Source organism: Oncorhynchus clarkii, chromosome 19 (genome assembly GCF_045791955.1).
Source record: "Oncorhynchus clarkii lewisi isolate Uvic-CL-2024 chromosome 19, UVic_Ocla_1.0, whole genome shotgun sequence".
Lineage (NCBI taxonomy): Eukaryota > Metazoa > Chordata > Actinopteri > Salmoniformes > Salmonidae > Oncorhynchus > Oncorhynchus clarkii.
Genome location: NC_092165.1, coordinates 61,563,521 through 61,693,520, shown reverse-complemented (window position 1 = coordinate 61,693,520; position 130,000 = coordinate 61,563,521). Strand labels below are relative to the sequence as shown.

Below are 130,000 nucleotides of genomic sequence, written 5' to 3'. Positions count from 1 at the left end.
TGTTAAACCACTTCTTCCGTGGTGCCCCAAATTCCTAATGAGTTAATTTGTTACATGATTAGTTAGTAATTAGTTGATTAGATAAATAACAGTCATCAGATTAATTAAAGTAAAGTTATGCAAATTAAATTAATTTGACAGTGACTCCAAGTTTACCTGGTTGTCAGCAATTCCAATTTGGATGGAAATCACACGTTTCCCGGTTCAACAGAAAATAACAAAGAACAGATTTTGATAAAGCTTTTTCTGTCTTTGTCTTTGTCTTTTCCAGACACCAATGTTCTCCGTTACATCCAGCTGACTGAGATGAAGATCCGTCGTTCTGCCCAGAGGGAGAAGAAAGAGACCACATAAACAACCAACCAAATCACTTTCTGTTTTAATAACTAACTCACTTCTCACTTCACGTAAAAAAGTGTGCTTTCTTCATGCGCCACCCAGATCTAGTACACCACGAGTCTTGGGCCAAGATTCAATCCGAAACCGAGCTTGACATTTTTGGGGGTAATTTCCAATTGAGCCGACATCTGCAGTGCTCACCTTTGAATGCAATATCTGTAAATGTGGTAACATTACCTTTTAAAAGCTGCATTGTACAAGCGTGCGTGGATTGAATCTCGACCTTGGTGTTTTAAAGGATATTTACAGCCACTTTTATCCATCTTCTTATTCTTCCTGATAACTATGTGATTCATACCACTGGGCGTATTTTACTACTATACACAAAAGGACTATAATGTCGTATAGAGATACAGTTCATACAACTGAAATGGCGCAGCTGCCGTTCGGTGATGGTCAACATCTCCAAAGTTTATGTCCGTGACTAAAGTTGGTCAACACGGAGTCAGATGGATAATGCGCATCACTGCCAGTCCAAAACATTGCACAACGTGTAAATAAGGCCAACAACACTTCTGACGGTGACAGAGTAACAGAAAAACACTGAATGAAGCATTTGGCTGTAAGTGACTGTACTGTGACTGGATAAGTTAGGCTAGCACCTGCCCTCCCTCCTGCACACAAGATGTGTTTCTAACACCTGGGGCCCCGTTTATACCCGGTTCTACCATGTGTTCTACCCCGTTTATACCTGGTTCTACCATGTGTTCTACCCCGTTTATACCTGGTTCTACCATGTGTTCTACCCCGTTTCTACCCGGTTCTACCATGTGTTCTACCCCGTTTCTACCCGGTTCTACCATGTGTTCTACCCCGTTTATACCCGGTTCTACCATGTGTTCTACCCCGTTTATACCTGGTTCTACCATGTGTTCTACCCCGTTTATACCCGGTTCTACCATGTGTTCTACCCCGTTTATACCTGGTTCTACCATGTGTTCTACCCCGTTTATACCTGGTTCTACCATATGTTCTACCCCGTTTATACCTGGTTCTACCATGTGTTCTACCCCGTTTATACCTGGTTCTACCATGTGTTCTACCCCGTTTATACCTGGTTCTACCATGTGTTCTACCCCGTTTATACCCGGTTCTACCATGTGTTCTACCCCGTTTATACCTGGTTCTACCATGTGTCCAGATCTTGTCCACATTCCGATGTTGCCCACATTTTTAGACAAGTGTAGACAATTAAAATACCATTGTTATTGTGATTAGATCTTCTCCGGAGGTAGTCCGGATCGTGTCTACACTTGACACTTACATGCGACTTCTGCTATCAGAATACGAAGCTCGAATTTACAAGACGGGTCTAGACGCACAAAAGTGGCTTTGTGGTCTGATGGTGTTCAGATCAGACTGACCACTTCAGGATGGTGTTCAGATCAGACTGACCACTTCAGGATGGTGTTCAGATCAGACTGACCACTTCAGGGGATTTCTCCTCAGTGTGGACGTAATCAGGCTACAGTGGGAGACGTCATCAGCACTCCTCCTCCTTTTGGGACTGAGAGGTTTTCCTTTTCATTATAACTTTGGAGGAAATTAGTTTTTAACGTGCGAGGAACGTGTTTGCTGTCTTCATAAATGCTAGCCAGCTAGCTAATATTTGTTGATTTGTTTTTTTTTTTTGGGGGGGGGGGGGGGGACAGACTAGAGTCATACAAACCCTTTTGCAATCCCTTTTATTTGATTTTAGATTTTTAGCGTTGCTTGTGAGATTCCTGGCTAGCTACAGAGGTTAGCGGGCTAGTTAGCTACAGTAGTTAGCTACTGACATCAGTTGTTGTGTTGTTATCATATTTAGCCTATTCCACCGTTTGGAGAATTTGAATATGGCGCAGGAAAAGGGAATCTGGACACACTATGGACACGGTAGACACATTTAAATGTAGAGGTGTAGACAGACACATGACGCTTTCGGAATTCCGTGATCAGAACTCTGTGATCAGAATTCCGTGATCAGAACTCCGTGATCAGAATAATAAAGCTACATGAACTGTCAAGTCTAGACGTGGCCTCAGACAGGCATTGTGTCCGGATATCTTACAAATGTAGAGGACCTGGATTTAATTTTTTTTTTACAATTAGTTTGTTTTTTAATTTTGACCTCTTTTTCTCCGATAATTGGTAGTTACAGTCTTTTCCCATCGCTGCTACTCCCGTACGGACTCGGGAGAGGCGAAGGTCGAGAGCCGTGCGTCCTCCGAAACACAACCCTGCCAAGCCGCACTGCTTCTTGACACACTGCCCACTTAACCCGGAAGCCAGCCGCACCAATGTGTCGGAGCAAACACCGTACACCTGGTGACCGTGTCAGTGTGCACTGCGCCCGGCCTGCCACAGGACTCGCTAGTGCGCGATGGGACAAGGACAACCCGGACGACGCTGGGCCAATTGTGCACCGACCCGGGTCTGTAGTGACACCTTAGACCACTGTGCCACTCGGGAACCCCGAGGTATAAACGAGGCTAAGAAATCACCTTTTCCCCAACCTCCCACTGTTAGAAACCGAGCTAACACTTGTTTTAGTTTTATATTTATAGATTATTTAGATTTTAAAATCTTTGGCAAGTCACATTAATACATGGGTATTACCGTTACTTATAATAGATATATAAAGACTATATTTATAGATTGAATTTAACCGTGTTTACGTTGTAAGGGCACATATTTGCTCATTGTCATGACACTTTTAAAAAAAGCATGTCACAAAATATGAAAAAAGGCTTACTTTATAAAATACAATGCTTTCTCTATTTGTTTTAATTGAATAATAGCAAAGCTAATTGTGCTTTTTTTTTTTGTTTTTTTGTTGTTGTAAATGCAAGCAGGGAAATTCATTCTACAAGAGTATCTTTAAGAAAACACCAACTGTTACTTTATGAAGGACTTATATTCTCGATTACTGTCATTGTTTTTGCATTTCACATGCTTTAGTACCACCAATTAGGCTCTAAAACTATTAAAAGCACATGCCAACCAATCACATTTCGGAAGAACTCAATTAATACCATGGCTCTCTCTAAAGAGAGGTTGCAAAAATATAAAACAACATAGAATTCTCAAATGACTTCAATCGTTCAACAGAACACATTCAAATAGAAACGTTTTCTGTTATGGTAATATCTCTTACTGAGTCTATTAACTGAACGAGAGGAGAAGAGAAGAGCATAGATGAGTGAGAGGATGACTCCACACATACCTTCTCCTCTTGGTAGTTGTCATGGTGAGACAGATTATAATGAGCCTGCCTTGTCATTGAACTGCCTGGTTATTGAACTGCCTGGTCATTGAACTGCCTGGTCATTGAACTGCCTGGTCTAGGGTTCTCCAGTGGATAGTCCATCTAGGGTTCTCCAGTGGATAGTCAGTCCAGGGTTCTCCAGTTTGTAGTCAGTCTAGGGTTCTCCAGTGGATAGTCAGTCTATGGTTCTCCAGTGGATAGTTAGTCTAAGGTTCTCCAGGCAGTGGATAGTCAGTCTAGGGTTCTCCAGTGGATAGTCAGTCTATGGTTCTCCAGTGGATAGTCAGTTTAGGGTTCTCCAGTGGATAGTCAGTCTATGGTTCTCCAGTGGATAGTCAGTTTAGGGTTCTCCAGTGGATATTCAGTCTAGGGTTCTCCAGTGGATAGTCAGTCTAGGGTTCTCCAGTGGATAGTCAGTCTAGGGTTCTCCTTTGGATAGTCAGTCTAGGGTTCTCCAGGCAGTGGATAGTCAGTCTAGGGTTCTCCAGTGGATATTCAGTCTAGGGTTCTCCAGTGGATATTCAGTCTAGGGTTATCCAGTGGATAGTCAGTCTAGAGTTCTCCAGTGGATATTCAGTCTAGGGTTCTCCAGTGGATAGTCAGTCTAGGGTTCTACAGGCAGTGGATAGTGAGTCTAGGGTTCTACAGGCAGTGGATAGTGAGTCTAGGGTTCTACAGGCAGTGGATAGTCAGTCTAGGGTTCTCCAGTGGATAGTCAGTCTAGGGTTCTCCTTTGGATAGTCAGTCTAGAGTTCTCCAGTGGATATTCAGTCTAGGGTTCTCCAGTGGATAGTCAGTCTAGGGTTCTACAGGCAGTGGATAGTGAGTCTAGGGTTCTACAGGCAGTGGATAGTGAGTCTAGGGTTCTACAGGCAGTGGATAGTCAGCCTAGGGTTCTCCAGTGGATAGTCAGTCTAGGGTTCTCCTTTGGATAGTCAGTCTAGGGTTCTCCAGGCAGTGGGTAGTCAGTCTAGGGTTCTCCAGTGGATAGTCAGTCTAGGGTTCTCCAGGCAGTGGATAGTCAGTCTAGGGTTCTCCAGTGGATAGTCAGTCTAGGGTTCTCCAGTGGATAGTCAGTCTAGGGTTCTCCAGTGGATAGTCAGTCTAGGGTTCTCCAGGCAGTGGATAGTCAGTCTAGGGTTCTCCAGTGGATAGTCAGTCTAGGGTTCTCCAGTGGATAGTCAGTCTAGGGTTCTCCAGGCAGTGGATAGTCAGTCTAGGGTTCTCCAGGCAGTGGATAGTCAGTCTAGGGTTCTCCAGTGGATAGTCAGTCTAGGGTTCTCCAGTGGATAGTCAGTCTAGGGTTCTCCTGTGGGTAGTCAGTCTAGGGTTCTCCAGTGGATAGTTAGTCTAGGGTTCTCCAGTGGATAGTCAGTCTAAGGTTCTCCAGTGGATAGTCAGTCTATGGTTCTACAGGCAGTGGATAGTCAGTCTAGGGTTCTCCAGTGGATAGTCAGTCTAGGGTTCTCCAGTGGATAGTCAGTCTAGGGTTCTCCAGGCAGTGGATAGTCAGTCTAGGGTTCTCCAGTGGATAGTCAGTCTAGGGTTCTCCAGTGGATAGTCAGTCTAGGGTTCTCCAGGCAGTGGATAGTCAGTCTAGGGTTCTCCAGGCAGTGGATAGTCAGTCTAGGGTTCTCCAGTGGATAGTCAGTCTAGGGTTCTCCAGTGGATAGTCAGTCTAGGGTTCTCCTGTGGGTAGTCAGTCTACGGTTCTCCAGTGGATAGTTAGTCTAGGGTTCTCCAGTGGATAGTCAGTCTAAGGTTCTCCAGTGGATAGTCAGTCTATGGTTCTACAGGCAGTGGATAGTGAGTCTAGGGTTCTACAGGCAGTGGATAGTCAGTCTAGGGTTCTCCAGTGGATAGTCAGTCTATGGTTCTACAGGCAGTGGATAGTGAGTCTAGGGTTCTACAGGCAGTGGATAGTCAGTCTAGGGTTCTCCAGTGGGTAGTCAGTCTAGGGTTCTGCAGTGAATAGTCAGTCTCAACTCAATAGCATAATATTCCCATTTCAAAAACAGATTTCCCATGTCATTATGGACTATGGTATTAGTTTCAGGATACAGTACAGTAGCATGATATACTACAGTACCCATAATGCTCTGTAAATACAGCCTACACCTTGTAGATGTGTAAAGGATATAATACACCTCATAGATCAGGGCTCTCCAACCCTGTTCCTGGAGAGATACCTACTGTAGGTTTACATCTATCTAGTCCCAGGCTCTCCAACCCTGTTCCTGGAGAGATACCTACTGTAGGTTTACATCTATCTAGTCCAGGGCTCTCCAACCCTGTTCCTGGAGAGATACCTACTGTAGGTTTACATCTATCTAGTCCAGGGCTCTCCAACCCTGTTCCTGGAGAGATACCTACTGTAGGTTTACATCTATCTAGTCCAGGGCTCTCCAACCCTGTTCCTGGAGAGATACCTACTGTAGGTTGACATCTATCTAGTCCAGGGCTCTCCAACCCTGTTCCTGGAGAGATACCTACTGTAGGTTTATATTGATCTAGTCCAGGGCTCTCCAACCCTGTTCCTGGAGAGATACCTACTGTAGGTTTATATTGATCTAGTCCAGGGCTCTCCAACCCTGTTCCTGGAGAGATACCTACTGTAGGTTTACATCTATCTAGTCCAGGGCTCTCCAACCCTGTTCCTGGAGAGATACCTACTGTAGGTTTACATCTATCTAGTCCAGGGCTCTCCAACCCTGTTCCTGGAGAGATACCTACTGTAGGTTGACATCTATCTAGTCCAGGGCTCTCCAACCCTGTTCCTGGAGAGATACCTACTGTAGGTTTATATTGATCTAGTCCAGGGCTCTCCAACCCTGTTCCTGGAGAGATACCTACTGTAGGTTTACATCTATCTAGTCCAGGGCTCTCCAACCCTGTTCCTGGAGAGATACCTACTGTAGGTTTACATCTATCTAGTCCAGGGCTCTCCAACCCTGTTCCTGGAGAGATACCTACTGTAGGTTTACATCTATCTAGTCCAGGGCTCTCCAACCCTGTTCCTGGAGAGATACCTACTGTAGGTTTACATCTATCTAGTCCAGGGCTCTCCAACCCTGTTCCTGGAGAGATACCTACTGTAGGTTTACATCTATCTAGTCCAGGGCTCTCCAACCCTGTTCCTGGAGAGATACCTACTGTAGGTTTACATCTATCTAGTCCAGGGCTCTCCAACCCTGTTCCTGGAGAGATACCTACTGTAGGTTGACATCTATCTAGTCCAGGGCTCTCCAACCCTGTTCCTGGAGAGATACCTACTGTAGGTTTATATTGATCTAGTCCAGGGCTCTCCAACCCTGTTCCTGGAGAGATACCTACTGTAGGTTTATATTGATCTAGTCCAGGGCTCTCCAACCCTGTTCCTGGAGAGATACCTACTGTAGGTTTACATCTATCTAGTCCAGGGCTCTCCAACCCTGTTCCTGGAGAGATACCTACTGTAGGTTTACATCTATCTAGTCCAGTGCTCTCCAACCCTGTTCCTGGAGAGATAACTACTGTAGGTTTACATCTATCTAGTCCAGGGCTCTCCAACCCTGTTCCTGGAGAGATACCTACTGTAGGTTTATATTGATCTAGTCCAGGGCTCTCCAATCCTGTTCCTGGAGAGATACCTACTGTAGGTTTACATCTATCTAGTCCAGGGCTCTCCAACCCTGTTCCTGGAGAGATACCTACTGTAGGTTTACATCTATCTAGTCCAGGGCTCTCCAACCCTGTTCCTGGAGAGATACCTACTGTAGGTTGACATCTATCTAGTCCAGGGCTCTCCAACCCTGTTCCTGGAGAGATACCTACTGTAGGTTTATATTGATCTAGTCCAGGGCTCTCCAACCCTGTTCCTGGAGAGATACCTACTGTAGGTTTACATCTATCTAGTCCAGGGCTCTCCAACCCTGTTCCTGGAGAGATACCTACTGTAGGTTTACATCTATCTAGTCCAGGGCTCTCCAACCCTGTTCCTGGAGAGATACCTACTGTAGGTTGACATCTATCTAGTCCAGGGCTCTCCAACCCTGTTCCTGGAGAGATACCTACTGTAGGTTTACATCTATCTAGTCAAGGGCTCTCCAACCCTGTTCCTGGAGAGATACCTACTGTAGGTTTACATCTATCTAGTCCAGGGCTCTCCAACGCTGTTCCTGGAGAGATACCTACTGTAGGTTTACATCTATCTAGTCCAGGGCTCTCCAACGCTGTTCCTGGAGAGATACCTACTGTAGGTTTACATCTATCTAGTCCAGGGCTCTCCAACCCTGTTCCTGGAGAGATACCTACTGTAGGTTGACATCTATCTAGTCCAGGGCTCTCCAACCCTGTTCCTGGAGAGATACCTACTGTAGGTTGACATCTATCTAGTCCAGGGCTCTCCAACCCTGTTCCTGGAGAGATACCTACTGTAGGTTTACATCTATCTAGTCAAGGGCTCTCCAACCCTGTTCCTGGAGAGATACCTACTGTAGGTTGACATCTATCTAGTCCAGGGCTCTCCAACCCTGTTCCTGGAGAGATACCTACTGTAGGTTTACATCTATCTAGTCCAGGGCTCTCCAACCCTGTTCCTGGAGAGATACCTACTGTAGGTTTAGATCTATCTAGTCCAGGGCTCTCCAACCCTGTTCCTGGAGAGATACCTACTGTAGGTTTACATCTATCTAGTCCAGGGCTCTCCAACCCTGTTCCTGGAGAGATACCTACTGTAGGTTTACATCTCTCTAGACCAGGGCTCTCCAACCCTGTTCCTGGAGAGATACCTACTGTAGGTTTACATCTATCTAGTCCAGGGCTCTCCAACCCTGTTCCTGGAGAGATACCCTACTGTAGGTTTACATCTATCTAGTCCAGAGCTCTCCAACCCTGTTCCTGGAGAGATACCCTACTGTAGGTTTACATCTATCTAGTCCAGGACTCTCCAACCCTGTTCCTGGAGAGATACCTACTGTAGGTTTACATCTATCTAGTCCAGGGCTCTCCAACCCTGTTCCTGGAGAGACCCACCTGTAGGTTTACATCTACAGTTGAAGTCGGAAGTTTACATACACCTTAGCCAAATACATTTAAACTCAGTTTTTCACAATTCCTGACTTTTAATCCTATTAAAAATTCCCTGTCTTAGGTCAGTTAGGACCACCACTTTATTTAAAGAATGTGAAATGTCCGAATAATAGTAGAGAGAATGATTTACTTCAGATTTGATTTCTTTCATCACATTACCAGTGGGTCAGTATTGTACATACACTACATACTCAATTGGTATTTGGTAGCATTGCCTTTAAATGGTTTAACTTAGGTCAAATGTTTCAGGTAGCCTTCCACAAGCTTCCCACAATAAGTTGGGTGAATTTTGTCCCATTCCTCCTGACAGAGCTGGTGTAACTGAGTCAGGTTTATAGGCCTCCTTGCTCGCACACGCTTTTTCAGTTATGTCCACAAATGTTCTATAGGATTGAGGTCAGGGCTTTGTGATGGCCACTCCAATACCTTGACTTTATTGTCCTTAAGCTATTTTGCCACAACTTTGGAAGTATGCTTGGGATCATTGTCCATTTGGAAGACCCATTTGTGACCAAGCTTTAACTTCCGGACTGATGTCTTGAGATGTTTTTTCAATATATCCAAATGATTTTCCTCCTCACGAAGCCATGTATTTTGTGAAGTGCACCAGTCCCTCCTGCAGCAAAGCACCCCCACAACATGATGTTGCCACCCCCATGCTTCACGGCCTCCCCTGTAACGGTTGTCATCGGATGAAGAAGGAGACCAAGGTGCAGCGTTCATGATTGTTAATGAAACTGAACACTGCAACAACATAACAAAGTTGAACCAAACGAAACAGTTCTGTAAGGTACAAACACTAAACAGAAAACAACTACCCACAAAAACCAGGTTGGAAAAAAGGCTGCCTAAGTATGATTCCCAATCAGAGACAACGATAGACAGCGGCCTCTAATTGGGACCCACACTCGGCCAAAAACAAAGACATAGAAAACATAGAAATAAAGAAACTAGAATGCTCACCCTAGTCATACCCTGGCCTAACCAAAATAGAGAATAAAAGCCTCTCTATGGCCAGGGCGTGACATCCCCCTTTTTCCTCCTAACATAACGATGGTCATTATAGCCAAACAGTTCTATGTTTGTTTCATCAGACCAGAGGACATTTGTCCCCATGTGTAGTTGCAAACCGTAGTCTGGCTTTTTTATGGCGGTTTTGGAGCAGTGGCTTCTTCCTTGCTGAGCGTCCTTTCAGGTTATGTCGATTATAGGACTCGTTTTACTGTAGATATAGATACTTTTGTATCAGTTTCCTCCAGCATCTTCACAAGGTCCTTTTCTGTTGTTCTGGGATTGATTTGGACTTCGCACCAAAGTACGTTCATCTCTAGGAGACAGAATGCGTCTCCTTCCTGAGCGGTATGACGGCTGCGTGGTCCCATGGTGTTTATACGTGCGTACTATTGTTTCTACAGATGAACGTGGTACCTTCAGGCATTTGGAAATTGCTTCCAAGGATGAACCAGACTTGTGGTCTACAATTATTTTCTGAGGTCTTGGCTGATTTCTTTAGATTTTCCTATGATGTCAAGCAAAGAGGCACTGAGTTTGAAAGTAGGCCTTGAAATACATCCACAGGTACACCTCCAATTGGCTCAAATTATGTCAATAAGCCTATCAGAAGCTTCTAAAGCCATGACATCATTTTCTGTAATTTTCCAAGCTGTTTAAAGGCACAGTCAACTTAGTGTATGTAAACGTCTGACCCACTGGAATTGTGATACAGTGAATTATAAGTGAAATAATCTCTGTAAACAATTGGTGGGAAAATGACTTGTGACATCTACTTGTGTCAAAGTAGATGTCCTAACCGACTTGCCAAAACTATAGTTTGTTAACAAGAAATTTGTGGAGTGGTTGAAAAACAAGTTTTAATGACTCCAACCTAAGTTTATGTAAACTAGTTTTAATGACTCCAACCTAAGTGTTTGTAAACATATGACTTTAACTGTATCTAGTCCAGGGCTATCCAACCATGTTCATATGGTTAATTATTAATTAATTATATATATATATATTAATATTATCATTAATCCAGGAGCAATACATCTTTGGAGTAAAGCACCCAGGTTGGTTTAATTATTATTAAATAGAACAGAACAGTCAGTTGTTATGTACATTCTCCACACTGCATTCCCATTGGATTCATTCTAACAACACATGGAACTCAGGTCGATAGGATGCGTGGAACTCAGGTCGATAGGATGCGTGGAACTCAGGTCGATAGGATGCGTGGAACTCAGGTCGATAGGATGCGTGGAACTCAGGTCGATAGAATGCGTGGAACTCAGGTCGATAGGATGCGTGGAACTCAGGTCGATAGGATGCATGGAACTCAGGTCGATAGGATGCGTGGAACTCAGGTCGATAGAATGCATGGAACTCAGGTCGATAGAATGCGTAGAACTCAGGTCGATAGGATGCATGGAACTCAGGTCGATAGAATGCGTAGAACTCAGGTCGATAGGATGCGTGGAACTCAGGTCGATAGGATGCGTGGAACTCAGGTCGATAGGATGCGTGGGACTCAGGTCGATAGGATGCGTGGACCTCAGGTCGATAGGATGCGTGGACCTCAGGTCGATAGGATGCGGGGAACTCAGGTCGATAGGATGCATGGAACTCAGGTCGATGGGATGCATGGAACTCAGGTCGATAGGACACTTCAGGGTCTAGACCAGGGGTGTCAAGCTCATTCCACGGAAGGCATAGTGTCTGCTGGTTTTGGGGGTTTTACCTTTCAATTAAGACCTAGACAACCAGATGAGGGGAGTTCCTTACTAAACAGTGACTTTAATTTGTCAGTACAGCGGAGGAGAGAAAACCTGCAGACACTCAGCTCTCTGTGGAATGAGTTGGACACGTGGTCTAGAGACCGTAAGGCCGTAAGGTTTTTTTTTTTTCAAGAACTTACAGATATAATACTGAGAAGAGTCATGTTTTGTCAATCGATCATCTTTTAAAGAAGCCCGCAATACATGCTGTGTCCATAGAAAGCAATGTTTCACAGGGAGTTTTCACAGTCAGCCTCAGGTCAACTCTGGGAGCAGTGTCATTAATGTTTACTCCATCCTTTTCACTTATATGGACCTGTCAAACCTGCTATATCGCTTAATGATAGAAGCCCCTTCTAAAACACACAAGACACAATAAAAAACTTTGTCAACATTTTAAAACTAATATTCCAGAGACATTTTCAAAAGCAAGCAAAAACAAAATTAAATACAATAAGTAAATAAAGAATAAAAAATAAATACATGGTTAAATAAAGAAAAATATAAATTAATTAATAAATAAAAAATAAAAAACTATGACATGCCACCAGGGCCTGTTTTCGGTTGGTTCTGGTCAGTCAAGACAAAATGCAGTGAAGTTCGTCGCGAAAAACAAAACGGACACATTGAATCAAAATCTCCAAATGATTTCAACAATAGCTTATGAGACACGTTAGTAATGTACAATACAGATGTTTCTCTATGGACAATAGATCCTAGCCTAGTGGTCCCAGATAGGGCATAATACTTTAGCAGGCCATATGAGTTAGCCAGCTAACATTTACATAATTTAGCAGACACTGTTATCCAGAGCAACTTTACCGAAGCAATTATGGATAAGTGCTTTGCTCAAGGGCACATTGACACATTTTTTTTTTTACCTAGTCGGCTCAGGGATTCGAACCAGCGATCTTTCGGTTACTGACCCAATGCTCTTAACCGCTCGGCTCCCTGCTGCCCCTAACGGTGTTAAACAACCATTAAAAAAACGATTGATTTTCTAGATCATTTAAAAGGTTCAATGCAGACAATTTTTTTATCTCAAAATCAAATAAGTTCTAGGTAACAATGAAGTACCTTACGGGGATTGTTTTCAATTAAAACTGGTCAAAGAGAAATTTCTTAATGCAAAGAGTTTTGCTAGGACTGTCTGAGAGTGGTCTGAGTGAGGGGCCAAATCGGACGAGCCTAAATGGGGCTTTTTTTTTTTTAACCGCCTGGTGACGTCGCCATGGGAACGAAACAGGCTGACAATTTCAGGCGGTCTTTTCAAACAGCTCTCACCGGCCCCCAAAAAAAAAATGCATTATCATCCATGTTCACGATTTTCACAGTATTATTCCAACCTCATAGTGTGGGAAATATATATAAAACACAAGGGGAGAAAAAAACAAGAAATAGAAAGTATATAAATCTGAATATTTAGGTTTGATCTGATGGATCCTGCTTTGTATCCCTTTGTCCTCTTGGCATTGACAATGAATGCCAAGGAGTTGATAGTATGATAGCACAAACAGGCTATACAAATAGACAGGTTTCACCTTGAACAACTGCAACACACATTCTGGTGATAATTCTCATGGGATCAGACATACCCGGGCCTCAGACAAAGTACATACAACGTTTGTTTTTTTAATAAGCATAATCAGAGCATTATATAAGCAGAGATCAGGGTCGTGTCAATTCCATTTAAATTCCAGTCAATTCATTAAAGTAAAAATCAAGTTCCCAAATTCCAAATCCTTGTTGAAAAAAGCATTGAAGAGAATTGGAATTTCAATGTACTTCCTGAATTGACTGGAATTGAAATGGAATTGACCCAAATCCTGATAGAGATATATTTATATTATAGCTATACATGTCACTAAAGGGCGCCCTGTGGTGATGGGCGGTGTATTTTACTGAAGCCCTGTGGTGGTGGGCAGTGTATTTTACTGAAGCCCTGTGGTGATGGGCGGTGTATTTTACTGAAGCCCTGTGGTGGTGGGCGGTATATTTTACTGAAGCCCTGTGGTGATGGGCGGTGTTGGCGGTGTATTTTACTGAAGCCCTGTGGTGATGGGCAGTGTATTTTACTGAAGCCCTGTGGTGATGGGCGGTGTATTTTACTGAAGCCCTGTGGTGATGGGCGGTGTATTTTACTGAAGCCCTGTGGTGATGGGCAGTGTATTTTACTGAAGCCCTGTGGTGATGGGCGGTGTTGGTGGTGTATTTTACTGAAGCCCTGTGGTGATGGGCGGTGTATTTTACTGAAGCCCTGTGGTGATGGGCAGTGTATTTTACTGAAGCCCTGTGGTGATGGGCAGTGTATTTTACTGAAGCCCTGTGGTGATGGGCGGTGTTGGTGGTATATTTTACTGAAGCCCTGTGGTGATGGGCGTTGTTGGTGGTGTATTTTACTGAAGCCCTGTGGTGATGGGCGTTGTTGGTGGTGTATTTTACTGAAGCCCTGTGGTGATGGGCGTTGTTGGTGGTGTATTTTACTGAAGCCCTGTGGTGATGGGCGTTGTTGGTGGTGTATTTTACTGAAGCCCTGTGGTGATGGGCGTTGTTGGTGGTGTATTTTACTGAAGCCCTGTGGTGATGGGCGGTGTTGGTGGTGTATTTTACTGAAGCCCTGTGGTGATGGGCGGTGTATTTTACTGAAGCCCTGTGGTGATGGGCGTTGTTGGTGGTGTATTTTACTGAAGCCCTGTGGTGATGGGCGGTGTATTTTACTGAAGCCCTGTGGTGATGGGCGTTGTTGGTGGTGTATTTTACTGAAGCCCTGTGGTGATGGGCGTTGTTGGTGGTGTATTTTACTGAAGCCCTGTGGTGATGGGCGGTGTTGGTGGTGTATTTTACTGAAGCCCTGTGGTGATGGGCGGTGTATTTTACTGAAGCCCTGTGGTGATGGGCGTTGTTGGTGGTGTATTTTACTGAAGCCCTGTGGTGATGGGCGTTGTTGGTGGTGTATTTTACTGAAGCCCTGTGGTGATGGGCGTTGTTGGTGGTGTATTTTACTGAAGCCCTGTGGTGATGGGCGTTGTTGGTGGTGTATTTTACTGAAGCCCTGTGGTGATGGGCGGTGTTGGTGGTATATTTTACTGAAGCCCTGTGGTGATGGGCGGTGTTGGTGGTGTATTTTACTGAAGCCCTGTGGTGATGGACGGTGTTGGTGGTATATTTTACTGAAGCCCTGTGGTGATGGGCGTTGTTGGTGGTGTATTTTACTGAAGCCCTGTGGTGATGGGCGTTGTTGGTGGTGTATTTTACTGAAGCCCTGTGGTGATGGGCGTTGTTGGTGGTGTATTTTACTGAAGCCCTGTGGTGATGGGCGTTGTTGGTGGTGTATTTTACTGAAGCCCTGTGGTGATGGGCGGTGTTGGTGGTGTATTTTACTGAAGCCCTGTGGTGATGGGCGTTGTTGGTGGTGTATTTTACTGAAGCCCTGTGGTGATGGGCGTTGTTGGTGGTGTATTTTACTGAAGCCCTGTGGTGATGGGCGGTGTATTTTACTGAAGCCCTGTGGTGATGGGCGTTGTTGGTGGTGTATTTTACTGAAGCCCTGTGGTGATGGGCGGTGTTGGTGGTGTATTTTACTGAAGCCCTGTGGTGATGGGCGTTGTTGGTGGTGTATTTTACTGAAGCCCTGTGGTGATGGGCGTTGTTGGTGGTGTATTTTACTGAAGCCCTGTGGTGATGGGCGGTGTATTTTACTGAAGCCCTGTGGTGATGGGCGTTGTTGGTGGTGTATTTTACTGAAGCCCTGTGGTGATGGGCAGTGTATTTTACTGAAGCCCTGTGGTGATGGGCTGTGTATTTTACTGAAGCCCTGTGGTGATGGGCGGTGTTGGTGGTGTATTTTACTGAAGCCCTGTGGTGATGGGCTGTGTTGGTGGTGTATTTTACTGAAGCCCTGTGGTGATGGGCGGTGTTGGTGGTGTATTTTACTGAAGCCCTGTGGTGATGGGCTGTGTTGGTGGTGTATTTTACTGAAGCCCTGTGGTGATGGGCGTTGTTGGTGGTGTATTTTACTGAAGCCCTGTGGTGATGGGCGGTGTATTTTACTGAAGCCCTGTGGTGATGGGCGTTGTTGGTGGTGTATTTTACTGAAGCCCTGTGGTGATGGGCAGTGTATTTTACTGAAGCCCTGTGGTGATGGGCTGTGTATTTTACTGAAGCCCTGTGGTGATGGGCAGTGTATTTTACTGAAGCCCTGTGGTGATGGGCGTTGTTGGTGGTATATTTTACTGAAGCCCTGTGGTGATGGGCGGTGTATTTTACTGAAGCCCTGTGGTGATGGGCGTTGTTGGTGGTGTATTTTACTGAAGCCCTGTGGTGATGGGCGTTGTTGGTGGTGTATTTTACTGAAGCCCTGTGGTGATGGGCGTTGTTGGTGGTGTATTTTACTGAAGCCCTGTGGTGATGGGCGGTGTTGGTGGTGTATTTTACTGAAGCCCTGTGGTGATGGACGGTGTTGGTGGTGTATTTTACTGAAGCCCTGTGGTGATGGGCGGTGTTGGTGGTGTATTTTACTGAAGCCCTGTGGTGATGGGCGGTGTTGGTGGTGTATTTTACTGAAGCCCTGTGGTGATGGGCAGTGTATTTTACTGAAGCCCTGTGGTGATGGGCGGTGTTGGTGGTGTATTTTACTGAAGCCCTGTGGTGATGGGTGGTGTATTTTACTGAAGCCCTGTGGTGATGGGCGGTGTTGGTGGTGTATTTTACTGAAGCCCTGTGGTGATGGGTGGTGTATTTTACTGAAGCCCTGTGGTGATGGGCGGTGTATTTTACTGAAGCCCTGTGGTGATGGGCAGTGTATTTTACTGAAGCCCTGTGGTGATGGGCAGTGTATTTTACTGAAGCCCTGTGGTGATGGGCGGTGTTGGTGGTGTATTTTACTGAAGCCCTGTGGTGATGGGTGGTGTATTTTACTGAAGCCCTGTGGTGATGGGCGGTGTATTTTACTGAAGCCCTGTGGTGATGGGCGGTGTATTTTACTGAAGCCCTGTGGTGATGGGCAGTGTATTTTACTGAAGCCCTGTGGTGATGGGCAGTGTATTTTACTGAAGCCCTGTGGTGATGGGCGGTGTTGGTGGTGTATTTTACTGAAGCCCTGTGGTGATGGGCAGTGTATTTTACTGAAGCCCTGTGGTGATGGGCGTTGTTGGTGGTATATTTTACTGAAGCCCTGTGGTGATGGGCGGTGTATTTTACTGAAGCCCTGTGGTGATGGGCGTTGTTGGTGGTGTATTTTACTGAAGCCCTGTGGTGATGGGCGTTGTTGGTGGTGTATTTTACTGAAGCCCTGTGGTGATGGGCGTTGTTGGTGGTGTATTTTACTGAAGCCCTGTGGTGATGGGCGGTGTTGGTGGTGTATTTTACTGAAGCCCTGTGGTGATGGACGGTGTTGGTGGTGTATTTTACTGAAGCCCTGTGGTGATGGGCGGTGTTGGTGGTGTATTTTACTGAAGCCCTGTGGTGATGGGCGGTGTTGGTGGTGTATTTTACTGAAGCCCTGTGGTGATGGGCAGTGTATTTTACTGAAGCCCTGTGGTGATGGGCGGTGTTGGTGGTGTATTTTACTGAAGCCCTGTGGTGATGGGTGGTGTATTTTACTGAAGCCCTGTGGTGATGGGCGGTGTTGGCGGTGTATTTTACTGAAGCCCTGTGGTGATGGGTGGTGTATTTTACTGAAGCCCTGTGGTGATGGGCGGTGTTGGTGGTGTATTTTACTGAAGCCCTGTGGTGATGGGCGGTGTTGGTGGTGTATTTTACTGAAGCCCTGTGGTGATGGGCGGTGTTGGTGGTGTATTTTACTGAAGCCCTGTGGTGATGGGCGGTGTTGGTGGTGTATTTTACTGAAGCCCTGTGGTGATGGGCGGTGTATTTTACTGAAGCCCTGTGGTGATGGGCGTTGTTGGTGGTGTATTTTACTGAAGCCCTGTGGTGATGGGCGGTGTATTTTACTGAAGCCCTGTGGTGATGGGCGGTGTTGGTGGTGTATTTTACTGAAGCCCTGTGGTGATGGGCGGTGTTGGTGGTGTATTTTACTGAAGCCCTGTGGTGATGGGCGGTGTATTTTACTGAAGCCCTGTGGTGATGGGCGTTGTTGGTGGTGTATTTTACTGAAGCCCTGTGGTGATGGGCGGTGTATTTTACTGAAGCCCTGTGGTGATGGGCAGTGTATTTTACTGAAGCCCTGTGGTGATGGGCGGTGTTGGTGGTGTATTTTACTGAAGCCCTGTGGTGATGGGCGGTGTTGGTGGTGTATTTTACTGAAGCCCTGTGGTGATGGGTGGTGTATTTTACTGAAGCCCTGTGGTGATGGGTGGTGTATTTTACTGAAGCCCTGTGGTGATGGGCGTTGTTGGTGGTGTATTTTACTGAAGCCCTGTGGTGATGGGCAGTGTATTTTACTGAAGCCCTGTGGTGATGGGCAGTGTATTTTACTGAAGCCCTGTGGTGATGGGCGGTGTTGGTGGTGTATTTTACTGAAGCCCTGTGGTGATGGGTGGTGTTGGTGGTGTATTTTACTGAAGCCCTGTGGTGATGGGCGGTGTTGGTGGTGTATTTTACTGAAGCCCTGTGGTGATGGGCGTTGTTGGTGGTGTATTTTACTGAAGCCCTGTGGTGATGGGTGGTGTATTTTACTGAAGCCCTGTGGTGATGGGCGGTGTTGGCGGTGTATTTTACTGAAGCCCTGTGGTGATGGGTGGTGTATTTTACTGAAGCCCTGTGGTGATGGGCGGTGTATTTTACTGAAGCCCTGTGGTGTTGGCGGTGTATTTTACTGAAGCCCTGTGGTGATGGGCGGTGTATTTTACTGAAGCCCTGTGGTGATGGGCGGTGTATTTTACTGAAGCCCTGTGGTGATGGGCGGTGTATTTTACTGAAGCCCTGTGGTGATGGGCAGTGTATTTTACTGAAGCCCTGTGGTGATGGGCTGTGTATTTTACTGAAGCCCTGTGGTGATGGGTGGTGTATTTTACTGAAGCCCTGTGGTGATGGGCTGTGTATTTTACTGAAGCCCTGTGGTGATGGGTGGTGTATTTTACTGAAGCCCTGTGGTGATGGGCGGTGTATTTTACTGAAGCCCTGTGGTGATGGGTGGTGTATTTTACTGAAGCCCTGTGGTGATGGGCTGTGTATTTTACTGAAGCCCTGTGGTGATGGGTGGTGTATTTTACTGAAGCCCTGTGGTGATGGGCGGTGTATTTTACTGAAGCCCTGTGGTGATGGGCGGTGTTGGTGGTGTATTTTACTGAAGCCCTGTGGTGATGGGCGGTGTATTTTACTGAAGCCCTGTGGTGATGGGCGGTGTATTTTACTGAAGCCCTGTGGTGATGGGCGGTGTATTTTACTGAAGCCCTGTGGTGATGGGCGGTGTATTTTACTGAAGCCCTGTGGTGATGGGCGGTGTATTTTACTGAAGCCCTGTGGTGATGGGCGGTGTTGGTGGTGTATTTTACTGAAGCCCTGTGGTGATGGGCGGTGTATTTTACTGAAGCCCTGTGGTGATGGGTGGTGTATTTTACTGAAGCCCTGTGGTGATGGGCAGTGTATTTTACTGAAGCCCTGTGGTGGTGGGCGGTGTATTTTACTGAAGCCCTGTGGTGATGGGCAGTGTATTTTACTGAAGCCCTGTGGTGATGGGTGGTGTATTTTACTGAAGCCCTGTGGTGATGGGCGTTGTTGGTGGTGTATTTTACTGAAGCCCTGTGGTGATGGGCGTTGTTGGTGGTGTATTTTACTGAAGCCCTGTGGTGGTGGGCAGTGTATTTTACTGAAGCCCTGTGGTGATGGGTGGTGCAAAGAGACATGTAGATTTACTAACATCACATTTTATCAGGATATTTCTGGAAGTGTTTTAGTATTGAAGATTTAGTATGAGTCCCAAATCTGGTCTAAAGTAGTGCACTACAAAGAGAATAGGGCTCTGGTCTAAAGTAGTGCACTATAAAGAGAATAGGGCTCTGGTCTAAAGTAGTGCACTATATAGGGAATAGGGTACCATTTGGGATGCAAATATAGAGTGCTTGATACTTACAGAGATATAACAGAAGAAAGTGTAACTGCAACACAAGCAGCAGCCCAGAAAACATTCAAGAGTGACGAGATACAAATCAATCAAGTGACACGGGAGAAAGTTGAGGTTGTTTTGCTTGCAGAAAAAAAATAACATATCACTGAATAAATGAAGAAACTAATAAACAAAACCAAGCTTTACATTCATGATGCTGCCCCCCAAAAAAGTGCACTTTGTTTATTAATAAAATGCACAATCTTTAACTCTTGAATACAAAATAAAAATAATAAATAAATAAAAATTGTAAAGCTTTGTGAAGTTATCAACGCCCTAGGCCTTTTGCTGGATCCAAGCCATCATCCCAGCCAAGAGAAACTCCAGCCATAGCATCAGCTTGTCATAGGGTTTTACAGTAAGCCTAAAGTGGAACTGACAGCGTTTTTAACAACAGGAAATCATATTACAATCTGTTCACATACACCCCCAGGAAGAATATATTTTTTATTTATTATTATTATTTTTTTTTTTTAACATTTTCTGACAAACAAGCACTTAGATATCGTCATTTTCACGTTTTCATAAAATCATAGAATGTTTAGGAATGACGTAGAGTAAGGCATTTGTGAAAATTCTATATCAATATAGAGTGGGAAAGCAGCCATGTGTTTTGGACAATTGGTAGACACTGCAGTAAATAAAACCCCCATTAGAAACACCGGTCTCATCCAGGACCAGAGTCAATGCAGACCGGTGTGCCATAGCCAATCAGAGCTACAGTAGGTCTTTATGCAAATAAGCCATTTGCCATATGGACCTGTCACCATTCACTTTGAACTGGACTGTGTGTTTACAGGCAGTAGGACCTGTCACCATTCACTTTGAACTGGACTGTGTGTTTACAGGCAGTAGGACCTGTCACCATTCACTTTGAACTGGACTGTGTGTTTACAGGCAGTAGGACCTGTCATCATTCACTTTGAACTGGACTGTGTGTTTACAGGCAGTAGGACCTGTCATCATTCACTTTGAACTGGACTGTGTGTTTACAGGCAGTAGGACCTGTCATCATTCACTTTGAACTGGACTGTGTGTTTACAGGCAGTAGGACCTGTCACCATTCACTTTGAACTGGACTGTGTGTTTACAGGCAGTAGGACCTGTCATCATTCACTTTGAACTGGACTGTGTGTTTACAGGCAGTAGGACCTGTCACCATTCACTTTGAACTGGACTGTGTGTTTACAGTCAGTAGCAACAGTGTGACTTGAGATCATTACATCTCATTCGCTAAAAAAAACACAAAATACACCTGAATGGATTTCTGTAAATATGTAAAATACCACGGGAGTCCTCTTACATTTGGGAACTTTACAGTCCTACCGATAAAACATCCACGAAAAGACAGGCTCTCTCTCTCCCTCAGTTATACACATCATCAACAACAAGATCAACAACTAATGCTAGCCGGAGCGAGATGAGCTCAAGTCTAAAGAGGGAACATTAGATAACATTGTTCAGCTAGTTGGTTGTCAGAATTGCACCTATAAACGATGGGGAATAGTAGCCTGCTCGTACTTCTGCCGATTGACGCATGCTTGTTCCAACCCACGCGTTGAGAACTGACTGGGAACTTGCCTTCCCACCCATTTGATCTATGACACATGCATTTGATTGACAACTAAGGATGCGTTCGTAAACTGCCTCCAGTGTGTTAGCGTGCGCTCTGGGTTCGTAAACTGCCTCCAGTGTGTTAGCGTGCGCTCTGGGTGCGTAAACTGCCTCCAGTGTGTTAGCGTGCGCTCTGGGTGCGTAAACTGCCTCCAGTGTGTTAGCGTGCGCTCTGGGTGCGTAAACTGCCTCCAGTGTGTTAGCGTGCGCTCTGGGTTCGTAAACTGCCTCCAGTGTGTTAGCGTGCGCTCTGGGTTCGTAAACTGCCTCCAGTGTGTTAGCGTGCGCTCTGGGTGCGTAAACTGCGCTCTGGGGTTCGTAAACTGCCTCCAGTGTGTTAGCGTGCGCTCTGGGTTCGTAAACTGCCTCCAGTGTGTTAGCGTGCGCTCTGGGTGCATAAACTGCCTCCAGTGTGTTAGCGTGCGCTCTGGGTTCGTAAACTGCCTCCAGTGTGTTAGCGTGCACTCTGGGTTCGTAAACTGCCTCCAGTGTGTTAGGGTGCGCTCTGGGTGCGTAAACTGCCCCCAGTGTGTTAGAGTGCGCTCTGGGTTCGTAAACTGCCTTCAGTGTGTTAGCGTGCGCTCTGGGTTCGTAAACAGCCTTCAGTGTGTTAGCGTGCGCTCTGGGTTCGTAAACTGCCTTCAGTGTGTTAGCGTGCATAAATTCAGAGCGTTTCGCTGTTCAAACGTACACTGTACTAATAACACTTAACGCTGTTGCTGAGGGTTGATCCGCGCGTTCCTCACAACCGCAGTCAAGCATCCAAGCTAACTGTCTAATTTTGGCTAGTTTGATAGCTACTTCCAGACACAACTGAGAGAACACCTTACCTGACCATTTTACTCCCCCTAGCAGAGCTGGTTAGGCAGTTTTCATGTTATCCAGAGCATTAGTGACTAACTGTGCTGCTGGCAACAATTTAATTACATTTTTTTGCCAGAGTTTACCGAAAGAGGTCACTCACTCCTCCAATGACATGATATCCTCTCAGCCCTGTGTTTTTAACTTGCACTATCAATAGATACACAAACCTATTAGCCACGTTATGATTGACTTGTGATCATTGCCCTCGCTAGTTTGATTGTATTGTCATTAGCCTTAGCTACATTAGTCCGTTTTTGTCAAATATCGAGTCATTGAAACTGAAACAGTGCATCCCCAAAGGGTGGTGGCAGATGAATGGGTGGTGGCAGATGAACGGGTGGAGGCAAATGAATGGGTGGAGGCAGATGAACGGGTGGAGGCAGATGAATGGGTGGAGGCAGATGAATGGGTGGTGGCAGATGAACGGGTGGAGGCAGATGAATGGGTGGAGGCAGATGAACGGGTGGAGGCAGATGAATGGGGGAGGCAGATGAATGGGTGGAGGCAGATGAACGGGTGGTGGCAGATGATTGGGTGGAGGCAGATGAATGGGGGGAGGCAGATGAATGGGTGGAGGCAGATGAATGGGTGGAGGCAGATTAATGGGTGGAGGCAGATGAACGGGTGGAGGCAGATGAATGGGGGGAAGCAGATGAATGGGTGGAGGCAGATGAATGGGTGGTGGCAGATGAATGGGTGGAGGCAGATGAATGGGTGGAGGCAGATGAATGGGTGGAGGCAGATGAATGGGGGGAGGCAGATGAATGGGTGGAGGCAGATGAATGGGTGGAGGCAGATGAATGGGTGGAGGCAGATGAATGGGGGGAGGCAGATGAATGGGTGGAGGCAGATGAATGGGTGGTGGCAGATGAACGGGTGGAGGCAGACATCCATCTATTCTGACAACAATGTACAAGCTGTGATTTACAACCTGATAGCATTTTTTTTTTTTTGACCACCAAGAAATGTATTGGTGAATTATATTAATCATGTATTGAACTGCATCCATCTATTCTGACAACAATGCCTTAGTGTACGTCATGGAAAATTTAGTCAAATGTAGTACCTATTTTTTTTTAAAACTCTTATAAAGGTTGGTTTTTGTAGCACGAACTGGGAAGTTGATATTTGTTGACTGATATTATGATTGTCTGTTTGTTTCGTATCTGCAAAGTAACTAAAATTAGCTGCCAGTTCCACTTTCATAAATGGACAAACAGGACCAGAGCCATATATTTAAAGAGAAGGTCCAACTTTTAGAAGGTTGATTATTGTTTTAAATTCTAGACATTCAGTGACATTGCATTGTTTAAATATTCTCCATGTAATGTTAACGGGGGAGATAATATGTCTGTTATAGAATGTTGCAGTGTCATGTTAATGGGGGAGATAATATGTCTGTTATAGAATGTTGCAGTGTCATGTTAATGGGGGAGATAATATGTCTGTTATAGAATGTTGTAGTGTCATGTTAATGGGGGAGATAATATGGCTGTTATAGAATGTTGTAGTGTCATGTTAATGGGGGAGATAATATGTCTGTTATAGAATGTTGTAGTGTCATGTTAACGGGGGAGATAACATGGCTGTTATAGAATGTTGTAGTGTCATGTTAACGGGGGAGATAATATTTCTGTTATAGAATGTTGTAGTGTCATGTTAACGGGGGAGATAACATGGCTGTTATAGAATGTTGTAGTGTCATGTTAATGGGGGAGATAACATGGCTGTTATAGAATGTTGTAGTGTCATGTTAATGGGGGAGATAATATGTCTGTTATAGAATGTTGTAGTGTCATGTTAACGGGGGAGATAACATGGCTGTTATAAAATGTTGTAGTGTCATGTTAATGGGGGAGATAACATGGCTGTTATAGAATGTTGTAGTGTCATGTTAACGGGGGAGATAATATTTCTGTTATAGAATGTTGTAGTGTCATGTTAACGGGGGAGATAACATGGCTGTTATAGAATGTTGTAGTGTCATGTTAATGGGGGAGATAACATGGCTGTTATAGAATGTTGTAGTGTCATGTTAATGGGCGAGATAACATGGCTGTTATAGAATGTTGCAGTGTCATGTTAACTGGGAGATAGCATGGCTGTTATAGAGTGTTGTAGTGTCATGTTAACGGGGAGATAACATGGCTGTTATAGAGTGTTGTAGTGTCATGTTAACGGGGGAGATAACATGGCTGTTATAGAATGTTGTAGTGTCATGTTAATGGGGGAGATAACATGGCTGTTATAGAATGTTGTAGTGTCATGTTAATGGGGGAGATAATCTGTCTGTTATAGAATGTTGTAGTGTCATGTTAATGGGGGAGATAATATGTCTGTTATAGAATGTTGTAGTGTCATGTTAACGGGGGAGATAACATGGCTGTTATAGAATGTTGTAGTGTCATGTTAATGGGGGAGATAACATGGCTGTTATAGAATGTTGTAGTGTCATGTTAACGGGGGAGATAATATTTCTGTTATAGAATGTTGTAGTGTCATGTTAACGGGGGAGATAACATGGCTGTTATAGAATGTTGTAGTGTCATGTTAATGGGGGAGATAACATGGCTGTTATAGAATGTTGTAGTGTCATGTTAATGGGGGAGATAACATGGCTGTTATAGAATGTTGCAGAGTCATGTTAACTGGGAGATAGCATGGCTGTTATAGAGTGTTGTAGTGTCATGTTAACGGGGAGATAACATGGCTGTTATAGAATGTTGTAATGTCATGTTAATGGGGGAGATAATATGGCTGTTATAGAATGTTGTAGTGTCATGTTAACTGGGAGATAACATGGCTGTTATAGAGTGTTGTAGTGTCATGTTAACGTGGAGATAACATGGCTGTTATAGAATGTTGTAGTGTCATGTTAATGGGGGAGATAATATGGCTGTTATAGAATGTTGTAGTGTCATGTTAATGGGGGAGATAACATGGCTGTTATAGAGTGTTGTAGTGTCATGTTAACGGGGAGATAACATGGCTGTTATAGAATGTTGTAGTGTCATGTTAATGGGGGAGATAATATGACTGTTATAGAGTGTTGCAGTGTCATGTTAAAATGCATCATGATGCAGAAACCTCAATGTCCCAGCTTCCTAAATATATTGCTCCGGATAGGGCTCCTGTCTGCAGTGAGAGAAGAACTCCTCAGACCAGACACAAATATAATTCTGTCACATGAACAATCCATAGCCTAAGAGCCTAATAGTGGACCCAGTCCTCCTCTCCTCCTCTGCAACAGTGTGGTCTGACCCAGTCCTCCTCCTGTCCTCTAAAACAGTGTGGTCTGACCCAGTCCTCCTCTCCTCCTCTCCAACAGTGTGGTCTGACCCAGTCCTCCTCCTGTCCTCTAAAACAGTGTGGTCTGACCCAGTCCTCCTCTCCTCCTCTGCAACAGTGTGGTCTGACCCAGTCCTCCTCTGCAACAGTGTGGTCTGGCTGGCCCAGCCCTCCTCCCTTCCTCTACAACAGTGTGGGCTGGCTGGCCCAGTCCTCCTCTCCTCCTCTACAACAGTGTGAGCTGGCTGGCCCAGTCCTCCTCCCTTCCTCTACAACAGTGTGGGCTGGCTGGCCCAGTCCTCCTCTCCTCCTCTACAACAGTGTGAGCTGGCTGGCCCAGTCCTCCTCCCTTCCTCTACAACAGTGTGAGCTGGCTGGCCCAGTCCTCCTCCCTTCCTCTGCAACAGTGTGGGCTGGCTGGCCCAGTCCTCCTCCCTTCCTCTACAACAGTGTGGGCTGACTGGCCCAGTCCTCCCCCCCTCCTCTGCAACAGTGTGGGCTGGCTGGCCCAGTCCTCCTCTACAACAGTGTGGGCTGGCTGGCCCAGTCCTCCTCCCGTCCTCTACAACAGTGTGGGCTGGCTGGCCCAGTCCCCCCCCCCCTCCCTCAACAACAGTGTGGGCTGGCTGGCCCAATCCTCCTCTACAACAGTGTGGGCTGGCTGGCCCAGTCCTCCTCCCGTCCTCTACAACAGTGTGGGCTGGCTGGCCCAGTCCTCCTCTACAACAGTGTGGGCTGGCTGGCCCAGTCCTCCCCCCCTCCTCTACAACAGTGTGGGCTGGCTGGCCCAGTCCTCCTCTACAACAGTGTGGGCTTGCTGGCCCAGTCCTCCCCCCTCCTCTGCAACAGTGTGGGCTGGCTGGCCCAGTCCTCCTCCCCTCCTCTGCAACAGTGTGAGCTGGCTGGCCCAGTCCTCCCCCCCTCCTCTGCAACAGTGTGGGCTGGCTGGCCCAGTCCTCCTCCCCTCCTCTGCAACAGTGTGAGCTGGCTGGCCCAGTCCTCCTCCCCTCCTCTGCAACAGTGTGGGCTGGCTGTCCCAGTCCTCCCCCCCTCCTCTGCAACAGTGTGGGCTGGGTATATTTCTAGGACTCTAGGAAATGATTCTGTTGGTGTTTTTAAGAGAGGATCCAAAGTTAGGCTGGTCGCAGTACGGAGACTGGGTTAGGAAAAGAACCCAGGCTGGACCAGGTTAGGGCCAGAACACAGACTTGACCAGGTTAGGACCAGAACCCAGGCCAATAGCGCTAGAGGGACCAGGTTAGGACCAAAACCCAAGCTGGTAGCGCTAGATGGACGGAGTTAGGATCAGAACCCAGGTTGGACCAGAGGAGGACCAGAACCCAGACTGGACCAGGTTAGGAAAAGAACCCAGGCCGGTAGCGGTACGGGGAACATTTGGGAAACTGGGACTCGGGTTTGCAGAGTGGGAGGGTTGGGTCCAGACACTGTTCCTCGTCCTGTTGGTCCAGCAGACTGTCCCCCCTCCGTCGCGGGGAGGTTGAGCAGGCGTAAGGGTGCTCCATGGGGGTGGCTAGTACCTCCATGTCTCTGGGCTCCATGTGATGGGTTAGCAGTGGGTGTCCCCTCCTTGGTGAGGGCGTCGGGGCCTCCAGACTGTGTCCCCTCCTTGGGGATGGTGTTGGGGGCTCCAAGGGGGTAGGAAGCACGGTCATGTCCCTGCCAAACTCCACCGTGGGAGGGGTGTTTGTACTGGTGGTGTGGGCTGGGGACTCTCCATTCCCCTGCCCCCCTCCTCTGCCCCGTCCAGGTGACTGGCCCAGGAAGACGTCGCAGCGTACCCGTGGCGAGGGACGTGGTCTAACCAGGAAGTCCAGGGTTTTGGGTCGTTCAGGAGGGCAGCGGCGGCGCGGTGTAGGGGGAAACACCAGATTTGGATCTGGCAACCGGGGAACCTGGGATACGTTGTCACTTAGACCCCTGAGACCTCCATCTGTTTGAGAATAGAGAAAAAGAAAAACAGTTGTAGAACATCTAGGGATATTAAGACAGGATGAATCAGGCCATATAGCTCGAGCAGATCAACAACAAACCGTTTGTAGGAGAACAGTAAAGATACCTGAAGGCTCCAGAGCTGCTCTGACGGGTAAAGGAAAAGGATGGATATAGTTTGGAGGAGGGCAGCGTGTCTCGATGGCTCCGTCAGAGGGAGTACGGTGTAGACAACGTGAGGAGGAAGGAGCGGAGGGAAGATGGGTCGGGGTCAGGGACTGCCGAGGGTGACGCTTGAAGCTCTCCAGGTGTGTGTTGACCAAGGGGTTGAGTGAGGCATGCTGGGGCTGGGGGTGAACAGAGGTGTGGGGCTGGACAGCAGGCTGAACAGGGGCCTGGGGAGAAGCAGTACGGTAGACCAACAGTTCCTCACTATCAGATCGTAACAGAGACCGCGTAGAATTACAGTCCGACACAGACGACAGTGACAGCAGTGTGAGAGAGGACGGAAACAGTCCACCTCCAACCCGCTCCGTCACCGGGGCAACCGAGTTCTTCAGGGGGCTCTCCTTGTCCCCTCCCCGCCTGAAGAGCTTGCGTGTGGGGGGACTGGTGCTCCGTCTCTGGCCCCCTGTCCCTGTACGATGGAAGAAGCCCTCCCAGCGAGGTGGCTTGTTGCTTTCCCCAGCCCCCTCAGTCCCAGACCCAGAACCAGTCCCAGGCCCAGAACCAGTCCCAGACCCAGAACCAGTTCCAGGCTGGGCCAGAGTCGTCATATTGAAGCCCAGTCCTACTGCAGCCAGCAAGGCCCCACACCCCAGTAGCACCAGCTCTGACCTCCCCCGCCCGGCAGGACTCTTCCTACTGGGGGGCGTGTCCGGGGCCTGGGTGCTACGGTAACTAGGGTAGTACTCCCCGCCTCCTCCTGCGTTACCATCGGCAACAGGCCCCTCCTTGTGGAAGGGGATGCAGAGGTAGGATTGGCTGGGGGATGCGTTGGCCCCTGGGTCAGTGGTGTAACAGCAGTCTTCATTCTCTACAGGGAGGAGAGGGTTTCACCACATTACATTATTGTTGCTAAGGTACATGTTCCTTACCTAGCTCTGTTACATGCTGACCACACTGCTGCTTGTACACATACATGTTATTCAATCATTGCACCCACACTGCTCGCGAGAGCGTCAACGAGCATCTGCGTAGCCAGGCGCTAATATAGAACTTGGTTCTATTTGTGATGCTTGATGCCCTGCAAGTCCCGCCTCTCCCATCTTCTCATTGGTTTTTAGGAGCGTATTCCCACGTGGCTGATTGGAAGATGAACTGAGGTCCACACTCCAGTCCAGTTGGTGGTGGTGTTGCACCTTAAAGTTGGTTGCCAACCGCCATATAAAGACCACAGAAGAAGAAGCCTGAAGGAGGAGAGATTACTAGAAACTAACTCGGTTTGCCCATTTCTCTGTGGATTAATTGTCAGAGTAGAGGTGCCTTTCAGGTAAAATAACAACCCAATGTTTATCCCAGGACAAATTAGTAGCAACAACAAGCTAGCTAGCTAAATTGCCAGAAATGTTTAATGCTTTTCGACCTGTCCCCAAATTAATATAGTTGGTTCAGAGTTCGTTTTGATATTTCAACAATATTGCGTCTGGTGTGGGTGGACAAAAATCAACATGCGTGCAGTCTGGTCAGCATGTTAGGCTATCAGTATCAATCTTATTTCAGTCCTTACCCATCTCTGATAATGTTATTTCAGTCCTTACCCATCTCTGATAATGCTATTTCAGTCCTTACCCATCTCTGATAATGTTATTTCAGTCCTTACCCATCTCTGATAATGTTATTTCAGTCCTTACCCATCTCTGATAATGCTATTTCAGACCTTACCCATCTCTGATAATGTTATTTCAGTCCTTACCCATCTCTGATAATGCTATTTCAGTCCTTACCCATCTCTGATAATGCTATTTCAGACCTTACCCATCTCTGATAATATTATTTCAGTCCTTACCCATCTCTGATCATGCTATTTCAGTCCTTACCCATCTCTGATCATGTTATTTCAGTCCTTACCCATCTCTGATCATGTTATTTCAGTCCTTACCCATCTCTGATCATGTTATTTCAGTCCTTACCCATCTCTGATCATGTTATTTCAGTCCTTACCCATCTCTGATAATGTTATTTCAGTCCTTACCCATCTCTGATCATGTTATTTCAGTCCTTACCCATCTCTGATAATGTTATTTCAGTCCTTACCCATCTCTGATAACGTTATTTCAGTCCTTACCCATCTCTGATAATGTTATTTCAGTCCTTACCCATCTCTGATAATGTTATTTCAGTCCTTACCCATCTCTGATCATGTTATTTCAGTCCTTACCCATCTCTGATGTTATTTCAGTCCTTACCCATCTCTGATAATGTTATTTCAGTCCTTACCCATCTCTGATAATGTTATTTCAGTCCTTACCCATCTCTGATCATGTTATTTCAGTCCTTACCCATCTCTGATCATGTTATTTCAGTCCTTACCCATCTCTGATAATGCTATTTCAGTCCTTACCCATCTCTGATGTTATTTCAGTCCTTACCCATCTCTGATGTTATTTCAGTCCTTACCCATCTCTGATAATGTTATTTCAGTCCTTACCCATCTCTGATGTTATTTCAGTCCTTATCCATCTCTGATAATGTTATTTCAGTCCTTACCCATCTCTGATAATGTTATTTCAGTCCTTACCCATCTCTGATAATGTTATTTCAGTCCTTACCCATCTCTGATAATGCTATTTCAGTCCTTACCCATCTCTGATAATGTTATTTCAGTCCTTACCCATCTCTGATAATGCTATTTCAGACCTTACCCATCTCTGATAATGCTATTTCAGTCCTTACCCATCTCTGATCATGTTATTTCAGTCCTTACCCATCATCTCTGATCATGTTATTTCAGTCCTTACCCATCTCTGATCATGTTATTTCAGTCCTTACCCATCTCTGATCATGTTATTTCAGTCCTTACCCATCTCTGATCATGTTATTTCAGTCCTTACCCATCTCTGATAATGTTATTTCAGTCCTTACCCATCTCTGATAATGTTATTTCAGTCCTTATCCATCTCTGATAATGTTATTTCAGTCCTTACCCATCTCTGATCATGTTATTTCAGTCCTTACCCATCTCTGATGTTATTTCAGTCCTTACCCATCTCTGATAATGTTATTTCAGTCCTTACCCATCTCTGATCATGTAATTTCAGTCCTTACCCATCTCTGATAATGCTAATTCAGTCCTTACCCATCTCTGATGTTATTTCAGTCCTTACCCATCTCTGATGTTATTTCAGTCCTTACCCATCTCTGATCATGTTATTTCAGTCCTTACCCATCTCTGATAATGTTATTTCAGTCCTTACCCATCTCTGATCATGTTATTTCAGTCCTTACCCATCTCTGATGTTATTTCAGTCCTTACCCATCTCTGATGTTATTTCAGTCCTTACCCATCTCTGATGTTATTTCAGTCCTTACCCATCTCCGATAATGTTATTTCAGTCCTTACCCATCTCTGATAATGTTATTTCAGTCCTTACCCATCTCTGATAATGTTATTTCAGTCCTTACCCATCTCTGATAATGTTATTTCAGTCCTTACCCATCTCTGATAATGCTATTTCAGTCCTTACCCATCTCTGATAATGTTATTTCAGTCCTTACCCATCTCTGATAATGCTATTTCAGTCCTTACCCATCTCTGATAATGTTATTTCAGTCCTTACCCATCTCTGATAATGTTATTTCAGTCCATACCCATCTCTGATAATGCTATTTCAGTCCTTACCCATCTCTGATAATGTTATTTCAGTCCTTACCCATCTCTGATAATGTTATTTCAGTCCTTACCCATCTCTGATAATGCTATTTCAGTCCTTACCCATCTCTGATAATGTTATTTCAGTCCTTACCCATCTCTGATAATGTTATTTCAGTCCTTACCCATCTCTGATAATGCTATTTCAGTCCTTACCCATCTCTGATGTTATTTCAGTCCTTACCCATCTCTGAAAATGTTATTTCAGTCCCTACCCATCTCTGATGATGCTATTTCAGTCCTTACCCATCTCAGTGAGGCTGGGTACCCCTGGTATGGCAGGGCTGTGTCTCGGTGACCTGCGGAGATTTGGGGCGCTGCAGGACCTCTGTCTGTTCCCCTCCTGAGGAACCTTGATGCTGGTAGGGGCAGGAGATATAGAGCTATAGAGAATCACTAAATAGTGGCATGTTAAGGTCGGTTGTAGTCTGGTCGTTGCATGCAAGACAGCACAAACATGTATGCGATCAGGTTAGACGCCCTGGTCCTGCCCCGCCCTCCCTCACCCTGCCCTGGTCCTGCCCTACCCTCCCTCACCCGGCCCTGCCCCGCCCTGGTCCTCCCTCACCCTCCCTCACCCTGCCCCGCCCTGATCCTGCCCCGCCCTCCCTCACCCTGCTCCACCCGCCCTCACCCTGTCCCGCCCTGGTCCTCCCTCACCCTGGCCCGCCCTGGTCCTCCCTCACCCTGCCCTGCCCCGCCCTGGTCCTGCCCCGCCCTCCCTCACCCTGCCCCGCCCTGGTCCTCCCTCACCCTGCCCCGCCCTGGTCCTCCCTCACCCTGCCACGCCCTGGTCCTCCCTCACCCTGCCACGCCCTGGTCCTCCCTCACCCTGCCACGCCCTGGTCCTCCCTCACCCTGCCCCGCCCTGGTCCTGCCCCGCCCTCCCTCACCCTACCCCGCCCTCCCTCACCTTGCCCAATACCCGACCCTTCCTCCCTCACCCTGCCCAATACCCGACCCTTCCTCCCTCACCCTGCCTCAACCCTCCTCTCACCTCTCATCATCACTATGTTCTCTGTGAGAGCCCCTGATACGGCCTTTCTTCCTGGAGCCTCTCTTCTCTTCCTCCTCATCCAACCGGCCCCAACCTTTACACCCCTCACCTCCAGGAGTCACTGGAAAACAAGACTCCATTTTAGAAGTTCACATTTACAAAAAACACTCAACAAGACTCCATTTTAGAAGTTCACATTTACAAAAAACACTCAACAAGACTCCATTTTAGAAGTTCACATTTACAAAAAACACGCAACAAGACTCCATTTTAGAAGTTCACATTTACAAAAAACACGCAACAAGACTCCATTTTAGAAGTTCACATTTACAAAAAACACGCAGCAAGACTCCATTTTAGAAGTTCACATTTACAAAAAACACGCAGCAAGACTCCATTTTAGAAGTTCACATTTACAAAAAACACGCAACAAGACTCCATTTTAGAAGTTCACATTTACAAAAAAAAACTCAAAAACATGGCATGGAGTTTTTTTTGTCATGAGAGCTGTGGTTAGTAAGATGTTTTCGTTACACATGGTAAATAAACATTTCATAACAATACATAATGATTCCAAATAATACCCATCTCTGATGACGATCTTGAGACTGATTCCCTGACCTGTCAATGTTTTTAACTTGCTGTTTTATACTCTTGCGAATTCTATGGTTTTTACTAGATTACTTGTAGTTTTGTCTGTAATTTTTGTAATGACTTGGTGCTGCCTATCCTGGCCAGGACGCTCTTGAAAAAGAGATTTTAAATCTCAAAGAGCCCTTCCTGGTTAAATAAAGGTTTAAAAAAAATATAAAAAAATACAAAAATACAGAACATGTGCTGAACTGTAAATATGGTCAATAGTCAACCCAAACCTAGGAGGATATACAGTATCAGCTGACTGTAAGTCACTCAGGATAAGACCTTCTGCTAAAAAAAATGTTTTTAAAAGGTCAAAGGTCATGTAAATAGTATGTAGTGTTTACGTTGTATGGCTCTGAGGCGTGGTAGTAACGGGGCCTGGGGACTGGTGGGAGGGCTGGAGAGACTACCCAGTAAACTCCTGCATCGATCATGAGAGGGAGAGGCCTGCACGGTGATCTTGTGTTGAAAATCTGGTGACAGAAGAGCACAAACAAATCAAACAATGTCCATATAAATAAAACAATTCATGTAAATCGCTGGCTTCATACAGGCTTCATACAGGCTACATACAGGCTAAATACAGCCTTCATACAGGCTACATACAGGCTACATACAGGCTTCATACAGGCTTCATACAGGCTACATACAGCATTCATACAGGCTACATACAGCCTTCATACAGGCTTCATACAGGCTTCATACAGGCTACATACAGGCTTCATACAGGCTACATACAGGCGTCATAAAGGCTTCGTACAGCCTTCATACAGGCTACATACAGCCTTCATACAGGCTTCATACAGGCTTCATACAGGCTACATACAGGCTTCATACAGGCTACATACAGGCGTCATAAAGGCTTCATACAGCCTTCATACAGGCTACATACAGCCTTCATACAGCCTTCATACAGGCTTCATACAGGCTACATACAGGCTACATACAGCCTTCATACAGGCTACATACAGCCTTCATACAGGCTACATACAGGCTTCATACAGGCTACATACAGGCGTCATAAAGGCTTCATACAGCCTTCATACAGGCTACATACAGCCTTCATACAGCCTTCATACAGGCTACATACAGGCTACATACAGCCTTCATACAGGCTTCATACAGGCTACATACAGGCTACATACAGGCTACATACAGCCTTCATACAGGCTACATACATCCTTCATACAGGCTACATACAGGCTACATACAGGCTACATACAGGTTACATACAGGCTTCATACAGGCTACATACAGGCTTTATACAGACTTCATACAGGCTACATACAGGCTTCATACAGGCTTCATACAGGCTACATACAGCCTTCATACAGGCTACATACAGGCTACATACAGGCTACAAACAGGCTACAAACAGGCTTCATACAGGCTACATACAGCCTTCATACAGGCTACATACACAATGTGGGGCTATATACAGGAAGTACCAGATCAAGGTGGAGCTATATACAGGAAGTACCAGATCAATGTGGAGCTATATACAGGAAGTACCAGATCAATGTGGAGCTATATACAGGAAGTACCAGATCAATGTGGAGCTATATATACAAGGAATATCAGTACCAGATCAATGTGGAGCTATATACAGGAAGTACCAGTACCATATCAGTGTGGAGCTATATACAGGAAGTACCAGGTCAATGTGGAGCTATATACAGGAAATACCAGATCAATGTGGAGCTATATACAGGAAGTACCAGATCAATGTGGAGCTATATACAGGGAGTACCAGTACCAGATCCATGTGGAGCTATATATAGGAAGTACCAGGTCACTGTGGAGCTATATACAGGAAGTACCAGATCAATGTGGAGTTATATACAGGAAGTACCAGATCAATGTGGAGCTATATACAGGAAGTACCAGTACCAGATCAATGTGGAGCTATATACAGAAAGTACCAGTACCAGATCAATGTGGAGCTATATACAGGAAGTACCAGTACCAGATCAATGTGGAGCTATATACAGGAAGTACCAGTACCAGATCAATGTGGAGCTATATACAGAAAGTACCAGTACCAGATCAATGTGGAGCAAAATACAGGAAGTACCAGTACCAGATCAATGTGGAGTTATATACAGGAAGTACCAGATCAATGAGGAGCTATATACAGGAAGTTACCAGATCAATGCTATACAGCTATACAGTGGGGCAAAAAAGTATTTAGTCAGCCACCAATTGTGCAAGTTCTCCCACTTAAAAAGATGAGAGAGGCCTGTAATTTTCATCATAGGTACACTTCAACTATTGCAGACAAAATGAGAAAATCACATTGTAGGATTTTTAATGAATTTATTTGCAAATTATGGTGGAAAATAAGTATTTGGTCAATAACAAAAGTTTATCTCAATACTTTGTTATATACCCTTTGTTGGCAATGACAGAGGTCAAACATTTTCTGTAAGTCTTCACAAGGTTTTCACACACTGTTGCTGGTATTTTGGCCCATTACTCCATGCAGATCTCCTCTAGATCAGTGATGTTTTGGGGCTGTTGTTGGGCAACACGGTCTTTCAACTCCCTCCAAAGATTTTCTTGGGGTTGAGATCTGGAGACTGGCTAGGCCACTCCAGGACCTTGAAATGCTTCTTACGAAGCCACTCCTTCGTTGCCCGGGCGGTGTGTTTGGGATCATTGTCATGCTGAAAGACCCAGCCACGTTTCATCTTCAATGCCCTTGCTGATGGAAGGAGGTTTTCACTCAAAATCTCACGATACATGGCCCCATTCATTCTTTCCTTTACACGGATCAGTCGTTCTGGTCCCTTTGCAGAAAAACAGCCCCAAAGCATGATGTTTCCACCCCCATGCTTCACAGTAGGTATGGTGTTCTTTGGATGCAACTCTGCATTCTTTGTCCTCCAAACACGACGAGTTGAGTTTTTACCAAAAAGTTATATTTTGGTTTCATCTGACCATATGACGTTCTCCCAATCTTCTTCTGGATCATCCAAATGCTCTCTAGCAAACTTCAGACAGGCCTGGACATGTACTGGCTTAAGCAGGGGGACACGTCTGGCACTGCAGGATTTGAGTCCCTGGCGGCGTAGTGTGTTACTGATGGTAGGCTTTGTTAATTTGGTCCCAGCTCTCTGCAGGTCATTCACTAGGTCCCCCCGTGTGGTTCTGGGATTTTTGCTCACTGTTCTTGTGATCATTTTGACCCCACGGGGTGAGATCTTGCGTGGAGCCCCAGATCGAGGGAGATTATCAGTGGTCTTGTATGTCTCCATTTCCTAATAATTTCTCCCACAGTTGATTTCTTCAAACCAAGCTGCTTACCTATTGCAGATTCAGTCTACAATTTTGTTTCTGGTGTCCTTTGACAGCTCTTTGGTCTTGGCCATAGTGGAGTTTGGAGTGTGACTGTTTGAGGTTGTGGACAGGTGTCTTTTATACTGATAACAAGTTCAAACAGGTGCCATTAATACAGGTAACGAGTGGAGGACAGAGGAGCCTTTTAAAGAAGATGTTACAGGTATGTGAGAGCCAGAAACCTTGCTTGTTTGTAGGTGACCAAATACTTATTTTCCACCATAATTTGCAAATAAATTCATAAAAAAATCCTACAATGTGATTTTCTGGATTTTTTTTCTCATTTTGTCTGTCATAGTTGAAGTGTACCTATAATGAAAATTACAGGCCTCTCTCATCTTTTTAAGTGGGAGAACTTGCACAATTGGTGGCTGACTAAATACTTTTTTTGCCCCACTATATATACACACTCACACACACTATATATACACACTATATATACACACTCACACGCACTATAAAAACACACTCAATCACACACACTATAAAAACACACTCACGCACACACACTATAAAAACACACTCACTCACACACACTACACTGACACTCACACAAACACACACACACACTACATACACACTGGCTATTTAACAGTCTAATGGCTATTTAACAGTCTAATGGCTATTTAACTGTCTAATGGCTATTTAACAGGTTGAGGGTCTCTGAGCCTGTTGGTCCGAAAGCCGATGCTCCAGTTCCGTTTGCCGGACAGTAGCCAAGTGAACAGTCTATGGTCTAAAGTAGTGCACTACATAGGGAATAGGGTTCTGGTCTAAACTAGTGCACTATATAGGGAATAGGGCTCTGGTCTAAAGTAGTGCACTATATAGGGAATAGGGCTCTGGTCTAAAGTAGTGCACTATATAGGGAATAGGGCTCTGGTCTAAAGTAGTGCACTATATGAGGAATAGGGCTCTGGTCTAAAGTAGTGCACTATATGGGGAATAGGGCTCTGGTCTAAACTAGTGCACTATATGGGGAATAGGGCTCTGGTCTGAAGTAGTGCACTATATGGGGAATAGGGCTCTGGTCTAAACTAGTGCACTATATAGGGAATAGGGCTCTGGTCTAAACTAGTGCACTATATAGGGAATAGGACTCTGGTCTAAAGTAGTGCACTATATGGGGAATAGGGCTCTGGTCTAAACTAGTGCACTATATAGGGAATAGGACTCTGGTCTAAAGTAGTGCACTATATGGGGAATAGGGCTCTGGTCTAAACTAGTGCACTATATAGGGAATAGGGCTCTGGTCTAAACTAGTGCACTATATAGGGAATAGGACTCTGGTCTAAAGTAGTGCACTATATAGGGAATAGGGCTCTGGTCTAAACTAGTGCACTATATAGGGAATAGGACTCTGGTCTAAAGTAGTGCACTATATGGGGAATAGGGCTCTGGTCTAAAGTAGTGCACTATATGGGGAATAGGGCTCTGGTCTAAAGTAGTGCACTATGCAGGAAATAGGGCTCTGGTCTAAAGTAGTGCACTATATAGGGAATAGGGCTCTGGTCTAAAGTAGTGCACTATATAGGGAATAGGACTGGTCTAAAGTAGTGCACTATATAGGGAATAGGGCTCTGGTCTAAAGTAGTGCACTATATAGGGAATAGGGCTCTGGTCTAAAGTAGTGCACTATATGGGGAATAGGGCTCTGGTCTAAAGTAGTGCACTATATGGGGAATAGGGCTCTGGTCTAAACTAGTGCACTATATGGGGAATAGGGCTCTGGTCTGAAGTAGTGCACTATATGGGGAATAGGGCTCTGGTCTAAACTAGTGCACTATATAGGGAATAGGGCTCTGGTCTAAACTAGTGCACTATATAGGGAATAGGACTCTGGTCTAAACTAGTGCACTATATAGGGAATAGGGCTCTGGTCTAAACTAGTGCACTATATAGGGAATAGGGCTCTGGTCTAAACTAGTGCACCATATAGGGAATAGGGCTCTGGTCTAAACTAGTGCACTATATGGGGAATAGGGCTCTGGTCTAAACTAGTGCATTATATGGGGAATAGGGCTCTGGTCTAAAGTAGTGCACTATATGGGGAATAGGGCCTGGTCTAAATTGAATTTGGCGTGAGGGCACAATCTTTGTGGGGGGGGGGGGGGGGGGGGGTTCTTGCATTGGAATTATATTGAATTCTGTTTATATCACGCTGTACCACAAACATAAAAGTTCAAATGCGGAGACCATTGAGTGCTTTTGACCAAGAGGTGCCGCAATCTGCAGTAACTGAATATTCCAGCCACCTCTCAACCATGCATCTTGGGTAATAGGATTCTATAGGCAAACCTGGGCTGGCTCCTCTGTTCCAAGATCGTCAGGAACAGTCGGAGTTGGAGGAGGGACTGTGGAGCCATTATCCTGGCGACACTTGTTGAAGCCTCTTAGCTGGAGGTCGGCAGCATCCTCGCTACCGGGCTTGACGGCGGCCTCGTGGTTTTCATTTCTGATATCCATCGCGGCAGTGGCAGATTAGCTGGTTAAAGCGAAATTGGCGAATAACACTAACGCCTGTTACAGCTGGCTAAGAGGTTAACTCAACTCTGTAGTGGTGGGACGTGAGGCACAGTTCAGTGAAGCAGGTTCATCTGTAAACTGGACCCCGTCCTTTATACATCAAAATATTACAAGCGGAGGTCTTTCACGTTATTTTACCACAGAGGAGCACTGTTTTTTTGTTATGGAAACCCAGAGGAGTCATACCTAACCGCCCAGGGGCTTTCTGTCCATGGTGCTGACACAGAGCAGCGGAGTTACAGATTTTGCACCAACCTGTCACTCAATCATTTGAAATGTTTTGCTATTTTTATATAGGGACATATACAGTGGGGCAGGTCGCAATTGTAAGAGGACAGAGGAGCCTCTTAACCTGTTAGAGCTCTAGGGGCGCTATTTCATTTTTGGATAAAAAACGTTCCCGTTTTAAGCGCGATATTTTGTCACGAAAAGATGCTCGACTATGCATATTCTTGACAGTTTTGGAAAGAAAACACTCTGAAGTTTCAGAATCTGCAAAGATTTTGTCTGTAAGTGCCCCAGAACTCATTCTACAGGCGAAACCAAGATGATGCATCACCCAGGAATTAGCAGAATTTCTGAAGCTCTGTTTTCCATTCTCTCCTTATATGGCTGTGATTGCGCAACGAATGAGCCTACACTTTCTGTCGTTCGCCCAAGGTCTTAGCAGCATTGTGACGTATTTGTAGGCATATCATTGGAAGATTGACCATAAGAGACTACATTTTCCAAGTGTCCGCCTGGTGTCCTGCGTCGAATTCGGTGCGCAATTGCCAGCTGCTTCTACTTTACCATTTGATTCAGGGGAGAAAGCATGTGTCCAAGAACGATGTATCAATGAAGAGATATGTGAAAAACACCTTGATGATTGATTCTAAACAACGTTTGCCATGTTTTCAGTCGATATTATGGAGTTAATTTGGAAAAAAGTTTGCGTTTTGAGGACTGAATTTATGGATTTTTTTTGGTAGCCAAATGTGATGTATAAAACGGAGCTATTTCTAATACACAAGGAATCTTTTTGGAAAAACTGAGCATCTGCTATCTAACTGAGAGTATCCTCATTGAAAACATCAGAAGTTCTTCAAAGGTAAATGATTTTATTTGAAGGCTTTTATGTTTTTGTTAATGTTGCGTGCTGGATGCTAACGCTAATGCTAACGCTAAATGCTAACGCGAAATGCTAACTCTAGCTAGCTACTTTTACACAAATTATTGTTTTCCTATGGTTGAGAAGCATATTTTGAAAATCTGAGATGACAGTGTTGTTTACAAAAGGCTAAGCTTGAGAGATGGCATATTTATTTCATTTCATTTGCGATTTTCATAAATAGTTAACGTTGTGTTATGCTAATGAGCTTGCTGATAGATTTACACAATCCTGGATACAGGGGTTTTTTCATAGCTAAACGTGACGCAGAAAACGGAGCGATTTGTCCTAAACAAATAATCTTTCAGGAAAAACTGAACATTTGCTATCTGAGAGTCTCCTCATTGAAAACATCTGAAGTTCTTCAAAGGTAAATGATTTTTTTGAATGCTTTTCTGTTTTTTTGTGTAAATGTTGCCAGCTGAATGCTAATGCTAAATGCTACGTTAGCCATCAATACTGTTACACAAATGCTTGTTTTGCAATGGTTGAGAAGCATATTTTGAAAATCTGAGATGACAGTGTTGTTAACAAAAGGCTAAGCTTGAGAGCTAGCATATTTATTTCATTTCATTTGCGATTTTCATGAATAGTTAACGTTGCGTTATGGTAATGAGCTTGAGTCTGTATTCACGAACCCGGATCCGGGATGGGGAGATCAGAAAGGTTAAAGAAGAAGTTACAGGTCTGTGAGAGCCAGAAATCTTGCTTGTTTGTAGGTGACCAAATACTTATTTTGCACCATAATTTGCAAATATATTCATTAAAAATCCTACAATGTGATTTTCTGGATTTTTACAGGCCTCTCTCATCTTTTTAGGTGGGAGAACTTGCACACTTGGTGGCTGACTAAATACTTTTTTGCCCCATTGTAACAAAATAAATATAAATATATACCTAAATAAATATAAATATATAACTAAATAAATATATAACTAAAAAAATATCTAACTAAACAAATATATAACTAAATAAATATAAATATATAACTAAATAAATATATAACTAAATAAATATAAATATATAACTGAATAAATATATACTAAATAAATATATAACTAAATAAATATAAATATATAACTAAATAAATATAAATATATAACTAAATAAATATAAATATATAACTAAATAAATATATAACTAAATAAATATAAATATATAACTGAATAAATATATACTAAATAAATATATAACTAAATAAATATAAATATATAACTAAATAAATATAAATATATAACTAAATAAATATATAACTAAAACTGTACGAGTTGAGCCACTCTTTGCCATGGCAACATGCATTCACACATAGAAACAGAAACAAACATTCAGACACAGATGCACTCAAATGCACACAAACAGTCAACTCTTCAATGGGCAGTAGTGCAGAGCCATTGTGGATCCTATCCCTGCATGTGAGACCCACAGACATCAGATTGCTGGCCCTACTGATGAAAATACCTACCTGAAGGCAGACTGATCCTGTTCCCGTCCTTCAGTTTGAGCCGTGAGCGTCTGAACTTGCCCTGCCTGCTCTCCACACGGGGTTTCTCCTGATACAGCTGGTGGATGATAACGTTCAGCTCTCTCTCCAGGATGTGGATTTCCCTCTCCGCCAGCTCCTGCTCCCTCCTCCTAAGCTCCTCCTCTTGGCTCTTCTGCTGCAGCGCAGCACGACTCAGCTCCTCCTCCCACGACCTCAGCTCCTGGAGACAAGGTTAGAGGTCAGGGGAGATTTAACACTTGTGGTCAGATTTTTTGTTTTTCCAGGGGGGGGAGGGAGGGGGGGGATTATAGATTACACTACAGCATATCACTCTCCATAGCCTGGTTCAACAACCATTAAAGTTGTAAAGACAGCACAAACAAATCTCGTGGTATAATGTGGAAACCGCCACGGCAGAGGCCTCTGATCTTGTGAAAGCTGACTGAGAATCCCGCTACCTTCTCCTTGACCCTGAGCTGGTCGAACATCTCCTGAATCTCCATCTTCCAGTCGTCCTGCAGGGAGTGGAAGGACTCGACTGGCATCTCGAAGAAACCCGATTCCTCTATAGTCGTCAGCTGGTCCAGGATACTGGTGAAGAGAGGTCGTAGGTGTGGGTCTGGACTCCAGCAGTCTGGAGGAGAGAAGAAGAAGAAGAAGAAGTTAATAAAGGTGGTGTGTTTAGATGTACCACAGATAGAACAATGAGACAGATATTTCACTGGATGTGATAAATGTGAAGCTTCCTGTTGGCCGTTTCCACTCACTACCAAATATGGTGATGAGAGGAAGCCCAGTGGCCCGGCAGTGGGAGAAGGTAAACTGACGTTCTGATTTTTTATTTTTTTATTTTAAATTTAACCTTTTATTTAACCAGGTAGGCAAGTTGAGAACACCTTTATTTAACCAGGTAGGCTAGTTGAGAACAAGTTCTCATTTACAATTGCGACCTGGCCAAGATAAAGCAAAGCAGTTCGACACATACAACGACACAGAGTTACATATGGAGTAAAACAAACATACAGTCAATAATACAGTAGAAATAAGTCTATATACGATGTGAGCAAATGAGGTGAGATAAGGGAGGTAAAGGCAAAAAAAGGCCATGGTGGTGAAGTAAATACAATATAGCAAGTAAAACACTGGAATGGTTGATTTGCAGTGGAAGAATGTGCAAAGTAGAGATAGAAATAATGGGGTGCGAAGGAGCAAAATAAATAAATAAATTAAATACAGTTGGGAAAGAGGTAGTTGTTTGGGCTAAATTATAGGTGGGCTATGTACAGGTGCAGTAATCTGTGAGCTGCTCTGACAGCTGGTACTTAAAGCTAGTGAGGGAGATAATTGTTTCCAGTTTCAGAGATTTTTGTAGTTCGTTCCAATCATTGGCAGCAGAGAACTGGAAGGAGAGGCAGCCAAAGGAAGAATTGGTTTTGGGGTTGACCAGAGAGATATACCTGCTGGAGCGCGTGCTACAGGTGGGTGATGCTATGGTGACCAGAGAGCTGAGATAAGCGGGGACTTTACCTAGCAGGGTCTTGTAGATGACATGGAGCCAGTGGGTTTGGTGACGAGTATGAAGCGAGGGCCAGCCAACGAGAGCGTACATGTCGCAGTGGTGGGTAGTATATGTGGCTTTGGTGACAAAACAGATGGCACTGTGATAGACTGCATCCAATTCATTGAGTAGGGTATTGCAGGCTATTTTGTAAATGACATCGCCGAAGTCGAGGATTGGTAGGATGGTCAGTTTTACAAGGGTATGTTTGGCAGCATGAGTGAAGGATGCTTTGTTGGGAAATAGGAAGCCAATTCTATATTTAACTTTGGATTGGAGATGTTTGATGTGAGTCTGGAAGGAGAGTTTACAGTCCAACCAGACACTCAGGTATTTGTAGTTGTCCACGTATTCTAAGTCAGAACCGTCCAGAGTAGTGATGTTGGACGGGCGGGCAGTGATCAGTTGAAGAGCATGCATTTAGTTATACTTGTATTTAAGAGCAATTGGAGGCCATGGAAGGAGAGTTGTATGGCATTGAAGCTCGTCTGGAGGTTAGTTAACACAGTGTCCAAAGAAGGGCCAGAAGTATACAGAATAGTGTCGTCTGCGTAGAGGTGGATAATAGAATCACCAGCAGCAAGAGCGACATCATTGATGTATACAGAGAAGAGAGTCGGTCCAAGAATTGAACCCTGTGGCACCCCCATAGAGACTGCCAGAGGCCCGGACAGCAGACCCTCTGATTTGACACACTGAACTCTATTAGAGAAGTAGTTGGTGAACCAGGCGAGGCAGTCATTTGAGAAACCAAGGCTATCGAGTCTGCCAATGAGGATGTGGTGATTGACAGAGTCGAAAGCCTTGGACAGGTCAATGAATACGGCTGCACAGTATTGTTTTTTATCGATGGCGGTTAAGATATCGTTTAGGACCTTGAGCGTGGCTGAGGTGCACCCATGACCAGCTCTGAAACCAGATTGCATAGCGGAGAAGGTATGGTGGGATTTGAAATGGTCGGTAATCTGTTTGTTGACTTGGCTTTCAAAGACCTTAGAAAGGCAGGGTAGGATAGATATAGGTCTGTAGCAGTTTGGGTCAAGAGTGTCCCCCCCTTTGAAGAGGGGGATGATCGCAGCTGCTTTCCAATCTTTGGGAATCTCAGACGACACGAAAGAGGTTGAACAGGCTAGTAATAGGGGTGGCAACAATTTCGGCAGATCATTTTAGAAAGAAAGGGTCCAGATTGTCTAACCCTGCTAATTTGTAGGGGTCCAGATTTTGCAGCTCTTTCAGAACATCAGCTGACTGGATTTGAGAGAAGGAGAAATGGGAAGGCTTGGGCGAGTTGCTGTGGGGGGTGCAGTGCTGTTGATCGGGGTAGGGGTAGCCAGGTGGAAAGCATGGCCAGCCGCAGAAAAATGCTTATTGAAATTCTCAATTATAGTGGATTTATCGGTGGTGACAGTGTTTCCTATCTTCAGTGCAGTGGGCAGCTGAGAGGAGGTGTTCTTATTCTCCATGGACTTTACAGTGTCCCAGAATCCTTTTGAGTCTGTGTTGCAGGAAGCAAATTTCTGCTTGAAAAAGCTAGCCTTGGCTTTTCTAACTGCCTGTGTATATTGGTTTCTAACTTCCTTGAAAAGTTGCATATGACGGGGGCTGTTCGATGCTAATGCAGAATGCCACAGGATGTTTTTGTGTTGGTTAAGGGCAGTCCGGTCTGGAGAGAACCAAGGGCTATATATGTTCCTGGTTCTAAATTTCTTGAATGGGGCATGCTTATTTAAGATGGTGAGGAAGGCATTAAAAAAAAATAACCAGGCATCCTCTACTGACGGGATGAGATAGAACAATGAGACAGATATTTCACTGGATGTGATAAATGTGAAGCATCCTGTTGGCCGTTTCCACTCACTACCAAATATGGTGGTGAGAGGAAGCCCAGTGGCCCGGCAGTGGGAGAAGGAGATGGATTTTGGCCGACATTCTGCTACTGTTCTCATTGATGAAACATTTGATCTCAATACAGTTTTCGGTTTCCAAAACTACAATATTTTACAAACAGAGTGGACTAAGTTTTATAGATTTTACCCTTTGCCAAAGTTGCGTTGTTCAGATGGAGTGGAAGGGCAAATTAAATTACTGCACAAGCGCATTTCAAAGAGTAGGCGTTCCTTAACGGAAATATGCAAATAGATGCTAGAACGCGCCAATAGGCTCCTGCTAGCTCGTGCTTGGCTCTGCCCACCTCCTTGCTTGTTCTGCCCCACCATGATTAATTTGTTTCCATTGGAAACGACATGCTGTGATCTATCTTGGGTTAGTTATAAAAAATCTTTGATGTAATGTTTTGTTAGTATCTCTCTCTCTATATATATAATAAATATATACACTACCGGTCAAAAGTTATATAATATATATATATATATATGACGGCACTCCATGGATCTACAGAGGACCTCAATGAAAATAAGTTATAATAGAGTTTTGCACAAATATCAATCTATCTATTATGGATCAGGATGGAGATGGACATATCTATTTATATACATATTATTATAATCAAATAATCTGTATTATTAAGGTAACAATGTGTACGTTCTGTCAACAAACAGGTGGCTGTTGGCCTCATTGAAGAATACCTAACAGAAAGCAGCTCATCTTACCTCCCATAAGACGGGCGAAGGGCTCTGGGCAGGTGGCTGTTGGCCTCATTGAAGAATACCTAACAGAAAGCAGCTCATCTTACCTCCCATAAGACGGGCGAAGGGCTCTGGGCAGGTGGCTGTTGGCCTCATTGAAGAATACCTAACAGAAAGCAGCTCATCTTACCTTCCATAAGACGGGCGAAGGGCTCTGGGCAGGTGGCTGTTGGTCTCATTGAAGAATACCTAACAGAAATCAGCTCATCTTACCTCCCATAAGACGGGCGAAGGGCTCTGGGCAGGTGGCTGTTGGCCTCATTGAAGAATACCTAACAGAAAGCAGCTCATCTTACCTCCCATAAGAAGGGCGAAGGGCTCTGGGCAGGTGGCTGTTGGCCTCATTGAAGAATACCTAACAGAAAGCAGCTCATCTTACCTTCCATAAGACGGGCGAAGGGCTCTGGGCAGGTGGCTGTTGGTCTCATTGAAGAATACCTAACAGAAATCAGCTCATCTTACCTCCCATAAGACGGGCGAAGGGCTCTGGGCAGGTGGCTGTTGGTCTCATTGAAGAATACCTAACAGAAATCAGCTCATCTTACCTCCCATAAGACGGGCGAAGGGCTCTGGGCAGGTGGCTGTTGGTCTCATTGAAGAATACCTAACAGAAATCAGCTCATCTTACCTCCCATAAGACGGGCGAAGGGCTCTGGGCAGGTGGCTGTTGGTCTCATTGAAGAATACCTAACAGAAATCATCTTACCTCCCATAAGAAGGGCGAAGGGCTCTGGGCAGGTGGCTGTTGGCCTCATTGAAGAATACCTAACAGAAATCATCTTACCTCCCATAAGAAGGGCGAAGGGCTCTGGGCAGGTGGCTGTTGGCCTCATTGAAGAATACCTAACAGAAAGCAGCTCATCTTACCTCCCATAAGACGGGCGAAGGGCTCTGGGCAGGTGGCTGTTGGCCTCATTGAAGAATACCTAACAGAAATCAGCTCATCTTACCTCCCATAAGACGGGCGAAGGGCTCTGGGCAGGTGGCTGTTGGTCTCATTGAAGAATACCTAACAGAAATCATCTTACCTCCCATAAGAAGGGCGAAGGGCTCTGGGCAGGTGGCTGTTGGCCTCATTGAAGAATACCTAACAGAAATCATCTTACCTCCCATAAGAAGGGCGAAGGGCTCTGGGCAGGTGGCTGTTGGCCTCATTGAAGAATACCTAACAGAAAGCAGCTCATCTTACCTCCCATAAGACGGGCGAAGGGCTCTGGGCAGGTGGCTGTTGGCCTCATTGAAGAATACCTAACAGAAATCAGCTCATCTTACCTCCCATAAGACGGGCGAAGGGCTCTGGGCAGGTGGCTGTTGGCCTCATTGAAGAATACCTAACAGAAATCATCTTACCTCCCATAAGAAGGGCGAAGGGCTCTGGGCAGGTGGCTGTTGGCCTCATTGAAGAATACCTAACAGAAAGCAGCTCATCTTACCTCCCATAAGACGGGCGAAGGGCTCTGGGCAGGTGGCTGTTGGCCTCATTGAAGAATACCTAACAGAAAGCAGCTCATCTTACCTCCCATAAGACGGGCGAAGGGCTCTGGGCAGGTAGAAGGGATGGGCAACGCCAGCTTATTCATAGCTACTCCATATGCCACCGCGAGACAATCAATGCCCCTGAATGGGACTTCTCCCGTCAGCAGCTCCCACAGAAGAACCCCGTAGCTACAGGGTCGGGAGGAAGAGATCAGGAAAGAGATGGAAGAAGTTATGGAAACAGAAAAATGGGATTTCTGGAAATCTTGGGAATTTTGGGAAAGGTACTGGAATTTTGAAACCGTTTGCTTCATTAGGCTTATATTTCTCGTTCTATCTTTCTTTTGTCAGTATCAGCAGGAAACAGAATGGCAGAATTCAGAATAGACAGCTAGAGAATAGACAGCAGAGAGGATAGACAGCAGAGGGAATAGACAGCAGAGATAAGACAGCATAGAGAATAGACAGCTAGAGAATAGACAGCAGAGACAATAGACAGCATAGAGAATAGACAGCAGAGAGAATAGACAGCTAGAGAATAGACAGCAGAGTGGATAGACAGCAGAGAGGATAGACAGCAGAGAGGATAGACAGCAGAAAGAATAGACAGAAGAGACAATCGACAGCAGAGACAATAGACAGCAGAGAGAATAGACAGCAGAGAGAATAGACATCAGAGATAATAGATATCAGAGATAATAGATATCAGAGATAATAGACAGCAGAGATAATAGACAGCTGATGGACAGAGAGAGAGAGAGAATTAACAAATTCCTTAATAATCACAACATCTTGAGCAAAAGCCTGATTGGATTTATACCAAAACATTGTACAACCGATCATATTTACACCCTAGAGAACCTGATAGATAAACCTGTCCACCAAAATAATACCAAAATGGACTGTTCTACAAAGTTATTGAAAGTGGTGTAGGGGGTAAAACACAAGACATAATTAAATCAATGTCTACTGGCAATACGTGCAGCATTAAAATTGGCACGTAAATAACAGAATTCTTTAACCAGGGGCGGGGCCTTCGCCAGGGTTGCAATCTGAGCCCTGCACTCTTCAATATTTATATCAACGAATTGGCCAAAATTCTAGAACAATCTTCAGCCCAAAGTGTTAGTGTCCACAATTCAGAGCTTAATTAAATTATCCAGATTTCAGGGAATTAGACCAAAGTTCTCAAATGGATTAAATTTAGATTGTGTGCAGTGACAAAAAAAAACAATTATTATTATTATTATTATTATTATTATTTATATTTTTTAAAAATGAATTACAAATGAAAAGCTGAAATAAGTATTCAACCCCTTTGTTATGACAAGCCTAAATAAGTTCAGGAATAAACATGTGCTTAACTTGTCACAATTAGCATAGATTCACTCTATAGTGTTCAACATGATTTATGAGTGACTACCTCATCTCTGTACCCCCCACACATACAATTATCTGTAAGGTCCCTCAGTCCAGCAGTGAATTTCAAACACAGATTAAACCACAAAGACCAGGGAGGTTTTCCAATGCCTCGCAAAGAAGGGCTCCTATTGGTTGATGGGTAAAAAAAATAAAAGCAGAATATCCCTTTGAGCATGGTGAAGTTATTAATCACACTTTGGATGGTGTATCAATACACCCAATCACTACAAAGATACAGGCGTCCTTCCTAACTCAGTTGCCGGAGAGGAAGGAAACCGCTCAGGGATTTCACCATGAGGCCAATGGTGACTTTTAAAAACAGTTACAGAATTGAATGGCTGTGATAGGAAGAAACTGAGGATGGATCAACAACATTGTAGTTACTCCACAATATTCTCCTACATGTCCAGAGGAAACTACAAACAATGCACGCAGAGCAGAATTAGGCCAATATCCATTAATAATACAAACGTACGTTTTAGAAACATCTAAAATACAGTCTATCACTACCAAGCCCTGCAATGCCAAGAGCTGAGCAAAGAAAAGAGTCCCCTCATCCAGCTGGTCCTGGGGCTGAGTTCACAAACCTGTTCTACTAACACCCTGAAGCCTCAGTCCCCTCATCCAGCTGGTCCTGAGGCTGAGTTCACAAACATGTTCTACTAACACACTGAAGCCTCAGTCCCCTCATCCAGCTGGTCCTGAGGCTGAGTTCACAAACCTGTTCTACTAACACACTGAAGCCTCAAGACCAAAACATCCAACCAATCAGAATAAACCAAATTACAACACAGTCAAAACAAAACGACATAACTTATTGGGAAACACAAGAACAAAGCAAAATGCAGTGCTATCTGGCCCTAAATCGACAGTACACAGTGGCAAAGTATTTGACCATGGTTACTGATCAAAAGTACAAACTCAGTGAGCACAGCCTTGCCATTGAGAAGGGTAGACACATGCAAACATGACTTCCTGTAGAGGAAAGGCTGTGCAACCACTGCACCACAGCAGAACCTGAGACGGAGCTGCATTATTAAAAAGTATCAAACGATGAGTGTCATTTCCCTAAATTTGACAACCTTATTGAAGGTTTCAAAGACCTCTCTGATGAGGATAGGCTACTCGTCCGGTTAGGGGAGGACGCAGAGAGCTGTGGGTTGGCAGAGCACTACATTGCTGCCTGCCATAAGATGACAGACAGTGTCTGACAGACCAACTAACGTGCACATTTACTATTCATTATTATTGTTACTGATTACCCTGTTGACAATCTTTATTATTCTTATTATAATTTTGTTAATATTGTAAATATTAACAATATTGGGGGTGGGAGGGGGGGCATTATGGCACCACAGAGAGACAGGGACAGGGCCCTCCCTGTCCACAGCCTCCAACTACCTCCACACCTCCAGCCAGGCAGGTATTTCATACTAAAACAAGGGCTGGACTCAAGCCACCTGGCATGGTCAATGAGAAGTCATGAGAGTCTGCTGCAACATAGAAAGCCCTGCTTCTGCTGCATTTCGGAAATTACCTTTCCAATGCCGCATAGCTGACGAAGCTCAACGGAATTAAATCCTGTCCTTATCAGAGCTGATGTGGCTAGGTTATTCTATGATTTCAGACGAGGGTAAGACGTTGAAAACAATTACAGTGTTGGATCCTTATTTGGTGCAGTCATCATACTACTACTGCAGTGCTTTACCAGATCCAGAGCTGAATAAATGACTCAATGCTTTAGTAGATCCAGAGCTGAATAAATGACTCAATGCTTTAGTAGATCCAGAGCTGAATAAATGACTCAATGCTTTAGTAGATCCAGAGCTGAATAAATGACTCAATGCTTTAGTAGATCCAGAGCTGAATAAATGACTCAATGCTTTAGTAGATCCAGAGCTGAATAAATGACTCAATGCTTTAGTAGATCCAGAGCTGAATAAATGACTCAATGCTTTAGTAGATCCAAAGCTGAATAAATGACTCAATGCTTTACTAGATCCAGAGCTGAATAAATGACTCAATGCTTTAGTAGATCCAGAGCTGAATAAATGACTCAATGCTTTAGTAGATCCAGAACTGAATAAATGACTCAATGCTTTACTAGATCCAGAACTGAATAAATGACTCAATGCTTTAGTAGATCCAGAGCTGAATAAATGACTCAATGCTTTAGTAGATCCAGAACTGAATAAATGACTCAATGCTTTACCAGATCCAGAACTGAATAAATGACTCAATGCTTTAGTAGATCCAGAGCTGAATAAATGACTCAATGCTTTAGTAGATCCAGAGCTGAATAAATGACTCAATGCTTTACTAGATCCAGAGCTGAATAAATGACTCAATGCTTTAGTAGATCCAGAGCTGAATAAATGACTCAATGCTTTAGTAGATCCAGAGCTGAATAAATGACTCAATACTTTACTAGATCCAGAGCTGAATAAATGACTCAATGCTTTAGTAGATCCAGAGCTGAATAAATGACTCAATGCTTTAGTAGATCCAGAGCTGAATAAATGACTCAATGCTTTAGTAGATCCAGAGCTGAATAAATGACTCAATGGTTTACTAGATCCAGAGCTGAATAAATGACTCAATGCTTTAGTAGATCCAGAGCTGAATAAATGACTCAATGCTTTACCAGATCCAGAACTGAATAAATGACTCAATGCTTTAGTAGATCCAGAGCTGAATAAATGACTCAATGCTTTAGTAGATCCAGAGCTGAATAAATGACTCAATGCTTTAGTAGATCCAGAGCTGAATAAATGACTCAATGCTTTTCCAGATCCAGAGCTGAATAAATGACTCAATGCTTTACTAGATCCAGAGCTGAATAAATGACAATGCTTTACCAGATCCAGAGCTGAATAAATGACTCAATGCTTTACTAGATCCAGAGCTGAATAAATGACTCAATGCTTTAGTAGATCCAGAGCTGAATAAATGACTCAATGCTTTAGTAGATCCAGAGCTGAATAAATGACTCAATGCTTTAGTAGATCCAGAGCTGAATAAATGACTCAATGCTTTAGTAGATCCAGAGCTGAATAAATGACTCAATGCTTTTCCAGATCCAGAGCTGAATAAATGACTCAATGCTTTAGTAGATCCAGAGCTGAATAAATGACTCAATGTTTTACTAGATCCAGAGCTGAATAAATGACTCAATACTTTACTAGATCCAGAGCTGAATAAATGACTCAATGCTTTAGTAGATCCAGAGCTGAATAAATGACTCAATGCTTTACTAGATCCAGAACTGAATAAATGACTCAATGCTTTAGTAGATCCAGAACTGAATAAATGACTCAATGCTTTAGTAGATCCAGAGCTGAATAAATGACTCAATGCTTTAGTAGATCCAGAACTGAATAAATGACTCAATGCTTTAGTAGATCCAGAGCTGAATAAATTATTCAATGCTTTACCAGATCCAGAGCTGAATAAATGACTCAATGCTTTAGTAGATCCAGAGCTGAATAAATGACTCAATGCTTTACTAGATCCAGAGCTGAATAAATTACTCAATACTTTACTAGATCCAGAACTGAATAAATGACTCCTCCAGCCCTCTAGATCTAAGTGAGATAGAACTCCTCCGCCCACCTCCAGACGTCGCTGCCTTTAGAGAAGGTGGAGGAGCGGATGACCTCGGGCGCCATCCAGGCGTAGGTGCCGGCGGCTGACATCTTGGTGGTACGGTGCCACTCCCTCGCCAGGCCGAAGTCGGTGATCTTCAGGGTCTTGTTGGTCAGATCCTCCATCTCGACCTTCTCCAGGATCAGGACTGGTCCAAAGGTCGCATGTGAGATCCAGGAGAGGGCGGGTGTTGGTGAGGGAGGGGGTGACGAGGAGGGTTTTGATTGGAGCGGGTGGGTGGGGGGGGATAACGGTAACAGGGGTGGGTTGGAAGGTAGGAGAGGTTTGAATGTAAAGGGATACAGGCCATTTTGGGGTTTTGGTGGCGGGATGGCAGGCAGTCATTCAAATATAAATGATTAAAAGTTGTTTTCCAAAATAAAGATGAGAACAAGGAGAGGCCACGATGAAAGGAGAGAGAGAAGCAAGCAGGAAGAGAAAGAACAAAAGAGAGAACAAGGAGAGGCCACGATGAAAGGAGAGAGAGAAGCAAGCAGGAAGAGAAAGAACAAAAGAGAGAACAAGGAGAGGCCACGATGAAAGGAGAGAGAGAAGCAAGCAGGAAGAGAAAGAACAAAAGAGAAAACAAGGAGAGGCCACGATGAAAGGAGAGAGAGAAGCAAGCAGGAAGAGAAAGAACAAAAGAGAGAACAAGGAGAGGCCACGATGAAAGGAGAGAGAGAAGCAAGCAGGAAGAGAAAGAACAAAAGAGAAAACAAGGAGAGGCCACGATGAAAAGAGAGAGAGAAGCAAGCAGGAAGAGAAAGAACAAAAGAGAGAACAAGGAGAGGCCACGATGAAAGGAGAGAGAGAAGCAAGCAGGAAGAGAAAGAACAAAAGAGAAAAGGGAATGAGATGATTCAAGTGTAAAATGAAAGAAAGCAGGGAAGAAGCACAGGCCTGGATTAATGTTACGATTTCACTTGGTCCATTGTGAGTCTGTGCCACACACACACACACACACACACACACGCACACGCACACACAAAATACACACACACACACCCATGCACACATAAAAACACTCACACACACATATGCACATAAACACAAGCATATACACACACCCATGCACGCACACACACGCACACGCGCACACACACACACACACACACACACACACACACACACACACACACACACACACACACACCCATGCACGCACACGCACACACACAACACACACACACACACACACACACACACACAAATGAACATACACACACAAAAGAGGAGACTGGTGGGAGGAGCAATAGGAGGGATAATTGTAAGGACTGGAATGGAATATTTGGAATGGAGTCAAAAAGTTTCCACAAGTCCTCAAATACACCACCCAGTCTCCATTTACACCACCAGTCTCCATTTACACCACCAGTCTCCATTTACACCACCAGTCCCCATATACACCACCCAGTCCCCATATACACCACCCAGTCCCCATTTACACCACCCGTCTCCATTTACACCACCAGTCCCCATTTACACCACCAGTCTCCATTTACACCACCAGTCTCCATTTACACCACCAGTCCCCATATACACCACCCAGTCCCCATATACACCACCCAGTCCCCATTTACACCACCAGTCTCCATTTACACCACCAGTCCCCATTTACACCACCAGTCCCCATTTACACCACCAGTCCCCATTTACACCACCCAGTCTCCATTTACACCACCAGTCTCCATTTACACCACCAGTCCTCATATACACCACCCAGTCCTCATATACACCACCCAGTCCCCATATACACCAACCAGTCCTAATATACAAAACACAGTCCCCATATTAACCACCCAGTCCCCATATACACCACCCAGTCCACATATATATATGCCATAGCCTCCAAATGCACCACCCAGTCCTCATTACACCACCCAGTCCCCATATTCACCACCCAGTCCCCAAATACACCACCAGTCCTCATATACACCACCCAGTCCTCATATACACCACCCAGTCCTCAAATACACCACCCAGTCCTCATATACACCAACCAGTCCTCATATACACCACCAGTCCTCATATACACCACCAGTCCTCATATACACCACCCAGTCCTCATATACACCACCAGTCCTCATATACACCACCCAGTCCTCATATACACCACCCAGTCCCCATATACAAAACCCAGTCCTCATATACACCACCCAGTCCCCATATACACCACCCAGTACTCATATACACCACCCAGTCCCCATATTCACCACCCAGTCCCCATATACACCACCCAGTCCCCATATACACCACCCAGTCCTCATATACACCACCCAGTCCTCATATACACCACCCAGTCCTCATATACACCACCCAGTCCCCATATACACCACCCAGTCCTCATATGCACCACCCAGTCCTCATATACACCACCCAGTCCCCATATACACCACCCAGTCCCCATATACACCACCCAGTCCTCATATACACAACCCAGTCCTCATACACACCACCCAGTCTTCATATGCACCACCCAGTCCCCATATACACAACCCAGTCCTCATATACACCACCCAGTCCCCATATACACCACCCAGTCCTCATATACACCAACCCAGTCCTCATATACACCACCCAGTCCTCATATACACCACCCAGTCCTCATATACACAACCCAGTTCTCATATACACCACCCAGTCGTCATACACCACCCAGTCCTCATATACCACAAGTCCCTATATACACCACCAGTCCCCATATACACCACCCAGTCCTCATAAACACCACCCAGTCCTCATATACACCACCCAGTCCTCATATACACCACCCAGTCCTAAAAAAAAAATGCCACCCAGTCTCCATACACACCTCCAGTCTCCATTTACACCACCAGTCTCCATTTATACCACCAGTCTCCATTTACACCACCCAGTCCCAATATACACCACCCAGTCCTCATATACACCACCCAGTCTCCATATACACCACCCATTCTCCATACACGCCTCCAGTCTCCATTTACACCAGCAGTCTCCATTTACACCAGCAGTCTCCATTTACACCAGCAGTCTCCATTTACACCACCATTCTCCATTTACACCAGCAGTCTCCATTTACACCAGCAGTCTCCATTTACACCAGCAGTCTCCATTTATACCAGCAGTCTCCATTTCCACCACCAGTCTCCATTTCCACCACCAGTCTCCATTTACACCAGCAGTCTCCATTTACACCAGCAGTCTCCATTTACACCAGCAATCTCCATTTACACCACCAGTCTCCATTTACACCACCAGTCTCCATTTACACCACCAGTCTCCATTTACACCAGCAGTCTCCATTTACACCAGCAGTCTCCATTTACACCAGCAGTCTCCATTTACACCAGCAGTCTCCATTTACACCAGCAGTCTCCATACACACCACCAGTCTCCATACACACCACCCAGTATCCACATTCACCACCCACTCTTTATAAACAGTGGGAGAACTTGCTATGATGAAAATTACAGGCCTCATCTTTTTGAGTGGGAGAACTTGCACTGAATAAATACTTTTTTGCCCCACTGTATGTATAGTCACTTTAACCATATCTATGAGTACATACTACCTCAATCAGCCTGACTAACCTGTGTCTGCCAGTGCTCACCATGTAAACAACAACCTAATAGTGTGGAGAAGCCCCCTGGACCTGGGCTTACGTACATTAACAGGGTGTATCTGGGATAGACCTGTCACTTTACTGATACGATGATGCTATTGGCCTTGTCACCTCAAAACAGTCAATCACAGCCAAGGGAATGGGGCTAACCACAAGCCAACGGGAGAGGAGAAACTGCCTGTGTTGACTGGAAGTAGCCAATAGGAAGGCATGGACTGAGCATGGGACAAATCCTGTCTAATAGGCTTGGTGTTAAGGGGTCCTGCAGGGCTAACACACACACACACACACACACACACACACACACACACACACACACACACACACACACACACACACACACACACACACACACACACACACACACACACACACACACACACACACACACACACACACACACACACACACACACACACACACACACACACACACACACACACACACACACACACAACTCTCATTGTTGTATTGATATCAATGCTCATCTAACTGGGTATTATTGGGGATCTCCTAACGTTTTTCCTACCACTTAGAAAATACTTGGCTGACGAGTGTGAGGTGTCATGTGCAACCTCATAGCAGTGGGAAGAAGGGGTGCTGGAGGTGCTGAAGCCCTCCCTGGTTGTGAGATGGTAAAACTGCAGAAAGCGATCTCAGCTCTGTGTTGGGCCCCATTCTGTATGGAGAGATCTCAGCTCTGTGTTGGGCCCCATTCTGTATGGAGAGATCTCAGCTCTGTGTTGGGGCCAGATTCTGTATGGAGAGATCTCAGCTCTGTTTTGGGGCCCCATTCTGAATGGAGAGATCTCAGCTCTGTGTTGGGGCCCCATTCTGTATGGAGAGATCTCAGTTCTGTGTTGGGCCCCATTCTCTATGGAGAGATCTCAGCTCTGTGTTGGGGCCCCATACTGTATGGAGAGATCTCAGCTCTGTTTTGGGGCCCCATTCTGTATGGAGAGATCTCAGCTCTGTGTTGGGGCACCATTCTGTATGGAGAGATCTCAGCTCTGTGTTGGGCCCCATTCTCAATGGAGAGATCTCAGCTCTGTGTTGGGGCACCATTCTGTATGGAGAGATCTCAGCTCTGTTTTGGGGCCCCATTCTGTATGGAGAGATCTCAGCTCTGTTCTGTAAGCGATGCACTCATGATATGCTCTAACCTAATTCAGTTGTGGGAGTTTGGAGTCAGACACATGAATTTGGTGCTCTGCAATATCACCGGATGTTGTCGAGGTGGGTCGCTAGCGGAACGCCTATCCCTAAAAATTAAGTAGTGCCCTCTAATTCTCTCTCTCTTTCTCTTATCTCGGAGGACCTGAGCCCTAGGACCATGCCTCAGAACTACCTGGCCTGAGTCCACCTGGTTGTGCTGCTGCTCCAGTTTCAACTGTTCTGCCTGCGGATATGGAACTCTGACCTGTTCACCGGACGTGTTACCTTGTCCCAGACCTGCTGTTTTCGACCCTCTCTCTCTCTCTACCGCACCTGCTGTCTCTAACTCTGAATGATCGGCTATGAAAAGCCAACTGCCATTTACTCCTGAGGTGCTGACCTGTTGCACCCTCTACAACTACTGTGATTATTATTATTTGACCCTGCTGGTCATTTATGAATGTTTGAACATCTTGGCCATGTACTGTTGTAATCTCCACCCGGCACAGCCAGACGAGGACTGGTCACCCCACATAGCCTGGTTCCTCTCTACCCGGCACAGCCAGAAGAGGACTGGCCACCCCTCATAACCTGGTTCCTCTCTACCCAGCACAGCCAGAAGAGGACTGGCCACCCCTTATAGCCTGGTTCCTCTCTACCCAGTACAGCCAGAAGAGGACTGGCCACCCCTCACAGCCTGGTTCCTCTCTACCCGGCACAGCCAGAAGAGGACTGGCCACCCCTCAGAGCCTGGTTCCTCTCTAGGTTTCTTCCTAGGTTCCTGCCTTTCTAGGGAGTTTTTCCTAGCCACCATGCCTCTACATCTGCATTGCTTGGTGTTTGGGGTTTTAGGCTGGGTTTCTGTATAAGCACTTTGTGACATCGGCTGATGTATAATGGGCTTTATAAACATATTTGATTGACTGATTGATTGATTCTATTTTCTATTAGTTTATAATTCTAAAACTTCGGAGAAAAGGGAATGGGACCAATATCAAATAAGGAACATGGCATTCTCTCTGCCTGGCCTCGAAGGCCTGCTCCTGCCAATGTCAAAGAGTAGTCGAACACAGTGTTGGGGGGCGGCCCGAGTGAGTGGCGCTTTCCACCTGATGGCGCTGGATCGAGGGGAGCGCTTTCCACCTGATGGTGCTGGATCGAGGGGAGCACTTTTCTCTCGCGACGGATCACATAGCTGTCCATTTGGGCTCAGTTTTAATAGGCACAACGTTGTGTTTCCTAATTTAGTTATAACACTCCTCTTGTTCTCTCCCACACACACACACACACACGTTGTAATTATGCAGCACAAATGTGCGCTGTTTTGAAAATGAGGTAAATTAACTTAGGCGGCAGTGACTACTGTTATCCAATCTTAACCTATACTCAGACTACTCCCCTCCCCGCAGTCAGAACCCCCCAACTCAAAACATCTTCCCACGGCTATGTGTAACACAAGTGATTCATTGAATGTTATGCACATGTTACTACTATGTTACTACTACAGTATTACTATGTTATTACTATATTACTACCATGTCACTACTATGTTACTACTGCAGTATTACTATGTTATTACTATATTACTACCATGCCACTACTATGTTATTACTATATTACTACCTTGTCACTACTATGTTATTACTATGCTACTACATGTTATTACCATGCTACTACTATGTTACTACTATGTTATTACCATGCTACTACTATGTTACTACTATGTTGCTACTATGTTACTACTATGCTATTACTATGCTGTTACTATGTTATTACATATTACTATGTTACTACTACGTTATTACTGCCATGTTACTACTATGTTACTACTATGTTATTACTATGTTACTACCCTGTTACTACCCTGTTACTACTATGCTATTACATGTTATTACCACGTTATTACTGCCATGTTACTACTATGTTATTACTATGTTACTACTACGTTACTACCCTGTTACTACCCTGTTACTACTATGCTATTACATGTTATTACCACGTTATTACTGCCATGTTACTACTATGTTATTACTATGTTATTACTATGTTACTACTTCGTTACTACCCTGTTACTACCCTGTTACTACTATGCTATTACATGTTATTACCACGTTATTACTGCCATGTTACTCCTATGCTATTACTATGTTACTACTACGTTACTACCCTGTTACTACCCTGTTACTACGATGCTATTACTATGTTATTACATGTTATTACCACGTTATTACTATATTACTGCCATGTTACTACTATGTTATTACTATATTACTACTATGTTACTACCATGATGTTACTATGTTATTACTATATCACGTATATAAACGTTCTCTTACTGTTGCTAGACTTGAGGTCTCTGTGTATGACGGGGACAATGGCCTCACAGTGGAGGTAGTGCATGGCACGGGCGATCTGCACGGCCCAGTCTACCAGGGTGCATGGTGGGATACGTTTCCCTGACAGGGCTCGGTTCAGCGGTCCTCCCCGGGCAAACTCCATCACCAGGCACAGTGTCGGCTCCTGGAGACACACCTGTTAAACAAGAAGAATAGAAATGAACCAAATCAAGAATCAGTACAGGACATTGTATCATTAGAATCTGAAATGATCGATTTTACACATCGAAAACATACCGATTATTGATTAGCTGATTATTAGGGTTCAGAAAAATGCAATACATGTTTATTATTCTGATTATTGTGATATGTGTATGTCTTCATCAACCCAGGTGTAGGTCTTCATCAACACAGGGACAGGTCTTCATCAACACAGGGACAGGTCTTCATCAACCCAGGTGTAGGTCTTCATCAACCCAGGTGTAGGTCTTCATCAACCCAGGTGTAGGTCTTCATCAACACAGGGACAGGTCTTCATCAACCCAGGTGTATGTCTTCATCAACACAGGGACAGGTCTTCATCAACCCAGGGACAGGTCTTCATCAACCCAGGGACAGGTCTTCATCAACACAGGGACAGGTCTTCATCAACACAGGGACAGGTCTTCATCAACACAGGGACAGGTCTTCATCAACACAGGGACAGGTCTTCATCAACACAGGGACAGGTCTTCATCAACCCAGGGACAGGTCTTCATCAACACAGGGACAGGTCTTCATCAACCCAGGTGTAGGTCTTCATCAACCCAGGGACAGGTCTTCATCAACCCAGGGACAGGTCTTCATCAACACAGGGACAGGTCTTCATCAACACAGGGACAGGTCTTCATCAACCCAGGTATAGGTCTTCATCAACACAGGGACAGGTCTTCATCAACCCAGGTGTAGGTCTTCATCAACCCAGGTGTAGGTCTTCATCAACCCAGGTGTAGGTCTTCATCAACACAGGGACAGGTCTTCATCAACCCAGGTGTATGTCTTCATCAACACAGGGACAGGTCTTCATCAACCCAGGGATAGGTCTTCATCAACACAGGGACAGGTCTTCATCAACCCAGGGACAGGTCTTCATCAACCCAGGGACAGGTCTTCATCAACCCAGGGAGAGGTCTTCATCAACCCAGGGAGAGGTCTTCATCAACCCAGGGAGAGGTCTTCATCAACCCAGGTGTAGGTCTTCATCAACCCTGTTCTTAAGTCGTACACTCCACAGAACTTGGCTTTATGGAAGAGTGGCCAGAAAAAAAGCCATTGCTTAAATAAAACAATAAGCAAACACGTTTGGTGTTCGCCAAAAAGCATGTGGGAGACTCCCCAAACATATGGAAGAAGGTACTCTGGTCAGATGAGACAAAAATTTAGCTTTTTGGCCATCAAGGGACGAACCCAACACCTCTAATCACCCCGAGGACACCATCCCCACAGTGAAGCATGGTGGTGGCAGCATCATGTTGTGGGGATGTTTTTCATCGGCAGGGAAACAGGGAAACTGGTCAGAACTGGAGGAATGGTGAATGGCGCTAAATAAAGGGACATTCTTGAGGGAAACCTGTTTCAGTCTTCCAGAGATTTGAGACTGGGATGGAGGTTCACCTTCCAGCAGGACAATGACCCTAAGCATACTGCTAAAGCAACACTCGAGTGGTTTAAGGGGAAACATTTAAACGTCTTGGAATGGCCGAGTCAAAGCCAAGAACTGAATTCAATTGAGAATCTGTGGTATGACTTAAAGATGGCTGTACACCTGCGGAACCCATCCAACTTGAAGGAGCTGGAGCAGTTTTGCCTTGAAGAATGGGCAAAAATCCCCAGTGGCTAGATGTGCCAAGACATATCCCAAGAGATTTGCAGCTGTAATTGCTCTTAATAAAGGTGGCTCTACAAAGTATTGACTTTGGGGGGGTGAACAATTATTCACGCTCAAATTAGATTTTTTTGGTCATATTTCTTGTTTGTTTCACAATAAAAAATATTTTGCATCTTCAAAGTGGTAGGCATCTTGTGTAAATCAAGTGATACAACCCCCCCCAAAAAATCAAATTTAATTCCAGGTTGTAAGGCAACAAAATAGGAAAAATGCCAAGGAGGGTGAATACTTACAAGCCACTGTATGTCTTCACCAACACAGATATATGCATCTCAAGGTGCACCTAAACATACACCTGGGTTAAAAGACATTCACCTGGATTACACCTGGGTTAAAGACATTCACCTGGATTACACCTGGGTTAAAAGACATTCACCTGGATTACACCTGGGTTAAAATACATTCACCTGGATTAGAAGACGTACACCTGGATTACACCTGGGTTAGAAGACATTCACCTGGATTACACCTGGGTTAGAAGACATTCACCTGGGTTAGAAGACGTACACCTGGATTACACCTGGGTTAGAAGACGTTCACCTGGATTACACCTGGGTTAGAAGACGTACACCTGGATTACGCCCTGGGTTAGAAGACATACACCTGGATTACACCTTGATTAGAAGACTTTCACCTGGATTAGAAGACATTCACCTGGATTACACCTGGGTTATTAGACATTCACCTGGATTACACCTGGGTTAGAAGACATTCACCTGTATTACACCTGGGTTAGAAGACATTCATCTGGATTACACCTGGGTTAGAAGACATTCACCTGGGTTAGAAGACATTCACCTGGGTTAGAAGACATTCACCCGGATTACACCTGGGTTAGAAGACATTCACCTGGGTTAGAAGACATACACCTGGATTACACCTGGGTTAGAAGACATACACCTGGATTACACCTGGGTTAGAAGATATTCACCTGGATTACACCTGGGTTAGAAGATATTCACCTGGATTAGAAGACATTCACCTGGATTACACCTGGATTAGAAGACATTCACCTGGATTACACTTGGGTTAGAAGACATTCACCTGGATTAGAAGACGTAGGTTTGCATCCCAAATGGCACCCTATTCCTAGCAGGATTCTTACCCCCAGTAGGGCCATGATGTTGGGGTGATATAGCAGGATTCTTACCCCCAGTAGGGCCATGATGTTGGGGTGATATAGCAGGATTCTTACCCCCAGTAGGGCCATGATGTTGGGGTGATATAGCAGGATTCTTACCCCCATTATGGCCATGATGTTGGGGTGATATAGCAGGATTCTTACCCCCATTATGGCCATGATATTGGGGTGATATAGCAGGATTCTTACCCCCAGTAGGGCCATGATATTGGGGTGAAATAGCAGGATTCTTACCCCCAGTAGGGCCATGATATTGGGGTGAAATAGCAGGATTCTTACCCCCAGTAGGGCCATGATATTAGGGTGATATAGCAGGATTCTTACCCCCAGTAGGGCCATGATGTTGGGGTGATATAGCAGGATTCTTACCCCCAGTAGGGCCATGATGTTGGGGTGATATAGCAGGATTCTTACCCCCATTATGGCCATGATATTGGGGTGATATAGCAGGATTCTTACCCCCATTATGGCCATGATATTGGGGTGATATAGCAGGATTCTTACCCCCAGTAGGGCCATGATATTGGGGTGAAATAGCAGGATTCTTACCCCCAGTAGGGCCATGATATTGGGGTGATATAGCAGGATTCTTACCCCCAGTAGGGCCATGATGTTGGGGTGAAATAGCAGGATTCTTACCCCCATTATGGCCATGATATTGGGGTGATATAGCAGGATTCTTACCCCCAGTAGGGCCATTATATTGGGGTGATATAGCAGGATTCTTACCCCCAGTAGGGCCATGATATTGGGGTGATATAGCAGGATTCTTACCCCCAGTAGGGCCATGATATTGGGGTGATATAGCAGGATTCTTACCCCCAGTAGGGCCATGATATTGGGGTGATATAGCAGGATTCTTACCCCCAGTAGGGCCATGATATTGGGGTGATATAGCAGGATTCTTACCCCCAGTAGGGCCATGATATTGGGGTGATATAGCAGGATTCTTACCCCCAGTAGGGCCATGATATTGGGGTGATATAGCAGGATTCTTACCCCCAGTAGGGCCATGATATTGGGGTGATATAGCAGGATTCTTACCCCCAGTAGGGCCATGATATTGGGGTGATATAGCAGGATTCTTACCCCCAGTAGGGCCATGATATTGGGGTGGTGCAGCATTGCAAACAGCTTGGCCTCTTGACGAACGCTCTCTAGGATCTGTCCCTCCTCCTCATCGGGGTCCCGCCTCGCAGCCTTCACCGCCACCTCCGCCCCTCGCCACATGGCACGGTACACCTTCCCAAAACCACCCACCCCGATGATCTCCTCCAGGGTCAGCTCCGAGAAGTCAACCTCCAGAACTGAGGGAGAGGGGGAACAGGGTATGAGAGGGAACAGGGTATGACAGGGAACAGGGTATTTGAAGGAACAGGGTATGAAAGGGAACAGGGTATGAGAGGGAACAGGGTATGAGAGGGAACAGGGTATTTGAAGGAACAGGGTATGAGAGTGAACAGGGTATGAGAGTGAACAGGGTATGAGAGGGAACAGGGTATGAGAGGGAACAGGGTATGAGAGGGAACAGGGTATTTGAGGGAACAGGGTATGAGAGGGAACAGGGTATGAGAGGGAACAGGGTATGAGAGGGAACAGGGTATGAGAGGGAACAGGGTATTTGAAGGAACAGGGTATGAGAGTGAACAGGGTATGAGAGTGAACAGGGTATGAGAGGGAACAGGGTATGAGAGGGAACAGGGTATGAGAGGGAACAGGGTATTTGAAGGAACAGGGTATGAGAGGGAACAGGGTATGAGAGGGAACAGGGTATGAGAGGGAACAAGGGTACAGCGAAAGAGGACAGAGAGTGAGAAATGACCGACAAAAGATAATGCAGATATAACATGTTACAGAAAAAGATAATGTAGACATAACAGGCTACAGAACAAAAAAGTGATTTTGGAATATATAGTGATATTAACCTTGCCACAGAGACCCTATTCAATTAAAAAGTAATGGCAGCCATATTGATCAGGGAGAAATCCAAACCAGTCTAATTGGAGTTAATGACAGTGGAGGCAGAATCCTGATTTTACCTAAGCAGGAGAACAGAAGTAAGGATACATCAAAAATCGTGTAATAAAACCTATTGTCAACCTACAATATTATCAAACATTATGAATACAGTTTAAAACAGGTGTTTATACCAGTTTTCGGTGTAAAAAGCCTCTAAAATATATGTAAACCGACTTGTTTTTGTTGTCTTGGAAAGCTTGTGAGTCCTATTATAGAATGCATTATCAGTACTGGTTGTATTTACAGCCCGGGTCTGTCCTGTCATCAACTGATGTCAACCAGTGTATTGATGTGGATGGACTGCATTGTTTCAATGGAATGTTGGCACATTGGTAGTTAATGGAAAACGTGTGTAGAATGATTCCTGTAAAACCGGCAGGCTAGCTAACACACAAACGGTGTAGATAAAGTCTTCAAATTCATTATTTTTTTACACAATATCTCATCACAGCACTGGCTGACCATGGTTCACCAACTCCCTGACCAAAATGGCTGTCATTTATCCCATCGTAAGAAGGTTCATGTCCATTCTAGAATTCAAACTGCTAATTCCATGGAACAGACACTCCTGTCCACCAATGAGAGGAGAGAATGAGGACGAAGAGGGGGTAAAGGATATGAAGATGACAGGAATAGGGTGGGACAGAGAACTTACATACAACATAGATAGGACAGAGAGAGTCAACCTCTAGAACTGAAAGGAGAGAAGGAGGAACAGAGACCTATGCTGTACAGTATACAGTAGGACAGAGAGACAGAAACAGGGAACCATGAGACAATATTGGGCAGAGACAGAAAAAGAGTACAACGAGACAATATTGGACAGAGAGGGAGAAACAGGGATACCAAGAGATGATATTGGACAGAGAGAGAGAGAAACAGGGATACCAAGAGACGATATTGGACAGAGAGAGAGAAACAGGGGATACCAAGAGACGATATTGGACAGAGAGAGAGAGAAACAGGGATACCAAGAGACGATATTGGACAGAGAGAGAGAAACAGGGATACCAAGAGACGATATTGGACAGAGAGACAGAAACAGGGATACCAAGAGACAATATTGGACAGAGAGAGAGAAACAGGGGATACCAAGAGACGATATTGGACAGAGAGAGAGAGAAACAGGGATACCAAGAGACGATATTGGACAGAGAGAGAGAGAGAAACAGGGGATACCAAGAGACGATATTGGACAGAGAGAGAGAGAGAAACAGGGATACCAAGAGACGATATTGGACAGAGAGAGAAACAGGGATACCAAGAGACGATATTGGACAGAGAGATACCAAGAGACAATATTGGACAGAGAGAGAGAGAGAAACAGGGATACCAAGAGACGATATTGGACAGAGAGAGAGAGAAACAGGGATACCAAGAGATGATATTGGACAGGGATACCAAGAGATGATATTGGACAGAGAGAGAAACAGGGATACCAAGAGACGATATTGGACAGAGAGAGAGAAACAGGGATACCAAGAGACGATATTGGACAGAGAGAGAGAAACAGGGATACCAAGAGATGATATTGGACAGAGAGAGAGAAACAGGGATACCAAGAGACGATATTGGACAGAGAGAGAGAAACAGGGATACCAAGAGACGATATTGGACAGAGAGAGAGAAACAGGGATACCAAGAGACGATATTGGACAGAGAGATACCAAGAGACAATATTGGACAGAGAGAGAGAAATAGGGATACCAAGAGACGATATTGGACAGAGAGAGAGAGAAACAGGGATAGCAAGAGACGATATTGGACAGAGAGAGAGAAACAGGGATACCAAGAGACGATATTGGACAGAGAGATACCAAGAGGCAATATTGGACAGAGAAAGAGAAATAGGGATACCAAGAGACGATATTGGACAGAGAGAGAGAGAAACAGGGATGCCAAGAAACAATATTGGACAAAGAGAGAGAGAAACAGGGATACCAAGAGACGATATTGGACAGAGAGAGAGAGAAACAGGGATACCAAGAGACAATATTGGACAGAGAGAGAGAAACAGGGATACCAAGAGACGATATTGGACAGAGAAAGAGAGAGAAACAGGCATACCAAGAGACGAAATTGGACAGAGAGAGAGAGAGAGAGAGAGAAAGGGATACCAAGAGACGAAATTGGACAGAGAGAGAGAAACAGGGATACCAAGAGACGATATTGGACAGAGAGAGAGAAACAGGGATACCAAGAGACGATATTGGACAGAGAGAGAGAAACAGGGATACCAAGAGACGATATTGGACAGAGAGACAGAAACAGGGATACCAAGAGACGATATTGGACAGAGAGATTCCAAGAGACAATATTGGACAGAGAGAGAGAGAAACAGGGATACCAAGAGACGATATTGGACAGAGAGAGAGAGAAACAGGGATACCAAGAGACGATATTGGACAGAGAGAGAGAAACAGGGATACCAAGAGATGATATTGGACAGAGAGAGAAACAGGGATACCAAGAGACGATATTGGACAGAGAGAGAGAAAGAGGGATACCAAGAGACGATATTGGACAGAGAGAGAGAAACAGGGATACCAAGAGATGATATTGGACAGAGAGAGAGAAACAGGGATACCAAGAGACAATATTGGACAGAGAGAGAGAAACAGGGATACCAAGAGACGATATTGGACAGAGAGAGAGAAACAGGGATACCAAGAGACGATATTGGACAGAGAGAGAGAAACAGGGATACCAAGAGATGATATTGGACAGAGAGATACCAAGAGGCAATATTGGACAGAGAAAGAGAAATAGGGATACCAAGAGACGATATTGGACAGAGAGAGAGAGAAACAGGGATACCAAGAAACAATATTGGACAGAGAGAGAGAGAAACAGGGATACCAAGAGACGATATTGGACAGAGAGATACCAAGAGACGATATTGGACAGAGAGAGAGAGAAACAGGGATACCAAGAGACAATATTGGACAGAGAGAGAGAAACAGGGATACCAAGAGACGATATTGGACAGAGAGAGAGAGAGAAACAGGCATACCAAGAGATGAAATTGGACAGAGAGAGAGAGAGAGAGACAGGGATACCAAGAGACGAAATTGGACAGAGAGAGAGAAACAGGGATACCAAGAGACGATATTGGACAGAGAGAGATAAACAGGGATACCAAGAGACGATATTGGACAGAGAGAGAGAAACAGGGATACCAAGAGACGATATTGGACAGAGAGACAGAAACAGGGATACCAAGAGACAATATTGGACAGAGAGAGAGAAACAGGGGATACCAAGAGACGATATTGGACAGAGAGAGAGAGAGAAACAGGGATACCAAGAGACGATATTGGACAGAGAGAGAGAGAGAAACAGGGGATACCAAGAGACGATATTGGACAGAGAGAGAGAGAGAAACAGGGATACCAAGAGACGATATTGGACAGAGAGATACCAAGAGACAATATTGGACAGAGAGAGAGAGAAACAGGGATACCAAGAGACGATATTGGACAGAGAGAGAGAGAAACAGGGATACCAAGAGACGATATTGGACAGAGAGAGAAACAGGGATACCAAGAGATGATATTGGACAGAGAGAGAAACAGGGATACCAAGAGACGATATTGGACAGAGAGAGAGAAACAGGGATACCAAGAGACGATATTGGACAGAGAGAGAGAAACAGGGATACCAAGAGATGATATTGGACAGAGAGAGAGAAACAGGGATACCAAGAGACAATATTGGACAGAGAGAGAGAAACAGGGATACCAAGAGACGATATTGGACAGAGAGAGAAACAGGGATACCAAGAGACGATATTGGACAGAGAGATACCAAGAGACAATATTGGACAGAGAGAGAGAAATAGGGATACCAAGAGACGATATTGGACAGAGAGAGAGAGAAACAGGGATACCAAGAGACGATATTGGACAGAGAGAGAGAAACAGGGATACCAAGAGACGATATTGGACAGAGAGATACCAAGAGGCAATATTGGACAGAGAAAGAGAAATAGGGATACCAAGAGACGATATTGGACAGAGAGAGAGAGAAACAGGGATACCAAGAAACAATATTGGACAGAGAGAGAGAGAAACAGGGATACCAAGAGACGATATTGGACAGAGAGATACCAAGAGACGATATTGGACAGAGAGAGAGAGAAACAGGGATACCAAGAGACAATATTGGACAGAGAGAGAGAAACAGGGATACCAAGAGACGATATTGGACAGAGAAAGAGAGAGAAACAGGCATACCAAGAGACGAAATTGGACAGAGAGAGAGAGAGAGAGAGAGAAAGGGATACCAAGAGACGAAATTGGACAGAGAGAGAGAAACAGGGATACCAAGAGACGATATTGGACAGAGAGAGAGAAACAGGGATACCAAGAGACGATATTGGACAGAGAGAGAGAAACAGGGATACCAAGAGACGATATTGGACAGAGAGACAGAAACAGGGATACCAAGAGACGATATTGGACAGAGAGATTCCAAGAGACAATATTGGACAGAGAGAGAGAGAAACAGGGATACCAAGAGACGATATTGGACAGAGAGAGAGAGAAACAGGGATACCAAGAGACGATATTGGACAGAGAGAGAGAAACAGGGATACCAAGAGATGATATTGGACAGAGAGAGAAACAGGGATACCAAGAGACGATATTGGACAGAGAGAGAGAAAGAGGGATACCAAGAGACGATATTGGACAGAGAGAGAGAAACAGGGATACCAAGAGATGATATTGGACAGAGAGAGAGAAACCGGGATACCAAGAGACAATATTGGACAGAGAGAGAGAAACAGGGATACCAAGAGACGATATTGGACAGAGAGAGAGAAACAGGGATACCAAGAGACGATATTGGACAGAGAGAGAGAAACAGGGATACCAAGAGATGATATTGGACAGAGAGATACCAAGAGGCAATATTGGACAGAGAAAGAGAAATAGGGATACCAAGAGACGATATTGGACAGAGAGAGAGAGAAACAGGGATACCAAGAAACAATATTGGACAGAGAGAGAGAGAAACAGGGATACCAAGAGACGATATTGGACAGAGAGATACCAAGAGACGATATTGGACAGAGAGAGAGAGAAACAGGGATACCAAGAGACAATATTGGACAGAGAGAGAGAAACAGGGATACCAAGAGACGATATTGGACAGAGAGAGAGAGAGAAACAGGCATACCAAGAGATGAAATTGGACAGAGAGAGAGAGAGAGAGACAGGGATACCAAGAGACGAAATTGGACAGAGAGAGAGAAACAGGGATACCAAGAGACGATATTGGACAGAGAGAGATAAACAGGGATACCAAGAGACGATATTGGACAGAGAGAGAGAAACAGGGATACCAAGAGACGATATTGGACAGAGAGACAGAAACAGGGATACCAAGAGACAATATTGGACAGAGAGAGAGAAACAGGGGATACCAAGAGACGATATTGGACAGAGAGAGAGAGAGAAACAGGGATACCAAGAGACGATATTGGACAGAGAGAGAGAGAGAAACAGGGGATACCAAGAGACGATATTGGACAGAGAGAGAGAGAGAAACAGGGATACCAAGAGACGATATTGGACAGAGAGATACCAAGAGACAATATTGGACAGAGAGAGAGAGAAACAGGGATACCAAGAGACGATATTGGACAGAGAGAGAGAGAAACAGGGATACCAAGAGACGATATTGGACAGAGAGAGAGAAACAGGGATACCAAGAGATGATATTGGACAGAGAGAGAAACAGGGATACCAAGAGACGATATTGGACAGAGAGAGAGAAACAGGGATACCAAGAGACGATATTGGACAGAGAGAGAGAAACAGGGATACCAAGAGATGATATTGGACAGAGAGAGAGAAACAGGGATACCAAGAGACAATATTGGACAGAGAGAGAGAAACAGGGATACCAAGAGACGATATTGGACAGAGAGAGAGAAACAGGGATACCAAGAGACGATATTGGACAGAGAGATACCAAGAGACAATATTGGACAGAGAGAGAGAAATAGGGATACCAAGAGACGATATTGGACAGAGAGAGAGAGAAACAGGGATACCAAGAGACGATATTGGACAGAGAGAGAGAAACAGGGATACCAAGAGACGATATTGGACAGAGAGATACCAAGAGGCAATATTGGACAGAGAAAGAGAAATAGGGATACCAAGAGACGATATTGGACAGAGAGAGAGAGAAACAGGGATACCAAGAAACAATATTGGACAGAGAGAGAGAGAAACAGGGATACCAAGAGACGATATTGGACAGAGAGATACCAAGAGACGATATTGGACAGAGAGAGAGAGAAACAGGGATACCAAGAGACAATATTGGACAGAGAGAGAGAAACAGGGATACCAAGAGACGATATTGGACAGAGAGAGAGAGAGAAACAGGCATACCAAGAGACGAAATTGGACAGAGAGAGAGAGAGAGAGACAGGGATACCAAGAGACGAAATTGGACAGAGAGAGAGAAACAGGGATACCAAGAGACGATATTGGACAGAGAGAGAGAAACAGGGATACCAAGAGACGATATTGGACAGAGAGAGAGAGCAATGAGAGACTAAAGGTAATGTAAAGGGCTATACAGACGGGCATGAACAGACGTCCTCTATACAAAAACATAATTCAATGATTCACAACCATAAATTAGCTTCAATCAAACTCTTATATTTATCTACCTTTCTCACCAATGCACCTAGCCTGGTTCCAGGTATGTTTGTGCTATCATATCAACTCCTTGCCGGCGTGACAAGGAGTGGCAAGTGGCATGATGGCCCAAACAGACTGGTACCCAGGTTACAATGCACCAGGAAATCATGAAGGTTGAGACTTAGGGCTCTATTCATTCTGTAAAGCTGAAGACTTGGGGCTCTATTCAGTCTGTAAAGCTGAAGACTTAGGGCTCTATTCCGTCTGTAAAGCTGAAGACTTAGGGCTCTATTCAGTCTGTAAAGCTGAAGACTTAGGGCTCTATTCAGTCTGTAAAGCTGAAGACTTGGGGCTCTATTCAGTCTGTAAAGCTGAAGACTTGGGGCTCTATTCAGTCTGTAAAGCTGAAGACTTGGGGCTCTATTCAGTCTGTAAAGCTGAAGACTTAGGGCTCTATTCAGTCTGTAAAGCTGAAGACTTAGGGCTCTATTCAGTCTGTAAAGCTGAAGACTTAGGGCTCTATTCAGTCTGTAAAGCTGAAGACTTAGGGCTCTATTCAGTCTGTAAAGCTGAAGACTTGGGGCTCTATTCAGTCTGTAAAGCTGAAGACTTGGGGCTCTATTCAGTCTGTAAAGCTGAAGACTTGGGGCTCTATTCAGTCTGTAAAGCTGAAGACTTGGGGCTCTATTCAGCTGTAAAGCTGAAGACTTGGGGCTCTATTCAGTCTGTAAAGCTGAAGACTTGGGGCTCTATTCAGTCTGTAAAGCTGAAGACTTGGGGCTCTATTCAGTCTGTAAAGCTGAAGACTTGGGGCTCTATTCAGTCTGTAAAGCTGAAGACTTGGGGCTCTATTCAGTCTGTAAAGCTGAAGACTTAGGGCTCTATTCAGTCTGTAAAGCTGAAGACTTAGGGCTCTATTCAGTCTGTAAAGCTGAAGACTTAGGGCTCTATTCAGTCTGTAAAGCTGAAGACTTAGGGCTTTATTCAGTCTGTAAAGCTGAAGACTTAGGGCTCTATTCAGTCTGTAAAGCTGAAGACTTAGGGCTCTATTCAGTCTGCAAAGCTGAAGACTTAGGGCTCTATTCAGTCTGTAAAGCTGAAGACTTAGGGCTCTATTCAGTCTGCAAAGCTGAAGACTTAGGGCTCTATTCAGTCTGTAAAGCTGAAGACTTAGGGCTCTATTCAGTCTGTAAAGCTGAAGACTTGGGGCTCTGAAGACTTAGGGCCTCCGCTAAAGAGGGAAAAACTGCCTTTAAATTTCAATCGTAACCTAGTGGTTGGAGCGTTGGACTAGTAACCGAAGGTTGCAAGTTCGAATCCCCGAGCTGACAAGGTACAAATCTGTCGTTCTGCCCCTGAACAAGGCAGTTAACCCACTGTTCCTAGGCTGTCATTGAAAATAAGAATTTTCTTAACTGACTTGTCTAGTTAAATAAAGGTAAAATAATAAAAAATTTAAAAGCTGAACTTCCTGCGATACGGATCGAATAGAGCCCTTCAACTGTTTTCTTTAGTTGATGCATGACTTCTTCACATACAACACAGTCTATGGGTGATGTAGGTACTGTATGTTGGTGGTAAACTTTGCCATTGTGAATCACTAACAGTCTGCTAAGCAGCCTTACTGACCTTGATAAATATTTCACTAGAGATGTTGTACAGTACGTGATGTGAAAGTAGGCCAGGAGCCATGCTGCCTCTGAAACATGGAGGATGTGTCCCAAACCGTACCCTATCACCTATGTAGTGCACTACTTTTGACCAGGTCCCATAGGGCTCTAGTTAAAAGTAGTGCACTATATAGGGAATACCCAGCAAACAGGGAACATTCCCAGAACATTAGATTCCCATTAAGTTCTAGTTAGGGTTTTATTTAACATTAGGATGGTAACGTCCCAAAAAAATCTAATTAACGTTTTTGAAAACAAAATATGTTTTATTTTTTAATTTAAAAAATAATGAAATATCCTGGGAATGTTCTCTTAACATTTACTAAAATGTTGTGCACAACATCTATCAACCATCTCAGAACATTCCCCAACATCTATCAACCATCTCAGAACATTCCCCAACATCTATCAACCATCTCAGAACATTCCCCAACATCTATCAACCATCTCAGAACATTCCCCAACATCTATCAACCATCTCAGAACATTCCCCAACATCTATCAACCATCTCAGAACATTCCCCAACATCTATCAACCATCTCAGAACATTCCCCAACATCTATCAACCATCTCAGAACATTCCCCAACATCTATCAACCATCTCAGAACATTCCCCAACATCTATCAACCATCTCAGAACATTCCCCAACATCTATCAACCATCTCAGAACATTCCCAAACATCTGTAACAACCATCTCAGAACTGGGAATTCTCCAGCTTCAGACGTAAGACAGAGACTACAGAGTCACAGTAGACAGATACAGACCACAGAGTAACAGTAGACAGATACAGACCACAGAGTAACAGTAGACAGATACAGACCACAGAGTAACAGTAGACAGATACAGACCACAGAGTAACAGTAGACAGATACAGACCACAGAGTAACAGTAGACAGATACAGACCACAGAGTAACAGTATACAGATACAGACCACAGAGTAACAGTATACAGATACAGACCACAGAGTAACAGTAGACAGATACAGACCACAGAGTAACAGTAGACAGATACAGACCACAGAGTAACAGTAGACAGATACAGACCACAGAGTAACAGTAGACAGATACAGACCACAGAGTAACAGTAGACAGATACAGACCACAGAGTAACAGTATACAGATACAGACCACAGAGTAACAGTATACAGATACAGACCACAGAGTAACAGTAGACAGATACAGACCACAGAGTAACAGTAGACAGATACAGACCACAGAGTAACAGTAGATAGATACAGACCACAGAGTAACAGTATACAGATACAGACCACAGAGTAACAGTATACAGATACAGACCACAGAGTAACAGTATACAGATACAGACCACAGAGTAACAGTAGACAGATACAGACCACAGAGTAACAGTATACAGATACAGACCACAGAGTAACAGTAGATAGATACAGACCACAGAGTAACAGTAGACAGATACAGACCACAGAGTAACAGTAGACATATACAGACCACAGAGTAACAGTAGGAGTTTTGTTAAGAGCAGTAACGCTTGGTCTTGGTCTTGGTCTTGAACATTAACACACTTCGCTTTGCGGTACGGTTTTGGAAGCATAAGGACCTTATCTTTTTATATTGTCGAGAAATAATTTTCTAAAAACAAAAGTTTTTTACAGTTATTTAACGAGGCAGGTCGGTTAAGAACAAATTCTTATTTACAATGACGGCCTACCGGGGATCAGTGGGTTAACTGCCTTGTTCAGGGGGCAGAACAATGACGGCCTACCGGGGAACAGTGGGTTAACTGCCTTGTTCAGGGGGCAGAACAATGACGGCCTACCGGGGAACAGTGGGTTAACTGCCATGTTCAGGGGCAGAACAATGACGGCCTACCGGGGAACAGTGGGTTAACTGCCTTGTTCAGGGGGCAGAACAATGACGGCCTACCGGGGAACAGTGGGTTAACTGCCATGTTCAGGGGCAGAACAATGACGGCCTACCGGGGAACAGTGGGTTAACTGCCTGTTCAGGGGCAGAACAATGACGGCCTACCGGGGAACAGTGGGTTAACTGCCTATTCAGGGGCAGAACAATGACGGCCTACCGGGGAACAGTGGGTTAACTGCCTTGTTCAGGGGCAGAACAATGACGGCCTACCGGGGAACAGTGGGTTAACTGCCTTGTTCAGGGGGCAGAACAATGACGGCCTACCGGGGAACAGTGGGTTAACTGCCTGTCCAGGGGCAGAACAATGACGGCCTACCGGGGAACTGTGGGTTAACTGCCTTGTTCAGGGGGCAGAAAAATGACGGCCTACCGGGGAACAGTGGGTTAACTGTCTGTTCAGGGGCAGAGCAATGACGGCCTACCGGGGAACCAGTGGGTTAACTGCCTGTTCAGGGGGCAGAACAACAGATGTTTAACCTTGTCAGCTCAGGGATTCAATCTAGCAACCTTTTGGTTACTGGCCCAACGCTCTAACCACCAGGCTACCTGCCTCCCCCCTCTAACCACCAGGATACCTGCCTCCCCCTAAAACCACTAGGCTACCTGCCTCCCCCTAAAACCACTAGGCTACCTGCCTCCCCCTCTAACCACTAGGCTACCTGCCTCCCCCCTCTAACCACTAGGCTACCTGCCTCCCCCACTAACCACTAGGCTACCTGCCTCCCCCACTAACCACCAGGATACCTGCCTCCCCCTCTAACCACTAGGCTACCTGCCTCCCCCTCTAACCACTAGGCTACCTGCCTCCCCCACTAACCACTAGGCTACCTGCCCTCCCCCCCTGTAACCACTAGGCTACCTGATTCCCTCCTCTAACCACTAGGCTACCTGCCTCCCCCACTAACCACTAGGCTACCTGCCTCCCCCCTCTAACCACCAGGATACCTGCCTCCCCCTCTAACCACTAGGCTACCTGCCTCCCCCTCTAACCACTAGGCTACCTGCCTCCCCCACTGTAACCACTAGGCTACCTGCCCTCCCCCCTGTAACCACTAGGCTACCTGATTCCCTCCTCTAACCACCAGGCTACCTGCCTCCCCCTCTAACCACTAGGCTACCTGCCTCCCCCTCTAACCACTAGGCTACCTGCCTCCCCCTCTAACCACTAGGCTACCTGCCTCCCTCTAACCACTAGGCTACCTGCCTCCCCCCTCTAACCACTAGGATACCTGCCTCCCCCTCTAACCACTAGGCTACCTGCCTCCCCCTCTAACCACTAGGCTACCTGCCTCCCCCACTGTAACCACTAGGCTACCTGCCCTCCCCCCCTGTAACCACTAGGCTACCTGATTCCCTCCTCTAACCACCAGGCTACCTGCCTCCCCCTCTAACCACTAGGCTACCTGCCTCCCCCTCTAACCACTAGGCTACCTGCCTCCTCTAACCACTAGGCTACCTGCCTCCCTCTAACCACTAGGCTACCTGCCTCCCTCTAACCACTAGGCTACCTGCCTCCCTCCTCTAACCACTAGGCTACCTGCCCCCCCCCCCCTCCCCCCCCTAACCACTAGGCTTCCCTACCGGTTACATTTTGATACACTGCTTAATAGGGTTAAAGGTTCCCAAAGGCCATTTCTCCATGTTACAACTCTTGTCTACGGAGTTGTAACACATCTCTGAACACCTGTGTTGTAAACGGAAGACACACTACAAACATGTGGTCACTGAAAGATACGGTCTGCTGCAGTATACGGTTAAGACCAGTTACAACCGTGTACAGTAGGTGTATATTTAGCATCTGCGTTTTTTTTTGTTGTTGATGTGATATAAAAGTAGAGTGATTTATGTTTCTAGAACCGTACCGCAGTTGAGAATCGATTCACGTTTAGATGGGGTATTTTGACTGTTTTTGGCCTCCAGAGCCAATTTGCTTTTGAAACGGAACATGTTTTAAGGTCCTTGGACTAAGGAGTAACGTTAAGACTCCTCTAGACCAAATATTAGGCTAGCTCAGCATAGCGGTACGTACCAGGGATGGAAGAGCCGAGCGGCCCTGATATGATGTGCTAGGCGGGGTGTGTTGTACTGACAGTTACCTACAGCCTCTGGTGCAGGCCCGAGGCCTTGGTTGACAGAGAGAGAGTATAATATGCCAGTCATTATCACGGTCTCCCAGCTACAGATTCTAGACTGCCCGGTAGATAGATTGTAACCTCTATTGCTATCAGTGGTAGCCTATTGCACCGAGATGACATAACAGTAAACAAGAGTGGGGGCTATTTTTTGTCGGAGTGGCCCGATAACCGGGATAAATGTGCAGGACAATGAAACATTGTTAACATTGAACAGGAGTAATAAACGACAACCTCTGGTATGCAGACGGTGGGGCTATGATACTCACGGTGTAGTGAAGGCACGGCGTAATCAGAGTACTCCTTCACTGACGTGTCTCTGTCCCGTATTTTCTCAGAGATTCCGTTCCCAATACTGACATAATTACTGGGGAAAATGCCAACCCGATCCTCGATCAGCCCCGTCCACCAGCCCTCGTCCCCGGACACTAACGAGTCCTTCGACAGCACCTCCACCAGGTCACCCTTTCGCAGGCTGAGCTCGTCTTCCGCCCCAGCATCATAGTCGAACACAGCGGTCCAGTAGCCTGAGAGGTCCGGTCCTCCTGGGCCGCTAGACGGAGCATCAACGCCGACAGTCCCGGCGACAGTGTCATTCTCCGGCCAGCAAAACGCTTCAGTTTCCAACCCATCTGGAGGAGAAGACACGTACCTTCTGCTGGGACTCGGGTTGTTGTCAAAAGCGGGTTTGGAGGCATCCATTGAAGCGATCCATAGGGGCAACCTGGTCCTGGATTACAGGGTGCAGTCTGCGGAGCTCGTAGCCAACACCTGCACGCACCGGGACACGAGGATGGTCGCAGCACCTTGGGTACAAAGCCACCCCGGCCACCGTGAGAACTAAGCAGCCTAGTGGGCTAATCCCGGCGAAGCGTCGCTGCTGCTGAAAACAGCCTCACTTTGGTTTTTCAGCATTCGTTAATCTCTGTAGTGGTACCTAGCTACCTGCAGGACTAAATCAAGAATCACAATTCCCATTTAGGAAATTACCAATTATGTTCCTCCTTTCCCACTTCCACTTTCCGTCGTTAATACTTCCCCTTGCTGTGTGCATGCGCTGTCAACCACCCTCTCTCTCTCTTCTTTATTTCCAGCCAGCCAAACGTGCCAACAGACGAATCATGCCTCCTGTCTCCTACGATATGATTGGCGCACGTCTGCATCAATCACGTGTTTACCTTGATCCTATAGCTTCAGGTTGTGTGTTGGACTGAGGTTGTGTGTGACAACCGTAATATAAGTATGTTGCGAAAACGCCTTACCGGACAGTGGGCAATATTAACAGGGTGTTTACAACAAGGCAAACAAGCAAACCCGCTACAATATGAACAGCAACTTTAAACCATTCAGCACCATGGACAGCAACGTCTTCAACAGAACGAATGGGGGTAGCGGTTTCGGCCACACAGCAGTGGCCAGCTCTGCACCCACCCAGCCTGCTGGCTGCGGCTCAATGAGAGAAGACACCAGGCAGCACTTATGTTGGGCTGGTGTGCCATGCTGTAGGGATGGGGACGGGGACGGGGGGAGCATCAACTCTGCTCGGTCGTTGGGTCTACGCGTCATAATGAGTAGGCTAGCTATTAAGAATGCAATGCAATATGTAGATCGATGACCCTCTCTGCCATGCATGCTTATTGCCCCCCCCCTTAATGGACCATTTTCAAATGCATACAAAGTCATTTGTAGATAATTTTTTGAAATACTGCCGTCTAACTCGTTGGTATAACATCATTAGATCTACTTAGTGTAAAAAAATATATGCACCATAGATCCAAACAAGGATTTTTCTAACGGTCTCCTTTATTATGTTGTTGACCAAAATCAAAACAATGTAAAATAAAATAAAAAGTGTCATGAAAATAATAAAATCAGTTAAGGTTAATTTCATGCATAATTACCTGAAAAAAATATATACATTTCATAGTGAGGAATTAAACAATAAAACAACAACCAATGATCAATAAATGAACAATCCAACTATTTGAAATATCAGTGACATTACCAGGGATAGCAAGGTGTGTGTTGTGTTGTGACATTACCAGGGATAGCAAGGTGTGTAGTGTGGTGTGTTGTTGTGTTGTTGTGACATTATGAGGAGAAAGCAAGGTGTGTGTTGTTGTGACATTATGAGGGATAGCAAGGTGGTGTGTTGTTGTGACATTATGAGGGATAGCAAGGTGTGTAGTGTGTTGTGACATTATGAGGGATAGCAAGGTGGTGTGTTGTGTTGTTGTGACATTATGAGGGATAGCAAGGTGTGTGTTGTGTTGTTGTGTTGTTGTGACATTATGAGGAGATAGCAAGGTGGTGTGTTGTTGTGACATTATGAGGAGATAGCAAGGTGGTGTGTTGTTGTGACATTATGAGGAGATAGCAAGGTGGTGTGTTGTTGTGACATTATGAGGAGATAGCAAGGTGTTGTGTTGTTGTGACATTATGAGGAGATAGCAAGGTGGTGTGTTGTTGTGACATTATGAGGAGATAGCAAGGTGGTGTGTTGTTGTGACATTATGAGGAGATAGCAAGGTGTTGTGTTGTTGTGTTTTTGTGACATTATGAGGGATAGCAAGGTGTTGTGTTGTTGTGAACATTATGAGGAGATAGCAAGGTGTTGTGTTGTTGTGACATTATGAGGGATAGTAAGGTGTTGTGTTGTTGTGACATTATGAGGGATAGCAAGGTGTTGTGTTGTTGTGACATTATGAGGGATAGCAAGGTGTGTGTTGTGTTGTTGTGACATTATGAGGAGATAGCAAGGTGGTGTGTTGTTGTGACATTATGAGGAGATAGCAAGGTGTTGTGTTGTTGTGACATTATGAGGGATAGCAAGGTGTTGTGTTGTTGTGACATTATGAGGGATAGCAAGGTGGTGTGTTGTTGTGACATTATGTGGGATAGCAATGTGTGTGTTGTTGTGACATTATTAGGGATAGCAAGGTGTATGTTGTGTTGTTGTGACATTATGAGGAGATAGCAAGGTGTGTGTTGTGTTGTTGTGACATTACCAGGGATAGCAATGTGTGCGTTGTGTTGTTGTGACATTATGAGGGATAGCAAGGTGTTGTGTTGTTGTGTTGTTGTGACATGAGGGATAGCAAGGTGGTGTGTTGTTGTGACATTATGAGGGATAGCAAGGTGTTGTGTTGTTGTGACATTATGAGGGATAGCAAGGTGTTGTGTTGTTGTGACATTATGAGGGATAGCAAGGTGTGTGTTGTGTTGTTGTGACATTATGAGGATATAGCAAGGTGTGTGTTGTGTTGTTGTGACATTACCAGGGATAGCAATGTGTGTGTTGTGTTGTTGTGACATTATGAGGGATAGCAAGGTGTGTGGTGTGTTGTTGTGACATTACCAGGGATAGCAATGTGTGTGTTGTGTTGTTGTGACATTATGAGGGATAGCAAGGTGTGTGGTGTGTTGTTGTGACATTATGAGGGATAGCAAGGTGTGTGTTGTGTTGTGTTGTTGTGACATTATGAGGAGATAGCAAGGTGTTGTGTTGTTGTGACATTATGAGGAGATAGCAAGGTGTGTGTTGTGTTGTTGTGACATTATGATTGATAGCAAGGTGTTGTGTTGTTGTGACATTATGAGGAGATAGCAAGGTGTGTGTTGTTGTGACATTATGAGGGATAGCAAGGTGTGTGGTGTGTTGTGTTGTTGTGACATTATGAGGAGATAGCAAGGTGTTGTGTTGTTGTGACATTATGAGGGATAGCAAGGTGGTGTGTTGTTGTGACATTATGAGGGATAGCAATGTGTGTGTTGTGTTGTTGTGACATTATGAGGGATAGCAAGGTGGTGTGTTGTTGTGACATTATGAGGGATAGCAAGGTGGTGTGTTGTTGTGACATTATGAGGGATAGCAATGTGTGTGTTGTGTTGTTGTGACATTATGAGGAGATAGCAAGGTGGTGTGTTGTTGTGACATTATGAGGGATAGCAATGTGTGTGTTGTGTTGTTGTGACATTATGAGGGATAGCAAGGTGGTGTGTTGTTGTGACATTATGAGGGATAGCAATGTGTGTGTTGTGTTGTTGTGACATTATGAGGAGATAGCAAGGTGGTGTGTTGTTGTGACATTATGAGGGATAGCAATGTGTGTGTTGTGTTGTTGTGACATTATGAGGGATAGCAAGGTGTTGTGTTGTTGTGACATTATGAGGTATAGCAAGGTGTTGTGTTGTGTTGTTGTGACATTATGAGGAGATAGCAAGGTGTGTGTTGTGTTGTTGTGACATTATGAGGAGATAGCAAGGTGGTGTGTTGTTGTGACATTATGAGGGATAGCAAGGTGTTGTGTTGTTGTGACATTATGAGGGATAGCAATGTGTGTGTTGTGTTGTTGTGACATTATGAGGGATAGCAAGGTGTTGTGTTGTTGTGACATTATGAGGGATAGCAAGGTGTTGTGTTGTGTTGTTGTGACATTATGAGGAGATAGCAAGGTGTTGTGTTGTGTTGTTGTGACATTATGAGGAGATAGCAAGGTGTTGTGTTGTGTTGTTGTGACATTATGAGGAGATAGCAAGGTGGTGTGTTGTGTTGTTGTGACATTATGAGGAGATAGCAAGGTGTTGTGTTGTGTTGTTGTGACATTATGAGGAGATAGCAAGGTGTTGTGTTGTGTTGTTGTGACATTATGAGGAGATAGCAAGGTGGTGTGTTGTGTTGTTGTGACATTATGAGGAGATAGCAAGGTGTGTGTTGTGTTGTTGTGACATTATGAGGGATAGCAAGGTGTTGTGTTGTTGTGACATTATGAGGGATAGCAATGTGTGTGTTGTGTTGTTGTGACATTATGAGGGATAGCAAGGTGTTGTGTTGTTGTGACATTATGAGGGATAGCAAGGTGTTGTGTTGTGTTGTTGTGACATTATGAGGAGATAGCAAGGTGGTGTGTTGTGTTGTTGTGACATTATGAGGGATAGCAAGGTGTGTAGTGTGTTGTGTTGTTGTGACATTATGAGGGATAGCAAGGTGTTGTGTTGTGTTGTTGTGACATTATGAGGAGATAGCAAGGTGTTGTGTTGTTGTGACATTATGAGGGATAGCAAGGTGTGTGTTGTTGTGACATTATGAGGGATAGCAAAGTGTGTAGTGTGTTGTGTTGTTGTGACATTATGAGGAGATAGCAAGGTGTTGTGTTGTTGTGAAATTATGAGGGATAGCAAGGTGTGTGTTGTTGTGACATTATGAGGAGATAGCAAGGTGGTTTGTTGTGTTGTTGTGACATTATGAGGGATAGCAAGGTGTGTAGTGTGTTGTGTTGTTGTGACATTATGAGGGATAGCAAGGTGTGTGTTGTTGTGACATTATGAGGGATAGCAAGGTGTTGTGTTGTTGTGACAATATGAGGAGATAGCAAGGTGTGTGTTGTTGTGACATTATGAGGGATAGCAAGGTGTTGTTTTGTTGTGACATTATGAGGGATAGCAAGGTGTGTGTTGTGTTGTTGTGACATTATGAGGGATAGCAAGGTGTTATATTGTGTTGTGTTGTTGTGACATTATGAGGGATAGCAAGGTGTTGTGTTGTTGTGTTGTTGTGACATTATGAGGGATAGCAAGGTGTGTAGTGTGTTGTGTTGTTGTGACATTATGAGGGATAGCAAGGTGTTGTGTTGTTGTGTTGTTGTGACATTATGAGGGATAGCAAGGTGTGTGTTGTTGTGTTGTTGTGACATTATGAGGGATAGCAAGGTGTGTGTTGTGTTGTGTTGTTGTGACATTATGAGGGATAGCAAGGTGGTGTGTTGTTGTGACATTATGAGGGATAGCAATGTGTGTGTTGTTGTGACATTATGAGGGATAGCAAAGTGTGTGTTGTGTTGTGTTGTTGTGACATTATGAGGGATAGCAAGGTGTGTGTTGTTGTGACATTATGAGGGATAGCAAGGTGTTGTGTTGTTGTTACATTATGAGGGATAGCAAGGTGTGTGTTGTGTTGTTGTGACATTATGAGGGATAGCAAGGTGTTATAGTGTGTTGTGTTGTTGTGACATTATGAGGGATAGCAATGTGTGTGTTGTTGTGACATTATGAGGGATAGCAAGGTGTTGTGTTGTTGTGACATTATGAGGGATAGCAAGGTGTGTGTTGTGTTGTTGTGTTGTTGTGACATTATGAGGAGATAGCAAGGTGGTGTGTTGTTGTGACATTATGAGTGATAGCAAGGTGTTGTGTTGTTGTGACATTATGAGGAGATAGCAAGGTGTGTGTTGTTGTGACATTATGAGGGATAGCAAGGTGTTGTGTTGTTGTGACATTATGAGGAGATAGCAAGGTGTGTGTTGTTGTGACATTATGAGGGATAGCAAGGTGTTATAGTGTGTTGTGTTGTTGTGACATTATGAGGGATAGCAAGGTGTTGTGTTGTTGTGAACATTATGAGGAGATAGCAAGGTGTGTGGTGTGTTGTTGTGACATTATGAGGAGATAGCAAGGTGTGTGTTGTGTTGTTGTGACATTATGAGGAGATAGCAAGGTGTGTGGTGTGTTGTTGTGACATTATGAGGAGATAGCAAGGTGTGTGTTGTGTTGTTGTGACATTATGAGGAGATAGCAAGGTGTGTGTTGTTGTGACATTATGAGGAGATAGCAAGGTGTGTGGTGTGTTGTTGTGACATTATGAGGAGATAGCAAGGTGTTGTGTTGTTGTGACATTATGAGGGATAGCAAGGTGTGTGATGTTGTGACATTATGAGGAGATAGCAAGGTGGTGTGTTGTGTTGTTGTGACATTATGAGGAGATAGCAAGGTGTTGTGTTGTTGTGACATTATGAGGAGATAGCAAGGTGTGTGTTGTTGTGACATTATGAGGAGATAGCAAGGTGTTGTGTTGTTGTGACATTATGAGGAGATAGCAAGGTGTGTGTTGTGTTGTTGTGACATTATGAGGGATAGCAAGGTGTGTGGTGTGTTGTGTTGTTGTGACATTATGAGGGATTGTAATGTGTGTGTTGTGTTGTTGTGAACATTACGAGGGATAGCAATGTGTGTGTTGTGTTGTTGTGACATTACGAGGGATAGCAATGTGTGTGTTGTGTTGTTGTGAACATTACGAGGGATAGCAATGTGTGTGTTGTTGTGACATTACGAGGGATAGTAATGTGTGTGTTGTTGTGACATTACGAGGGATAGCAATGTCTCTCACCAGTCAGGTTAACTTTACAGTCATTTACCAAGCCTCTCCCTCACCAGTCAGGTTAACTTTACAGTCATTAACCAAGCCTCTCTCTCACCAGTCAGTTTAACTTTACAGTCATTAACCAAGCCTCTCCCTCACCAGTCAGGTTAACTTTACAGTCATTAACCAAGCCTCTCCCTCACCAGTCAGGTTAACTTTACAGTCATTAACCAAGCCTCTCCCTCACCAGTCAGGTTAACTTTACAGTCATTAACCAAGCCTCTCCCTCACCAGTCATGGTAGACATCTTAACAGTTGAGTCCTCTACAGTATAGTGCCCTACTGTTGACCAGAGTCCTTTACAGTATAGTGCCCTACTGTTGACCAGAGTCCTTTACAGTATAGTGCCCTACTGTTGACCAGAGTCCTCTACAGTATAGTGCCCTACTGTTGACCAGAGTCCTATACAGTATAGTGCCCTACTGTTGACCAGAGAGCTAAGGGCCCAGCTACAGTGAGATGGACATGGTAAGAAAATGTCAATTCATGAGATTGTTTTTTAAATTTTTATCAGTAGCACAATGAATGAATAACGTCTATATTAAATCTATATTAAAGTTTTTGTTAAATATATTATTAATGTCTATTTGATATCCTAGGACATCAGTAGAGATCATTCACACATGTCTTTAAAAAAAAGATATTTATAAAATCATATCACAATGTGAAATAAAAGTTTATTTCAATGTTGCCATACATACCGTTACATCAATGCTGATTCAAATGAGAAACAACTTAAGATTTTGTTACAAATATGGAGATTTTTAATAAATATGGTGATTTATAATAAATATGGAGATTTATAATAAATATGGTGATTTTTAATAAATATGGTGATTTATAATAAATATGGAGATTTATAATACATATGGTGATTTATAATAAATATGGTGATTTATAATAAATATGGTGATTTATAATAAATATGGAGATTTATAATAAATATGGTGATTTATAATAAATATGGAGATTTATAATAAATATGGTGATTTTTAATAAATATTCAAACAAAACAAATCCCCCTCCTCTGACCTGCACGATGAGATTACACAACAAAAAAAACCATACACTTTTGAGAAATGTCATCTTGAATGTCTAATATGTGGATTTTTATTTTTTGAAATACTGTTCCTGACCTCAGCAAAATCCAGTGTAATCTGGTGATTACCACACAGGCCTAAATACAAAGTGTTATGTTTGGGGCAAATACGACAACACACCCCTCTTCATATTTCAACCATGGTGTTGGCTGCATGTTATGGGTATGCTTGTCATCGGCAAGGACAAGGGAGTTTTTTAGGATAAAAAAAACCAAACAGAATAGAGTTAAGCACAGGCAAAATCCCTTAGATAGTTATGCAATAGTTGTGTATTATGGAGGCCTGTCTGTTGTCCTGCAAAGAACCAATAGGTGACACGGTCTCAGAAAACCCATCCTGCACCTTGCACTTTAGACGTGAATATTTAACTCATTACAATTATTTTTTTTATATAAAGACGATCCATTAAAACGCGTTCTTATCGACTTTTGCATTAGTGATAATGACAGCATTGTGGTGTAAAACAACAAACTGTGTGGCCCAACTACGTCTAAAACCCACCCCTTAGTGATCTGACTTTTAAAATGACAATGTTTCACTTCCTGCACCTGTACAGTATCTGGTAATTGTAGTTTTTATTTTAAAGATTTGTAGTTTGAAGACAAAGTAAGCTCTACAGAACAGCACGATGAGTGAAAGAGATACAGGGGTATGTATGTACACGGTAGACATTTAGCAGACACTCTTATCCACAGAGACTTCCAGTAGAGTGCACACATATTTATACTTTTGGAAATTGAACCCACAAACCCTGCTGTTGCAAGCACCATTCTCTACCAACCGAGCCTCACAGGGTCACACATCAACTCTTTTCACATGACAAAATCATAATTACAACCAAACTAACAACATGATCCACCATCAAAGAAACAAGACAGGCATCAGGATAAATATATTGTTTGAATGTATTTTGACCAAGGTAGGGCTCAATTCCATTTCAATTCCAGTCAATTCAGGTACACTGAAATTCAAATTCCCATTATCTTCAATGATTTTCAATGAGGAGTCTGTTTTACTTTCTGAATTGACTGGAATGGAATTGGAATTGACCCCAACCCTGATTGAAATGGAATTGACCCCAACCCTAAATTGAAATGGAATTGACCCCAAATCTGATTGAAATGGAATTGACCCCAATCCTGATTGAAATGGAATTGAGCCTAACCCGGATAGAAATGGAATTGAGCCTAACCCGGATAGAAAGGAATTGAGCCTAACCTTGGTAGAAATAGAATTGAGCCTAACCCTGATTGAAATGGAATTGAGCCTAACCCTGGTAGAAATGGAATTGAGCCTAACCATGATTGAAATGGAATTGAGCCTAACCCTGATTGAAATGGAATTGAGCCTAACCCTGATTGAAATGGAATTGAGCCTAACCCTGATTGAAATGGAATTGAGCCTAACCCTGGTAGAAATGGAATTGAGCCTAACCCTGATTGAAATGGAATTGAGCCTAACCCCGGTAGAAATGGATTTGAGCCTAACCCTGATTGAAATGGAATTGAGCCTAACCCCGGTAGAAATGGAATTGAGCCTAACCCCGGTAGAAATGGAATTGAGCCTAACCTTGGTGTAGATAAGATAAGTTCTTTAAAAAAAATGGGTGTATATCATTCTATTTGTGGTCACTTGATAACACAACTCGTCTTGTTTTCTATAAGACTCTCAGGAGGGGAAGAATGAACCTGACAATGAAACACACACCTATGTTGACACGCCTGTAGCCACACGCCCGTCACTGTGTTTGTTTGTCATTTATTTATGTTACTTAACGAGGCAAGCCAGTTAAGAACAAATTCTTATTTACAATGACGGCCTAGCCCAGCAAAACCCTAACCCGGACGACACTGGGACAATTGTACGCCGCCTTATGGGACTCCCAATCAGGGCCGGTTGTGATACAGCCTGGAATTGAACCAGGGTCTGCAGTGACGCTTCTGCAGTAGACCGCTGCGCCACTCAGGAGCCCAACGTGATGTGCAATACAGTATGTCTGTAGTAAAGTCACTGGCCTGATGTCTCATGACAGAGAAGGACAATACATATACATGGAGGGTTTATGAAGAGTCGACCAGAACAGACCAAACCTGACCAGAACAGACCAAACCTGACCAGAACAGACCAAACCTGACCAGACCAAACCAGACCAGACCAGACCAGACCAAACCTGACCAAACCAGACCAAACCAGAACAGACCAAACCTGACCAGACCAAACCTGACCAGACCAAACCTGACCAAACCAGACCAAACCAGAACAGACCAAACCTGACCAGACCAAACCAGACCAGACCAAACCAGACCAAACCAGAACAAACCAAACCAGACCAAACCAGAACAGACCAAACCAGAACAAACCAAACCAAACCAGACCAAACCAGAACAAACCAAACCAGACCAGACCAAACCTGACCAAACCAGAACAAACCAGAACAGACCAAACCAGACCAAACCAGAACAGACCAAACCTGACCAGAACAGACCAAACCTGACCAGAACAGACCAAACCTGACCAGACCAAACCAGACCAGACCAGACCAGACCAAACCTGACCAAACCAGACCAAACCAGAACAGACCAAACCTGACCAGACCAAACCTGACCAGACCAAACCTGACCAAACCAGACCAAACCAGAACAGACCAAACCTGACCAGACCAAACCAGACCAGACCAAACCAGACCAAACCAGAACAAACCAAACCAGACCAAACCAGAACAGACCAAACCAGAACAAACCAAACCAAACCAGACCAAACCAGAACAAACCAAACCAGACCAGACCAAACCTGACCAAACCAGAACAAACCAAACCAGACCAAACCAGAACAGACCAAACCTGACCAGAACAGACCAAACCTGACCAGAACAGACCAAACCTGACCAGAACAAACCAGACCAGACCAGACCAAACCTGACCAAACCAGACCAAACCAGAACAGACCAAACCTGACCAGACCAAACCTGACCAGACCAAACCTGACCAAACCAGAACAGACCAAACCTGACCAGACCAAACCAGACCAGACCAAACCAGACCAAACCAGAACAAACCAAACCAGACCAGACCAAACCAGAACAGACCAAACCAGAACAAACCAAACCAAACCAGACCAGACCAAACCTGACCAAACCAGAACAAACCAGAACAGACCAAACCAGACCAAACCTGACCAAACCAGAACAAACCAGAACAGACCAAACCTGACCAGACCAGAACAAACCAGAACAGACCAAACCAGACCAGACCAAACCAGACCAAACCAGAACAGACCAAACCTGACCAGACCAAACCAGACCAGACCAAACCAGACCAAACCAGAACAAACCAAACCAGACCAGACCAAACCAGAACAAACCAGAACAGACCAAACCAGACCAGACCAAACCAGAACAAACCAGAACAGACCAAACCAGACCAAACCTGACCAAACCAGAACAAACCAGACCAGACAAGACCAGACCAAACCAGAACAAACCAAACCAGACCAGACCAAACCTGACCAAACTAGAACAAACCAGAACAGACCAAACCTGACCAGACCAAACCAGACCAGACCAGAACAGACCAAACCTGACCAGACCAAACCAGACCAGACCAGAACAAACCAAACCAGAACAGACCAAACCTGACCAGACCAAACCAGAACAGACCAAACCAGTCCAGACCAGACCAGTCCAGACCAGACCAGAGCAGTCCAAACCAGACCAGACCAGATCAGTCCAAGAGACAACCACATCACAGGGACTGGAGGTTGAGATTGCCAATTGAGATTCTGGCACCACCTGGTGGTACCAGAGTATCACTGCAACTTCCTGGTCGCCCTCTGATGACCTCATCGTGTTACTAGGGTGTATTCATAGAGAGCCACTCCAACTCCTCCATGGCTTGTTGGCCAAAGCCTATTGTGGAAATGAATGGGGTTTTAGAACACACGCATAAAATAAGGTCTGTGGTAAACACCGGCTTATAGAAGATCTGATATGTTTTGATAATCTTTATCAGCTAATGTCACTTTGTGTGAATTTTGAAGCAATTACAGAATGCACATAGAGGCCTCATAATTCATAAAGGTCAAGTTAACTGACTGATATTATATTACAGAACAAAATGTATAAGATCTCCTAAGCCTGTGTTAAACCTCAGACATTATTTTTTTAACATTATTTTTTTAAAACATTATTTTAGCAGTTTTATGACAAAACCACATTCTTTCCCCCGTTAATCAGAGGTGACTCATTCCCGTTTTTAGGACTACAAGCCGGCGATCTCTGTCAGTTGCAGTCGTTAGCAAATGAAAAAACGTTTTGCAACGAAAACGAGAGTCTCTATTGGACAGATTCAGGTAGGTCCTTCCCAGTTTTTTTTGGTTCTTTTGGTTTGTTGTGAATACACCCCATGGTATTGTAGTTGTACCTCTCTGCTCTTTTGGTTCTCTACACAGATTTAAAATGACCAACAATGACTTATATAATAGACTACTGTATGTGGTATATTTATAGATCTATAGATATATAAAGAAAACAACATCTAATTGTTGAGAAATCAGTATACACGAGTTTTTAATGTCATAAAACCAAATCACCAGTTGTGTTACAGTACAACCCACTACACACATCTCCAGTACCCCATGCTGCGCTCTCTCTCTCTCTCCCCCCTCTCTCTCTCTCCCTTCTCCTCTCTCTCTCTCGGTGTCTCAGCTCTCTCTCTCTCTCTCCCTTCTCCTCTCTCTCTCTCGGTGTCTCAGCTCTCTCTCTCTGTCTGTCTCTCTCTCCCTCTCTCTCTCTCTCTTGGTGTCTCATCTCTCTGTCTCATCTCTCTCTCTCTCTCTCTCCCTCCCTCCCTCCGCCTCAGCTCTCTCTCTCTCTCTCTCCACCCCCCTCTCTCTCTCCCTTCTCCTCTCTCTCTAACCCTCTCTCTCTCTCTTTCACTCTCTCTCTCTCTGTGTCTCAGCTCTCTCTCTCTCTCTGTCTCTCTCTCACTATCTGTCTCAGCTCTCTCTCTCTCTCTCTCTCCCCCCTCTCTCCCTTCTCCTCTCTCTCTAACCCTCTCTCTCTCTCTCTCTCTCTCTCTCTCTCTCTCTCTCTCTCTCTCTCTCGGTGTCTCAGCTCTCTCTCTCTCTCCCTCTCTCTCTCTCTCTGTGTCTCAGCTCTCTCTCTCTCCCTCTCTCTCTGAGCTCTCTCTCTTTCTCTCTCTCTCTCTCTGAGCCAGTGGGATGTAACCTACTGTAGCTTGTGAGTTACCAGGCACACTAAACATAACAGCCTTCAATACATGATTACACCCAAACAACATTCCTGTACCGGCTGCTCTCTAACCCCCTCTATACCAGCGGGCAATCTATTTAACATATATATCCCTTTGAATATGTAACAAACGATAACGTAATAATTTACTCTGATTAAGTATCACATGAATGGAAGGAAAAGCTTGTCAATGAGACACGAGTCAGGCCATCTCATCTCAACCCTCTCAGACCATGCATGTAGTGAGCTACAGAGGATGACACGTGTTCCTAGTCTTACAGTTCAATATTGCCATTTTGTAGCATATATATTTTTTTTTTTTACAGAAGAAGTCTCAATAAATAGATGTATATTAGCAAAGTGCATCATGGGAAGACCAGTAGAAAAATACCTGTAAATTATCAATCTGTTACAGTTCTCTGCAGAAACACAATTCTTGAGGGGATTTTTGAAAACTTTGTAAGAGCAAGATATTATTGTTATTAATAACAAATAATATAACAATGCCATTTCTTAAATGTTTTAGGGAGATATAATAGATATTTTAGAAAACACGAAGAAGACATTGGGACGCATCTAAAATGGAACCCTATTCCCTATATAGTGCAGAGCCAGAACCGTATCGGCCCTGGTCTAAAGTAGTGCACTATATAGTGCAGAGCCAGAACCGTATCGGCCCTGGTCTAAAGTAGTGCACTATATAGTGCAGAGCCAGAACCATATCGGCCCTGGTCTAAAGTAGTGCACTATATAGTGCAGAGCCTGAACCATATCGGTCCTGGTCTAAAGTAGTGCACTATATAGTGCAGAGACAGAACCATATCGGCCCTGGTCTAAAGTAGTGCACTATATAGTGCAGAGCCTGAACCATATCGGCCCTGGTCTAAAGTAGTGCACTATATAGTGCAGAGCCAGAACCATATCGGCCCTGGTCTAAAGTAGTGCACTATATAGTGCAGAGCCAGAACCATATCGGCCCTGGTCTAAAGTAGTGCACTATATAGTGCAGAGCCAGAACCATATCGGCCCTGGTCTAAAGTAGTGCACTATATAGTGCAGAGCCAGAACCATATCGGCCCTGGTCTAAAGTAGTGCACTATATAGTGCAGAGCCAGAACCATATCGGCCCTGGTCTAAAGTAGTGCACTATATAGTGCAGAGCCTGAACCATATCGGCCCTGGTCTAAAGTAGTGCACTATATAGTGCAGAGCCTGAACCATATCGGCCCTGGTCTAAAGTAGTGCACTATATAGTGCAGAGCCTGAACCATATCGGCCCTGGTCTAAAGTAGTGCACTATATAGTGCAGAGCCAGAACCATATCGGCCCTGGTCTAAAGTAGTGCACTATATAGTGCAGAGCCAGAACCGTATCGGCCCTGGTCTAAAGTAGTGCACTATATAGTGCGGAGCCAGAACCGTATCGGCCCTGGTCTAAAGTAGTGCACTATATAGTGAATAGGGTGCCATTTGCGACACAGGCACCCCCCCCCCCCCCCCCTCCTCCCCCCATACCAAGCCACAGTAGTCCCTGTAGGAGCTGAAGTCCCTGTAGGACTGAAGAAGCTGAATGTGACCACATTGAAATAAATAGTCAAAATATACAGAATATACAGACAGATGTACTGAAGTAATGTTCAGGGCACTCTGATAATGTTATCCTTCAATGTCTTCCTCATCTTCTTCCACTCCTCCTCCTCCTCCTCCTCTTGCTCCTCCTCCTCCTCCTGTCTTTAGTTTGATAGTTGATATGTCTGTACTTGTTCTCTGTTGTTCCTCCTCCTCCTCCTCCTCCTCCTCTTCCTCCTCCACGGGCGCTTCCTGTTTTAGTTTCTTGCCTCTGACAACTCTGCTGTTTCTTGCCTCTTATTCGTTCCTTAATAAGAAACTAAGCAAATAAAATACTATTAAATACTATGACCATTCAATTGTCATTCATCATCAACAATATCTGTTCCATTAGTTATATAACATGTTTTGTTCTCCATAATGTAAGATCTAAAAAATAGTATCTTTGATTTCCTCTTTTTTTTGTAAAAAAAAAAAAAAGTGTTTTGGTTTTATCCCCCAAAATACTTAGTTTAGAAAAGGTTGTTCTCATCAAGGTGTTGAGAAAAATATAGACTTCTTCTGATAGCTCAGATCTCATCAGCTTATTGTCTCTTCTAGTGGAATACAGACCAGACCAGATGAGACACCCTCTGGTGTTCTTACCCCGGTATAGAGGTACCCTAACCCCAGCTGTAAGCACACCCATGTGGGTAGCAGACCGGCTCTCCCTGCCTTAATAGACATCTCCTTCAGAGGAGATGGACTGATTATGTCTGGGGTTGAGGGAAGGTGGAGGGGCGGAGGAGAGGGGGGCCACCACTCCCTTTACCTCATACTGTTCTCCTCCTCTCATCCCTTCATACCAACAAAATATCATTCCATCATTCCATCATTCCACACTGAGAATCCTACTTTTACTCTCCATTAAGTTATACTTTGAACCTCCTGTAAGGAGGCTCTAGAAGTGTCCCAGAAGTATTCTAGAAGTGTCCCAGAAGTATTCTAGAAGTGTCTCAGAAGAATTCTAGAAGTGTCTCAGAAGTATTCTAGAAGTGTCCCAGAAGTATTCTAGAAGTGTCTCAGAAGTATTCTAGAAGTGTCTCAGAAGAATTCTAGAAATGTCTCAGAAGTGTTCTAGAAGTGTCTCAGAGGTGTTCTAGAAGTGTTACAGAAGTGTTCCAGGAGGTTCTAGAAGCCCTCTATATGACAGTAGGCCTCCATGCTGGAGAAGAGGATGTAGAGGAACCAGAGACTGAAGAAGAAGGCTGAGGTGGCCAGTCTGTGGCCGCGCGGCCCGCCCAGCTCCCCCCCGATGTGGGCCCGGCGGCGGTACAGCAGCACGGAGACCCCCAGGAAGGCGAAGATGGTGTAGAGGGTAACGGAGAAGGCCAGCGAGCCGGCCTCCACCACAAACTGCTTGCCTTGCATGTGCCAGTAGATGGCGGCTATCGACCACGCCACCCCAATGCCCAGGAACACGTTGACTGCGTTGCTGCCCGTCACATTACCGATGGAGGCGTCTGCATGTGTGTCCTGCACCGCCGCTACCTTACTGGCAAATGTGTCTGGAGAGAGAGAGAGAGAGAGAGAGAGGGAAATAAAGAGAGAGAGAGAGGGAAATAGAGAGAGAGAGAGAGAGAGAGAGAGAGGGAAATAGAGAGAGTGAGAGAGAGAGAGAGAGAGGAGAGAGGGAAAGAGAGGGAGGGAGAGAGAGAGAGAGAGAGAGGGAAAGAGGGAGAGAGAGAGAGAGAGGGGGAAATAGAGAGGGAGAGAGAGAGAGAGAGGGAAATAGAGAGAGAGAGAGGGTGAGAGAGAGAGAGGGAAAGAGAGAGAGAGAGAGGGAAAGAGGGAGAGAGAGAGAGAAGGAGGGGAATAGAGAGAGAGAGAGGGAAATAGAGAGAGAGAGAGAGAGAGGGAAATAGAGAGAGAGAGAGAGGGAAAGAGAGGGAGGGAGAGAGGGAGAGAGAGTGAGAGAGAGAGAGAGGGAAAGAGAGGGAAAGAGAGGGAGGGAGAGAGGGAGATAGAGGGAAAGAGGGAGAGAGAGAGAGAGGGGGAAAGAGGGAAAGAGGGAGAGAGAGACATAAAGAGAGTAAAATGGAGAGAGAGAGAGAAAGGTGCAAAATCAAATCAAATTGTATTGGTCACATGGTTCGCAGATGTTATTGTGAGTGTAGTGAAATGCTTCTAGTTCCGACAGTGCAGCAGTATCTAACAGGTAATATCTAACAATTCCACAACAGAACCCAATGCACACAATCTACACAATCTTCTCTATTTAAAGGAATGGGATGAGAATATATAAGTATAAAATATATGGATGAGCAGTGACAGAGCGGCTAAGATGCAATAGATAGTGAAGGATATACATTATATACATATGTGATGAGCAATGCGAGATATGTAAACATTATTAAAGTGGCATTATTAAAGAGACTAGTGTTACATTTATTAAAGTGGCCAATGATATCAAGTCTGTAGGTAGGCAGCCGCCTCTCTGTGCTAGTGATGGCTGTTTAACAATCTGATGGCCTTGAGATAGAAGCTGTTTTTCAGTCTCTCTGTCCCAGCTTTGATGCACCGGTACTGACCTCGCCTTCTGGATGATAGCGGGGTGAACAGGCAGTGGCTCGGGTGGTTGTTGTCCTTGATAATCTTTATGGCCTTCCTGTGACATCGGGTGGTGTAGGTGTCCTGGAGGGCAGGTAGTTTGCCCCTCAGTGATGCGTTGTGCAGACCGCACCACCCTCTGGAGAGCCCTGCGGTTGTGGTCGGTTCAGTTGCTGTACAAGGCGGTAAGGGTTTTCGGAGACAAGCCACATTTTTTCAGCGTCCTGAGGTTGAAGAGGCGCTGTTGCATGGACCATTTCAGTTTGTTGTGATATGTACACCGAACTTTACACCTTCTCCACTGCTGTCCCTTCGATGTGGATTGGGGGGTGCTCCCTCTGCTGTTCCCTGAAGTCCACGATCATTTCCTTTGCTTTGTTGATGTTGAGTGAGAGGTTGTTTTCCTGCCCTCACCTCCATCCTGTAGGCCATCTCGTCGTTGTTGGTAATCAAGGCTACCACTGTTGTGTCGTCTGCATGGCCACACAGTCATGGGTGAACAGGGAGTACAGGAGAGGGCTGAGAACGCACCCTTGTGGGGCGCCGGTGTTGAGAATCAGCGGAGTGGAGATGTTGTTTCCTACCTTCACCACCTGGGGTCGGTCCGCCAGGAAGTCCAGGGCCCAGTTACACAGGGCGGGGCCAAGACCCAGGGTCTCGAGCTTGATGACGAGTTTGGAGGGTACTATGGTGTTGAATGATGAGCTGTAGTCAATGAACAGCATTCTTACATAGGTATTCCTCTTGTCCAGATGGGATAGGGCAGTGTGTAGTGTGATGGCGATTGCATTGTCTGTGGACCTATTAGGTCGGTAAGCAAATTGGAGTGGGTCTAGGGTGTCAGGTAGGGTGGAGGTGATATGCTCCTTATCTAGCCTCTCAAAGCACTTCATGATGACAGAAGTGAGTGCTACGGGGCAATAGTCATTTAGTTCAGTTACCTTTGCTTTCTTGGGTATAGGAACAATGGTTGCCATCTTGAAGCATGTGGAACAGCAGACTGGGATAGGGAGAGATTGAATATGTCCATAAACACACCAGCCAGCTGGTCTGCGCATGCTCCAAGGATGAAGTTAGGGATGCCGTCTGGGAAGGCAGCCTTGCGAGGATTAACACGTTTAAATGTTTTACTCACTTTGGCCACGGAGAAGGAGAGCCCACAGACTTTGGCAGCGGGCCCTGTCAGTGACACGGTATTGTCCTCAAAGCGAGCAAAGAAGTTGTTTAATTTGTCTGGGAGCAAGACGTCGATGTCCGCGACGGGGCTGGTTTTCTTTTTGTAATCTGTGATTGACTGTAGACCCTGCCACATACGTCTTGTGTCTGAGCCGTTGAATTGCGACTCCACTTTGTCTCTATACTGACGCTTTGCTTGTTTGATTGCCTTACGGAGGGAATATACTGTATGTATTCGGTCATGTTTCCAGTTAGCTTGCCATGATTAAATGCGGTGGTACATGCTCACTGCACAGTTTGAAGCGAAGCTGCCATCTCTATTGGCGCAATCTTGCATTATACTAAAATGATGTGTCTTGTGATTTATATTTTACGACTGAATCATTTAAAAATAATTTCAAAGGTAGCAGTGAAAAAAGATAGAAAGACGCTTTAAATGTTGTATGACTTTACACCCACAACACCTTCTAACCCTACACCTACACCTTATACCCTACACCACATATGTCAGAGTCAAGGCCCGCGGGCCACATCCGGCCCGCAAGAAGGTTTTTTACGGCCCCTGGGATGATCTTGATTTATTATTAGAACCGGCCCGCAGCAAGCCGGCAGCCCGCAGATCTTTTACACGCACCAATACTACATTTCCCACAATGCAAAGGTGACGCACCGAGCAGTAGGCTGCTTCATTTCAATATTTATTGACACAGCAGTCGTCAGCATCACAGTAAAATTAACTTTCAGATACCCATCAAAAATGGCAAAACGGAAGGTGGATACTGAGAACCGGGGGTTTCAAACAAGGTGGGAGTCGGAGAAGGTAGCTGGAAAACCTGTGTGTCTTCTGTGTGGAGAAAGTGTGGAGGTACTGAAAGAGTATAATCTGAGACGACATTATGAAACGAAACACGCGGACACACACGCGGACGCAACTGTCAAGGCCAGTTTTATTTTGGCAGAAGAGATCGCTAAATCAGCCCGGCCATTTACGGAGGGGGATTTCATCAAAAACTGCATGATTAAAGTTTGTGACGAAGTTTGCCCAGAAAAAAGGCAACTCTTTTTAAATGTGAGTCTGAGCAGAAACACCATTGCCGAGAGAGTAGACCAGTTGTCCATCAATCTAAAAGAGCAGCTTGTGAAAAAGGGAAAAGATTTTATTGCATATTCCTTGGCTGTGGATGAGAGCACCGACATTTCTGACATTGCCCAGTTGTCAATTTTCATCCGCGGAGTGGACTCCAACCTAAGCGTGACAGAGGAGTTTTTGGCTTTACGTCCTATGCATGGCACAACTACGGGGCATGATTTGTATGAAGAGGTGTCAAGATGTGTAAATGAGATGGAGCTGCCTTGGGAAAAACTCGTGGGTTTGACAACCGACGGAGCACCTGCGATGTGTGGACACAGGAGCGGACTGGTGGCGAAGATACGGGAAAAGATGCAAGAGGAAAACGCGACAGGTGAGCTGACAGCTTATCATTGTATCATACACCAGGAAGCGTTGTGCGGTAAAGCCTTGAAAATGGAGCATGTAATGAGCATCATCACGCGCACAGTTAACTTTATCAGAGCCAAAGGTTTGAATCACCGCCAGTTCAAGGCATTTCTGACGGAGTTAGAAACGGAGCATGGTGATTTGCCTTATCACACAGAGGTGCGATGGCTAAGCCAGGGAAAGGTGCTTCAAAGATGTTTCGAGCTTCGTGAGGAGATTTGTCTGTTCTTGGACAGCAAAGGGAAAGACACAACACAACTCCGAGACGAAATGTTTCTGTGTGAAATGGCTTTTCTGTGTGACATTACGAGTCATCTGAATGCAATAAACTTGCAGCTGCAGGGTCGGGATCGTGTCATCTCTGATATGTACAGTACAGTGAAGGCATTTAAAACCAAACTGACTCTGTGGGAGACGCAGATGCGGAAAGAACATTTGAGCCACTTTCCCAGCTGCCAGACCATGAAAGAGAAGCTCTCTACCAGTGCGTTCCCGAGCACACAGTTGGCTGATAAAATAGGTATGCTTGCCGCTGACTTTCGACGCCGATTTGCTGACTTTGAAGCACAAAAAAGCAGGTTGGAACTGCTCGGTAACCCATTTGCTGTTGACGTGGAAAGCTCACCACCAAACCTCCAAATGGAGTTGATTGACCTCCAATGCAATGATGCACTGAGGGCAAAATATGCGGCAGTGGGTGCTGCGGAGTTCGCCCGTTTCCTCCCCGGCACAATGCCCCAGCTGCGCATCCAGGCTGCTCAAACGTTGTCTATGTTTGGCAGCACATACCTGTGTGAACAACTGTTTTCTTTGATGAACCTGAACAAAACATCACACAGAAGTCGACTTACTGCTGAACACCTCCACTCAATTCTGAGGATTTCTTCAGCTCAGAGCCTTACCCCGAACATTGATGAACTTGTGGAAAAGATGGGACACCACCAAGTATCACCCTCAACCTCAAACAAGTGAACATTACTGTGCAATCACATATTTAGAGTTTTTACTCAGTTCAAGTTTAAAAGTTAAAATTTAATATTTGTTTTCACTGCATGTTACTTCTCCTTAAACAAAGTGTTGTTTTTGATTAATAGATTTTTGCACTTTATTTTTTTGTATTTCAATCCAATTATATTTTAAAAATATTTCAGTTGAGTGGATGATAGAAAATTGCTATTATTGTTTTTTCTTTGAAGTAAATTTAGCCCACTTTTGCTAAAATAGAAAATATAGTCTACTGATGGTGCCTTGAATACCGGTTTCTTTCATTTAATGTTCATGTTATGGGGATATTTATATAAAGGAAATTTGTCTTTTGTGTCTGTTGAAAATTAAAGATTACTGACAGAGCCATAAGAAAATATTGCTTTATTTATCTGATCATATTGTAATATATTTGTTAGGTTTTCAGTAGGTTCAATTAGGTTCACTAGACTATATGCGTCATTTAAAAATTTTTCAATGAACATTCGAACAGTCCGGCCCTCGTCTTGTAGCTGATTTTTTTATTTGGCCCTCCGTCCATTTGACTTTGACACCCCTGCCCTACACCTTCTACCCTACACCTTCTACCCTACACCTTCTACCCTACACCTTCTACCCCTACACCTTCTACCCCTACACCTTCTACCCCTACACCTTCTACCCTACACCTTCTACCCTACACCTACACCTTCTACCCCTACACCTTCTACCCTACACCTTCTACCCTACACCTTCTACCCTACACCTTCTACCCCTACACCTTCTACCCCTACACCTTCTACCCTACACATTCTACCCTACACCTACACCTTCTACCCCTACACCTTCTACCCTACACCTTCTACCCCTACACCTTCTACCCTACACCTTCTACCCTACACCTTCTACCCCTACACCTTCTACCCTACACCTTCTACCCTACACCTTCTACCCTACACATTCTACCCTACACCTACACCTTCTACCCTACACCTTCTACCCCTACACCTTCAACCCTACACCTTCTACCCTACACCTTCTACCCCTACACCTTCTACCCTACACCTTCTACCCTACACCTTCTACCCTACACATTCTACCCTACACCTACACCTTCTACCCTACACCTTCTACCCCTACACCTTCTACCCCTACACCTTCTACCCTACACCTTCTACCCTTACACCTTCTACCCCTACACCTTCTACCCTACATCTACGCCCACACCCCCTACCCCCACACTCCCTACGCCCACACCCCCTACCCCCACAACCTCTATGCCCACACCCCCTACCCCCACAACCTCTATGCCCACACCCCCTACGACCACAGTGTCCAACAAGCTTTCTCTACCCTTAACCTTGTTCTGAACACCTCCAAAACAAAGGTCTTGTGGTTTGGTAAGAAGAATGCCCCTCTCCCCACAGGTGTGATTACTACCTCTGAGGGTTTAGAGCTTGAGGTAGTCACCTCATACAAGTACTTGGGAGTTTGGCTAGACGGTACACTGTCCTTCTCTCAGCACATATCAAAGCTGCAGGCTAAAGTTAAATCTAGACTTGGTTTCCTCTATCGTAATCGCTCCTCTTTCACCCCAGCTGCCAAACTAACCCTGATTCAGATGACCTTCCTACCCATGCTAGATTACGGAGACATAATTTATAGAACGGCAGGTAAGGGTGATCTCGAGCGGCTAGATGTTCTTTACCATTCGGCCATCAGATTTGCCACCAATGTTCCTTATAGGACACATTACTGCCCAGCGTCGTCCGGGTTTGGCCCCGGTAGGCCGTCATTGTAAATTAGAATTTTCTTAACTGACGTGCCTAGTTAAATAAAGGTAAAATAAAATAAAAAATACCCCCCCCCCCCACTGCTATCCATTAGTGTACTCACCAGGGACAGACGTACCCAGCGCCACGAACACCATGGCAGTGACGGAGTCCTTCAGCCCGATGGTGCAGCCAAAGTGAGAGGCCAGATCTCCGATCACTGCGGTCAGCATGCCGATGATGACGATGGAGATGAAGAAGCAGGCCCAGCCGTTCAGGTAGTCCGTGGGAGGAACACAGGCGAACAGCACCTAATATTAATAATAATAATATGAATAATAATCATATTAATATGAATAACAATGAGAATGATATGAATAGTATTATTCATGGTAATATGAATATGAATAATATGAATAACAATTTGAATAATATGAATAATACTATGAATAATAATCATATGAATATTATATTCTTATTACTATTATTATAGTAGTATTCATGATATTATTAATATGAATAATAATATGAATAATATTAATATGAATAGCCAGCCTAGCCGTTCAGGTAGTCCGTGGGAGGAACACAGGCAAACAGCACCTAATATTAATAATATGAATATGAATAATTTCATTAATAATAATATGAGTAATAATCATATTGATATGAATAACAATTAGAATAATATGAATAGTATTATTCGTGGTAATATGAATAATATGAATATGAATAATAATATGAATAATATTATGAATAATAATCATATGAATATTACATTATTATTACTATTATTATAGTAGTATTCATAATAATATTATTATTCATAATAATATGAATAATAATATGCATAATAATATAATTAATAATACTATTATATAACACTTTACTATAGGTGTCCTTATGAATGCATTCATAAAGCCCTTATAATAGCTACATAAACACATCGTAACATGTGTCAGTAGCCATCGTTAACAGTTATTAATAGCTATGAGTAATGGCACTAAAGTGTTACTAATAACATTTAGCAGATGTTTTTATCTAAAGGGACTTACAGTCATGTGCGCATTTTACATATGGGAGGTCACGGGAATCGAACCCACGACCCTCGGCATTGCAAAAAAAAAAACCATGCTCTATCATCTGAGCTACAGAGGATCACCAACTCTACTCACCTTCCAGAAGACGGTGAGGAAGTGCATGACGTAGTCACAACAAGACGGAAGACGCTCTTCACCGGAGTCTTCCTCATCCTCGTCTCCTGGGGACAAGGGAGGGAGGAGGGGGGGGGGGAGAATGGAGGGAGGAGGGGGGGGAGGAGAGATGGCGGGAGGGAGGAGGAGAGGAGAGATGGAGGAGCAGAGGAGAGGAGAGATGGAGGGAGGGAGGAGCAGAGCAGATGAGAGATGGAGGGAGGGAGGAGCAGAGGAGAGGAGAGATGGAGGGAGGGAGGAGCAGAGGAGAGGAGAGATGGAGGGAGGGAGGAGCAGAGCAGAGGAGAGATGGAGCGAGGGAGGAGCAGAGGAGAGGAGAGATGGCGGGAGGGAGGAGCAGAGGAGAGATGGCGGGAGGGAGGAGCAGAAGAGAGGAGAGATGGAGGGAGGGAGGAGCAGAGGAGAGGAGAGATGGAGGGAGGAGCAGAGGAGATGAGAGATGGAGGGAGGGAGGAGCAGAGGAGAGGAGAGATGGAGCGAGGGAGGAGCAGAGGAGAGGAGAGATGGAGGGAGGGAGGAGGAGAGGAGAGGAGAGATGGAGCGAGGGAGGAGCAGAGGAGAGGAGAGATGGAGGGAGGGAGGAGGAGAGGAGAGATGGAGGGAGGGAGGAGCAGAGAAGAGGAGAGATGGAGGGAGGGAGGAGGAGAGGAGAGATGGCAGGAGGGAGGAGCAGAGAAGAGGAGAGATGGAGGGAGGGAGGAGCAGAGGAGAGGAGAGATGGAGCGAGGGAGGAGCAGAGGAGAGGAGAGATGGCAGGAGGGAGGAGCAGAGGAGAGGAGAGATGGCAGGAGGGAGGAGCAGAGGAGAGGAGAGATGGCGGGAGGGAGGAGCAGAGGAGAGGAGAGATGGAGGGAGGGAGGAGGAGAGGAGAGATGGCAGGAGGGAGGAGCAGAGAAGAGGAGAGATGGAGGGAGGGAGGAGGAGAGGAGAGATGGCAGGAGGGAGGAGCAGAGGAGAGGAGAGATGGCAGGAGGGAGGAGCAGAGAAGAGGAGAGATGGAGGGAGGGAGGAGCAGAGGAGAGGAGAGATGGAGCGAGGGAGGAGCAGAGGAGAGGAGAGATGGCAGGAGGGAGGAGCAGAGGAGAGGAGAGATGGCAGGAGGGAGGAGCAGAGGAGAGGAGAGATGGCGGGAGGGAGGAGCAGAGGAGAGATGGCGGGAGGAGCAGAGGAGAGGAGAGATGGAGGGAGGGAGGGAGGAAGACAATCATTTTAACTTACATTGTGATACATTGAGTAATATTTCATAAGAGCAGATGGTTGTATTTCATAGTGACATCCTGGTTCCCGGCGTGTTTAACCCACTCTAAGAAGACTCACATACCCTCACACTGAACTATTAGGATGGGACAGGAAGAGGAATGACAACACACGCCACTACTGAACATCTCAATTAAGTGATCTTGTTATATGTAACAAAGCTAAAACCTTGTACAGTCCAACTCTATACATTCACAAGGCCGTTAGGGGCTCTCAGCAGGCCATTAGGGGCCCTCAACAGGCCATTAGGGGCCCTCATCAGGCCGTTATGGGCCCTCAACAGGCCATTAGGGGCTTTCAGTAGGCCATTAGGGGCCCTCGGCAGGCCATTAGGGGCCCTCGGCAGGCCGTTAGGGGCCCTCGGCAGGCCGTTAGGGGCCCTCAGCAGGCCGTTAGGGGCCCTCAACAGGCCGTTAGGGGCCCTCAACAGGCCATTAGGGGCCCTCATCAGGCCATTAGGGGCCCTCATCAGGCCATTAGGGGCCCTCATCGGGCCATTAGGGGCCCTCATCGGGCCATTAGGGGCCCTCAGCGGGCCATTAGGGGCCCTCAGCGGGCCTTCCAGTTCACTGAGCAGAGTGAGGGCCTTCCAGTTCACTGAGCAGAGTGAGGGCCTTCCAGTTCACTGAGCAGAGTGAGGGCCTTCCAGTTCACTGATTGGAGTGAGGGCCTTCCATGATTTTACTGTGTGGAGAAAAATAATCTACAGAGATGTAGAGAGGATTGTGTGTGTGTGTGTAGTGTAAGGAAACTGGGCGTCTTTCTCAATTCATCTTTCCTTGATTTGATTCCTCATATCCTCTTTCCTCCTTCTCAAAATGAAGGGCAGGATCTGAGGGGATGGAGGTGTTTCCCTCCAATGTGTTTTGAGAAGCAGGGTGAGCTCGGGGGTTTGAACTTGCAACCTTCCGGTTACTAGTCCAACACTCTAACCACTAGGCTACCCTGCCACCCCTTGTATTTACCTAGCCTGGTCCCTGTTCTGTTTGTGCTAACATTCCAGACCTTTTCATGAAGCGTGGCAAACAGTGGAATGTTAGCAAAACAGTTATGTTAACCAGGCTAGTATTTACCATCTTCCTTTGAGTTATCTGACCACTAAATGGCGCCCCCTAGAGTGTGGTATGTGCATTTCAGGAGCTGGTTTTTACCTGCACTGACTGTGATGGCCTCCATGAACTGTTGTCTCCAGGAGTTGGTGCCCACCACCAGAGCCAGGTTGGTCTTCTTTATCAGCTTATCCACCGTATTCTGAGGGAAACACACACCATAGAAAGACAGAGTTTTAAACACAAAAAAAACTATGTTTTAAGTGAGAAGTAGGCAAGTCTGAAGCTGAAAATTCACATGAGCAGGGCACCACACGGCCTTCACCCATCCTGCTCTACCAAGGTGTTCCAACACACAGCTTTGACCAACTACAGAGTATTCTGTCAGAAACACAAAAAAGAGAAGACACTCAATGTCCCAAATATATTTTCTGAATATATAAAACATACAATCTACTTGCAATGAAGCCGCTCAACATCACATTAGTCATCTAACAAACTCCCATCCAGAGCGACCCACAGAAACGACCAGGGTCATCCCCTGCCCAGCAACTCCACTCCCACCTGTCTCCAGTTCCACATCCCAACCCTCAGCATCCCTCAGCCCAGCAATTCCACTCCCATCTATCTCCAGTTCCACATCCCAACCCTCAGCTTCCCTCAGCCCCTCCCATCTATCTCCAGTTCCACATCCCAACCCTCAGCTTCCCTCAGCCCCTCCCAGCTGTCTCCAGTTCCACATCCCAACCCTCAGCTTCCCTCAGCCCCTCCCATCTATCTCCAGTTCCACAACCCAACCCTCAGCTTCCCTCAGCCCCTCCCATCTATCCCCAGTTCCACATCCCAACCCTCAGCTTCCCTCAGCCCCTCCCATCTGTCTCCAGTTCCACATCCCAACCCTCAGCTTCCCTCAGCCCCTCCCATCTGTCTCCAGTTCCACATCCCAACCCTCAGCTTCCCTCAGCCCCTCCCATCTATCCCCAGTTCCACAACCCAACCCTCAGCTTCCCTCAGCCCCTCCCATCTGTCTCCAGTTCCACTTTCTTTAACCATTTATGTTCTTTAATACAGGGCCGACATACAAGTTCCTTACTTGTTTCCCCTTCTACTTGCCTCATCCATTTTTGTGGTAATGCTGCAATTAATTGGTTGTAATTTTGGGTAGAGCAGACATTTCCATATGTCTGTGTTAGCTGCATGTGTGACAACACTCCACCAGTCCTATTTATCATATCATTTACAAAAAATTATACATTTAAAAAAATGTTTTTTTGTTCAATTAGTATATTTGAATTTAAAAACAATATTTGTTGTATTATTTGTTCTGTCTTTTAAGGTGGATTAAACTGAAATTGAAATGGCAAATAACTGAGTGAGCAGTTGTAATCTGAATACAGGGAGAGGTTGTAATCTGAATACAGTGAGAGGTTGTAATCTGAATACAGTGAGAGGTTGTAATCTGAATACAGTGAGAGGTTGTAATCTGAATACAGGGAGAGGTTGTAATCTGAATAAAGGGAGAGGTTGTAATCTGAATACAGGGAGAGGTTGTAATCTGAATACAGTGAGAGGTTGTAATCTGAATACAGTGAGAGGTTGTAATCTGAATACAGTGAGAGGTTGTAATCTGAATACAGAGAGAGGTTGTAATCTGAATACAGGGAGAGGTTGTAATCTGAATACAGGGAGAGGTTGTAATCTGAATAAAGGGAGAGGTTATAATCTGAATACAGGGAGAGGTTGTAATCTGAATACAGGGAGAGGTTGTAATCTGAATACAGGGAGAGGTTGTAATCTGAATACAGGGAGAGGTTGTAATCTGAATACAGAGAGAGGTTGTAATCTGAATAAAGGGAGAGGTTGTAATCTGAATACAGGGAGAGGTTGTAATCTGAATACAGGGAGAGGTTGTAATCTGAATAAAGGGAGAGGTTGTAATCTGAATACAGTGAGAGGTTGTAATCTGAATACAGGGAGAGGTTGTAATCTGAATAAAGGGAGAAGTTGTAATCTGAATACAGTGAGAGGTTGTAATCTGAATACAGGGAGAGGTTGTAATCTGAATAAAGGGAGAAGTTGTAATCTGAATACAGTGAGAGGTTATAATCTGAATAAAGGGAGAAGTTGTAATCTGAATACAGTGAGAGGTTGTAATCTGAATATAGTGAGAGGTTATGATACATCATAAGTAATACTATAGTATCTGAGGGGTGATGGAGACTGGTTGGTATATCAGTTATACTATAGTATCTGAGGGGTGATAGAGACTGGTTGGTACATAAGTAATACTATAGTATCTGAGGGGGGATAGAGACTGGTTGTAGTAATACTATAGTATATGAGGGGTGATAGAGACTGGTTGGTACATAAGTAATACTATAGTATCTGAGGGGGGATAGAGACTGGTTGTAGTAATACTATAGTATATGAGGGGTGATAGAGACTGGTTGGTACATAAGTAATACTATAGTATCTGAGGGGGGATAGAGACTGGTTGTAGTAATACTATAGTATCTGAGGGGTGATGGAGACTGGTTGGTATATCAGTAATACTATAGTATCTGAGGGGTGATAGAGACTGGTTGGTACATAAGTAATAGTATAGTATCTGAGGGGTGATAGAGACTGGTTGGTACATCAGTAATACTAGAGTATCTGAGGAGTGATAGAGATTGGTTGGTACATCAGTAATACTATAGTATCTGAGGGGTGATAGAGACTGGTTGAAGTAATACTATCGTATCTGAGGGGTGATAGAGACTGGTTGGTACATCAGTAATACTATAGTATCTGAGGGGGGATAGAGACTGGTTGAAGTATTACTATAGTATCTGAGAGGTGATAGAGACTGGTTGTTACATCAGTAATACTATAGTATCTGGGGGGTGATAGAGACTGGTTGGTACATCAGTAATACTATAGTATCTGAGGGGGGATAGAGACTGGTTGGTACATAAGTAATACTATAGTATCTGAGGGGGGATAGAGACTGGTTGTAGTAATACTACAGTATATGAGGGGTGATAGAGACTGGTTGGTACATAAGTAATACTATAGTATCTGAGGGGGGATAGAGACTGGTTGTAGTAATACTATAGTATATGAGGGGTGATAGAGACTGGTTGGTACATAAGTAATACTATAGTATCTGAGGGGGGATAGAGACTGGTTGTAGTAATACTATAGTATCTGAGGGGTGATGGAGACTGGTTGGTGTATCAGTAATACTATAGTATCTGAGGGGTGATAGAGACTGGTTGGTACATAAGTAATACTATAGTATCTGAGGGGTGATAGAGACTGGTTGGTACATCAGTAATACTAGAGTATCTGAGGAGTGATAGAGACTGGTTGGTACATCAGTAATACTATAGTATCTGAGGGGTGATAGAGACTGGTTGAAGTAATACTATCGTATCTGAGGGGTGATAGAGACTGGTTGGTACATCAGTAATACTATAGTATCTGAGGGGGGATAGAGACTGGTTGAAGTATTACTATAGTATCTGAGAGGTGATAGAGACTGGTTGTTACATCAGTAATACTATAGTATCTGGGGGGTGATAGAGACTGGTTGGTACATCAGTAATACTATAGTATCTGAGGGGTGATAGAGACTGGTTGGTATATCAGTAATACTATAGTATCTGAGGGGGGATAGAGACTGGTTGAAGTATTACTATAGTATCTGAGAGGTGATAGAGATTGGTTGTTACATCAGTAATACTATAGTATCTGGGGGGTGATAGAGACTGGTTGGTACATCAGTAATACTATAGTATCTGAGGGGGGATAGAGACTGGTTGGTACATCAGTAATACTATAGTATCTGAGGGGTGATAGAGACTGGTTGAAGTATTACTATAGTATCTGAGGGGTGATAGAGACTGGTTGGTACATCAGTAATACTATAGTATCTGAGGGGGGATAGAGACTGGTTGGTACATCAGTAATACTATAGTATCTGAGGGGTGATAGAGACTGATTGAAGTATTACTATAGTATCTGAGAGGTGATAGAGACTGGTTGGTACATCAGTAATACTATAGTATCTGAGGGGTGATAGAGACTGGTTGGTACATCAGTAATACTATATTATCTGAGGGGGGATAGAGACTGGTTGGTACATCAGTAATACTATAGTATCTGAGGGGTGATAGAGACTGGTTGGTACATCAGTAATACTATAGTATCTGAGGGGGGATAGAGACTGGTTGGTACATCAGTAATACTATAGTATCTGAGGGGGGATAGAGACTGGTTGTACTAATACTATAGTATCTGAGGGGGGATAGAGACTGGTTGTAGTAATACTATAGTATCTGAGGGGGGATAGAGACTGATTGGTATATCAGTAATACTATAGTATCTGAGGGGTGATAGAGACTGGTTGGTACATCAGTAATACTATAGTATCTGAGGGGTGATAGAGACTGGTTGGTATATCAGTAATACTATAGTATCTGAGGGGTGATAGAGACTGATTGGTATATCAGTAATACTATAGTATCTGAGGGGTGATAGAGACTGGTTTGTACATCAGTAATACTATAGTATCTGAGGGGGGATAGAGACTGGTTGGTACATCAGTAATACTATAGTATCTGAGGGGGGATAGAGACTGGTTGGTACATCAGTAATACTATAGTATCTGAGGGGGGATAGAGACTGGTTGGTACATCAGTAATACTATAGTATCTGAGGGGTGATAGAGACTGGTTGAAGTAATACTATAGTATCTGAGGGGTGATAGAGACTGGTTGGTACATCAGTAATACTATAGTATCTGAGGGGTGATAGAGACTGGTTGGTACATCAGTAATACTATAGTATCTGAGGGGTGATAGAGACTGGTTGGTACATCAGTATTACTATAGTATCTGAGGGGTAATAGAGACTGGTTGGTACATCAGTAATACTATAGAATCTGAGGGGTGATAGAGACTGGTTGGTACATCAGTAATACTATAGTATCTGAGGGGTGATAGAGACTGGTTGGTACATCAGTATTACTATAGTATCTGAGGGGTAATAGAGACTGGTTGGTACATCAGTAATACTATAGTATCTGAGGGGGGATAGAGACTGGTTGGTACATCAGTAATACTATAGTATCTGAGGGGTGATAGAGACTGGTTGAAGTAATACTATAGTATCTGAGGGGTGATAGAGACTGGTTGGTACATCAGTAATACTATAGTATCTGAGGGGGGATAGAGACTGGTTGTAGTATTACTATAGTATCTGAGGGGTGATAGAGACTGGTTGGTACATCAGTAATACTATAGTATCTGAGGGGGGATAGAGACTGGTTGTACTAATACTATAGTATCTGAGGGGTGATAGAGACTGGTTGGTACATCAGTAATACTATAGTATCTGAGGGGGGATAGAGACTGGTTGGTATATCAGTAATACTATAGTATCTGAGGGGGGATAGAGACTGGTTGTACTAATACTATAGTATCTGAGGGGGGATAGAGACTGGTTGTAGTAATACTATAGTATCTGAGGGGGGATAGATACTGATTGGTACATCAGTAATACTATAGTATCTGAGGGGTGATAGAGACTGATTGGTATATCAGTAATACTATAGTATCTGAGGGGTGATAGAGACTGGTTGGTACATCAGTAAAACTATAGTATCTGAGGGGTGATAGAGACTGGTTGTAGTAATACTATAGTATCTGAGGGGGGATAGATACTGATTGGTACATCAGTAATACTATAGTATCTGAGGGGGGATAGAGACTGGTTGGTACATCAGTAATACTATAGTATCTGAGGGGGGATAGAGACTGGTTGGTATATCAGTAATACTATAGTATCTGAGGGGGGATAGAGACTGGTTGGTACATCAGTAATACTATAGTATCTGAGGGGTGATAGAGACTGATTGGTATATCAGTAATACTATAGTATCTGAGGGGGGATAGAGACTGGTTGGTACATCAGTAATACTATAGTATCTGAGGGGTGATAGAGACTGGTTGTAGTATTACTATAGTATCTGAGGGGGGATAGAGACTGGTTGGTACATCAGTAATACTATAGTATCTGAGGGGGGATAGATACTGGTTGGTACATCAGTAATACTATAGTATCTGAGGGGTGATAGAGACTGGTTGGTACATCAGTAATACTATAGTATCTGAGGGGTGATAGAGACTGGTTGGTACATCAGTAATACTATAGTATCTGAGGGGGGATAGAGACTGGTTGGTACATCAGTAATACTAGAGTATCTGAGGGGTGATAGAGACTGGTTGTAGTATTACTATAGTATCTGAGGGGGGATAGAGACTGGTTGGTACATCAGTAATACTATAGTATCTGAGGGGTGATAGAGACTGGTTGGTACATCAGTAATACTATAGTATCTGAGGGGTGATAGAGACTGGTTGGTACATCAGTAATACTATAGTATCTGAGGGGGGATAGAGACTGATTGGTATATCAGTAATACTATAGTATCTGAGGGGTGATAGAGACTGGTTGGTACATCAGTAATACTATAGTATCTGAGGGGTGATAGAGACTGGTTGGTACATCAGTAATACTATAGTATCTGGGGGGTGATAGAGACTGGTTGGTACATCAGTAATACTATAGTATCTGGGGGGTGATAGAGACTGGTTGGTACATCAGTAATACTATAGTATCTGAGGGGGGATAGAGACTGGTTGTACTAATACTATAGTATCTGAGGGGTAATAGAGACTGGTTGGTACATCAGTAATACTATAGTATCTGAGGGGTGATAGAGAATGGCTGGTACATCAGTAATACTATAGTATCTGAGGGGTGATAGAGACTGGTTGGTACATCAGTAATACTATAGTATCTGAGGGGTGATAGAGACTGGTTGGTACATCAGTAATACTATAGTATCTGAGGGGTGATAGAGACTGGTTGGTGCATCAGTAATACTATAGTATCTGAGGGGTGATAGAGACTGGTTGGTACATCAGTAATACTATAGTATCTGAGGGGTGATAGAGACTGGTTGGTACATCAGTAATACTATAGTATCTGAGGGGGTGATAGAGACTGGTTGTACTAATACTATAGAATCTGAGGGGTGATAGAGACTGGTTGGTACATCAGTAATACTATAGTATCTGAGGGGTGATAGAGACTGGTTGAAGTAATACTATAGTATCTGAGGGGTGATAGAGACTGGTTGGTACATCAGTAATACTATAGTATCTGAGGGGGGATAGAGACTGGTTGGTACATCAGTAATACTATAGTATCTGAGGGGGGATAGAGACTGGTTGTAGTAATACTATAGTATCTGAGGGGGGATAGATACTGGTTGGTACATCAGACGTTAACCGTTCTCTGTAGGAGCCAGACGGCTGTGGAATGTGTTTGTGTGGACGGGAGGAAGTCACCGGATTGCTAGAGGGGGATACGGGTGGAGATATTTGGATTAGGCATCAAGGAGGTTGAGGTCAGGTCATGGTTTATTACCCCATCACTTCCTCTTCCTGTTGAACCATGAAAGATGTAAGGGTTAGAGAGAAGAAGGAGTAGTGTCTAAATAGGAGTATATATATATACAGGTGGAAACATGTTTTGTCTGAATGTGGCTGTGTGGATCGTCTGGGAAGAATAAACTTGGATAAACTTTCATAATGTCCGGTGAGTTTTTTGTTTTTAAACTAAACATTATCAACTTCAGATGTTTTTTTGAAGTTCCCATCATTTTTAACCCCCCTCCTCTAAAGATGCTCGTTGATTTCCCTCAGGATCTCCTCAGTATCCAAGTTGGCTCAGAACTGCAAGCGGTTGTTTACAAATGTTTTAACGATGAGTCTTTCCCCACGACGACAACGAGATGAAAGCCTTTCCCTTCCGTACTCAACCTTAGTGGCAGTGCTATTTGCCAGTGTTAGCTCTTTCAACTTGAGGTGACGCACATTTTTCCCTATATAGTGCACTACTTTTAGCCACAGAGCCAAAATATAAGTAATGATAATACAAACATAAGGAATAGGGTGCATTTTGGGACACAGACTCAGTCTGATGAAGACTCAGAGGAGGTCGTTATCAGAATGAAGACATGAAGTTCACATGATTCACCACCTGGTGGCAGTGACATCAACTGAATTAAAACACACTTCAACCGAACATGATGGGTAGAGTGTTTCGCTGTGTGGAGAATGTGTGTGTGTCTGTGGAGTTTGTGTGTATGTGTGTGTGTGTGTGTGTGTGGGTGGAGTGTGTGTGTGTGTGTGTGTGTGTGGAGTGTGTGTGTGTGTGTGTGTGTGTATGTGTGTGTGTGTGTGTGTGTGTGTGTGTGTGTGTGTGTGTGTGTGTGTGTGTGTGTGTGTGTGTGTGTCTATTGGAGTGACAGACTGTCCCGTACCTTGAACTCATAGGACTCCTCGATGAAAACCTCCATTTTGGAGTGTTCCCCCAGAGATGGTTTCCCCATCTCTGCATTCCGCTTAGCTTCCTCTTCCTCTGACAACAACTTTGGGACATCTTTGGAGAGGAAAGGAGAGGAGAGACAGGAGAGGAGAGGAGACAGTGGAAAGAGAGGGGAGAGGAGAGGAGACAGGGGAAGGAGAGGGGAGAGGAGACAGGGAGAGGAGAGCCAGGGAGAGGGGAGAGGAGAGGGGAGAGAAGAGGAGACAGGAGAAGGAGAGGGGAGAGGAGACAGGGGAAGGGAGGGGCGGAGGGGAGGCAGGGAGACAGGGAGAGGAGAGAGAGAGAGAGAGGGCGAGAGAGAGAGAGGGCGAGAGAGAGAGGGAGACAGAGGGCGAGAGAGAGAGGGCGAGAGAGAGAGGGAGAGAGAGAGAGGGAGAGAGAGGGCGAGAGAGGGAGAGAGAGAGAGAGGGCGAGAGAGAGAGGGAGAGAGAGAGGGAGAGTGAGAGAGGGCGAGAGAGAGAGAGGGCGAGAGAGAGAGGGAGACAGAGGGCGAGAGAGAGGGCGAGAGAGAGAGGGAGAGAGAGAGAGGGAGACAGAGGGCGAGAGAGAGAGGGCGAGAGAGAGGGAGAGTGAGAGAGAGAGAGAGAGAGGGAGAGAGGGAGAGAGAGAGAGAGACAGAGGGAGAGAGAGGGAGAAAGGGAGAGAGAGAGATCCTGGTCAATCCTGGCACCCTATTCCATACATAATACATTATCCAGATGGCACCCTATTCCATACAGAATACATTATCCAGATGGCACCCTATTCCATACAGAATACATTATCCAGATGGCACCCTATTCCATACAGAATACATTATCCAGATGGCACCCTATTCCATACAGAATACATTATCCAGATGGCACCCTATTCCATACAGAATACATTATCCAGATGGCACCCTATTCCATACATAATACATGATCCAGATGGCACCCTATTCCATACATAATACATTATCCAGATGGCACCCTATTCCATACAGAATACATTATCCAGATGGCACCCTATTCCATACAGAATACATTATCCAGATGGCACCCTATTCCATACAGAATACATTATCCAGATGGCACCCTATTCCATACAGAATACATTATCCAGATGGCACCCTATTCCATACAGAATACATTATCCAGATGGCACCCTATTCCATACAGAATACATTATCCAGATGGCACCCTATTCCATACAGAATACATTATCCAGATGGCACCCTATTCCATACAGAATACATTATCCAGATGGCACCCTATTCCATACATAATACAATATCAACAGTACTGCACTATATAGGGAATAGGATGTCATCTCTCTATCCTGTCCTCTCTTCTCTCATCTCATCTCTCTATCTTGTCCTCTCTTCTCTCATCTCTATCCTGTCCTCTCTTCTCTCATGTATATCCTGTCCTGTCCTCTCTTCTCTCCTCTCTATCCTGTCCTCTCCTCTCATCTCTCGATCCTGTCCTCTCATCTCATCTCTCTATCCTGTCCTCTCATCTCATCTCTCTATCCTGTCCTCTCCTCTCATCTCTCTATCCTGTCATCTTCTCTCATCTCTCTATCCTGTCCTCTCATCTCATCTCTCTATCCTGTCCTCTCTTCTCTCCTCTCTATCCTGTCCTCTCATCTCTCTATCCTGTCCTCTCTTCTCTCCTCTCATCTCTCTATCCTGTCCTCTCATCTCTCTATCCTGTCCTCTCTTCTCTCCTCTCATCTCTCTATCCTGTCCTCTTCTCTCATCTCTCTATCCTGTCCTCTTCTCTCATCGCTCTATCCTGTCCTCTCTTCTCTCATCCCTCTATCCTGCCCTCTCTTCTCTCATCCCTCTATCTTGTCCTCTCTTCTCTCATCTCTCTATCCTGTCCTCTCTTTCTCCTGTGCTCTCATCTCTCTATCCTGTCCTCTCTTTCTCCTCTCCTCTCATCTCTCTATCCTGTCCTCTCATCTCTCTATCCTGTCCTCTCATCTCTCTCTCCTGTCCTCTCATCTCTCTCTCCTGTCCTCTCTTTCTCCTGTCCTCTCATCTCTCTCTCCTGTCCTCTCATCTCTCTATCCTGTCCTCTCATCTCTCTATCCTGTCCTCTCTTTCTCCTCTCCTTTCATCTCTCTCTCCTGTCCTCTCATCTCTCTATCCTGTCCTCTCATCTCTCTCTCATGTCCTCTCATCTCTCTCTCCTGTCCTCTCTTTCTCCTGTCCTGTCCTCTCATCTCTCTCTCCTGTCCTCTCATCTCTCTATCCTGTCCTCTCATCTCTCTCCTGTCCTCTCTTTCTCCTCTCCTCTCATCTCTCTATCCTGTCCTCTCTTTCTCCTGTGCTCTCATCTCTCTATCCTGTCCTCTCTTTCTCCTCTCATCTCTCTATCCTGTCCTCTCATCTCTCTATCCTGTCCTCTCATCTCTCTCTCATGTCCTCTCATCTCTCTCTCCTGTCCTCTCTTTCTCCCCTCCTTTCATCTCTCTCTCCTGTCCTCTCATCTCTCTATCCTGTCCTCTCATCTCTCTATCCTGTCCTCTCATCTCTCTCTCATGTCCTCTCATCTCTCTCTCCTGTCCTCTCTTTCTCCTATCCTGTCCTCGCATCTCTCTCTCCTGTCCTCTCATCTCTTTATCTTGTCCTCTCATCTCTCTCTCCTGTCCTCTCATCTCTCTATCCTGTCCTCTCATCTCTCTATCATGTCCTCTCATCTCTCTCTCATGTCCTCTCATCTCTCTATCCTGTCCTCTCATCTCTCTATCCTGTCCTCTCTTTCTCCTGTCTTGTCCTTTCATCTCTCTCTCCTGTCCTCTCATCTCTCTATCCTGTCCTCTCATCTCTCTATCCTGTCCTCTCTTTCTCCTGTCCTGTCCTCTCATCTCTCTCTCCTGTCCTCTCATCTATCTATCCTGTCCTGTCCTCTCATCTCTCTCTCCTGTCCTCTCTTTCTCCTGTCCTGTCCTCTCATCTCTCTATCCTGTCCTCTCTTTCTCCTGTCCTGTCCTCTCATCTCTCTATCCTGTCCTCTCATCTCTCTATCCTGTCCTCTCTTTCTCCTGTCCTGTCCTCTCATCTCTCTCTCCTGTCCTCTCATCTCTCTATCCTGTCCTCTCTTTCTCCTGTCCTGTCCTCTCATCTCTCTATCCTGTCCTCTCATCTCTCTATCCTGTCCTCTCATCTCTCTCTCCTGTCCTCTCTTTCTCCCCTCCTTTCATCTCTCTCTCCTGTCCTCTCATCTCTCTATCCTGTCCTCTCATCTCTCTATCCTGTCCTCTCATCTCTCTCTCATGTCCTCTCATCTCTCTCTCCTGTCCTCTCTTTCTCCTATCCTGTCCTCTCATCTCTCTCTCCTGTCCTCTCATCTCTTTATCCTGTCCTCTCATCTCTCTCTCCTGTCCTCTCATCTCTCTCTCCTGTCCTCTCATCTCTCTCTCATGTCCTCTCATCTCTCTCTCCTGTCCTCTCTTTCTCCTATCCTGTCCTCTCATCTCTCTCTCCTGTCCTCTCATCTCTCTCTCCTGTCCTCTCATCTCTCTCTCCTGTCCTCTCATCTCTCTATCCTGTCCTCTCTTTCTCCTGTCCTCTCATCTCCCCTCTCATCATCTTGTCCTCTCTTCCCTCATCTCTCTATCCTGTCCTTTTTTCTCTCCTCTAATCTCTCTATCATTCCCTCTGGTGCACACACACGCACAGGCACAGGCACAGGCACAAGCACACAGACAGACAGACAGACAGACAGACAGACAGGCAGACAGACAGACAGACAGACAGAGGCCTGTCATCTATGATATAAGTCCCAGGCTGCTGAGCTGACAACACATACACTATTAAATAAATAACTAACTTTACACACTGTCCCCCTGATTCACACACACACACACACACACACACACACACACACACACACACACACACACACACACACACACACACACACACACACACAACCACACACACACGCACACAACCACACACACACACACTATTAAATAAATAAATAACTTTACACACTGTCCCCCTGATTCACACACACACACACACACACACACACACACACACACACACACACACACACACACACACACACACACACACAACCACACACACACACACACACACACACACAACCACACACACACACACACACACACACAACCACACACACACACACACAACCACACACACACGCACACAACCACACACACACACACTATTAAATAAATAAATAACTTTACACACTGTCCCCCTGATTCACACACACACACACACACACACACACACACACACACACACACACACACACACACACACACACACCACACACACACACACACACACACACACACACACACACACACACACACACACACACACACACACACACACACACACACACAACCACACACACACACACAACCACACACACACACAACCACACACACACACACACACACACACACAACCACACACACACACACACACACACACACACACAACCACACACACACACAAGTTGTCTCGAACAATTATCCACAGAGGACAGTACCCACATTAGCCCTGAAATTTCCCCTCGTGTTTAACATGATAATTATCCACATATTTCCCTGTAGAACTCTTCCCCTGCACTTCATGGTATTTCCCTGCACTGTGTGTGTGTGTGTAGTGTGTGTGTGTATAGTGTGTGTGTAGTGTGTGTGCGTGTAGTGTGTGCGTGTGTAGTGTGTGTGTGTAGCGTGTGTGTGTAGTGTGTGTAGTGTGTGTGTGTAATGTGTAGTGTGTGTGTATGTGTGTAGTGTGTGTGTGTGTGTGTAGTGTGTGTGTGTGTGTGTAGTGTGTGTGTGTATGTGGTTGTGTGTGTGTGTGTGTGTGTGTGTGGTTGTGTGTGTGTGTGGTTGTGTGTGTGTGTGTGGTTGTGTGTGTGTGTGTGTGGTTGTGTGTGTGTGTGTGTGTGTGTGTGGTTGTGTGTGTGTGTGTGTGTGTGTGTGTGGTTGTGTGTGTGTGTGTGTGTGTGTGTGTGTGTGTGTGTGTGTGTGTGTGTGTGTGTGTGTGTGTGTGTGTGTGTGTGTGCAGTGTCTGTTTGTGTAGTGTGTGCGTGTGTGTAGTGTGTGTGTGTGTGTGTGTGTGTGTGTGTGTGTGTGTGTGTAGTGTGTGTGTGTGTAGTGTGTGTATCATTCCCTAACATTCCCTCTGGTGTGTAGTGTGTGTAGTGTGTGTGTAGTGTGTGTAGTGTGTGTATCATTCCCTATCATTCCCTCTGGTGTGTAGTGTGTGTGTGTGTGTGTGTGTATGTTGTGTGTGTGTACTGTGTTTAGTGTGTGTGTGTATGTAGTGTGTGTGTGTGTGTGCAGTGTGTGTGTGTGTGTATGTGTGTGTGTGTAGTGTGTGTGTGTAGTGTGTGTGTATTGTGTGTGTGTAGTGTGTGTATGGTGTGTGTGTAATGTGTGTAGTGTGTGTGTGTGTAATGTGTGTAGTGTGTGTGTGTGTGTGTAGGTAGTGTGTGCCATGTGTGTGTGTAGTGTGGGTGTGTAGTGTGTGTGTGTGTGTGTGTGTGTGTGTGTGTGTGTGTGTGTGTGTGTGTGTGTGTGTGTGAGTGAGTGAGTGAGTGAGTGAGTGAGTGAGTGAGTGAGTGAGTGAGTGAGTGAGTGAGTGAGAGTGTGTGTGTGTGTGTGTGTGTGTGTGTGTGAGTGTGTGTGTAGTGTGTACCACAGTATTCCCTGCACTATACATCACTGCATGATGGCATTCTTGACTCAACCAGATTTATTTTGGAATTCATCACAGTGGTAATTAACATTTTAATATCTGAACTGGGTTTTTTATCTTGACGGTTATCAAGTGTTTGTTCCTTCCTCTTGACAGGAGAACCTAATTTATGGGTTTATGATTAATTAATCTACAGATTAGGCCATGAATCAATCATTAAGAGAGGGAAGGAAGGAGAGAGGGCAGAGACGAGAAGGACGCTGTAACATTGGAAGGGGCAATACTCTGGGTTCTAACATTCTCTTACGTGGTCTTAACGTTCTCTAACATTCTCCAACATTCTCTTACGTGGTCTTAACGTTCTCTAACGTTCTCCAACATTCTCTTACGTGGTCTTAACGTTCTCTAACAATCTCTATCATTGGTGTTAGTACAGACACAAACAAGACCAGCATGCATCACTCCCAGGGAAGGACCCTCCAGACAGAGCATACAACTTACCTTCAGCTAGTAACAGTGCTTGGAGAGACAGAGCATGAGGGGACAGGAGGAAGGGAGGAAGGGAGAATGGAAGGACGTGAGAAAAGAGAGAGGAGAGAGGAGGAAGGGAGGAAGGGAGAATGGAAGGACATGAGAAAAGAGAGAGGAGAGAGGAGGAAGGGAGGAAGGGAGAATGGAAGGACATGAGAAAAGAGAGAGGAGAGAGGAGGAAGGGAGGAAGGGAGAATGGAAGGACGTGAGAAAAGAGAGAGGAGAGAGGAGAGAGGAGGAAGGGAGGAAGGGGGAATGGAAGGACATGAGAAAAGAGAGAGGGGAGAGGAGGAAGGGAGGAAGGGAGAATGGAAGGACATGAGAAAAGAGAGAGGAGAGAGGAGGAAGGGAGAAAGGGAGAATGGAAGGACATGAGAAAAGAGAGAGAATATAGCAGTTATAGAAAAATGTGATGACATCAGAGCATGAACAATGTTGGGCTGAGAGAGTGTGTGTGTGTGTGTGTCAGTATGAGTGTGTATCAGTGTGTGTGTGAGTGTGTGTGTGTCAGTGTGAGTGTGTGTCAGTGTGTGTGCCAGTGTGAGTGTGTGTCAGTGTGCGTATGTGAGTGTGTGTGTGAGGCTACCACATTAGGCTTCTATAGGCTACTAGGCTACTACAATAGGCTACTAGGCTACATTAAGCTACTAGGCTACTATACGCTACTAGGCTACTACATTAGGCTACTAGGCTACTATAGGCTACTTGGCTACTATAGGCTACTAGGCTACTATAGGCTACTAGGCTACTATAGGCTACTAGGCTACTACATTAGGCTACTTGGCTACTATAGGCTACTGGGCTACTATAGGCTACTGGGCTATAGGCTACTATAGGCTACTAGGCTACTATAGGCTACTAGGCTACTATAGGCTACTACAGTAGGCTACTACATTAGGCTACTTCTACACCTGCATTGCTTGCTGTTTGGGGTTTTAGGCTGGGTTTCTGTACAGCACTTTGAGATATCACTACACACTACACACAATTAACAACAAAGAATATGAAAAGTGCATCAGAAGTTTCTCACATCAAAATCAAAATAAACACTAATCAAACCTGGAGCCCTGAGCCCTAGGATAATGCCCCAGGACTACCTGACACGATGACTCCTTGCTGTCCCCAGTCCACCTGACCGTGCTGCTGCTCCAGTTTCAACTGTTCTGCCTTATTATTATTTGACCATGCTGGTCATTTATGAACATTTGAACATCTTGGCCATGTTCTGTTATAATCTCCACCCGGCACAGCCAGAAGAGGACTGGCCACCCCACATAGCCTGGTTCCTCTCTAGGTTTCTTCCTAGGTTTTGGCCTTTCTAGGGAGTTTTTCCTAGCCACCGTGCTTCTACACCTGCATTGCTTGCTGTTTGGGGGTTTTAGGCTGGGTTTCTGTACAGCACTTTGAGATATCAGCTGATGTACGAAGAGCTATATAAATAAATTTGATTTGATTTGATTTAGATGACAGCTCCTCATCATTAACCCCCAGGGTTCCACAGCTCCCTCCAGGAGGAGTACTGCCTGTAGAGATGACAGCTCCTCATCATTAACCCCCAGGGTTCCACTGCTCCCTCCAGGAGGAGTACTGCCTGTAGAGATGACAGCTCCTCATCATTAACCCCCAGGGTTCCTCTGCTCCCTCCAGGAGGAGACTGCCTGTAGAGATGACAGCTCCTCATCATTAACCCCCAGGGTTCCACTGATCCCTCCAGGAGGAGTACTGCCTGTAGAGATGACAGCTCCTCATCATACAAGGGTATAGCTACACAGTACAGGCCTGAGGCCTCTTGGCTGGGGGAATACATCTGGCTGGGACAAGGGCACATCTCTACAGGCCTCTAGATATTTGAAGAGAAAGTGTGTGGGTGGTAGTAGCTCCTCAATGAAAGAGGGATGTGTTTTCGATGGAAATAGCAGTACAGGTTCTGTACGTAGCAGAAGATCATCATCATCATCATCATCATCATCATCATCATCCCAAAGAACATGGAGATCCCGGATTAAATTACCACATTTACAGAGAGAAAGAGAGAAAGAGACTTGAACGGCTATCCGTCCCAAACTTCAAATTGTATTTCCAAGCACTAGCATTTCGCACCCCAATTATTAAATTGGTTTAAAACATGACACTTAGACTTCCTTGGCTGAGAATACAGAGACAAATTGTGTTTCCTACTTCCAATTGGAAGAGGTGGTGGCCACTGATGTATCCCTTGATGCATCACGTCTGCCCGTGATTGGGTGTCTCATAAGGCGGCGCACAATTGGCCCCAGCGTCGTCCGGGGTTTGGCAGCTGTAGGTCGTCATTATAAATAAGAATATGTTCTAAACTGACTTGCCTACTTAAATATAAAAACAAAACAAAAAAAACAATGTAAACTATGCTTTGTTTTATTACTGATCATACCATCTCTATTTGGCACAAAATTGAAAAACGATGCAAATGGGAAACGGAATGACACACAGACTCCAATATTTAACTATAAGGCCCTGTGATTTAGACAGACTCCAATATTTAACTATAAGGCCCTGTGATTTAGACAGACTCCAATATTTAACTATAAGGCCCTGTGATTTAGACAGACTCCAATATTTAACTATAAGGCCCTGTGATTAGGACAGACTCCAATATTTAACTATAAGGCCCTGTGATTAGGACAGACTCCAACATTTAACTATAAGGCCCTGTGATTTAGACAGACTCCAATATTTAACTATAAGGCCCTGTGATTTAGACAGACTCCAATATTTAACTATAAGGCCCTGTGATTAGGACAGACTCCAATATTTAACTATAAGGCCCTGTGATTTAGACAGACTCCAACATTTAACTCTAAGGCCCTGTGATTTAGACAGACTCCAACATTTAACTCTAAGGCCCTGTGATTTGGACAGACTCCAACATTTAACTATAAGGCCCTGTGATTTAGACAGACTCCAACATTTAACTCTAAGGCCCTGTGATTTAGACAGACTCCAACATTTAACTCTAAGGCCCTGTGATTTAGACAGACTCCAATATTTAACTCTAAGGCCCTGTGATTAGGACAGACTCCAACATTTAACTCTGAGGCCCTGTGATTTGGACATACGGCCTTTCACATCACTCCAATGGTCTGAATGTGGTATCCTTGGCGTTATCATGGACACTAATGGTTTAAGGACGTTCCTAAATGTAAAATACATTTAAATGTAACTGAGTCATTATTTAACTGGACCAGAATATGGAAAAATATGACCTTGGCATCCCATAATCCAAAACCATCCATTTATTAATTTCAAATTTGTTCAAAGACTTTATCTAACACACAAGAACAGTTTTATAGTGAAATTGTCCCCAACTTCCAAATGCAGTCCCCTAAATCAGGTAGACACCTTCCTTCATAGGATATGGGAGTGCCCTGCAGTTAAATGCTTTTGGGACAAAGTGAGAAAATTATTTTCAAAGAGCGTGAATGTAAATATTAAATGATTCCCAGCCATTATGTTACTTATTAATGATGATAGTCACTCGAACCTCTCAATCAATCAGAGAAGGTGACTGCTTGCTGCACATTTGTGTTCAGGGGGCTCTAAAATGGCTGCCACCTCATTCTCTCCCATTCAACCAGTATATACAGCTGCTGTTAGAAGTTATATCATTAGAATTATCGACAGCGAGAATCATTGGTGCTCATTAAGAAACAATTGAGGGACTGGACAAATAAACACTAAAGCTCCCACACACGCAAACCCATATCACCGTCCTGCCCGCTTTAATGGCTGCTGATAAGGAAATCGCGTCTCAGACACTCCTAGGCCGCTAATTGATTCAATAGGAATCATCTAGAGTTCAACCAGGCCCTGGGTGAAGTATCACATCCCATTGAAAAGACATGGGTGAAGTATCACATCCTGTTGAAAAGACATGGGTGAAGTATCACATCCCGTTGAAAAGACATGGGTGAAGTATCACATCCCGTTGAAAAGACATGGGATGCATCGAAATGGCACCCTATTCCCTATATATAGTGCACTACTTTTAACCAAAGCCCACGAGTCTCTGGACAAGAGTAGTGCCCTATATATATTAGAGTGCCATTTGGGACCCTTCCATGGAACCCCTGAGTATGAGCTATGAGAGGCAGCAGACAGACAACAAAAGGGTATGGATGGAGACTGTTCCCTGTCTTGGGTCAGTTAGAATCAGACTGTTGAGGTCTACAATTTTTTTTCAGAGGTCTTGGCTGATTTCTTTTGATTTTCTCATGATGTCAAGCAAAGAGGCACTGAGTTTGAAGGTAGGCCTTGAAGTACATCCACAGGTACACCTCCAATTGACTCAAATTATGTCAATTAGCCTATTAGAAGCTTCTAAAGCCATGACATAATTTTGTGGAATTTTCCAAGCTGTTTAAAGGCACAGTCAACTTAGTGTATGTAAACTTCTGACCCACTGGAATTGTGATACAGTGAATTAAAAGTAAAATAATCTGTCTGTAAACAATTATTGGAAAAACTACTTGTGTCATGCACAAAGTAGATGTCCTAACCGACTTGCCAAAACTATAGTTTGTTAACAAGAAATTTGTGGAGTGGTTGAATAACAAGTTTTAATGACTTAAGTGTATGTAAACTTCCGACTTCAACTGTACATTATACATTACATTATTAGCTACATTATAAGTTACATTATCAGCTACATTATTAGCTACATTATTAGTTACATTATTAGCTACATTATAAGTTACATTATATGTTACATTATTAGTTACATTATACGTTACATTATTAGCTACATTATTAGCTACATTATAAGTTACATTATCAGCTACATTATTAGTTACATTATTAGCTAAATTATAAGTTACATTATTCGCTACATTATAAGTTACATTATTAGCTACATTATAAGTTACATTATTAGCTACATTATTAGCTACATTGAAAGCTACACATTGAAAGCATGTTACAGTAAGCAGACTCACTTTGTGCCAGAATAGAATATTTATCCATTTGACCCTTTCTCTTTGTCTGTCCAATCAAATATCCATCCTTCTCTCTCCCCCTCGTTCTATCTTTCTGTCACTCATGTTGTTGAACCTTGTTTTCAATGTGCTGTGACCCTGCAGCACTGTCTAAGAGGTCTGATTGGCTGTCAAGTGACAAGGAGAAGTCTGATTGGCTGTCAAGTGACAAGGAGAAGTCTGATTGGCTGTCCAGTGACAAGGAGAAGTCTGATTGGCTGTCCAGTGACAAGGAGAAGTCTGATGGGCTGTCAAGTGACAAGGAGAAGTCTGATTGGCTGTCCAGTGACAAGGAGAAGTCTGATTGGCTGTCCAGTGACAAGGAGAAGTCTGATTGGCTGTCCAGTGACAAGGAGCATCCAATGGGTCTCATAACCCCCCAGATATCTCCAGTTTAAACTGACAGATTTCGTTGGGGATATTTTTTTATTATACACCGATGCTCTATGGGGTTCTAACCAAAATATCAGAGACAACATGTTCAGCTGGCCCTTTAAGGACGGGAGGTTACTGTGGTAACGAGGCCACTGGAGTCCTGTCGCGCGTGTGTGTGTGTGTGTGTGTGTGTGTGTGTGTGTGTGTGTGTGTGTGTGAGAGAGAGATTAGGGAGTTTCTTCGCTATCAGCTGAAGCAGCAGACTCAAACGAATGTTTTAAAAAAAACAACCGAGCTTGTGAACAAAACAATGTAAATAGCCAAGAAACGCAAGAAACACAAGTCACACTTTTGTAGACTGTCGAGTTAATTAGACCAGCATTTATTGCCTGTGCGCAGCGCCTCCAAAAAAATGAATCTATCAGCATTTCACTCTATACGCACAGCGTCCCGCAACGCAGTTTTGCTGCGCGACGTGGGATCTAGGATTCCTGTTTTACTTTGTGTAATTAGCAGCTATGAAACAAAACAGCTGAAACACTTTTGAAAAAACAGCCACTGCAGCATTTTTCTAATCCTAACTTGAAACATACTCACTCGTGCTTGACTTGTGACTATTTTTTTAAATTCGCTAATGTAAATGCTCTCACTGTAGAGCCCTGCAAACAATGTTCCCTCAACATGTGCAAATTGTAAGTCTGGTGAGCTGAAACGTTGCCAGAATTTTGTGCAATTTTGTGTACCCTTACAGTTTTAGACACTAGCCTTCACCATCTCCCTCACTAATGAGTTGAGGGTGAGACTGCAGGACAACATTGAAGCATTGTGTAGCCTTCACCATCTCCCTCACTAAGGAGTTGAGGGTGAGACTGCCGGACAACATCGAAGCATTGTGTAGCCTTCACCATCTCCCTCACTAAGGAGTTGAGGGTGAGACTGCAGGACAACATCGAAGCATTGTGTAGCCTTCACCATCTCCCTCACTAATGAGTTGAGGGTGAGACCTCCAGACAACATCAAAGCATTGTGTAGCCTTCACCATCTCCCTCACTAATGAGTTGAGGGTGAGACTGCCGGACAACATCGAAGCATTGTGTAGCCTTCACCATCTCCCTCACTAATGAGTTGAGGGTGAGACTGCAGGACAACATCGAAGCATTGTGTAGCCTTCACCATCTCCCTCACTAATGAGTTGAGGGTGAGACCTCCAGACAACATTGAAGCATTGTGTAGCCTTCACCATCTCCCTCACTAAGGAGTTGAGGGTGAGACTGCAGGACAACATCGAAGCATTGTGTAGCCTTCACCATCTCCCTCACTAATGAGTTGAGGGTGAGACTGCAGGACAACATCGAAGCATTGTGTAGCCTTCACCATCTCCCTCACTAATGAGTTGAGGGTGAGACTGCCGGACAACATCGAAGCATTGTGTAGCCTTCACCATCTCCCTCACTAATGAGTTGAGGGTGAGACTGCCGGACAACATCGAAGCATTGCAGTACATGTCAGTTTTCAATGTGGAGGAAACTCTAAAGCACAATAAGAGCCCTGGAGAAATACTGAATATAGCCAAGCTCCTTGGCTACTCCCCTGCAGACATAGACAAGATTGTCCAGCAATGGCGTGCCATCCATCTTAGTTAATGGAATGAGACAAACAACACACTGGGCTTCTGGAGTGAGAATTGGAAGTTCAGGGATGCAGCTGATATCAACCCGTTTCAACCCTCTAGCAATGGCTACTGTGTCTGTGTTGGCCTTGCCACAGTCGAATGCTGAAGTCGAGAGAGTCTTCAGCCAGATGAGTGTGGTAAAAAGCAAACTTAGAAATGGGATGTCCTTGCAGACCCTTAACTCCCTCCTGTACATTCAATATGGACTGAAGCTGTCTGGTGAGACTTGTTATGAGCACCAGCTGCCTGATAATGTTTTGCAGCTTTTTGGCACATCAGCTGCTTACTCATTTAAGTCAGCTCCCTCAGTTGCTGAACCTACCATAGAGAGCCTGGACCAAAATGAGGATGACCGACTCTTTCTGTGAGCCAGCACAGCCTGTGTGTGTGGAGGGGGGTCTGGGGTGAAAAAACAATTAACCTGATTTAGGGCCAGACTAATTACCATCATTTTCTCACATTGCCATTGACAGTTTTTTCTATTGTCTCTTTTTGGTCCTTTAGGTTGTTAATGTTGATTGTATACAACAAAAAATGTAAAATATGTTAAGGTTAAAAATGTTAATGTTTTAACTGTGACTTGTTGTAGGCTCCTAAGTGAACCATAAGGTTAAAAACCAAACTAAACTAAAAATAAATAAATAAAATAAACAATTAAATTTTTTTAAAAAACAAGTAACTCCGCCAGAGTCTCTTTTGGGTCACTTTTGCCAGTCCCAAGTGTAACAGTATAACTTTTGACCCGACCCGGGCGCGAACCAGGGACCCTCTGCACACATCAACAACAGTCACCCCTCGAAGCATCGTTACCCATCGCTCTACAAAAGCCGCGGCCCTTGCAGAGCAAAGGGAACCACTACTTCAAGGTCTCAGAGCGAGTGACGTCACCTTTTGAAACGCTATTTAGCGCGCAACGCTAACTAAGCTAGCCGTTTCACATCCGTTACACTAGCCTGGATAAAGGAGGAGGGTTGGAATTGTGATATAAAAAAAAACAAACAAGAATCGACAGAAGAAAGTTATAATTTGTAGTTCTAAACATATTTAGGGAGTTTTTTTTACTCACTTTTTGTCTCTCCCACTGAGTTATTCCTCTCTCCTACAGCGTCCATCACGATTACATAGCCAATGATGCAAATTAGGCGATGACGTCATTTACCGACTTCTAGCGACTTTTCGGGACAGCGAATAGCTACTTTCCTTACTGAGGAGGTTGGCAACGCTGCTTGAAATGTAGCTTAACCTTTTGTTCTCTTGTGGTAAAGCAGTAACTCCTCATTTGCTGACCTATACTTATCTAGAACTGGGCTAATAACACGCTAACTAGCGAAGAATATTAAACAAATGTGCACATCCGTGGTGACCCTGATCTGAACTAATCTGAAAAGCACACTCACTCCCAGGGGTGATTGAAAGACCGCTCGTTCGCCATCCCAGCACAAGTAGAATTCTACTCCGTTGCGTTCTGCCTCTGCCTACAACAAAATCACTGAATTAATCATGCAAAGTAAGATGTATTTTTGGTTTGTTGCATTGACGAAAAACAAAAGGGCTGACATAATGTTGATTCGATGTAGTGCAAACTAAGGGGGGGTGTGGGGGGGGTGGGGTTCAATCTCATTCATCTCTGGCATTTCTTCCCCGTGGCAGTCCTGGAGGAGGTGTGCGACCGCAGCAGTTTAGACGGCCTGCAACGTGTCAGGTGAAATAGACATCCTACCCGTCATTCATTTTCATTTTATGCACAAGGTGGAGAAAGAGAGAGAGAGAGAGAAAAAAAAAATGTCAGAAGAGAAATCACAGCGTTTAAAACAAGAGAGAGAACAACCTAGAGAGATAGTATTTTAAAGATTGAATGGGGGGCGGCAGGGTAGCCTAGTGGTTGGAGCGTTGGGACTAGTAACCGAAAGGTTGCAAGTTCATATCCCCGAGCTGACAAGGTACAAATTTGTCATTCTGCCCATGAACAGGCAGTTAACCCACTGTTCTGGTAGGCCGTCATTGAAAATAAGAATTTGTTCTTAGTTAAATAAAGGTAAAAAAAAAAAAATCCAACCAGGAAGTGGGAAATCTGAGGTTTGTAGTTATTCAAGTGATCTGAAGTTAAATAAAGGTAAAAAAATGGACACTTTGAACGCTCATTTACAATTAATCATGGCCAAGATCATGAATATAGAACTTAGATCAGGTGGCATAGCTGAACACGTGTATACCTGACATCAGCTAGCCGTAGCACACAGAGAAAGTGTATAGCAGTATACCTGACATCAGCTAGCCGTAGCAGTTCTGGCCGTAGCACACAGAGAAAGTGTGTAGCGGTTCTGCTTACATAAATATAATGAGCTGTTGGAGGCTGCAGAGAAGTGTTAGATTCTGCACCCTGTGTGTGTGTGTGTGTGTGTGTGTGTGTGTGTGTAGATTCTGCACCCTCTTTGTGTGTGTGTGTGTGTGTAGATTCTGCACCCTCTGTGTGTGTGTGTGTGTGTGTGTGTGTGTAGATTCTGCACCCTCTTTGTGTGTGTGTAGATTCTGCACCCTCTGTGTGTGTGTGTGTGTGTGTGTGTGTGTAGATTCTGCCCCCCCCCCCCGCCTGGTGATGCAACGTTAGATAACAGACCGCAGCACACCTTTCAACAGACATTACCGACAATCAGCTGGAGTAAACAACAACAAACACACTTTTGAAGAGAGCTTGGACTTCCTTTTCTCTATGTGAGAATGAAATGCTCAGGATGGCAGTGGACCAGAGGGGTGGAGGAGAACACCATCCGTAACACGAGGAACATGGTAGTGGACCAGAGGGGTGGAGGAGAACACCATCCGTAACACGAGGAACATGGCAGTGGACCAGACGGTTGGAGGAGAACACCATCCGTAACACGAGGAACATGGCAGTGGACCAGAGGGGTGGAGGAGAACACCATGAGGAACACAAGGAACATGGCAGTGGACCAGACGGTTGGAGGAGAACACCATCCGTAACACGAGGAACATGGTAGTGGACCAGAGGGGTGGAGGAGAACACCATCCGTAACACGAGGAACATGGCAGTGGACCAGAGACGGGTGGAGGAGAACACCATGAGGAACATGGCAGTGGACCAGAGGGGTGGAGGAGAACACCATCCGTAACACGAGGAACATGGCAGTGGACCAGAGACGGGTGGAGGAGAACACCATCCGTAACACGAGGAACATGGCAGTGGACCAGAGGGGTGGAGGAGAACACCATCCGTAACACGAGGAACATGGCAGTGGACCAGACGGTTGGAGGAGAACACCATCCGTAACACGGGGAACATGGCAGTGGACCAGACGGTTGGAGGAGAACACCATCCGTAACACGAGGAACATGGTAGTGGACCAGAGGGGTGGAGGAGAACACCATCCGTAACATGAGGAACATGGTAGTGGACCAGAGGGGTGGAGGAGAACACCAACCGTAACACGAGGAACATGGCAGTGGACCAGAGGGGTGGAGGAGAACACCATCCGTAACACGAGGAACATGGCAGTGGACCAGACGGTTGGAGGAGAACACCATCCGTAACACGAGGAACATGGTAGTGGACCAGAGGGGTGGAGGAGAACACCATCCGTAACACGAGGAACATGGTAGTGGACCAGAGGGGTGGAGGAGAACACCATCCGTAACACGAGGAACATGGCAGTGGACCAGAGGGGTGGAGGAGAACACCATCCGTAACACGAGGAACATGGCAGTGGACCAGAGGGGTGGAGGAGAACACCATCCGTAACACGAGGAACATGGCAGTGGACCAGAGACGGGTGGAGGAGAACACCATGAGGAACATGGCAGTGGACCAGAGGGGTGGAGGAGAACACCATCCATAACACGAGGAACATGGTAGTGGACCAGAGGGGTGGAGGAGAACACCATCCGTAACACGAGGAACATGGTAGTGGAGGAGAACACCATCCGTAACACGAGGAACATGGCAGTGGACCAGACGGGTGGAGGAGAACACCATCCGTAACACGAGGAACATGGCAGTGGACCAGAGACGGGTGGAGGAGAACACCATGAGGAACATGGCAGTGGACCAGAGGGGTGGAGGAGAACACCATCCGTAACACGAGGAACATGGTAGTGGAGGAGAACACCATCCGTAACATGAGGAACATGGCAGTGGACCAGACGGGTGGAGGAGAACACCATCCGTAACACGAGGAACATGGCAGTGGACCAGAGGGGTGGAGGAGAACACCATCCGTAACACGAGGAACATGGCAGTGGACCAGAGGGGTGGAGGAGAACACCATCCGTAACACGAGGAACATGGTAGTGGACCAGAGGGGTGGAGGAGAACACCATCCGTAACACGAGGAACATGGCAGTGGACCAGAGACGGGTGGAGGAGAACACCATGAGGAACATGGCAGTGGACCAGAGGGGTGGAGGAGAACACCATCCATAACACGAGGAACATGGTAGTGGACCAGAGGGGTGGAGGAGAACACCATCCGTAACACGAGGAACATGGTAGTGGAGGAGAACACCATCCGTAACACGAGGAACATGGCAGTGGACCAGACGGTTGGAGGAGAACACCATCCGTAACACGAGGAACATGGCAGTGGACCAGAGACGGGTGGAGGAGAACACCATGAGGAACATGGCAGTGGACCAGAGGGGTGGAGGAGAACACCATCCGTAACACGAGGAACATGGTAGTGGAGGAGAACACCATCCGTAACACGAGGAACATGGCAGTGGACCAGACGGGTGGAGGAGAACACCATCCGTAACACGAGGAACATGGTAGTGGAGGAGAACACCATCCATAACACGAGGAACATGGCAGTGGACCACGGGCAGACTGCTATACAGCCTCTACTGGACCAGAGACGGGTGGAGGATACAGATTACCACTGCTAATAAAGCTGCATGTCTTTCTGTTTTCTATGATTAAGGCTTTTCAAAAAGGAAAAATAAATCAATACTTGAATTTCACCTACAGTGTTTTCCTTTCATTTTACACATTTGACAATTTAAACACACACACACATACACGCACGCATGCACGCACACACACACACACACGCACGCACACCCACACACACATACATACACGCACGCACGTACGCACACAC

General features: G+C 44.9%; 2 protein-coding genes across 3 annotated transcripts in view; both read right to left on the bottom strand.

The window, feature by feature from the left end:
• Window positions 1-26,676: 26,676 nt before the first annotated feature.
• LOC139375459 (mitogen-activated protein kinase kinase kinase 9) lies at window positions 26,677-77,274 on the bottom strand. The gene is made up of 12 exons (XM_071117269.1): window positions 76,842-77,274; window positions 63,276-63,493; window positions 59,119-59,314; window positions 51,990-52,170; window positions 46,996-47,144; window positions 41,735-41,910; window positions 41,256-41,496; window positions 33,123-33,251; window positions 32,140-32,260; window positions 31,389-31,501; window positions 27,399-28,307; window positions 26,677-27,272 (listed from the first exon to the last, which is right to left on the bottom strand). The coding sequence occupies exons 1-12, from the start codon at window positions 77,272-77,274 to the stop codon at window positions 26,677-26,679; spliced, it is 3,462 nt and encodes a 1,153-aa protein (XP_070973370.1).
• Window positions 77,275-92,609: 15,335 nt separating this feature from the next.
• The window catches only part of LOC139375460 (sodium/calcium exchanger 3-like), a 174,250-nt gene continuing 136,859 nt past the window's right edge, over window positions 92,610-130,000 (bottom strand). Inside the window, exons 3-8 of one of the 2 annotated variants that reach the window (XM_071117270.1) lie at window positions 117,801-117,818; window positions 111,576-111,694; window positions 103,301-103,400; window positions 100,854-100,939; window positions 99,806-99,992; window positions 92,610-93,230 (exon numbers count right to left, since the gene is read on the bottom strand). In XM_071117270.1, the coding sequence (XP_070973371.1) occupies window positions 92,854-93,230; window positions 99,806-99,992; window positions 100,854-100,939; window positions 103,301-103,400; window positions 111,576-111,694; window positions 117,801-117,818 (887 nt within the window). In that variant the 3' untranslated portion in view covers window positions 92,610-92,853. The remainder of the gene's footprint in view (window positions 93,231-99,805; window positions 99,993-100,853; window positions 100,940-103,300; window positions 103,401-111,575; window positions 111,695-117,800; window positions 117,819-130,000) is intronic. The other variant, XM_071117271.1, reaches the window with a different exon arrangement.

What these genes read in the sequence shown, in the direction of transcription:
- LOC139375459 (XM_071117269.1), bottom strand. Translation starts at nt 77,274, where the DNA reads ATGGATGCCTCCAAACCCGCTTTTGACAACAACCCGAGTCCCAGCAGA. An exon ending in AGCTCAGGGTCAAGGAGAAG is followed by an intron (nt 41,497 to 41,734) that starts GTAGCGGGATTC and finishes CCTTGTCTCCAG; the next exon opens with GAGCTGAGGTCGTGGGAGGA. An exon ending in GAACATAGTGATGATGAGAG is followed by an intron (nt 31,502 to 32,139) that starts GTGAGAGGAGGG and finishes TGCCCCTACCAG; the next exon opens with CATCAAGGTTCCTCAGGAGG.